This window comes from Mytilus californianus, unplaced genomic scaffold (assembly GCF_021869535.1).
Source record: "Mytilus californianus isolate M0D057914Y unplaced genomic scaffold, xbMytCali1.0.p SCAF_7, whole genome shotgun sequence".
Classification (NCBI taxonomy): Eukaryota; Metazoa; Mollusca; class Bivalvia; order Mytilida; family Mytilidae; genus Mytilus; species Mytilus californianus.
This window is the reverse complement of record NW_026262723.1, coordinates 64,722,364-64,866,542: the sequence shown is the minus strand read 5'-3', so window position 1 is coordinate 64,866,542 and position 144,179 is coordinate 64,722,364. Positions and strand designations below refer to the sequence as shown.

The window sequence follows — 144,179 nt, the reverse complement described above, 5'->3', positions numbered from 1 at the left end:
TCTGTGTGATTCTTAGATTACCTAAAATTATTAATAATACAAATATGTTTCTTGAACACATTGAAATTATATAAAACAAAAGCCAAGACAGATTTGTTTCAAATTCGTATCCAATGAATTCAGTATGTTTTATTGTACATTTTGAAATTAAGATACAATACATACGAGGTTTACAAGAGGAAGAGTCACGGAAATGAGAATCAATGCAGGTACAATTTGTTCGGCATGTAGTGTTTTCATCCTTGCATTGGGAAGTTGGAAGACAGGGGTAACCGTAAGCTATTTCTGTAACAAATAGTACATATTTTAGTATTTTATATCAATCGCACCAATTAATGATTTATATAAAATTGAGACCTCATGAAAAGATGGCAATTGTACTTAATAATAAATATACAATATTAACTAAGTGCTTTCATATTTTGAAAAAAAACAATTGTTTGCATAATTTCCCTCTACTATTAGAGTATCAAACGTATTGTTATAGATTTTACAATGTTATCATTTGCACTTCAGATATATATGCCTTAAATTTGTTAGATATTTCAATTTTGTATTTTAATGCACAGAGGAAGCGTTATCAATCCTAGCAAGAATTCCATCCACTCTAACATGTGCTATAGTGAGATACGAACTTTTGCGCTAAGTTGAAGACGTCAGTCTGGAATTGGAATGAAGAACAGTTATAAAAACAATTTTGGATATGTCAATTGCGTGTAGGATATTTGTGTGATAAATCAAAAATACATCATAATCATTATTCCTTCTTTTCGTTTTGTCAGTATCATCTTCATGTAATCTTAGATACCCCACATGTTTTATTCAGTAACACAGCACAATTTTCTCTTTTTATCATTATTATAGAACGTTCGTTGATTTATTTTCTTTAGAGTTATAAATGGACAACTGAGAATATCTGATACACTTACTTGTGGCACAGAACGTACTATTGTATTTGTAGTGAGTAGCTGTTTTACATTGACATTTCTCGGCGGCACTGCATTCTGAATTTGCATCACTTGTTGTACAGTTGCTTGTATCAGTACATGCTTCATCAAGAATAGGTCCTTTATAAAATAAATTTGTATATATACTTTACTAAAGGAAGTGAAGACGGTGAATTGCGTTACAGAACTAAAACGCTATTAATTATTGTACTGACATTGTGTTTAAACACCCTTGTAGCAATATATGATGGGGCCAGATTCATTGGTGGAGGAAGCCTAGAGGACCACCGAACTCGACAGGAAAACAGATCATCTAAGTTAAACGTACCAGCGACGAGCAGGGTTCAAACTCTCAACATCGGCGTTGGCAGGCTAGTGATCACTGTATACATAAACTACTTAGACCATACTGCCACCGCGGACCGTTTTTGTAAATGTCAACTGATATTCTCTGAACGTTTACACTAAAAATGAATACATATGACAGACAAGGATATTTTCAAATTAGTTTACATTAAAGGATTAATAGCACTGCTTTTATTTTCATAGAGAGGCAACAGATACCAAAGGGACATTCAAACTCATAAGTCGAAAATAAACTGACGCCATGGCTAAAAAAGAAGTGACAAACAACAGTACACAACACACAACAGACTGAGCAACAGTTGCTCCGGAAGGGTAAGCAGATCCTGCGATATTTCAATAGCTATATCGTTCCCAATTCAGGAGTATGGGTCTATACTGACAAGAGTTTTCAGATAAATGTGAAACTTGAATTGAATCAGGTACCAACTTCTGTAAATGTTTTAGAATGAAACTAAAGTCAACAATTTTTTTTTTATTCGCGACTAGAAAACACTGAGAAAGAAAGATTCAGCTATAACATTTATTAACCGTATTTACTAAAGCCCACGGCTTTCACTTGGTATATCGAGAGAAATGGTCGTGAAAAATAAGTAACGGTGGTCAAGTATTGCGATCGGATTGTAAAAGATCTGGTATCGAATCGTGAAAGATCTGGTATCGAATCGTGAAAGCTATTAAACTTCAACATCTCTTAAAAATAGGAACAACAAATGTATCGGTCTAAATGATTATTAAAAATTCACACTAAGATGCAGTCCTTTTTTATAAGAAAACACAAAAATGACAAATATTCTTATGCGAATTATTAAAAAAAATCACTTTTTACAATCTATTACAGTTACATTTCAATATATGCTACATTTGACACTAAATCTTGTGTGTCAGACAATAAAGTGTTCTCGTTTTTTTCCAGGATAAGATTTAGTTATTTAAAAAAACGTAGGATTTTGTTAAGGTTATCTATTATTATCAGGCAACGCGTTATTTTGACAGTGAAAGGCAATAAATTACCCGTCTGAATCCGCATATATTTCTATTTCTACCAACCATATACTTGTAGTTTGTTAAGGCGTGACTATGGTACCTTAATAAGAACGTAAAATAATGATGTTTTGTACTTTTTATTTAAATAATTGACCATCACATTATTTTCTACAAGAGCTATACAAATTACCCCGGGCAAAATAATACATACGAATAGAACTTTCATGGTCATACACTGATGAAAACTAAACAGCATGTATATATGAAATTATAACTTCCATTTGTGTGAATATTTAGATATGTTTGCAGTTGGTGATAAACTTTTAATTGATTTAAGCAAGTGATCACTTAATAAAAGCTAAAACGAATGTTTTTTGTATATTTTCAATTATTGACCACCACTTCATTTCCTACAAGAGCTATCAAAACTACTGCATACATAATATCAGTTACTAGTATATACAAAAAAAAAAAAACAGAAGTTACTAAATGAATATTAAATACGCATGAGTCGAATACAAACTGATTACGCCATGGCAAAAAAAAACGAAAACCCAGCAACACGAACCCCACCTAAAACCGGGATTGATCTCATTTAATCCGGAAGGGTAAGCAGATCCTGCTCCACATATGACACCCGTCGTCTTTTTCGTAAGGACAATGATATATGTCGAAGTACCTAACTAAGTATAATATGTTATTACTAACCAACGTGCATCGAGTGCATGCAGCAGGTCGTCGGTTCCACCACCGGCTTTGTCTTTTAATTCCCCGAAATGTTCTATTATCAATCGAGACAATTTTGAATGGGTCTAGATTCGCATGCCAAGTGATGCAAGCATAGCAGGTGACGCTTACTCTGTCTTTCTATTTTCAATACACTAACACCAAATGTCTCTATTATGGATATGAGTTCTTAATGTGTTTTTATATAGGTGTGACTGAAGGATAAGAAATAAGCAAGAACCTGTGATGCACTTAAAATCTTAAGTCGACGAAGGACAGAAAACAACATTGCCAAAATTAAGAAAAAGAAAACTATAGATTGAGGAATACTCACTCAATCCAAAACCGGAGGTGGGAGAACATGAGTTATGTTTAAGTTGTAATTTGCTTTGAACTAGCTTTCAGTAACAGTTTGTTCTTATGTTATGCTGTACGTCAATGTCCCAGGTTAGGGGGAGAGATGACCGCTCACAAACATGTCAGGATTTTGTAGTTCAGTGGTTGTCGTTGGTTCATGTCTGTCATATTTTGTTTTAAGTAAATTGTTTTGTTATAAATCAGCTCGTTAGTCTTCATAATTGTATTGTTGCATATTTTTCATGTCGGAGACTTTTATAGCCGACTCTATACAGTATGGATTTTTCTCATTGTTGAAGGCCGTACGGTTGCCTATAATTGCTGACATCCACTTCATTTAAACTTTTAGTGGATAGTTGTCTCATTGGCAATCATACCGCATCTCCTTATTTTTAAATCGTGTACTCCGGAGAGGGTTGTCTTTTTTCTGTTTTAATAGTCACTAGACAAGAGATTAATCTGCTATGATTTTAAGAGTTGTCGTCAACGATGTTTTTTAATTGCTACGACTGTCACTAAACGTGCGTCCTCAAATCATTCATGTGAATAATATCTTTTCAACCAAAATAATCGAGAGCATATAGTCTAACATTCAGGTATTGCGACTAATGACTCTTAGCAAATTTCTGTAAATGTGATTCATTTTTTAATTTTACCACTGACAAATAAGACGGGTGTTGCATGGGAAACAAGATACACGTATCCTTCCTGACCACTTAATTAATTTTCAGTCTTACATATACGATGTTTGTGCGTCAATTTTGGTCTCCTTACGATTGAATTGTCTCTGTTATGAATTATTCTTAGATTTTTGCATTTCCCTTTTATTACATTTCATAATTTAAAATCCTACCTGTTGCGACTGCATGGCTAAAGTAACACGCAACCAATGACACCAAGAGTAGAAGTACAGTAGACAAAGAGGTCTGGAAAATAAAGTAAAAGACTTATTGTAATTGTTTTCATATGAACCTACAAGTAGTAATCCGACTTATTTATAAACATAAACTACATATTAAGCATTGGATAATGGAAAAGTTTTCTACCTTAATTTAAACATTTTTTATTTAAAAAGAATAGTTAAAATGAATTAAATAGCAGATTAAAGCCTATTTACATATAAAAATTAGAAGAAGTGGTCCGATTGCCAATGCGTCAACTCTCCACAAGAGACCAAATGACACAGAAAAAGAAATAGAACATTAATATAATGGAATAGGTAGACAGCTCTCTCACCTCTTAACGGATTATATGCTATATCATGGTAATTCGGAATATATATTTCTTTAAAGTGGCCAAATTTATGCCTACCGAATCTATTCAAACTCTCAAAACGTAAATCAGAACTACAAAAGTTCAATAAAATACAATACACAATATCTAAACTGATTATCGTTAAAAAGTATCAACATTTCGTGTGTATTTCTGACTGGAACTATCGACGTGACCTACGAAAACTGTCGATGGGCTTATGACGCCGTTATTATAAACAGACATGTTAAAATAACGTATAGAGAAAGTCCACATAACTGTCAATTCTTAGGAAATACTGGCGAGGAGACCCGAAGGCCCGACGCCCATTATTTCCCAGGAATGGGCAGTTATTTGGACTTTTGCTAACTTAAAATACACCTCTAATCACGTTACAAATCTCCAGAGTATAAGATTTTAAAGAATTTTATTTCATTTTGAAATGGTTTTCTTTTCATTTTCCTCATGTTGTATCCAGTAATCCGCAGTCAAAATTTTTAGATCAAGCTAACCATCTACTCACATAACAAAGTATTTATAAACAGTTGATCTTGAATAAAGTTCATCCAGATTTATGTTTTGAATTTTTGGATACGCACATTTTTCTTGTATTTGGATTGAAAGGATGTTTAGTGGTATTTTGGGAGAGAGAGAAAACTACTATATATACATATATGTAATTCGATTATGTGTGTTTTTCGTTTGATAAATATTGGATTTAGAATAGTCTAAGAAAAATGAAACGGTACAACTAGAATAAATTTCCAGGTATGTAACACTCTACTCTAGGTTATTAAACTAATAAGGCTTCGCTCTATTATAAGTCATTTTGGAAAAAAATTTCAAACCATTCTATTACATAAAATAAATTAAACGAGAAAACAGTGTTTTGTGCATATTCCAATATTTTTTCTAGCCATTTGCTCATTACAACGTACACAAATTTAAGATTTTTTTTATGATTCTTGAATAGCATTCCCAGTAAACTGAAAGCATTTTTCATTTCCCCCGATTATCAGATAGAAATCATTGAATAATATTAATGTGTTCAATATTACAAAAGATTCAACTGAATTAACACAGTTAATAAGTTGTAGATGCATAGAAGAGGAATTATGGCACGCAATGGATAGAATTCGTTTGTTCCCACTTGGATACTATCTGTGACAGAAATTCAGTCAAAATTTGCATCGGAATACAAACTGCTTGTATTGTTCATTTGTTGTGCACTTTTAGTGAATACGGTTCTACTTTCTTATACAATGGAATTCCGACTCGCAATTTAAAGCTGTTTGTTATTAATGAGATTTCGTGTTCATTTTATTACTACAATCCCACATTAAAAAAATCAGTATCAGCCGTTTTGTAAGTTTTCATCTTCAATATCGCGTTACGTTCTTTAGAATTATTTCCATGGGTAAACACTTTTTTAAGAAAGTGCTAATGGAAATATCCAAAGGACAAAACGTGCAGATAAATGAAGATGAATAATAGAAAATAACTCTCAATTCCGGAAAAATAATGGAGCGTTTGAACAATAGATTTACTTCACGATGTATTCTAAAATACAGATCGACAGGTAAGTACGTGCAACAGCGTAAGGTCGATTTTCTTAGTTCTGTTTTCTCCCATTCCATAGATAGAAATATTTAAATTAAATGTAAATCATTTACTCATAACCTGTATAAGATTTTTTTTGGCGGGGTAACTCAATCAACGAAATCTGTCTTCTTGCTGCTGCCTTCTCGAGTCTCACTTTTTCAGTTGGCACATGTACAACCCATCGTCAACAAAGTTTATAGCAAATGCGCATGAATACGGATTCAAATCATGTTGTATTCATGACTTTCAAGCCAATAATAAATTAGCGGTGTTTTTTTTTTTTTTTTTTTTTTTTTTTTTTTTTTTTTTTTTTTTTTTTGACAAAATTAATTCAAACTGACTTCTAATAGCGAAATACTACTTCAATGCACCTCTTTTATCATGTTAGAAACAATATTTTTGTCGGGTCCAACTAGAAGTTAAGCCCCTTTATCATATGTACATATAGATACATTGGCAAATAAAACAAATTATTTAGATTGTAACAAACATCTACCTCCGTTACAGATTAAATAGTTTCAAATGACGGACTGGATGCTTGTTTTATTGGACAAAGTATATCTATGGACACTAAAATGACATTTTAATCACTCCTCGATTTCTTAAGACAACACATAAAGATGATGTATCATTAAAGCCTGTTAACTATTCTTAGAAGAAGTCTCAGTAAAATAAAGGGTAATAAAAATAACGATAAGAGTACAGTTGTACAAAAACAAAGAATAGAGAATGATAGGATGCTTTAATATAAGAAATAGAGAATAACCGGTAAAATCAAACATGAATAGGGGAAAATGACATACAGAAATGCAGTCCAGATCATCATATATAACAACCAAAGATTTTCTGTTGTATAAAGACAAAACTGAAACACACGAGTTTACAAATATTACATATCAATAGAGTGACCAAAACCAAAACGTTTCGATTTCAGTCATTTATTAGTAATAAAAGAATGGTTTCTATTACCAAATAATCATATCGAGGTACAAAAACTGTATACATATACACATGAACCGGCAATAAAATCACGTCAAAATGATTGACGTTAGTATCTGAAGAGGATATATATATCAAATAAACATTTAAAATATATTTACGACATTACTGAAATTAACAATTACGGGAGTAATACATGGACTTTTGCATTCTTGTAAACCTCAATTAATTCAGTATGAATGAAATTTAATGACAAAGTATAATTCTGAATATACGTTCGTATTTGATCATCGCCTGTTTTAATATACTCTGTATTGACATTAACTCCATTAGAATTTGTCTAAATCCTGAAACATGTTTAGGAACCCAACTGAAATGGTTTATCGAAATACTACGCATATTAATTTTTTTTTTCTGATCCTAGATTGACAGAAAAACTGTTTACGATGAAAATACGCATGCCCTAAAAATTGACACAAATACATGGAAATGAACTATAAACACTGTATCAATAGAACAACGCTTTATCATAAGTGCTTGATAATTACCCACAGTTCACTTCTTTGAGCTATATATGACGGACCCTATCGTCCAATCAGGATAGTATGGTAGTTTAAAGATTTCAAATGCGATCTCTGACATCCGTTAATAGATAAAGCTTTTATCAAAAACTTCCAAACTTCCGAGGAAATTTAAGTATATATAAATATAATTTTATCAAAATGAATCAAAAATATTTATTTTATATGATAATCAATATATTTTACAGGAAAACATTCAAAAATTAGAATTCACATTGTTTAAATCTAACTAAATGTGAATTGTGTCATGTAAATGAAAATATTTTATAAACGCTATTCTCTTATAGTTTTGAACTGTTATCTATTTTATGCATACAAAGATATTTCTCGTATCAAACTGAATGAAAAAGTGATACGAAAAATGCGTTAATTCAGTTAGCCTATTCTGTAATGTGTTACGAAATTGCGATATTTCCATTGGCTATTCGTTATGTCAGTGATGCTCATACAAGTGAGAAGTTTGGCTAGCTATAAAACCAGGTTTAATCAATTATTTTCTGCATATGGAAATGCCTGCACCAAGTCAGGAGTATGACAGTTGTTTTCCATTCGTTTGATGTGTTTGAGCTTTTGATTTTGCTATTCGTTAAGGGACTTTCCGTTTTGAATTTTCATTGGTATTCGGTATTTTTTTTATTTTACTTTCTTTTTTGTTAATATCACAACGGACCTTTGCCAACGGAAATTTGTGGTTCCTTCGATACTATACAACCCACATATATATTCTTTTTATAAAATTTTAGTCCTTTATAAAGCATACACAAAACTTTAAATATCTGAAGTTAATGTTTGACAACGTTGGAAGTGGACTTCAGTATGCCGTTACACTGTTTATTTGCAAAGAGAGGCAAGAAAATTGTTTCGCTTAATTAAATTTTTACAAAAATAATAATGTTTACAATAAGATAAATAGGTTTAACAACTTAGAGTTAGATATCGCTAAAAGCTCGTCCATTATTATAATGAAATTAAATAATTTGAGTTGATATCAAGCGATATCCTATTCTCACTCGTGATGAAACCTATAATTATTTGATATTTTATTTCAAAATTATAACATACGATTTTCCCCTTTTCCTTATATTGGGTTTCTTTTATATAAAAAGTTTATGAAAAGCTTTCAGAATATTCCTCATGGAAGTCTGTAAGAATGGAATGATCTATTAAATTACATAATCAAAAACTTATTGATGAAATCAAAATAAAGGAAAACTATGTCAAAGTATTTCTACATTTTGTTATAATAGATAAATGTTGCAACATTTCAAAATAGTTTGCTTACCATAGTTCAGTTGGAAATGCTATTCTTTAACTTGTAACTGTTATACAATATTTTAGTATTTATACGATTGCGTGATCATTGCCCTTATCAACAGAAAAAACAGGTGATAGTGTCTCCTAGGTAATACTATATTTACAAAGCTATATATTCTATGACACGAAGTTCAATATGTATGATTTATTCAACAAATCTTAACACAATTTCAACTTCCGGCTGATGATAAGATACCCTTGCATTGTTACATAACTGTTGAACATAAGAGGTCGTGTTGTAAATGAAAAAATAATAACATGAGCTCGGATTGCAATATGATTTTTGTGAAAGTGACGTGATTAGATCATAGTTATCCTAGCACAAACAAAATGGTATGAATTAATAAAGCTTATGTGTAATATTTTATTATCAAGTTGTATTCATTAAGAATCTTCTACTAGTATATTATTGTTTCTGTTGGATTGTCCCTGTATATTTGCACTGAAATTTTTAAAGATGATATGAAAAATGTTATTATCACCTGCATCTTAATATATCAACGTGTATTTGTATGGGGAGCCTCGGTGGCCGAGTGGTCTAAATAGTTACTACTGTAATCACTAGCCAGTCAACACTGAGGTTGTGAGTTCGAACCCCGCTCGTGCGGGTGCACTCGACTCCAATATTAATTGACTAGGATTGTCAGTTTTCCTATCGAAGGTCGGTGGTTTTCTCCGGGCACTCCGGCTTCCTCCACCAATAAAAAGTGGCCTACCACGAAATAGCCCAAAAGCGGTGCTTAAAAGTGGCGTTAAAACACCAAAAAAATCAAAAAATCAAAATGTATTTGTATGGGAATACCATCACCATCATCCGCCACTCTTTCGACACAGCAGCGGCCTTTTTAGCCATCCCAGTATGACATACGCCATGGCTTCAATCATTTTGAATACTTGCGCTGAACACAGCTCAAAAAAGCTTAGAAAATGTTAAAGTTAATAAATTGTATTTTTCTTTTTATTGAGATTGTTTATGTTTATGTTAATGTTTTAGTTATGATATAATATCATGTAAGCAAGCATTTTTTTAAATTTGAAATCTAGTAGATATAGTTTGTTCTTATGTTGTGGTGTTACACCACTGTCCCAGGTTAGGGAGAGGGTTTGGAGCCAGTTAACTAGTTTAACCCCGCCACATTTTATATGTGTGCCTGTCCCAATTCAGGGTCCTGTAATTGAGTGGTTGTCGTTTTTTGCTATTTCTCATATTTGTTTATTGTTTTGCATACTTGTTCTTGTGTTGTGTTGTTACAACACTGTATAAGGTTAGGGGAGGGTTGGCGCCTTCAAACTAGTTTAACCCTGCCACATTCTATATGTGCCTGTCCCAAGTCAGGAGCCTGTAGTTCAATGGTTGTCGTTGGTTCATGTCTGTCATATTTGTTTTTCGTAAATTGTTTTGTTATAGATTATGCCGTTAGTTTTTTCAATTGAATTTTTTCATATTTTTCGTGTCGGGGCCGTTTATAGCCGACTACATGTAAATGTTATGGGTTTTTCTCTTTGTTGAAGGCCGTAATGTTGCCTATAACTGCTGACATGTACTTCATTTGAACTTTGGTGGATAGTTGACTCATCGGCAATCAGAGCATCCAAAGCCGATATAAAAAGAAGAAGATGTGGTATGATTGCCAATGAGACAACTCTCCACCAGAAACCAAATGGCATAGAAGTTAACAACTATAGGACACCGTACGGCCTTCAACAATGAGCAAAACGCATACCGCATAGTCAGCTATAAAAGGTATGTATTCTAGATACGGAAAGATATGGATGTGACAAATTTTCACAACTCATTAAAATCACTTTACTTACCAAAAGAAATGGTATTGATTTGATACTAGATAGACGCGTCAGGTCCTTTGACACATTCGTCATTCACAACAATGGCAGATGAAAGTATCAAATCATATAAGGAGCAATTATAATTCAATAAACATGCAATAACTTTATTTTCTTTGGATTTATTACCGATGTTATCCTGACATTAACTTTGTTACTTAATTTTGTTATAGAAATGAAATATATATACATATAAAGATATATGCTAAACATCATTGAACCAGATATTAAAAAAAATGAAAAGATATTCATTTATTTGCTGGAGAGAAGGAAGCCAGGAAAACATTTTGACTCGGGTTAAAATATTTGTTTACGTTGCTTCCATGAGCAGACCATTACCTCTGCTTGCAAATTATCTATTCTATACAGGTTTCCGGCCTGTTTATCTGTAAGATGTGAATGAAATGATAACTTGTCAATTAGAATTCTATCTATAGGATAGAAAAGAAAAACGGATCATATCATTTCAGTGCAAATAGCGTGTATCTAGATAAACTAAAACATTGTTTTTAATCCAGAATTGGAAGTTTGTACATGTATTACGTTGCATAAAAGCCAATTTTTAACATCTTGGATTTTTTTTTTGCATTTGATTTTTAGGATTTACGGCACATCTCTTCATTTTCATTTCAACTTATAAAAGACAAAGAAAAATAATTGGAAGTGTACATTTGAAAACATTCCTTCATGAATTTTCTTAAACAGTAAATTAGCAATTATCAAAATTAACGACTCACATATAAATACGCTATCACTTATCCCAATAGACAGTCACTATTACCCCAAAAGGCCTTTAGTTTTCTCTGTAGCATTGGTTCACACTTTTTTTTTTATCTATAAGACTTTTTAGCTTTCTATACGGTATTGGTTTTGCTCATTATTGAAGACAGTATGATAACCTGCAGTTGTTTACATCTTGTCCTCCGGTCTTTTGCTAGCTGTCTCATTGGCAATCATTCAACATGTCCTTATTTTCAAATTGCTAGATCTTTCATTAGGTATAAGAAATTGATTTAATGATTTCGAAACTGACAAGTTTTATTTTTTGTTCTTATTCGTATGACTATGTGATTAAGTTCTAATGACTTGTGGGGTGGTAGTCTTAAATATAGTTTTGTTTTTATTTTCCCTATAACATTTTTTTCATTTACTAATGAAGTCATTTGCTGATTTCTTTCGATTGCATTGCAAAGTCAAGAAATATTAGCAGTATTTTATACGAGTTATTGCTTACAAGAAAGCTAGTTCACAATGGCTCCAAATGTTAAGTGGTAAAGTCATTCATTCGGAAGATTTACGTTCGACATTATGATTTGGATGAGTTACGAGTTATCACGAGCTATTTAGGTATATTTCGGATTATTACGAGTTATAATGATGTATTTACGGCAAAACATTTTTTTTACGAGTTATCAAGAGCTTTTTACGCATTGTGAGGAGTATATGACGGAATGTTACTATTCATCGAAGCTTTCATGTGTTAGTTACGACCTATTTACGTGTTACTACGAGTTAGTTACAAGTCTTTACCATATTGCAGCTTTTATACCTTTTGCGAAATCGTAAACAATACGTAAGAATACGTACGTAAAGTATACGTATCGTGAAGTACTCGTAATTAAACGTAAAGTACACGTAATAACTCGTAACAATCCGTAAAACCATCGTATCACGATCCAAATAAAATCGTAAGCAACACGTAAGCAATTGTTATGATCCGTAAACAAATCGGAATCTTACCGTAGAAAATCGTGAAAAAAATTTGTAACAAGTCATTTACGGATCAATCCGTGTACAATCGTAAGAAGATTTTTGACATGTCAAAACATTCGCCTCTCCTTTCATGGATCCTTAAGAGTGTCTGCGAGTTGTTTCGAGTTGCGACGAGCTATTTACGGATAACAGCGAGTTATTTACGGATGCTTGCGATTGACTATGCGATGGCGATTCGTAACGACTCGTAAGAAAAATCCGTGTATGTGAAGGGGGCATTAATAACGTGTTATTCTCATTCTAACGTCTAATTGTCCCGAGTCTGTGCAAAATCAGTAATTATCAATAATCTTCCATCAATACCGAATTCTCCAATATAAAATTTACCAAGGTGAAGATTGCTATAATTTCCATGAGAACGTGTCCAACATATTTATGAAAAAACTATAACAAAAATACCGAACGCCAAGGTAAATTAAAAAAAAAAAGGAAACTCCTTTAAAATGACAAAATCAAATGTTATTAACCAACGGAACGAATTGAAATCATCTGTCATATTCCTGACTTGGTATAGATTTTTTCCGAAGAAAATGGTGGGTAAAACCTGGTTTTATAGCTAGCTAAACTTCCCACTTACAGTTGTTTGTAGTTCCGTTATGTTGACAAATTGGGTGAGGAAACCAAACATACATAATATGATAATGCAACAATAATTGGGATGCAGCTGCCAAGACTGTGAAAACATACATCACAGATAGACATACAACGCAACTGACTAAAAAATTCAAATATATATAAAAATAGATCTAACAAAGACGGCAACAAAACAGTTGTTGTAGTGGATAGTAAATTTGAAAAACCGCTCCATTTGTTGTCTATCATACAATTCTGGCAACGATAGTTACAATGATAGGGTTCCATTTTTGTTCCTTTCGTAGAATAAAAGTAAAACTGTGGACGGCAAGACCATTATACAATGATGGAAAGCACAAGGAAATTAAGTAGAGTATCATTTGCTCTTAAATATGAAAGAAGCTCGTTAAGCATACAACTTTAGGCTGTAGTATGTTCTCAAGTTACAAATGTTCTTTGCAGTAATACTGAATTTATGGTTTGATTTTCTTGTTTGAGTATTGTCCTTTAGAATTTTAATATGTATTTTCTAAACTCATATGTTTGGTTCATTTAAGTTTAAATTGCATAAATATAATTCTGATGATCTAATTTATATACCATTTAGTTAAATAGCACAGTGCTTAATATACCCCATTATTATACTTATACGGTTTTCCAACCGGTAAAAACAACACGACTTCATACTGAATTGGTCTGTATAGCATAGGACCAAAAGTTTAGTCATGAACTTCTGACTGGACTATATAAACAAAACAAAAGATACCATAGAGGTCTTCATATAAATTCAAACTTTGCAGTAAAGTACTACCTGTGACATACTCTGAAAAATGGTAGCCATAAAATTTATGTTCACCATGTTGGCCCACTATATCCATCATTATACCCTCTGTGGTTTGATCAATACACCACGTATCCCAAACAATTAAATCGCCAGTCAAGGGAACTGCTGATTGCATTTTTGTGGCAAACTTAAACAGCTTACAGGTAATATTGTGTCCAAGGTAAGTTTTGTGTTTGTGTTTTGACAGAATTTGTGCATTTATTAATACTTACTGTGATATTTATAAGAAAAACAAGAAATTAAATTAAATTAAATAAAAATGAACATCTAGTTGGAAAAGTTTGAAATAGCTTAATATGTCAAATATTTAAAAAAAAAATAGAGTCTAGGTTTTTAACTTTGAGATTTGGGTTAATATATGATTGTAGGAAAACAATTACAGAAAAGGGGCACAGGAAATAAAGTCACAATAAAAATGAAAATATAAAAAAAATCATTTGTGGAATACACAATGAATTAAGTTTTCAAAACTGAATGGTGTGTTTTCTCTTTTTTTTACAAGATTTTCTTTAGAAATTCAGTAAAATATTTAATAGTTTTTCATTTCTTTTCTTCTCTATTTTAAAAACTAAACATTGAACTTTTATTAGTAAATAAATGCAGTATGTGTTATCAAAAAATATTTTTATTCAGATCAAAAATTTCTTTTCTTTTGATAATTTTAACAGTGTTAAATATTATGTCAATTCAGTAGTCTAAGACAATTGACAGGAAAGGTGAAAGGTAAAACTAAGCCAGTAAGTGTAATTCTCTTGTGTATTGCTGTACATGTAGACATCTTCAAAAACTATATATAGTTAAACAACATAATCAGGGAATGTTTATTATTTGCAATTATAATAGTCATTGAAATGAAACAAAACACTGACCCAAACCCATGTAATAATATGTTTCAACTAATGGAAAGAAAATGAATGGTTTCATTCATTTTACTATTTGTTGAACAGATATAAGATTCTTGATGTTTTAAAAAAAAATGGAAATGTAATTCTTTAGACTCTACTTCTACCAGAATTAATTCTTTTCACTTGTGACTTTTTCCCATTTACCTTGTGTATAAGTTTAAATTCTATCATGTAAGCTTCATTTATACATGTATCATCAAGTTTAAGGAGTCTTTCAGTATTGTTTTCCTATCTTTAAAATAATTCTATTGATTTACTTTATATATTCTGGCGATTTGATAAGAAGTGTTTTATATTTGAACTGGGTAGCAGCTGAAAACCTCTCGAATGAGGTACATATCTTAAAGTTTCGAGGTGAAGTATTTAATGGATTTTCCAAAACTATGCAGAGCCAATGAGGATAATAATATACAATCCATATATATTTACATTTTCAAATACGACACAAAACATATTTTATCAAGAAATTTCAAATAATTTTCTTGTGACTTTTTTCCTACATATATTAAATCAGCTATGAATTATTTCCTTCCATATATTTTACTTTAGACCCATTAACCCAAAATCCACAGGGAACATGATTTCATTAATTAATTAATGTTACTACTGCATTTTCAGACAACAGTGCACAATTATTTACAAACATTAAATTGTGTCACCAGTTTAATGTATAGAACATTTTTTCTCAAAACTGAAATGCGACATATTTTTTGTTACTTTTTGTCGAGCCTTCGACTTTAGTCGAAAAAGCGAGACATAGCGATCTTACATTCCGTCGGCGTCGGCGTCGTCGTCGTCGTCGTCGTCGTCGTTGTCGTCGGCGGCGTCCACAAATATTCACTCTGTGGTTAAAGTTTTTGAAATTTTAATAACTTTCTTAAACTATCCTGGATTTCTACCAAACTTGGACAGAAGCTTGTTTATGATCATAAGATAATATCCAGAAGTAAATTTTGTAAAATTAAAATTCCATTTTTTTCGTATTTTAGTTATAAATGGACTTAGTTTTTCTGCTGGGAAATATTACATTCACTCTGTGGTTAACGTTTTTAAAATTTTAATAACTTTCTTAAACTAACCTGGGTTTCTACCAAACTTGGACAGAAGCTTGTTTATGATCATAAGATAGTATCCAGAAGTAAATTTTGTAAAAAAAAAAATCCATTTTTTCCTTATTTTACTTTTAAATGGACTTAGATTTTCTGCCAGGAAACAACACATTCACTCTGTGGTTAAAGTTTTTAAAATTTTAATAACTTTCTTATACTATTTTGGATTTGTACCAAACTTGGACAGAAGCATGTTTATGATCAAAAGCTAGTATCTAGAAGGAAATTTTATAAAAAAATAAATCCATTTTTTCCGTATTTTACTTTTAAATGGACTTAGATTTTCTGCCAGGAAACAACACATTCACTCTGTGGTTAAAGTTTTTAAAATTTTAATAACTTTCTTATACTATTTTGGATTTGTACCAAACTTGGACAGAAGCTTGTTTATGATCAAAAGCTAGTTATCTAGAAGGAAATTTTGTAAAAAAATTAAATCAATTTTTTCCGTATTTTACTTTTAAATGGACTTAGATTTTCTGCCAGGAAACAACACATTCACTCTGTGGTTAAAGTTTTTAAAATTTTAATAACTTTCTTATACTATTTTGGATTTGTACCAAACTTGGACAGAAACTTGTTTATGATCAAATGCTAGTATCTAGAAGGAAATTTTGTTTTCTTCCAGTTAACATTACATTCAGTCTGCAGTTAAAGTTTTTAAACATTTATTAGATTCATAAACTATCCTGGATTTTTACCAAACTTGGACAGAAGCTTCTTACAATCAAAAGATAGTATCAAGAGGAATATTTTTATTGATTAACTTCCTCATTTTTGTTGAGACTGCGATTAACAGAAAAAGTAGGCGAGACACTGGGTTCCGCGGAACCCTTACGAATTTTTGTATTGTGACTCATTATCTTCCTACTTAGTCATTTGGAAAAACAAGTCACAAAAATAAATGTCTGTTTCCTTGGCATTTTTAAGAAATTTCAAATGAAAATTCTACCATATATAAATGACACTGCTTGAGAATGGGTATCAATTAGTATCACATATAAAATGCAGAATGATAAAATTATTATCACATACTTAACATAAAATTAACTTCATTGTTACTGATACATGAAATCAGTTTCTAACCTAATGAATAATGAATAAAACCTCTATTTAACATGGAAGTAATTGGACAGGACTGTACGTTTAAAGTTTTGATGTACATGTAGGATGCAATTTTCACACCTGATTGCTTAACATATAAATATTATTGCATCTCACCAGGTAGCATAGTTGGATTGAGCACTGACCCATACTTTATGACCTCAATAAATGGTCATCATCCTATCAATTATGAACCACAATAAATGGTCACCATTTGATGGTGACCATATCAGATGTTGAACATTTATCAGAGTATGTCAGAGGTTGTACTGTAAGACATATGACAACATGGCTAGGTGGAAAAAAAGAGTTAAGAGACCAACAATAGTCCACTCCTTATTACACAGAAACGAAATGTTGAAAACTGTCAGCAAATGTGTAATACGTGCGATTTCAGAGTATCATTTTTAATGTATAAACTTGTAAAGTAAAGGTAAATTTCAGCTATTTTATATTTACATTCGATACAAATATTGAACCCAAAGATCAGAGATCCTGTTGTCATTAATAAAACAATTTCAAGTTTTGAATGTATATATAAAAATATACAAACTGCACCTAACATAGCATACAATGACATTTCCTTTTTTATGTATAGACATGCACCTGAAACACTTTAGAAATGTTGCTGTTGTCCAAATAAATATATTAATAACACTGATTTCAAAGTTACACAATGTTAACCATTAAAGAGTAAACACAATAAATCTCATTTAAGGAATGCATATAGATTTACCTATCAAATGAACTATGATCAACAAGATTCTGAGCATACAGTTTGGCATTGGTGAAACTCGGTTATTTTCGAACAAACTTTTAACTTGTATATTACTATGTTATTAATCGTATATTTTTAAGGATTTGTAACTCTTTAAAACTTGATCACATGTACATTTGTACTTACTCAGTTTGCACGCCAATACTGTTGTGATTAGCTTTTCGTAGGTCAAAAACAGCATATTGCACACAGCATACAGCAAGTTACTAAAAATACATTCTAGAAATCCCCAATTTTACATTGTTCATACAACAGTTGTTGATTAATAATGTAACAATTGCAGCCTTTGGTTGAGGTCAATACGATGTTATATCGACCTCATACAAAGGCTATAATTGTTTAATATCATTCTTACAAAAAGCTTTTATTGCAATGAAAAATAACAAACAAGGATACGTGTAATTGATGTTTTTAAAAAGAAACACCTATTATTTAGATACAAAATATTTTTATTTATTACAAGACATAGTTTTCTATATACAAGTCATATTGTATACCTGAGCAGAAAACCAAAAAATGCTGATGACTACAGATCGAGGTATAAAATAATAAAACGATGAACGCTCAGTGTAAAATGTCTATAAATATAATGCCTGCCCATGTTAAAATGAGCATAGAGCATGAAATGAAGGAATAACGTCTTAAATCCTATTTTGTATCCATGTTAATATTTGTACGGTTTTCGTGCTTTCATGCTAAAGAAAATTTTAAAAAATGACCGTTTTATCACAGTGCAACAGTATCGCGCACCAGTATGTTTTTAATGTTATTTTTTTTAAATACATGTTACTGCTAATGATACTCTTGCGAAAGAAAATTACAGAGTAAACGAAGACATGGAATAGAATATTCGTATATCTAAACATTATTTGAATGTTTTTTTTCTTCGTGGTCTAAATGATTGATTAAATAGATCAATTGATTCATGGATTGGTTGATTCATTCGTGGAATGATTGATTCAATCATTTATTGTGGGTGGTTTCACGTCCATGGACAGCATGAAAAGGCGAATGTTAGACATTTGATTGATCGAAAGATTTGATGTTTCAGTCGATAATTGAGCCCAAATATAATAAACGTTGATTTAGTTCCGGCAACCTGATTTACATTGATACGCCAAGGCAATACAAAGTACTGCGCCTAAACTTGTCTCACTTAAAAAAAACGCTTAATTTACTATGGAGAACAGGTTCCACAGGTCATCGGGTAAACGTGTTGGTATAGCAGCAAGTCGACAGGCCGACAGGTCGACAGGCCATAACATTGTCCTGATAAACAGATCAAAAGGCCAGCAGGTCGACAAGTCGACAAATCAGCAATCGACAGATCGACTGGTCATTAGGTCGACCGATCGATAGGTCTACTGGTCGACAGGTCACTAAGTCAACAGGTGAATAGGACAGATACAAAGTATTTTTTATATCAATTCATTTTATTTTTTATTATTAATTTATTTGGCAACAGTTCAAAGAATCAGAACGACAACAGCTTAACAGGTCGGTAGGAAAAATATCAAAAATGTTATATACCAATTAGTTGAACCTAACCCTGACCTTAAACCCTTATCCTAACTCAAGCAAGATTCCAAACTTTACCCCTTACACTTTCTACTCCTTACCCTAACTCTTAACTAACACAATTCTATAATGCAGTTAACTTGTCGACCATTTAACTCGTCGACATGTCGATCTGATAACTAGTCTACTTGATAACCTGTCTAATTTTAATCTAATAAAATCCAAATCACTTAATAACCTTACTTTAATTCAAAATAGAAAATCATGTATTCTTTTAATATGACATTGGATTAGAATAGCTGAATTACGTCTCAAGTCTTTTACAAGGTACCCACCTGTTAGTTTTTTTAACCAATTTACTCAAACTATAAGTGGTATACGGCCGATGGATCTACAATCACGCATTCTATACTTGATCCGATGATAGTTAGTTTTTGAACGTACAATCGCAACTATTTCATGGATATTAAGATATTCACGATTGTCACTGAAAACCTGTACAACGTCCCACTCGCAGCAAAAAAAAAATCCCAACGGGACAAGTCTTAACATAAATTGGACCCGAAGTACTTAGTTTGGGCAGAAACATCAATGTTTCAATAATTTGCTCAATAGATATAAGAACTATCATTTTTGTGTATGTGTTAAAGTTCTAAGTTACGACATTTTTTGTTTACTTTAGAATATATTTAACAACTTTAAATCTAATTTGGAATCTTCAGTGTTAAAAAATTTAAATTCATTGATTACCAATAAAAATGTTTACAAAAACAAATAGTTTTCGGAATGGATTATGATAAATTATGTAAAATTCTATGGTAACTGTGTCCACGGGTGTCATTGGGTATATCGAGAAAAATAAACGTGAAAAAATAAATAACAGTGGTCAAGCATTGCGATCGGATCGTGAAAGACCTGGTATCGGATCGTGAATGCAATTAAGTGTAATTCTACATTAAAATCTGTGAAAAATCTGCTGTTTTTTTCAAAAGGTGGAACAATCAGAAAAAAGAAATATGTCTGTCAAAATATTTCAACTTCCTTAATAATAATGAGCACTACGGTCAAAGAAAAAATTTAGTACTATTTTTAAGAAAACACAAAAGGCGACAAACAATATTAGGCGAATCTTTAAGGAAAAATCAAGTTTTGTATATATATAATGGTCATATTCGAATATATCGTGATATATTTGAAACTTGATCTTTAGTGTGTCAGATAATCTTATTATTTTTGAAAAAGTATAATTTTGTTGATTTTTAATCAAAATTGATCGCAAAAGTTCAGGCAACGCATTATTTTGATCGTGAAAGACAAGCCGTGACCTGATTTAATGATCAGAAAAGAACTTTTATTTTACCAATTGATATACTTGTAATTGGTTGAAGCGTTAAATGCTTACTAAGAAAGTAAAATTAATGTTCTCATATTTTTCATTTTTTTTAGTGGCACATGTATGCATATCATGCATAAAGACCCTTATTTAGACCTGTTTTAACTTAAGAGGCAACTAGAAGATGCCCGCGAAATCGCGGTACAATTGGGCAAGTGTTGAAACAAAGAGTGTGGACACAGTAATAAGGTCGACACAGTAGGATTTGGACACGGTTAATGCTTTAAATTCTATTTCTTTAAAGAGATGAAAATGAGGAACACAATGCAAAAGACCCCATTCATCTCGGTTGGAAAATGAAAATATTAAATACCCTTAAAAAAGTGTGGCAAAGTGTGATTTTCAGTAGTTTTTTACCCTTTTAACTCAATAACAGTATGAGCTACGTAACATCTGTTGACATTACCGAAAGGGATCAAAATGAGAAGCACAATGGAAAAAATCCTATCTTAATCGGATGAAAAAAAGTTGACTGGGCGTGCGCAAAAGCGTATAAGACACGGATCGATAACGGTCTCCGAATTTGGATAATTTTCTCAAAAATTGGCGTTTTCTGTGGAAAAAAGATTGTTTCAAAGACAAATTTAGGAAGTACAAAACACTACATTTATACGTCATATCACAAGTATTTCCGGCTTTGTATGGTTTCAGAGAAGTTGCGGCTCACTGAAATCGGTCTCTTCCTTTAGTAGTATAGATGCTAACTAGGTATACAAGATAACAAGATAACTAGGAGCGTAATGTTTGGCAGTCAATGGGAACTTTGTGAGTACCCCGTTCATTTGGGGGTTCAGGTAGACAATAAACGGACTTAGAACTGTCCCCTCTGGCACATATCTCTACTCTACCGGCTCTATGTTGGAGGGTATAAAATTATTTCCTAGGGTTCACTCTTGCCGTTGACAGGAATCTCTCCACTTCTGGTAACAGAAGGGAGGTGTCATCTCCGCAGTACATGTAATTCAGATTGTTTGCAAATAAATAAATCGGAGGGACTGTTGCTTTTGCAGAGGTTTGTGTAAACAGAGGGGGTTCTCCGTCTAGTCCATTCTTGCACGTAGGAAGGATATTTTTGACACTTATATTATCATAGGGTCCCCGATATGTTCTTTTCAATTCATTGTCTATCGGGTTGTTTGTTTCCCTGGAAATGGCAAAACTTTTTTCATCTGCGGCCTATCAAAAATCCACAAACACATGATGTTGTATATATATATATTTTGCATTATGAGTAATAAATATTCTGTATTCATTCTACTTTGTATTGTTAGTTTTCAACGTCCGTTTATTAATAAGATAACCAGGAGCGTAGATTGTCAAAAAGTAAATATCTTTATATTTTTAATGTTAAATGCATCCACAAATGAGTAAAGCGAGATTGGATCTTGTGGTCCCTCGGAAATATCTTTTTGTGTATGCAACTCCGGTGTTTTTTGTAAGGGTTACAGCAAAGAAGCTACATCATTTAATTTTACATAAAGATATATTGCAGATGTTCTTTCCATTAACAAACCATACTTTTCTGATTGGATCCCTTTAATAGTCTTTACATAGAGATTACAGACACCACAAAATATACATCTTCCTCAGCCTCACTTTTAGACATATCGCGAATTTGACTAAAGATGTCGTCTATGACAAACGAGATGATTCAAATTTTGAAATTATAAATGTTTCTCACCTTAGCAGCAATATAATAGCTTCAACCGCGTATGGGGTAAACATTTTTCAATTCATACGATAATCAGGAGTTTGCAGCTGCTACTCAGAATTTGAATAAACGTCAATGTCTGAGCAAAACAATAATGAGCCAGGGTTTTGGCAATTTGGCAAAGAACGTCTCGTCTTTTTTTCTTCAAAAATTTCATTTGAAAGTACCAAGACTTAAAAGATAAATATTCAGTGTCTACTTCACAAATAATACAGGATGGTCTTGAGTTATGGATTCTAGATGCTGACGCAGTGCAGAATTTTATCTTCTTTAAAGTTTAACCTTTATTTGTCTTTGTACTATTATGTTCTTGTTGGTCGTATGAATTTTGACGTGGCTTGGTATATGTTCATCCAGCTTTCAGGTTTTTTGCTTTTGGTGTTCCTTATGCGGGTGGGTCCAGAGATGCGATTCGGACACATGATGTTTTTATATTGTTGTTTTCATTTTGTATACCATTTTTTCATATCTTATTTATTTTGTATTGTATCCGGAGAGTGTATTTGTCATTATGCTTTACTATACTGACTGTATTATCAAATACAAAAAATCTGATATGTTGGCATCTTTGACTTAATTGTATATGTGTTTGAATGTTTTATTCAGTGGTGTTGTATGTGTGTGATGTATGTTTACACAGTTTTGGCACAACGTTTTGGAATTTTGGGTCCTCCATGCTTTTCAACTTTATACTTGTTTGGCTTTATTACTATTTTGATCTGAGCGTCACTGATGAGTCTTATGTAGACGAATCGCGCGTCTGACGTATTAAATTATAATCCTGGTACCTTTGATAACTATTTACACCCCTGGGTCGATGCCACTACTGGTGGACGTTTCTTCCCCGAGGGTATCACTAGCCCAGTAGTCAGCACTTCGGTGTTGACATAAATATCAATTATATGGTCATTTTTATAAATTAGCTGTTTGCAAAAGTATGAATTATTAGAAATACTAAGGATTTTCTTATCCCAGGCATAGATTACCTTAGTCGTATTTGGTACAACTTTTTGGAATTTTGGGTCCTAAATGCTCTTCAACTTTATACTTGTTTGGCTTTATAACTAATTTGATCTGAGCGTCACTGATGAGTCTTATGTAGACAAAACCCGCGTCTGGCGTATTAAATTATAAGTCTGGTACCTTTGATAACTATTTACACCACTGGGTCGATGCCACTGCTGGTGGACGTTTCGTCCCCGAGGGTATCACCAGCCCAGTAGTCAGCACTTCGGTGTTGACATAAATATCAATTATATGGTCATTTTTATAAATAAACTGTTTGCAAAAGTATAAATTATTCGAAATACTAAGGATTTTCTTATCCCAGGCATAGATTACCTTAGCCGTATTTGACACAACTTTTTGGAATTTGGGGTCCTAAATGCTCTTCAACTTTATACTTGTTTGGCTTTATAACTATTTTGATCTGAGCTTCACTGATGAGTCTTATGTAGACAAAACCCGCGTCTGGCGTATTAAATTATAAGTCAGGTACCGTTGATAACTATTTACACCACTGGGTCGATGCCACTCCTGGTGAACGTTTCGTCACCGAGGATATAACCAGCCCAGTAGTCAGCACTTCGGTGTTGACATGAATATCAATTATATGGTCATTTTTATAAATTAACTGTTTGCAAAAGTATGAATTATTCGAAATACTAAGGATTTTCTTATCCCAGGCATAGATTACCTTAGCTGTATTTGGCACAACTTTTTGGAATTTTGGGTCGTCAATGCTCTTCAACTTTATACTTGTTTGGCTGTATTACTAATTTGATCTGAGCGTCACTGATGAGTCTTATGTAGACGAAACGCGCGTCTGGCGTATTAAATTATAAGCCTGGTACCTTTGATAACTATTGGCTGATGGATCCAAGTTATATTGTGTTGCCACGTTAACCAATTATGTCTGTTTGTGTTGCTAACCCAATTTGGCAATAAAATGGGAATTAAGCGACTGTCATATAAGTGAACGTTTTAGCTAGCTAGAAACCAGGTTTAACCCCGCATTTTCTTAGGAAAATGCCTCTGTCAAGTCAAAGAATATGACAGTTGTTTTCCATCGGGTTTTTTTAAACAACTTTTATTTCCCAATCTGTACAAAAATCAACAAGGATCTTCGTTTATAGATGTGACTGTACATAAAAATTGATTGAAATCAGATGAGACAATCTTTTCATATGACATAAAACTTATACTTGTTTGGCTTTATAACTATTTTGCTCTGAGCGTCACTGATAAGTCTTATGTAGACGCTCAGATCGGACTAATATTGTTATTGATACTATTCTGTGTGGTATTTTCAAATAATCAGATCCAATGTCATTCAACCATCATAGCCTTATTCACAAAACAAACAAACAGAGTGAACCGGAATAAGTCATGCAGATCCAATATCGTTTGCGATACCAATTACAAATATAAATCATCATGTGTTTTAAGAATGATTTGATCGCTTTCATGGGTTTTGCAATAATGAATAAGCGGCAACAGCTCTTTCGCGATCTTTTTCACGATCATCAAAAAGCGGTACCCGATCTTTCACTGTTCCAAGTATCAAATTTTTACAAGTACATTCAAACCTGCCTTAACGGTCACCTCGTTTCAGCGATCACCTGCCTCTAACGGGCACTTTTAGACCTTTCCAAACGTTTCCTCAGTATAATTTAACTCGTTTCAGCGGTCACCTATCTAACGCACTCAATAGTCTCCCAATTTTTGCACGAAAGCGTCATTTCAACTGTTAATAACGGTCATTTCAACTTTTAACTAACTAAATAACCACGACGAAAAATATTTGTGTTCAGTATCGAAGAAGTCAAAATGAAAATTGGAACCCGTTTGCAACTGAGATCGCGCAAAAGGAGATGAATTATTAAATTCCTTGTGTTCTTCACCTTTCCTTTTCCATTAAAAACAGGATCATCGACATATTTCTCCACGAATATAATAACCCGACTAATCCAGTCGTTATATTCCGACTCACTATCGATCGCTACCTCGAGAGGACACTGACCGATATAGGGCGCTGAATCTTTAGAGTTACGAACATGCACCTCGTTTAAAAAGTCACCTCTCTTGAGCGGTCACTTTTGATACTTTCAAAGAGTGGCTGCTTAATACAGGTTTGACTATTTCCATTTTTGCAAGGTTCTGGTTAAACTACTACAAAATAACTTTAAGAACCATTTTAAACAGTAATATGGAACGACATTTTTAAATAAAAAGTAGTTTATACATTCAAAATATGAAAAAAAAATCATGTTTGTTTACATTTTTATGTCTTTGAAATTTCGATGAGCAATCTGCCTTTTGTAGTTTTGTAAAAACGGTGTACTTTTAAACCTTGATTTTTCTCTGATACTGATCAGAATTATGAACCATTTTGACAGACAGTTTTATTTTTCTTAATCTTTACTTATACTTTCACGATCATTTTTCTCAATATACCGAATGATAGCCGTGGTGTCATTTATTAGTTATTATACAACGTTAATTATTTGAAGAGCAGGTTCACTACAAGATTTTAACATACTTTTATTTTACTGGACTATCTGACATAATAAAGATTAAGTTTCAAATATATCATGATATATTGAAATTTGACCATTAAAGACACAAAACGTGATTTTCATAAGATTGTTTGTCGCCGTTTGTGGTTTCTTAAAAAGTACTGCATTATTTTCTTTACCGTAGTGTACAGGATATTAAGGGAGTTGAATAATTTTGACAGACATACAATTTTTTTTTCTGATTTGTTCCTAATTTTGGAAATACAACATTATTTTCACAGATTTTGAAATAGATAGTACACATAATTGCATTCACGATCCGATACCAGATCTTTCACGATCCGATCGCAATGCTAATCCGCTGTTAGTTATTCTTTCACGATATTTTTTCTCGATATACCGAATGACACCCGTGCACTAGAATGAAATCAGTCATTACTCACCACACCATTTTAAAATTTGCAAAATCTAAAATATTCACAACAAGTGGGTACAAATTTACCATTTCGATTGTTTTACGTTTATTTTCTATTTAAAGCAATGGAGGCTATGCTGTGTTAGTCGGCAGAAAAATACAACTTTTAATTCTTTTAATACTGTGGTAGCTAAATTAATCCTTTAAATATCCATAACATTTTATTTGATTTTAACTATGATATGCGACTTTAAATGTTCTGTTGAAATCTTCAGAGATTTGGTTATAATCAAAGTATTAGTTGTGAAACCAAAATTTATTGATAATCAATTACTTCGTTTCACTAAAAAAGCAATTTATTTTTCATTTGTAGACTGCGTAAGTCGTTGCATCATATAAAAACATTTACACAGCATTATGATGCTTTGTCAGTAATCTTTTTTCTTGCTATGTAAATTTTCGTGTGATCTTCCTTAAAAACATGTATTAAGAATATGCAACGGATTGACCCTGCAGTGATGTTATCGCACCTTTTAGGTAATTTTAAAGTGGGATTTACGTTTCTCTATACTGTATGCATCCTTCCCCGGTATAGAATTTCAGTTGTTTATACCATCGACACAATAAAACATAGTCTGTTTCGGCAGGGACTATTATACTATTAGTATAATAGTCCCAGGTTTCAGTGACATTGAAATTAGATTCATTCAATACATCCTCTATTTTGTCGTCTTCCTTAATTTCAGTTTCAGGTTTCTGTCTATTATCTTGAAAGCTATAAGATTAACATGTACTATAATCACTAAAACAGGAAAAATTATCAGCAATAATATGACTTAAACCATTTATTGGCCCAATATATAGTACGGTGACAAGGAAGTTAAATTAAAAAATTTAATGGACCGAAATACCTCACGGCTAATTTTTGGTCTTATTTTAAAGATAAATGTAATGGTTTTTTATTAAGGTCTGTTGTAAATTGTCAAAATGGTGCTGATTTTTTTTTAAACTGTGGTCAAAGGTCCGAAGGGGGTGTTTTAAAAATTCACAATTTCTTGACATTTTGGACAAAGAAAAAATTTCTATGGAATCATGCTGTGAAAATGTTGCACAAATTCAGTTTGTCAAATTTGTGCCTTATTTTCAGAGATTTGTGACGATTACCCCCGCTTCCAACATGTAAGAAAATGAAAAATTTATCTTTATTTTAGGAAATTATCGAAAAAAAATATTCATATTTTATATTTAGCTATGAAATAATATATGACAACATACAATGACATTTTTGGGAAAGTTTTGTTAACATTCCATAAAGAACATAGAATAAATGAGTACTATATTGTTAACACCCAGTCCATAATACGAAAAAAAATTATGAAATTCGGTATTGGTTATGTTAACCCAAAAGAATGTTGGATGTATAAAAAAAACTATTCTTGATGCATAAATGTCAGCATAAACACGATAGTATTTGAAGTTTTTTTTATGTAAATAGGTCAATCAGTACAAGAGTAATAACTTATTGAAAACGCGTGTCTTCCTTTTTATAAAACAACACAAGCAATGGAATATAACTTGACTTAAACCGCTTTTAAAGCCCGCTATATATATGTGATTTACAAATAAACACAATACACAGATATAACGATATAAAGGAAGCTTTCTAGGTATATATTACACTAACAATAGACATGAGTTTGCACGTACATTTGAAAAGGTAACGGGATACTACTAAACACAAATGTCGATGTCATGGTATGTAATACTTCCAAAATATTTGATACAAAAATATCTCCAGTTGTTTTGAAAGCGCACCAACCGCGTCAAGACCGAAGAGACCACAGACAGGGATTGTTTGTTTGTTTGGATTTTTAAAGAAGAGAGAGAGAGAGAGAGAGAGAGAGAGAGAGAGAGAGAGAGAGAGAGAGAGAGAGAGAGAGAGAGAGAGAGAGAGTTGGGGGCCACTAGCAGCAAAAAAAGCATGAAATATTGAGCATTGAGATATAGTTCAATCATCATTCTATCGTAGCAATCTCCCAAAACAGTCTGACGAGTAAGCTAGTATCTACAATCACCACTATCATGACAACAACAAATGCTTGTGCACGACACATTCTGTTCGTAGCTTACACCAATATTTGCTACAAATAGTTTGGCCTTTGCATGTACAAACAAGGTCCTGTAAAGAGTCAGAGGACACTGGACCTTCAAAATTTGATGGAACTATGGAGCTATTCTCAGTTTTCTATCCATATGCCAAAGGTGGCCTAGTTGATGGTTAGGTTATTAAAGCATTCATCCAAACGTACTCTTAGAGTGATATTGAAAAATGTGTTGTCTGAATGATGCCTCTGAAGGAGGTAGTCTCACTAAGAAAGCATCCTTAGATAGCGCTGACTTCATTCTTGAGTTTATTGAGATCACCATGTACTGGTTGAGCATTGCCTCTGTAGTCATATAGATCAGCGATGAATTGACTTTCCACTCAACAGATGTGTCAATATTAGAACCAGTCAGATTAACCAACTTTGATTCAATACATGGGATTTATCTCGACGCCGTCTTTTTCCCAATTCCGAAGAAGGAAAACGTGTCGCATCCTGTAAGAGCATGAGCAGCTGGTAGTGTTCCAGACATCACTGGTCCAATAACTTTGCATATGTCGTGAACATGTATAGATCGTCTTGCATCTTTAGTTAAAGAAACGCATGCAGTCTAAAACCACAAAAAATTATCATGTTTGACATCTGTGGAAAATAACTTACAAAGAAGTAATTCATAACTGTCTATTGATTTTATTACCCCTGGAATTACTTTTTATCATCTGTTCATTAGCAAACATAGACGGCAGAATAATTCATGTAGCTGCCTCTTCCTGTATATATTGAACAACTGATTACAGTCACTTGCAGTTCCGGCACAAATGTGTCCCATAGTCTCTAATGTTGAAAAGATCCCGCTAGGAATATTTGTCATGGTCTTGCAAATCAAATTGATTGTAGTGCGGGAGTACATAGTCACCTGAAAATTTTATCAACCCCTGTTTATTTCCAGGTGCACATTGAAATTTCTTACAATCTCTAATTAATCTGCCTTTAATGACATAAATAACCTTAGCTCTTCCATCGTTTGAAATAGATCTCCTTATTCTTTCTGCTGATTTTGTAAAATGTTCCACATCATACAGATCAGACACGTCCACTGCACAATCGAAGTTTTCAAAACAAGCTGTTATGGTTTAACAGTAGTCTTGGCCAAATCTCTAAATCAGTGGTACCTTCTAACATAAAGAATTAATGTTTTAGTATACATGATTGTTAAGGGGTCAGCTGAAGCACTCCGGGTGCAGGATTTTCTCGCTGCGTTGTGGCCTTTAACTGTTTTCTGCTCTTTGGTCCGATTATTGTCTCCGTAAATAACGAATTAAAATACATTACATTGACATATTTCTGTGTATCCTTAAATGACGGTTTGACTTATTCAAGTTAACCTTTTTACATATTATTTCCGTTTTTGTTTACATGTCATTTAATGGTATTTCAAGTTCCCTGTTCCCATTTAATTGAATTTATTATAAATGTTCCAACATTCTTAATATTTTCTACCCTCTAGCAACTCTTTTTCTATACCAAATTGAAACATGTAGTTTAGAAAACATTATTTATTCCAGACATGTATTCTGAACCGACTTTTGTGTGAGTTGGCTCATTTCACCCTATTTTTGTTACTGATATACTGTTTTAGCGGCATGAAATTTCAACCAATTCCGTGACCTGATGGTCCAACTGATTTGTTTACTGTTAGTGCAATTATATGCCCTTTAATTTGGTTTATATTTTCTGTCTGTTTAAGTTTAGAAATAACAGATTTTGTCTGTAACGTAATTCATTTTAAGTCATTATAAGAATTTTGTTATTATACATAGATCAAACTTTAAAATATCTGTAGTAATCTTCACACTTGTTCTGTGGCACATATCAAAGATTTGTGTTTGAATTTTTGACGATCGGATTTTTCTTGAGAGTATCTCTCAATTGAAATGTCATGTAGCCCAAAGTAATTAAACTTTGTTCAAACAGTTGTTAAATGATTTAAATCTTTCAGAACAAGTGTGGACACAGATCAGTGTGGATAGAAACTGAATAGTTTGATTCATGGTACTTTGTGACTTTCATACTGAAGTTTGCACAATATGTTTCCATTTTTCCTTTATAATTAGTAAGTTGTTTCTTCTTTCTACGTTTTTTACTTTTGCTTCCATCAACGTTTTTTCGTTCGACATTGCACTGTGCGCTTGTCAACTTTTTAACGAGAATGGTTATGGCTAAAGTAATGGCATATGGAAAAGCTGTCGGCGAATTAGAGAACGGGAAGACAATAAATCAAAATCAATACATTTCTGGCGATTTAGATCGGATTACGGATTTTATTTTAAAAGAAAGTCTATGTTAACGTGTTTTATAGTAAAACATAACCATGTAAGTATATAAAACATATGCATCTGTTTTGTCAAACTTGAAGGATCATATGACTTTAAGTTTTCATATGTAGCACCATTCCAAAAATATAAATCACCAAAGGAAAGCGTGAGTTACACGACTGATGCCTTATTTGATGCTAGGTCAATTTACTGTTTGCGAACATATAAATTCTTTCCTGGATTATTAGTTTTTTGACCGCGGTATTTTCAAATTTAATGACCAAACATTTTGCCTACAACACTTCCTGTAAAAAAGCATTATCTTAACGTTGTATTAAGTGAACTTCATTAGCATGTTTACAAGGATAATTAAACACCGTTATTCAATTGAATATGAATATCCGCAAAACATGAAAAACAAAACAATTAATAAAACGTGATCTTAAATTAGCTATTTCAATTAAGTAATAAATCAAAACGTTAATTTTTATGATGGGATAAAACGTCTTTACCATGTGAGTAAAAAGACAGTAGATTTGCGGTTGTCTGGTAATTTCTGTTGCAGAATTTGGCCGTTGTTTCCAGTTTTGCATTTTGCAGAAACACAGATGGCGATATTTGCCGCTTTCTTTATAAAACAAACAGTTAAAACTGCCTTTTGTTTCATCATTACTCTTCCATTTTTCTAACTCGTTGCCTATTACAGTTTTTACTAAACTATATGAGTACGTACAAATTGGAGTAACACACAAGTATTGTCATTTGAGACTTAAAGCTATTTATGTCTATGATGTATGTTTACACAGTTTTGGCTGCTGGATCACAATTATTGTCACATTAACCTATTATGTCTGCTTGAGTTGCTCACACAATTTTGTCAATATAACGGAACTATTTTCAACTATCATATTAGTGGGAGGTTAAGCTAGCTTTTAAAACCAGGTTTAACCCACAAGTTTCTTCACAAAATGCCTGTACCAAGTCAGGAATCAGGCAATTGCTTTCCACTCATTCCGTTGGTTGGTAACGTTTGATTTTGTCAGTTTTCATGGACTTCCCCTTTTTGAATTTACCTTGGAGTTCGGTATTTTTGTTATACTTTTTTAGAACTTCTTTAAGTATGCAAGCCGAGATCACAGAAAAATAGTTGATATCTCCGCTACAATCATGGTAACAGCCAAATAACCTAATAACATCAAAATGGTCAGCATGTTATGATTTCTACTGTTAATTTGGTTCTAGAGGAATGAATGAGTAAAAAAACAAATAAATTCAAGTTTGCCAGGAATATTCTGTCAAATCAAAATACAATCAGAGAACACTAATTTGTCCTTAGTGCAAATATCAGATGAAAAAACTATATTGAAAAAAGATGTTGCATTCGAAACAGTTCTCTGAAATGCACCCCATTTCATCACCGGTTTCATATATGTGCAATACATCCCTGAGTTCACTTGATATGTACTGATTTGGTTACGTTTAAAGGCTTATTATTCTTATAAGTGTCTGTGTTTTTTACACAGTGTTTAATGTCAATCTCCAAATAATTATTATTAGCAACATCACGAGTGTCAGAAGTGCAGCGTACCATTTTGGAGATACAGAGTTCAGCGCCTGATAGGCACTGGGCTCGTGCTGAATTTTTAGTTTTCTTTGTAGTGTTTTGTGACTTATTAAATCGAACAAGAAATCTTTATAATGAAATATTATATTAACTAGAGGCTCTAAAGAGTCTGTGGCTCTCACCTAGATTTATGTGCTTTTTCAACAATGGCCACTGTCCAACATTATAGACTGAATTTATGACTAAAATATCTTTTTTTTTTTTATCTTATATTGCTGATCATTTCACTCCATCTTCTATTGTTTTTGCCAAAAACATCAATCATCATTCAAGGGTAACCACTCCTATAAGAAGTGGAATGTCAATTTTGGATTTGTTGACCTATTTATTGCTTGGTCTTGCGAATCATTTTAACTGCTTACAGTTTCACACCATCATCAAAGTATTTTCCCAAAAGGTAAAAAAGCGTACAAATCGTCGCTTTGTTTTTTTTTGGGTTTTTTTTTTTTTTGACGATTTCAGCCATTTGACTGAATTGTCGATCTTGTCTTGTAAATTATTTTTCCATTTACAAGTTTCTCTTTAGCTATTATGGTTTTCAAGATAATAATTATAAATAAAGTATAAATAGTGAAATTCGTCATTTACATGTAAGAGCAAAAACGTCTATAGAAATCGTCTGACAGTTGTGATGCAAATAGACAGAAATAGATGTCAATATTTTGGACTTTTTTCGTCTGTGTGGTTTTTTATTACTCGTAAGTATTATCAATATTGAACCATTCAGCAAAATATGCAATTTTCCTTCAAAATCAGGAAACAGCTTTATCAAACTGAAAGTAAAGGTAACTCTTCCCAACATTCTTTGTGTTAATAATTAATATGTTGATTCTTTCTATTACCATTTAAACTTCCTTGTATTTTAGGAAATCCTTGAAAAGTCTGTTCGATAATATAATAGTTTGAATAAAATAGTTTTTAAATAATCAAATTATAAACATAAATATATACTTTTTTCGTAAAAGATAAAGCACCTGGAAACTAAAGGTCTCACGTAGGTGGCACGGTCGTATTTACATATCCGGAATTTAGGTTGCTCCTTTGTGTACCCTACTTAAGGCAATGTATCTGAACAGTGTGCTTGGAGAAAAATACAGTATGTACTGAACAATACTTTCCCAAACTGAGGGATGAATCAGGTGTAGAAAAATATGAAATAATTGTATATACAGGTGAAAATGAATTTTTGAGAATTTATTTAAATTGTGTATTCAGTGCATGATAAAAGACACAAAAGCACTAACGGCCTTAGGTTTATAAAGATAGCGAAAAAAAGTAAACGGTCATCATACGTATTCAAATAATTTTTAAATATTATAATGAAAGTACATCAGTTAACTGTGTATGTAGAATTTTGGGCAGTGTTAGAAAGTGGTGAAAATTCTAAAAAGGCTATCATTATCCCTATGGGCCAAGAAATACTACCGTGCCACCTTAACTGGTATATATATATATATGTTGTTCACTAAATTAATCAAGGTATTTTTTTTTACCTATTCAATTTGTAAGTTTTCAACAAAAAGTTGATTAAGGGCAACTAGAATAAGAACAGCCCTTAAAGTCCACCACTGGGAGTGAAAATTGCTGAATCAGCAAATTTTGCCTCATCTGTGGGTTATAATGTCAAAATTTACCTAGAAAGTAGAAATTTATAATTTAATGTAACTAGCAGAATTTTTTTAATTATAAATGCTCGCTTTAACTTTTCGCAGTGTCTGACACATGTGCAACCACTGGAATTTGAGACGCGATATATTTTAGTTGCCTATACATCCTAAAATTTTCACCGAAATAAATAAAGTGCATATTTTTTTTTCCACACAAGTACAGCTATACTTAATTTCTTCACGTTAAATTTGTAGTTCTGTGGTAACATTACACCAGTATGATTTGCTTTGGACCAGTAAGTGGTTAAGGGGTCCTTACTTATTCAATTAGCGCCCATATTTAGTTGAAATAGAGTTAGCATTAGGGATTTCTTTACATTGATAAGACAATTTTTTTGGACAAAGAATGTGATTGTCATTGTATGTCAGATAGGTTAGCGAGTTTATTCCATTTTCTATGCAAATATCATTAATTGTTTTGATTTTCTGAATTTGAAAAGCACAAAAAAGGTAAATTGATTATGTAAGGGGACATAATTTAACTTAATGCATACATAAGAAAGAGACAAACAGCCAACTTAGAGATATATTCTAGTACATGTATTGTCAAAAATATTTTAGAATGATAGTTTACTGCCATCCAAAGAATCTTCTTATGTTGCATACATAATCTGGAAATGCTTAAAGAAATCTAAGGCATGCTGTAAAATGTAGAATGGACTATACCATCTTTTTTCCATGATTTGGTACTTATACAGTTTCTTTCAGTCAGATTAACTAGAAATAGAGTTGGCAATCCAATAATTCCTCCTGAATCACCATGTTTTACTTCTGTGCTGATTTGAGACATTATATATTTGGTTTTTGTTCACTCCTAAAGTAAAAGTGGAACGATGAAAAAAAATGAAAATATGCCAGCTGGGGTACGGGTATAATTTTTTTTTTTTTTTTTTGGTAAGAAATAAGTGCAGACTAGTATACTTTATTGTAATATGTTTCCTAGTAAGAAGTCTATGCATCATTGGTGTCATGACTGGTTTCAAGTTTGTGATGTCTTTGTTAAGGTGGCACGGTAGTATTTACATTTCCGGAATTTAGGTTGCTCTTTCGTGTACCCTACTTGAGTCAATGTATCTGAAAAGTGTGCTTGGAGAAAAATTACAGTATCTCCTGAACATACTTTCCCAAACTGAGGGATGAATCAGGTGTAGAAAAATATGAAATAATTTAACATACAGGTGAAAATGAATTTTTGAGAATTTTTAAAACATTTGTATTCACTGCATGATAAAAGACATAAAAGCACTAATGGCTTAGGTTTATAAAGATAGCAAAAAAGTAAACGGTCATCATACATATTCAAATTAATGTTTGAATATTATAATGAAAGTACATCAGTTAACTGTGTATTTAGAATTTTGGGCAGTGTTAGAAAGTGGTGAAAATTCTAAAAAGGCTAAAATTATCCCTATGGGCCAAGAAATACTACCGTGCTACCTGTAGAACAAACATTTGTGCATAATTTACGACATAACTGTATCGGAAATGACCGTTAAAGCTATAAGATAAATACAAATTTTATCTAATAACTGGCCATGTTTTACTTGAGTAATGTATATATATTTCAGCTATCACTTACAAATATATATTGATGTAAATACAACTGCTCCCTTGTAAATGATTTATTGTTTGCATTTGTTTAATACTAATTTTTCAACCCCTGTATTTATAAATACATTGTAATAACCAATACAAGGAAAAAACATTCCAACTAGCTCTCCTACTAAGTTATATCTTGTCAGTTAAAACTGAAATGAATATTCATTTATCTTTTAATTGTTTTGTCAGTTCGAAACAGAAGTGCATATTCTCTTATTTTAATACATTTGATCAGACTAAAACTAAATATTAAAATTTGAAATAAATACGCTGTGTGTCGTTTATTGAATATCCTTATATGATTTATTTATTTTAAAGTCTTTCATATGACAAAATGATAAATAAATTAATCATTGATATGTCATCAATGCAACTAAAGATACTATGATTTTAAACCGTAACACAGTTATAATATCAGAAATGTTATTGTTTGTTTAACCTTTATTTATATATCTTTATCTCGATGTATAATTTATTTTGATCCTCTTTGTTTCTTCCTTTGTAATAATATCACCTCAAAGAATTGATATAATTCTGAAAAAACAGGGGTTCATTATTGGTTTGTTCGTCGTGGGATATCATTACATATGATGTCTGTTAACAATAGGCGTTTAATGGCATAGGTTCAATCCCCCCCCCCCCCCCCCCCCCACTTTCCTTCTATTATGTTCTGTGTTTAAGATACATACAATAAAAAGGGGATTTTTTTTATTATTGAAGCCGTTTTGCAAATTTAATTTTTGTTCTTTGCTTTCGATAGCCAATGACAATCACATCATTAAGGTAGCAGTCAACTAATATGAAACAGCCGTTCGTTGATCTTGGCTACGTTGTATGCAATTTATCCTATAAGTTTCACTTTGCAATATTCATATTTGTTGTCTTAGACGTAACGGTTGAATGTTCTCACAAAACATACGTGAATGTTGTGCGCCTTGAAATAAGTGAGTAGATAAAAATAATAGAGGAAGGGAGCAGTGCCACTCCCAATTTTGTTTTCCGTTTGTTTGCGAGGGAAATATTGGTTTTTGTTGATATGTTATCAATCATGCCATCAGATTCACCACTTAGTCAGTGTTGTGCGTTGTATGCATTTTCTAACTAGACCATGTGCAAAAAATTGTTAAATGCTGACTTTAAATTTTGAGCCTCCGAACAGTGTAACTGTCTTTTTACCAACATAAATCGAGATTTTATTTTACATTTTTTTCAATTTGAAGTTGTGGTGCAATACTTTGTTTTAGTAGTATGATATTCACCTTCCATTTAATCGTCGTCTATGCTGTTGGTAGAGTTACAAAGTATCCAAATGAATCATCTGTCTTATAACCGGTTGTTCGGTATGAACATTTTGCGTTGTGATAGTGTATATTCCATCATTCATTATATAACACTTAGACTTAGTTAATGTTGACCCTAAACGGTTTTGGCTCTACTGATTATTTGATATTTTTTTATGTATTTAATTCCCAACCTTTTGGTCTCGATCATATTCTTAGGGCGGTTATCAAAAGTATTACATTGTTGCCCACTGAAGTTGTAAGTAATAGACGTATATTAATTATACATAAGCGTTGATATGGACGAAAAGTTCACCATGAAACAGTTGAAAAAAATGATATTGATTACTCAACAGATGACTGAGATGATTTCAAGTTATTATACTTGAATTCAAAGTCACCGGAAGAACGTGTATCCGCATCATGTGATGACCGGATACGGGCAATAACGCGACAACGAAACTGCAAAATGAAAACCATGTATCATTTTCACATGTTTATTTTTGGCTTATAAAATATCAAAGGTGAAAAGTAAAATCACAAAAATACTGAACTCCGAGGAAAATTCAATCGGATAGTCCCTAATCACATGGCAAAATCAAATGACAAAACACATCAAACGAATGGACAACAACTGTCATATTCGCGAAATGGCCGCAGCCGGTGAATATGAATTTATGATTGATTCGTTTGTATGTACACAAATGTTATATATAAAGCTGTAATCAATTCCAAAGTAGAATTGAATTGACAAAGGTAAAATTCCATGTTTAAAAGAAACAATAAGGGGAATTGGTCTTTCTGAAGATAGTGATTTTAACATTGGGTTCATTAAAATCGAAATGTCGACGACATTTTCCTATTGGATACATGAAGTGCTGGTGATTAAGTTACACGATAAAAATGACAACAGCATAAGTTATATTTTCCTATCACAGTGGCCCTCAAACGGCCCATTTAGAATTCCTGCTTCATCTTACAATAAGCAAACCTAGCGTTTATTCATGAAGTCCACACACATAGGTAGTCCAGATGTAAATGGACTTTTAATCAATTGGAAATACACAATAGGTGGGCTCTTTCTTCCATTTGCATAGTATAAAGCAAAAACAAAACGACAAGCACTTGACGATGTAGCGACCGTAATTTTTTTTTGTAGCGATGATATCCGTATAGGCTCAATATCACAATACCCTGAATGAGGAAATATTGTGACAAAGATTTGGCTTCATAAAGGAAATCATCGTAGTCAACATACAAGTCAAGCAGTAAACGCAAATGATGCAGATACTTTGTTACTCATGGTTTGTTACTCAAGGTAAGGAGGGTCCCAGAAGGAGCCTTAATTTCTAGCTTATTTGGATGAGTTTTACTTTTCTAAGAAAGTACTTCATCAGGCATATAGAGCAAGCTAAAACTAATGGCTGGGCTTATTCAACACATTTTTTTTTAATAATTTCCAACAGATGATGTCTGCTCCTTGCGAGTAAAGAAGATAATCCACAATGAAAAGTGCGCAGTTTGTGTCATTGGGATGCAGGTGATCATTTTAGGGGAAATTAAATGTGTTAGCACTCCTTTCAAACTTGGCATTGAAGATTAGTATATACAATTATTGTAAATTCCTATTTCTTTTATTTTTTCCCAATTCTTTTATTTGCTTGAATTGAATGTTTCCTAGTTAATCTTTAATTATTATCAGTGATCAAAGGAATTGAGCAAAATTGTTTATTCAATTTGAAACATATAATTTATTGCGTGACAGTCTGGAGAGTTTATTAGAAACCTAAGTTTATTTATAAGCGCGAAAAGCATAAAGAATTGAAAACACTCTTCCAAAATCATTATGATCAATATGTTACACAAAAACAAACATTAATTGTTCAACATGTCGGAATGATATTTGAAAAGCTTTCAGGAAATGACATTCATTTAATATATTTCATACGTGTTGGTCTTTATTAGATCGATTGCATAATTCGGAATTCGTATTATCGCATCAGTATAAAAATGTAGACTAGTTTAAACTCGTCACATTTAATATGCCTGTCCTAAGTCAGGAACCTCGTCAGTTGTTGAATGATATATCTGAATTTGGAGAATTGACCTTTAATAAACTAATCATAGATATCACGATTAAAACAAATGTGAAGTAGATATTTGATTGTTTCTGGATCTTAATTGCTTTATCGTGTCAATTGTGTAGTCTTGCATCCGATTACATTGAGAATGTTTTGTAATTATTTTTTACGTATTTATCTATGATATATATATATAAGCTGTATTGCTTTTGGTTTACAGCTTTTAAAATAAACGGTTAAACCCCAAAAGAAAATGACAGGTATGTCAACATACAGTGATCGCGTTGACCTCCAGTCCTACGTGCCCAACTCATCAGGGAGACCATTCAGTGGACTTCAATGAATCAAACGTTCTGTAATTTAAATTTGGAAATTAACAACTTCTCCAGATGGATTTCAAAATAGACGATCAATCAAAACAAGAACAAAAAAACGAACAAATTAAAACCCTTTAAAAAGAAAACTACGTGATTAAAATATTCCGAGCACTTAACTACCTATATCTTTACCTTGTTTACATACAAACTTAATAGCTTAATAAATATAAAAATAAGGAGATGTGGTATGATAACCAATGAGACAACTATCCACCAAAGTTCAAATGACGTGGATGTAAGCAATCATAGGCAACCGTACGGCCTTCAACAATGAGAAATACTCATACCGTATGGTCGGCTATAAAAGGCCCCGACATGAAAAATATGAACAACTCAATTGAGAAACCCAACGGCCTAATATATAACAAAACAATATACGAAAAACAAATATGACAGACATGAACCAACGACAACCACTGAACTACAGTTTCTTGACTTGGGACAGGCATATAAAAAAATGAGGCGGGGTTAAACATGTGTGTGGGCAGATAAGTTTTAATCTAGATGAAATAATTGTTACCTCCTCTTGTCGTTCATCTCATAAGGTGGTAATAATTCTCATGTTTATCCCAACAAAAGCTTGATAAAGCTTCATTAACATACATATCTTCTGGGGTGACAAATTTCACAATAAGTGTGCAAAATTAGTCGCGATTCCTACATTTTGCATTTTTGTGGAAATTCGTAACATGGACAGAATATCAAAGAAAATATTTTTTTTGTTTCGTTGTTTAATTGCTCGTCAGCAATTGAAAACTACAAAAAAAAGTAAAAACTTATGGCAATAATGCATCCCTTCCTTTTGAAATATTATAAGAAAGAAATTTTCCAGAAGGTACATGTACATGTAAACGGTAAAAAATAAATAAAGACCAAATCTATGTTATATAAGCAGCCCCTGCAGAACATAATTAATGAAAAGGAAATCTTTAAATGAATATACGAGAAAATTAATCTACTAATATTTATGCAAATCTTGTTTATTTTATCTGAAAAATTTCCCAATTTATAAAATTATAGAAAATAAAAAGTCAGTATTTAAAAAGGTCTCATATAGGACAAGCATTTGATTGTTTAATATCTTGGACTTAACTGTATCGTAAATGACCCTCAAAACTAATAGATAAACCTCTTAAATCTGATAACTGGTCCACATTGTATAATATTGATGTATGCATTTTTCAGTTGTCTCTAAGATATAATCGCTTCCTCGTTACTGATTAATTGTCTGTATTTATTTTTCCGTAAGAAAAAAGATTTAGATATTTCAAAATCCTGTCTTCGTACAAAACATTAAAAGAAAGAAAAAGTTTAATAGATCCCCTACCAAGTTATATCGTGTTGTGGCAGTAATCAAAAACGTCCAGCGGCGTTACATTCTCTTATTTTGATATTTTGGACAAAAAATAGATATTCGAATTTGAAATTAATGCATTGTATCTCTTTTATCTATAATATCCTTCGGATTATTTTATCTTAAACTCTTTCATATGACAAAGAATGAATTAAATGATCATCGATATGCCATAAATGTAACTAAATAAACTATGATGAAAAAATATTTTAAGCCATAACATTTTTTAATATAAATAAAAAGGTCGCACTTTACTTAATCTGTTTTGATATATTTATATTTTGATATTTAATTTATTTAAATCTTATTTAAGCTTTTGTATTTGTAATCATGTTCCCCTCAAATAATTGCCATAAATCGGATCAACAATGGACTGAAGAGCTCATTGAACCTTCATCGTGGGTCAACTTTAGATATGTCTGTCATAGGCGATGGCGATGGCGGCATATACCTCAACACCTTCCTTTTATTATTTTCTTTGTGATAGATATTTACAATACAATAAAATGCTCCATAACCTTGAAATTTTTTCATGCTGTTGAATTTTTTGTCAAATTTCATACTCTTCGAACTCCAACTTTCAGGTTTCAAAATATTGAAAACCTTCAGAATCATATTCCTGCTGGGAAAATATCTAAATCTGCCATGTAGTAAAAATGTTTATAGTCTAACTTTCTTTATTGTTTAAATTTGTTAAAATTCAAAAGATGACACATGCCATCCAAAATGTTGTTTCTTGTATTTGTTTTGGTAAATATCTTGATGGCGAAGCGCTTGCAAATTAGCAAGGTAATTCAAAGCTCAGACTTTGGTGTATTTTAAGTTTTTATATTTAATTTTATATAATTATTTGAATCGTGATCAACTCTTTAATTCAAGGTACCTGTACATAATTTGAACTTAATATAGGAAGATACATGTAGAGGTATGATAGCAAGATAATGGAAAATACACACAGAGCATTTTTCTCCGATATTGTAGAAATACTGTTGTTCGTTATAATTCTAAACACTCCACTTAAAACACGATTCAGTGTGCACAAATATCTACCTATTAAAGAGAAGTCAATGATAAACCCCTTTTATCACCAAGATTGAGAATAGCAGAACTTTGATTTAGGTATTTGGTCATAAATGGAAATATGATTCGAATCTTTTATGCCTACTAACCTACTTTATGATTTAGCTCATAAACATTTAAGCCTCAGTTCTTACATTCATTCAGACTAAACCGTTGTGGTAAAAGCTATTTTCACTGTTATCCTCATCCTGACATGTATAATAAGGGCTTGCATCACATTTTTATTTGTAAATACATTGCCATCGATAGCCAATGACAATCACGATCTATGTAGAGGTACGCTTAATTCGTAGAGCCATTCGATGCTCTGGCCTAAGCTGTCTTGCATATTATCCATTTTTTCAAATATTTTTTTTTATGGCTTGGCAAATCTTCGTTTTATTAGGGTTTTTGGTCTTGTGCGTAACGATTTTAGTTTATTTCGAACACAAGTGCATGTTTTGGGCTTTGAAATCAATATGACGTATTTAATCAACTTCCATTTGATCGTCTCCGCTGCTGATGGAAATTCTAAGACGGGCATATGAGCTGTACGTGTTATCTTTGTCATTCATTTATTATATAAGCATGCCAATATCTATACTACAATTTCTTTAATATATATTGACTTTAAACGGTTTTAGCTGTACTGTTTATTGGGAACTTTTTTTAATGTAATTAACTTCCCAGCATCTTTGTCTAGATCATACTCTAAAGGACGGTTATCCCAGAAACACATTTGTGCGCACCGAAGTATTAGGTAATTTACGTTTTTCTATTTTACTTGAACTTTGGCATTAAACTGATTTTCATATGACACCTTTCCCCATGAAACAATGTCTTTGATTGCTTAACAGATGACTTTCAAGTTATATTGAATCAAAGTCGCCGGAAGAACCATATAAGTGTATTTATTATATTGTGACAGATTTTGGGGTTTTTAGCTTATAAAATAAAAAAGGAGAAAACCCGGAATGGCCGCATGCGGTCACCATAAAATTGTGATTGATTCGTTTTTTGTGTATGCGTCTTAAATATATGTAGCGAGTTAATAAATTGCAAAGCAGAATTAAATTGATTGACAAAAAAAAATAAAACGAGATTTCTGATACCACGCTTAAAAGAAACGATAAGGCAATTTTTGTCTTTATTGAAAAAAGTTATTTTTTACGTGGAGTTCATTAAAGCCGAAAACTAAACGACTTTCATGTATTGGATACATGAAGTACGGGTGATTAAGTTACACTACAATAATGACAGCGACATAAATGATTTAGGTCAAAATCCTTTCATGTTGTACTAGTTAATGTAATATAGTCATCTTCATGGAGTTAATAATCGTAAATCAGTAAGCTATTTCATACACGGTGGTCCAGACATGCCAAAACCTCTTAATATCTAGAATACGCTCCGCATATCACTCTAAGTCACCTAAGTGACAGCATCGATTCAATTACTTGAAGCGGGATTTATAACTCTAGGATGCGATATGAAAATAATACAATGTGTGAAAATAAATGATTTGGATAGATGTACAACAAACAGCTACGACAGTTGGAATGCAAAGTAACGAAGTGTATAAAACAGATTCGTTTGTTATCACAGTGTTCATCGATTTATTGCTTTTGGATAAGTGTTTAATTCCTCTGTGTTTACTACCTCAGTATATTAAAACTGGGAACAATGAGTCAGCAAGGTATTCGTCACGTATGTCCTAAATTATTCTTATGCAAAAGGAACGTATTTTCTTATTTTCACTCCCACATGTAGAGCCGGTGCAGCTTTTTATCCGGCACAACTTTTGTTCGAATGTAGTCTGAGCGCGAGTCTATGTTATCAATTTTCCCCTTACGTTTAAATGGTATATGCCTACCATTTTGACAGTACAATTGAAATGATTCAAATAAATTTATTTTTGTTTCAAATATTTATAAAAATGGAATTATACATGGTATTGAATTTTATCTCGTCAAAATAAGTAATAAAACTTCGCAGATACATTACTGGCTTGCAAGACAGGAATTCGACCTCATTAAGTTCAATACACATGCAACCTTTTATGCAGATGAGTTCATAAGTGCTCGGCAATTTTAGTTTTGGAAAAAAATGTCCCGCTGGAAACGTGAAACTAAGGTGCAACAGGGAAACCGGTTTTGTTGACTTCGATCCGAGAGAAAAATCATTCTTATACAGGTGGCAGTTAAAAGGATGATGCATGTACATTATGTTTTTTCCAGCGATATGAAATCGAACAGAAAATCGTCTTTGTACACTATTGCACGTCATTTTGAAAATTATATCAGGGTCACAGACCTCTCGGCAATTTTCGAAAGTCATGTACATTGGTAATAAGATGGCTTCTAGTCAAAACATGTTGATACTTTTTACGGTTTTAGTCATTGTTTCTTGTTTCCTTTTGTACTTTTGAAATATGCTTTAGTGTGTCAAAAATCAAATTTAAGAGTTTGGTTCATACAGCGGACATGCATTTGTCAACTAATGCTTCTTTAAAGCTCCTAACTTTGGTAAGAAAAAAAGCGCTTCGGACGCATGAAATTTATAACGTGTTGTTTTCATTTTTTTTTTTTTTTTTTTTTGTCAATTTTCCAACATCTGCCGTGTGTCGTTTTTTAATGTATTCTACTGTCATGAATTTTTCCACAGAATATTTTCAACTTAAACAGAGATGTTTTTCTATGTCTGTTAGTTATTACATATACCACTTAATCGTGCAAACAGGTTTATTTTCACCAAAACGTTTGCGTTTTTGTCGCAGTACTATAAAAGAACATCATTAGGACATTTGATGTCGGTGAGTAGATCTACATAAATTGTATTCATTGACTTTTTAGAAACTTTCAGTGTTGCTTATGTCTGTGGGTAGCGATAATCTGTGAATATGTTTTAAGTCAGTTGTCTTCAAAGAAATAAACAATCAGCAACATCCATTGATCACTAATATTTCAGGGAATATTTATCAAAGACATTAGCAGAAATGATCATTAACGCATTTAAAATACATTTACGGATATGTTCAAATTGTCGTAGTCCCACAATCCGTCCAGTTTTCTTCGATTGTGACACTTATAAACTAAATTGCCATGAGAAAATCGAAGGGTGGCATTAGCAGAAATAGGACTGCTTATCCTTCTAACGCACATACCTGACTTCATCCCTCCTTTCGTTTTACTTTTGAGTTAGTTTTCAGTGTTGCGTTTTGTGTCATTCAATTTTTAAATGTTTGTGTTGTTTCTGTCAGTAACAGTCTTAAGTATCCTTTGTCTTGAAATCATGTGTTTTTTTTTTCTTCAAACTGCCATTTCGACAATCCACAGGTACACAAGGTATATGGATTTGATTTTGTCTAAGGGTTTGACACGATAATTTAATACTTTCGCTGATGTATGATCACTAATCTACGAGATCACCGAAGAGCTATTTATTGTCAATTCCAGTTGGTTTTTCCAAAATATTCCTATCAAGCCTGATGCACCAGTACATCTCTTACCGTTCACTGTTTTGTTTGACAAATCAGAAACACAAAACTACACAACACAGTTGATAATTCAAGTCCTCTAAGTGTACCCATATTAGTTTGCTGATCATAAACGATAGTAGCAATATTAAATCAATACCCGACAAGAAAACACACAGGCATGATTGGATTAAATTCAATTTACCATTTTTAACCCTAGTGACCCTATTAATTGGATGATCAGCACCAACATTCATTGTACTCCAAAGGAACATTCTTATCATGTTTGACTTCAATTAATTTGATTCTGCAGTTCTCAAAAACATTTAGTACAATAGGCTCCAATGTAAACAAAGTTTCCAAATGCAATACTAGTTTGCCAATCATCACCAACATAATTCCATTCTATGATTCTGTGGCAGTGGTCTTTAAGGTATTTGAATTTTCTACAGATTCACAATTTAAATATTGAGTCAACAATGTACTTCAATAATACATTGTTATTTCTTTTTAAACATTTTTCTTTTTCTGTTAATGATATAGTCTTGAAAACACAATATAATTGTAAAATTAAAAAAAATTTGTTTGTTAGCCTCACACACACACTGTGAAATGAGTGAAAAACAAAATCCTAACTCTGCAATTTTGCAAAGCTAACAAGCCAATGATCATTGGTAGTAGAAATTTTTCTATTAAATAAAATGCTTCGCCGAGTGCAGCTGGATACGACCGCAGAGGTCCAACCCTGAACAGTTGGGGTAAAAATGGACACAATATTCAAGCTTGATACAGGTCTGAATTTGGATTGTAATTAAATATTTGACACATTATAGGTTTCTGACACAGAATAAAAGTAGTCAAAGAACTTGAAATTGGTTGTTTGATTTGAATTTATATTCAATTGAAGATTTCTTGCTGTTGTGCAATACACTGTGTTGTTGCACAATACTTAGTAAATCTGTTTTCAGACTATATACAAACAAATTAGCACAAAATAAATTGTGACTCCCAATTTTTTTCTTTGGAAAATTGACAATTTGTAAAATCTTGAGGGAAAAAAATTTACTCACCCCCCCCGAATAAAATTTTTTTTTACCCACCCATTCCAAAAAAAAATTTATGGAGAAATTTTGTTTGAGGACAAAAAATTGCCCACCCCACAAAACAAAATTTTTTTTACCCCCACCCCCCTTCCAAAAAAATTGATTTTGAAGAAAATTTTCTTTATGTAAAATGTGGTACAAATTAAGAGACATCCATACACTTAAACACAAGTTATTGTCTGAAAACTAGAAAAATGCTGTTTTAGACCCTTTTTTGCCCCTAATTCCTGAACGGTTTGGGCAATTACCCCCAAAATGAATCCCAACCTTCTACTTGTGATATTCAACCTTGAGGTACAATTTCAGAGCAATCAAGATACTTATACACAAGTTATTGTCCTGAAACTAGAAAAATGCTTGTTTTGGGCGCTTTTTGGCCCCTAATTCCTAAACGGTTGGGACCATCACCCCCAAAAACAAGCCCAACCTTTCTTTTGTGGTTTGAACCTTTTGGTTAAATTTCATAGAGATCCATACACCTAAACTAAAGTTAATATCCTGAATCCAAATGTATGATTTGAATTTATATTCAATTGAAGATTTCTTGCTGTTGTGCAATACACTGTGCTGTAGTGTAATACTTAGTAAATCGGTTTTCAGACTATATACAAAGAATTAGCAAAATAAGTTGTGACCCTCAATCTTTATCTTTTGAAAATTGACAATTTTTTAAATCTTGAGGGAAAAAAAATTGACCCCCCCCCCCCAAAAAAAATGTTTTTTTACCCCCCCCCCCCCCCCCCCCAAAAAAATTTTTTTTTTTACCCCCTCCAAAAAAAAAAATATTTGAAGAGAAATCCCAACCTTCCTTTTGTGGTATTGAACCTTTTGTTTAAATTTCATAGAGATCCATACACTTCAACTAAAGTTTTTGTCCGGAAACCAAATGTCTTCGAACGACACTGACGACGGGATACCAATATATATCGTATAAAAAGTGCATCTTTCAAGAACTTATTTAATGTAGTCAGTTTTAGTAGTCTGAACATTTCATAAGGAAAAAGAAAAGTAAATTTCAGCCATGAGAAAAGGCAACAGAACCAAAGCAAAATATATCCCTTCAACAAAGCATTTGGTTCAGCTATTCTAGAAAAAAAGTTAACAAAGAGATGACACCAAAAGAGAGAGTAATAAAACCAGAAGTCAAAGAAAGAAAGATAAATATTACTATGGTGACAAAGGGAAAAAAGATGGAAAGTTAAATAAGTCTAGGAACATTCTCAAAAATAAGGCAACAAAACTTGTCAAAAAAGGTTTATGATTAAGTATCCTAAAACAAAGACAATATTTGGAAATTTGTATGTAACTAGCACTTATTTTGTTCTACAATTTTTAAAAAAAGCCTTTATCATTGTTTATCAAAGTAATCAAGACCAATACCAGGTTTTGACCTGCATCACTGCATGCAATTGAAAATATTCATTGTTCAATGAGTGTTGTAAAATTTCAAACTTTTGGCCAATAATAAGTGGCAGCACAGCCAAGTAAATAAATTTGCCTCGCTGATTGCAGCTGGATAAGACCGCAGAGGTCCAACCCTGACCAGTTGGGGCAAAAATGGACACAATATTCGCGCTTGATACAGGTCTGAATTTGGATTGTAATTAAATATCTGACACAAAATAGGTTTCTGACACAGAAGAACTGTAGTCAAAGAACTTAGAATTGGTTATATGATTTGAATTTATAATGCTTTTGTGCAATACACTTATGCTGTTGCGTATTGACTCCCCCTCCCCGTCCCATCTTTTTTTTGCAAAAAAAATAATGAGAAAAAATTGTCCCCTCCATAATTTTATATTTCCCCTCCCCTACCCCCCCCCCCCCCCCCTCCCCAATAATTTTGTTTTTCAATTCCCCCCTTTCCCTTTTTCCAAAAAAAAAATCATTCCCTCAAGATAAGGTCATAATCTCAATTCAAATTTCTAATGGAGTTTGCAACCATAATTACCCATTAAAATACATCATAAAAGTCTTAAAATAGAAAATGACATACATATTCAAGGCTAAAATTAATATTAATTACTGTAACATTTAAAAATAAATTGACAGCTAATCACCTCAAGACAATACAGCATTTCTTATACATAATTTACAAGCAGTGTAAGGGAGGTAATCCAAAACATACACAACATTGTATATTAAATGTGATTGGATTACCTCCCATACACTGCTTTAAAACTGTCCATTAACCAGGAAACCCTTGTTTTTCCCCTTTTTTTGCCCCTAATTCCTAAATGGTTTGAGCCATAACCCCCCAAAGTCAATTCTAACCATCCCTTTGTGGTATGGAAACTTGTGGTATAATTACAGAGAGATTCATACACTTAAACACAAGTTATTGTCTGGAAACTACAAAAATGCTTATTTGGGCCCCTTTTTTTGCCCCAAATTCCTAAACTGTTCAGACCATGATCCCAAAAATCAATCCCGATCTTCCTTTTGTGGTTATAAACCTTGTGTTTAAATTTCATAGATATCTATTTACTTATTCTAAAGTTATTGTCCGGAAACCAACTGTCTTCCGACGACGAGGACGACGACGACGACAACGTGATATCAAGCTCAAGACCAAATTATGCCAAATATAAAATTATTTGCTTACATAGAAGCCAAGAAAAGATTGACAAAAATTTCCGTTTTTAAAATTTCAAACTATCAGCAAACAGGATGTGGCTGCACAGCAGATGATGAGATTGCTTACATGCTGCAGACCAAATGTATAGAAGTATGATCAACATTGTTTGTGCATAATGAGTGTTGTAAAATTTCAAACTATCAGCAAACAGGCAGTAGCTGCAAGACAGATATAAAAATTGCATATAAGCTACAACTCAACTGTCAAATCTGCAGACCAAAAATAAAATCATTGCCTTTCTCGAACCCAGACTTTGATGAAAATTTTCTACCAAATGTCTTTCAAACCGACAGAATGGCAGACATAGTCAAGCGGTTCCTAGACCTGCTTTCACCATTGACAATGCAGGTAAAAAAAACTAATTGGTTAATCTCGATTAATTAACTGTACCTTCATGTGGTGGTTATATCTAAACATTTTCTGAAGTGACAAAACTATGCAAAAGTTTCAAAGTGAAAAGACCATGACTGAGGGAGTGAGCCAAATAATCCCTGTGGTAATGAGAGGTGTCAATGGGAATACAACTACATACCAAATATCATTGACCTACCAATAGTTCTCCTTAAACTGATCCAATCCAAAACTATAACAATTATTGATGCCACAAACGTCAGAAACAGCACAGCTTAGTCTCTACATTGCAAAAAAGAGACAAAAACTACCAAAATTCTTTTGCATGTATTCACAAAAATATCTTTCATAATACCTACCTATTTATTTTTGTGAACATAAAATCAATAACCACTATAACAATTCATATTAAGGCCATGTTTCAACAGTCATATCTTTGACTGGTCTAACTAATCATTTAGATTTTGACTTAATGAAACTAACTGTAAATATGAATAGCTTTAATGACAAATACTACAAACAAACAAGAGAATTATCAATGAAGTTTATGGACCATTTCTTCCTTTGTGATCAAATGGTTAGTCTTATTGACTAACTGCATCAGAGAGTTTATATTATGAGACCAGTCATTCAGGATGTCATTAGGATCTTTCTGTTGTTGGAAGTTAATAATGCCATCTAGTCTGTCAATCTTGGCTTGTACTGTTTTACTGACTACCAGATTTGACAGAAATTCTTCTGTCTCCTGCAAAGTAAACAAATAACAGTCCCTCAATGTTGGTAAAGATTATTCAATATATTATCAACAAGTGAAACTGCGAGCTACTGCTCACTGATGATACCCCCAGTCCAAATACTTGACAGTAAACAGGAAGTTGTTGAGTGATGAATCTGAAAACGCATCACACGGTACAGCTGACTTATATAAACACTGAAACCAAAGTTCAGACTTCCTTGTAATGTAGTTCCTGAGAAAAATGTGACGAAAATTTTCAACTTGGATGTCATGTGTAAAATGATATAAGTGTTAGGTAAACAGGAAGTAGTTAAGTGATGAATCTGAAAACGCATCACACGGTACAGCTGACTCATATAACCCCTGGAACCAAATTTCAGAAATCCTTGTAATGTAGTTCCTGAGAAAGATGCGACGAAAAATATTCATGGGACGGACGGACGGACTGATGGATGGACAGACAAAGGTAAAACAGTATACCTCCCTTTTTTAAAGCGAGGATATAATAAAGAATGAAGAATGGATACATCACTTCAAAAATGCATCCTGAAAGTATTATTATCTTGAGGTCACTGTATTAGCCTTTGATAACTGGCATATGATTGTAAAGGTATAGATTTTTAAAATTGTGTTAATTGTATTTTTTGTTTGATGAAAATTCAAGTTATGATTATTTAAAGAGACATGCTATCTTACTTACAACAAATAATCTAATGAAAATAATGCATACAGTATTTAAATCTGATAAAGGATAGTGCCAATGTGTTTCTTTATTCTTCATGCAGAATGTTACATAGCCACCACAAAATAATGGATACTTACTGCTTCAGCTAGATCTAATAATTCTGCCATTCTCTTTGCTCTGACTCTGGTGTAATACTTTGCCATAACTCTTATGTTCTGAAAGCACAAACACAATGTTGAATAATTTAAACATGTCATTACATTTAATTATTGATCATAGATTTTATAATAAAACATATAGTTTTTTGCACAGCTAAAAGTACATGAAAGGAAAAAAAACATTTATCATGACCAATAGTTGAAACAAGTTCTGTTAAGTATAAAACAATATAGAAGCTACTTATTAGTACACAGTTTAGCCATATGTTGATGAAATCTGTAAAATATTGTAGAAAGCTGAAACATACACAAGTTCACAACTTCTTTTTGCTTTAAAAATATTCTAAAATGTGATATAACTGCAACAATTATCATATGATAGGGAAAATGAAAAGTTATGATTTAGTAACAGAAATAAGCTGATGTATATTAAAATATATGGAGTAAATATATGCAAGGTGATTAACTTTTGTTTAGTTAAAATTTTCACAATTTCTATGAACAAACTAGTTTGGTCACACATCTCAATAAAAAAATGAATGAAAATAACACCCTGGGAAAAGTTTCCTACTTACGGTAGGTGACTGGATTCAGGTATAGACCAGAGCTACATACATTTTATTAACTCACAGCTGCAAGATTTGGTTCATAACGTAAAATATTAGGGTTGCAACTCCATCCGGCAAAATTGAACATAAATAATTTAACTATTTTCTACAAGCCTCTATTGGATTCATGCCTCCCTATATGTATTTATCCCTAGTCAGAATTGTAAATTTTAAACAAAAGCCTTTTCTGGTGGAGATTAATCCAGATGTATGTGCAGCTGAAAACAGCAATGAGAGAGCAACTTGTTTTGATTTAATACTGTAAATTCAGATATTATTGCAATTTTTTATGAATGGACAAAAATGTGAGGTTAATAATTGTGAATTCAGGACAATCTGCATAAAGATATATGTATCAGATATCAAAATACTAATTCCTATTATTGCGATACTCAACCAGTCACATTATTTGCAATAATATAAACCTCCCAATAGTTTCTGAATTTTCAAAACTGATATTTAAATATGAGTACTAACATGTTCAACAACCCTGTTTTTAAAGTCTGTCCATCTTTTAGCTCCTCCCTCTAGTTTTGTATTAAATACATGTGTTGCAGGACTGGATGCCGAGCCAAACTTTAGTTCTGCTTCATAAGTACCACATAACTGTTTCCAGTTTATAATTTCTGTGGTTGTAAAGCACTTCAGTAACTCTCTGAAGAAAATAAATAATTTGAGATATAGTCTTATAAATCTTTCTTTTTTCAATTCAAATAATTCTAATGAAAGGAAGAAGGTATGTATGATATGGACATTTTTTCATCTTTTGTATTGCAAACATAAAAATATCTATATTCTTCTCTCAAGTCTGTGAACCCAAATGTTAAAGACTTCTGTCTTTTAATGTTGTTTTCAATCATAAGTTGCATTAAGAATGTATTCTTCTGACGTTTCAGTCTCGTTGAAATCTCGTTCTGGAATTATTTCTAAAACATGTGATACAAGTGGAAAATATCAATGAATTTTAAAAATGTTATAATTAAACTTAACTCTGTGAAAAAATTGTGTATTTACAAAGGGTAGTTTTTGAGTAATCAATTTTTCAAATTTTACGACCAATCAAGTCAGTCTTTTTAGCCAAAATTTTGAGAAAATGGGTGAGGGGTACAAAAAATGATTTTACCAGAATCATGTACATCCCATATCATTTTTTCTTTTCAAATTTCTTAGATATTTATTTTTCCAATCATTTATAACAAAAAAGTTGAAATAATATGCATTTGTTCTTAAAACTGAGAAAAATCACAAATTTACAAAATTGACAGCATGGTAAATTTGACACAAAAAAGCATCAAAATATGATAAAACTTTCTTATATTAACACCTACCTATAGTTTTTTTTAGTTAAATTTATTCAAATTGGTGCACTTCATCTTTATTGAAAGTATGAAAAAAAGTTTAAATGTGGAAATGTGATTGTTTTCACGATAATAGCCCAAAAATAGGTAAAAATTGATGAAAAATGGGAAAATCATCAAAATTGGGTACTTTCAAAGGGCCGTAGCAAAAAAACGAAGTGCACCACCATAAGATTTTTTCTTCACCAATTATTTTTTTACAGTCATATAAACCCAAAAATCAGGTTAAGAAAAAAAGTTTAATTCTAGAAATTTTTGGCTCCTCAGAGGTGTACATCCTTAACTCACATATTTAATTTTAAATATTATATTACATTGTCATTATATCAATTTTTTAAAACCAGCTGAAGATAAAAACTTATGCAATTCAAATGGGTTTTTCTTATTAAAATTGTGTTGGTTATGACGATGTAATATATATGTGAAATTCTCTTTTTTAATGTGAATTCATGTAGGTAATATTTCCCGGCACTTAGAACATAATACTTTGAAATGGTTTCATGTTTGAATAAATGAGGTGGAAATATAAATTCTCATAGGATTGTAAGTATGCTTTATTTTATCAATTAGCAATAAGATAACTTGACTGTGGTTTTCTTCAGCAGTTAGTTGAAATTTCTGACCAGTGGAACGGTTTGATTTGATAGAACAAATTGCTATTTGGTCAGAATTTTGAATGAACTGCAATAGATGGAGAGGGACATAAACAGTCAAGTCACAGTCACACATAAAACAAACAGTTTCGATATCAATGTAAGTTTTCTTTTAATACTAAGAAAAAAAATTCGTAAGGGTTCCGCGGAACCCAGTGTCTCACCTACTTTTGCTGTTAATCGCAGGCTCAACAAAAATGAGGAAAAAAAATAATAACAATATTCCTTTCAATACAATCTTTTGATTGTAAGAAGCTTCTGTCCAAGTTTGGTAAAAATCCAGGATAGTTTATGAATCTAATAAATGTTTTAAATCTTTAACTGAAGACTGTATGTAATGTTAACTGGAAGAAAAACTAAGTCCATTTATAAGTAAAATACGGATAAACAGGTACAAAATTTTAACAAAATTTCCTTCTAATTACTAGCTTTTGATCATAAACAAGCTTCTAACCAAGTTTGGTACAAATCCAGGATAGTTTAAGAATGTTATTAAAATTTTAAAAACTTTAACCACAGAGTGAATGTAATGTTTCCTGGCAGAAAAACTAAGTCCATTTATAAGTTAAATACAAAAAAAATGGAATTTTGTTTTTTACAAATTTACTTCTGGATATTATCTTATGATCATAAACAAGCTTCTGTCCAAGTTTGGTAGAAATCCAGGATAGTTCAAGAAAGTTATTAAAATTCTAAAAACTTTAACCACAGAGTGAATGTAATGTTTCCTGGCAGAAAAACTAAGTCCATTTATAAGTAAAATACGGAAAAAATGGATATTTTTTTTTTACAAAATTTACTTTTGAATATTATCTTATGATCATAAACAAGCTTCTGTCCAAGTTTGGTAGAAATCCAGGATAGTTCAAGAAAGTTATTAAAATTTCAAAAACTTTAACCACAGAGTGAATATTTGTGGACGCTGCCGACGACGCCGCCTACGGAATGTAGGATCGCTATGTCTCGCTTTTTCGACAAAAATGGGAGTAGCAAGATCAAATGTTGACTGTAGAGTTACTGCATGTACTGAAAACTTACTTATATCTTGGTATGTCTTCTAAGTTCTTGTCATCTTTCACTCTGTGTATCAGATCAGACTGTTCATTATCAAATGGAGCTAATATTGCATACAACACTACATATCTTAATGCCTACAAGAAAATCAGAAAAGAAACTCATTTTGTTTTTTCACAAATTATCAAGTAAAAAAAATACATTTCTGAATGCTTTCTCCGTGCTTTTGTATTGGTATACATGTTTCTTTTACAATTATTTTACTTCCTCTATTTGCCAGACTTCATAGGATATTTATATTGACTCATTTATGTTGCAATGCTTCTTTTCTAATATAAAAGACACTTTGACCTTGAAAGTGGTAACCTTCATTATAATTAATAGCAATGAGTTCAACTATGGTTGTATATGGGTTATACAGAAATTTGCATATGCATATAAGTATTTCCATTTTAAATGTGATTTTTGGTATTGCTGCTTTGTTTACAATTCAAGAAAGACCCATTACTCACTAAATCCTATGAAACCAATTATAAAATGGACAAAATAGTGCATTCTGAACAAAGACATATATAAATCTATTCTAAATAAAAATATATATACAAAATTAATTTGTTGTCATACCTCTTTCATTTTATCTTTATCATCTTTGATTTCTGGAGTCTGATAGACAGCATTATAATGTTTACAGATCTTTAAATAGGATCCCTCATGTTCATCTAATTCAATCATCAGCTGATAATACTTTAATTTAAGTTCCTGAAACATCAAATGAAAGATCATAGAGGAATTCAAAACAGATATTATTTTACATGGTCTATTTCCATGTTTAGTTCTCTGTGATCTGTATACATGGTATAGGACTATATAGGAGAAAGTATGATATGGGACCAAGTTTGCCCTAAAATCAAATGTACTTCCGATATTCAAACGAGTACGAGTTAGTACTTTAACACATCCGTGAAATTGCATTATTGGTATAAAACATCATCTTTTCACTGGCGACACTTCCATGAAATTACACTGAAATCAGTATTAGCATAGTTACACAAAATCAGGAAAGTTTGAACCATACATTATGACAAATAGTATAGAATTTAAAAGCCCTTCCCTAATGAAATATATATATATATAAATGTTTGAGCATTAGTTGTACTTTTTAACTGTGAGTGAAAATTTGTAAAATTTATAAATAATACTCACTGTTGTACCAACATCTTCAAAATATTTGGTGTTGATCTTTTTACTTATTATTTGTGTTCTTATATAATCTTTCTTTGCGAGACATAATCTCATCTGTTCCAAAATAAACTCTACTTTTTCTTTCTTCTCCATAGAACCAAATGTTTCAACCTGAAAAAATATTGGCGGCAAAACTATTATTGCATGTGCCAGGTTCATTTTCAAAGCAGAAGTCTTGTGTCATATTGAAACAAGACTTTATATCAGTTTAAACACGATGTCTAATATTTGCTTGAAAATGTACTCGCTAAAAATCAGCATTTATAAAAATGCAACAAAAGCAAATTGGACATCATGTTTTACATGTTGTCATATACATCATGTTTTACATGTTGGCATATAAGGACCTTTTATAGCTTTCTATGTGGTATAGGTTTTGCTCATTGTTCATGCTTCTGACAAAATACAAATTTTAGGTATAAAAACATCACACACCCATTCAGTAGGAAAAATGTTTTAAAATATATGAATTAAAAACAATAATTCTTAAGAGTATTATTGATTATTGACAATATGCTTTTAAATTGGACAACCACAAAAGAAACTGTCTTTTACGCTTCTGTCACCTAGACAGATTAACTTTGTTGGTAAATAGCATTGAAAAGAGTGTGATGAAACCTTCAGCAACCAAAATTGTAGTTTGTCTAGTTTTTTTCATGTATAACCAAGTATAAGGGAAGTAACTCACAATAATTAGTGTTGCTATGTTTGCAATCTTATGAGAGCAATTAATGACAATATCAGTATTATCACTGATATTTTTTTATTAATCTAAAACATATATGTATCATGTGTGCACATTAAACAAATATGTAAAATATATAGAGGTTAATTGATTGTCTTATATACCTCTTGTTTGACATAGTAAATAACAAATGAATGCTTTATCAAATTCATAAAAGTGCCTCCCAATCTTTAATTTCCATATTAAAAATATTACATTACTGTATAATTTAACTTTTCTGAGACCATTCATTTATTTCATCTATCAAAACTAAAATATTTCAAACATCTTACATAGATTTTAGAAACTACATTAACAGTACCTGAAGTTCCTGAAGTATATTAGCTGCCTCTGTAACTTTCCCTCCATCTTCTTTGATCTTTGCTAATGTTCTTGTAAGCCTTGCTCTCTCAATTTCTACATAGATCTGTTAAGTATAGTGATTGTAAAATTAATACAAATTGTGTTTGTAGAGCCTGAAAATTCATAACCTTCCTAAAAATTATTTAAATTCCAAAGTCCTAGTTTCGGTTTGAGAAAGCTCAAAAATCATTCAAATGAAGAAAAAGAAAAATAAAAGGTGTACATTGTCATTTGGTCATAGTTCATGCTTTTTACAATTATTACTACTCTTTAAGCTTGTTAAGCATATGCATATTTTTTCAATACCATCTCATTTTTTCTATTTGTTAAGACAGAAAATACCGATATGCTGGGAATTACTACATGTACTGACTAATTACAGTAAGCTTATGTTCATACTATTGTCCTCATTTCAAAGTTAAACAAACTTTAGACGTATGTTTACTTTTATCGATGTCTTTATTTAAAAAGATTTACATTGAAAGAATGAAGACTTTATACCTTTCCTTCTGTGACAGTTCTGAGTGTATCAATCAGCTTGAGTTTGGCATCCAAGTTTGGAGTTTTTTCTACATAAGTACAAGCTTCCTGTATCATCTTTGTTACTGACTACAATAAAACAATACCAAAACAGTGATGAAAACATCCGTTTTTTTTCAAAGCATACAAATCTCTTGTATTTATACTTTGTTTTTTCTTCTTCCAGAAATAGGTTAGGGGTCTTTTTCAGAATAAAAATATTCAGGAATTAAAAAGGCTGAATTTAACAAAAATTTATATTCATAGCCAACAATATAGCACAAGTAATTTAAAAGGATACAAAGGACAATATATTCAAATTTTAGAAACCAAGAATTGTAGCATCATGAGTTATCTACCCATGATTCAGAGGTAGTGTAATCTTTAACTGTAGTATATTTGATAGTTTGTTCTTGCACATTATATCTAAAAATCATTTGAAAAGTATTTTAATGATTAAGGGGTACCCAACACTTTGACTAAAATATATAAGGCTTGTTTAATTTTCATAAATTTTGACCTGTTGACAAAAATATAAACATTTCAAGAATTTCGAACCACACAATTTACAGGAATAATTTCATTGTTTATATAGAAGTTTGACAAACACTTATTTTGATCATTGAGAAGCTTGATTTCAATTTACTAATAGTAAATGATTAAAACGTTCTGATAATTTTTAATGACTTAACTCCCTTATGTGTTCCGTACCCCCTTAAATGCTTAGTAGCGACTTTCTATGAAGCCTGAAGTTCATTAGTTGGTATAGCAGCATTATCGTATGTGAACTTACTATCATGCCTATTTTTAAGTTTTGAATTATCTCAACTTTGATACCAACATAAATGCATTTAAGTAAATTAAATTTCCACTGAAAGGATACCATTTATTTTTGTGTCAAAGACATATGCTGTATAATGAAAACATAGCAAGTCAATCAAAGAAGTCATACAAGCTTTCCAGTATCATGAGTATATACCTGCTTATGCAATTTCCTACCTGTTTAATTTGACCTCTCTTCTTTGTGATGATTATAATGTTTTCACTTAGAGCATCCCAGTTTTTGGTTTCAAAACAGAGTCGCACCATGGTTGTCAAAATTCTACTGGTAGAGTGAGTATCTGATGCCTACAATATATACAATTTACACGTTCAAGTTCAGCAATTTCAGAGGCTTTAGATTTTCCAATTTTCAACAAAAAGAACAGAGTGACTTAAGTTAAGGTCAAGGAACAGTAAATGTTCACCTTTTTTGAAAGAATTCAATCAGTAATATATCAGATAATAAAAGAGATAAATACATTATTTTATTTTTAGTTATAATCAAAGGAGCCAAAGTTGTATGCAAAGTTTTACCAATATCTGTGACATAACCCATTTATACATGTTTATTGTAATTTGACCTTAACAAAAACATTATCATGATTATTTTGAATGATCTAAGCATGTAATTTATTGGGTTTTCTGGAATAGTTTTCTATTTCATTGTATTTATTGCAGAAGAGATTGAAATTTGAGAGGTAATGAAAAAAGAAAATTGTTAGATTGTTCTGAATATGGAAACATGTGGTTTCAAGCTCATATCAGGTGTTTATGTTATTCATCAGATCAACTAATCAGGTCATGATTAGGGCAATATTTTTACACCAAGTTTTCTGTAAAACATATCATGCATATTGACATGTTAATTTTTTTATCTTTTCCAAAAAAGAAGAAAGCTAGTAAATATTTTGTTCTACATTGAAAATAATGCAACTGTGTATGAAACTGTCATTACATAACTTACATCTACATCTGTTACTTTTATTAAAATACTTACAGTTCGTGTCTGTTTTTCTAAGGAAAGCAAAATGTCCAAGGCTTCATTCAATTTTCCTTGCTGCAATATAAAATAACTGCAATCAATTCTATAAAAACATCTTTTATCATAATACTAATAAATTGCTTCGCCGAGCGCAGCTGGATACGACCGCAAAGGTCCAACCCTGAACAGTTGGGGCAAAAATAAACGCAATATTTGTGCTTGATACAGGTCTGAATTTGGATTGTAATTAAATATTTGACACATAAAAGGTTTCTGACACAGAATAACTGTAGTCAAAGAACTTAGAATTGGTTATATGATTTGAATTTTATGTTCAATTTTTTGCTTTTGTGCAATACACTTTGCTGTTGCGAATTGACCCCACCCTCCACCCACAAAAAAAAAAAAAAAAATTTACCCCCTCTTCTTTTTTTTTTTGCTTTTGTGCAATACTGTTGCGTATTACCCCCCCCCCCCCCCCCCCACATATTTGAAGAATTTTTCTTTTAAATTTCTGAAATCTGAAATGAGAAAAAATTGACCCCCACAATTTCTTTATACCCCCGCCCCCCTCCCTTTTTCCCCCCAAAAAAATTCTTTCCCTCAAGATACAATGTATGTATGGTCATAATCTCAATTCAAATTTCCAATGGAGTTTGCAACCATAATTACCCATTTAAATTTACCATAGTGCTAACTTTATCTATTTTATAATAGAATTTATAATATGGTGTCAAATCTTTCATATGGATTTTTTGTTAAAAAAAAAAAAGATGCAACATTTCCAGATATTTTGACTGGTCTTCCTTTATAAATATGCATTTCTTCAAACATAATTTAAAAGCAGTGTAAGGGAGGTAATCAAAACGTTGTATATGGATTACCTCCCTTACACTGCTTTTAAATTGTCTTAACTGTTCATTAACCATTACTTTATACATAATTTAAAAGCAGTGTAAGGGAGGTAATTCAAATTATGTATTTGAATTACCTCCCTTACACTACTTCAAATTATGTTTTGTACTAAAGTATTTGTCCATTAACCAGGTCACCCTTGTTTTTCCCCCTTTTTTGCCCCTAATTTCTAAACGGTTTGAGCCATAACCACCCAAAGCAAATCCTAACCATCCCTTTGTGGTATGGAAACTTGTGGTATAATTTCAGAGAGATCCATACACCATTCCACAAGTTATTGTCTGGAAACTAGAAAAATGCTTATTTTTGGCCCCTAATTCCGTAACTGTTGGTACCATAACCCCCAAAATCAATCCCAACCTTTCTTAAAATTTCATAGAGATCCATTCACTTAAACTAAAGTTATTGTGCGAAAACCAATGTGTCTTCGGATGACGACGACGCCAACGTCATACCAATATATGACCGCAAAATTTTTTGCGGTCGTATAAAAATTCATGTACTCAGAAAGTATAAATGCTCATAAAAATGATGGAGCAATGGTCAATACCAAAGGAAATGCATATTATTCATTGATTTGTTAGATGTATACTCTAGCTAGATCTGAAACCATTAATTCCAAAATGAACTTAAACCATAAGCACTTCCGCAAACTATCAATATCATGAACATGACAAATATTAGAATCCACAAACTATCAAAATGATCATGATGATCAATATTAGAATCCACAAACTATCAACATGATCAATACTGGAATCCACAAACTATCAACATGATCAATATTAGAATACACAAACTATCAACATGATCAATATTAGAATACACAAACTATCAACATGATCAATATTAGAATCCACAAACTATCAACATGATCAATATTAGAATCCACAAACTATCAACATGATCAATATTAGAATCCACAAACTGTCAACATGATCAATATTAGAATCCACAAACTATCAACATGATCAATATTATAATCCACAAACTATCAACATGATCAATATTATAATCCACAAACTATCAACATGATCAATATTGGAATCCAAAACTATCAACATGATCAATATTAAAATCCACAAACATAAACTGTATAAAACAAGTATTATCATTCATGTATTATGCAGTACTGAGACTCCCATAAGGCTTTGAAATTTCATTATTTCTTTTCAACAGTTTTGTAATAAATTTTCTGTTGATCATGTTGATAGCACGTTTTGGAATACTGGTAATGATTTAGAAAAAAAACAGGAGAAATTAATGTAATTGATGATTGATGCAGAAAACGGTACATCCAGGGTTTAAGCTAGGATTTTGAGGGCTTTAGTCACTTTTGCGCGGGATGAAAATCAACCTTATTTTGGGTAGCAGCAAGGGACCTAGGATGTATATTACTATCTATACATCTTTGTCAGACTTTGTCTTTGAAGGACTTAGGCATACTAGGCAGTTACTGCATGATTAAACTGATGTGGCACTTTAATACGAAGATTAGGATATAAGATCTAGAAATCTAGTTCACAATTTCACTTCAGTTAGTTTCAGGGTACATTCCTAATCAGCAAAAGTTGGGATCCATTTTTTTTTAAACCAGGAATCACAGCATAAATGAACTTGTAAGGACTATTTCACTGCATTATTTATACTTAAAAACGTTTTAAAGCGATATTTAGAACTAATTCTATAAAGTTGGAACCAAAGATTTGTACAAATCCTTATTGGAACAATTCTAATGACTTTAAATTGTAAATTTATCATGACTAGATCACGTTTACTTTCGATTTCCAAACGAAATGAAAACGGGAAGTGACAAGTGGATAATAAATTCAGAATGAATCCGGATTCATCTACGGATTGGTTCGTGTTTTAAAAAAGGCAGGAAATTATAATTTTTTTTAATTAAAATTGCTAAATAAGAACTATAATTGTCTCTCTCGTTTAGTTTGATACTTAATTATTTCGTATTTTACGTTTTAGTGTCTTTAAATTCATATGAATACTTTCGTGCATGCGCAGTTCATCGTAAAGGATACAGATAAGACAGATTATATATGTACTGTATTTATTTTAGAAATAGAAAACACACAGGAAAAGTACAAAAACAGGTTTGTATTCATAGGTAAGTTATTACTAACAAAGCTATTAAATACAACCCACAACCCAAATTATTAGGTGTTACCCTTGATGAAAAACTAACATTAGTGAAAATGTAAACAATATAGAAAAGAAAAAAGAAATCTCTCAGTATTTAACATTGTTTAAAGAGAAACAAAGAGTCATAGTGTTCCTCTAGAATGCTGGATAGTCTTGCTTTAAGTGTAGTTGGTAGACTCCAGCATAATCATATATTAATGAATCTAGCATAAAAGAATGACTTTTATTCTTGTCCAGTATGTATTTATCTCAATAAATAAATCATATAACAGCAGTAACATAGTAACATAGCAAGCAATAGTTAGTTTAAATTAAAAGAGTAAGATGATTGCCCTCTGACTCTGTAACTATGTATAGATATTTGCAAGAATTTATCAGATCAATCATACTAATTCAAAAATGAGAACATGAAATCAGTAGAACATGAAGTATACTCATTTCAAGAAATTACGTTTATAAGGTTTTCAACGTGGCGGGATATAGTCTTTAATAAGTGTCAAAATTGCCAAAAACTACTATTGAAAATTGTAAACATTGAACTGGTTCCACATCTTGTCTTACATGAATCAACTTCCTGTTGCAGACCTGTGTAAGCAGGAATATTTGTAAATTAGTATTTGGTTCCTGAAAGTCTTCCAGTAAGGTTTCGGTTAAACATTTCGAGATTTATAGTACATGTACATCTAACTTGAAATAGAAGAATTTGAAATGCTTTGTATAGAGTAAGGTAAAATAGCTTTTTATCGAAATGCATCCTGTACCTACAGTCAGAACTCAGACATAAATAAGTCTAAATCTACTTTAGACTCATAGTGGTCTGAATTTGTAGGTTTCTAGATTTGTCTCCCTTTAAGTTAAGACAAATTATGACTTCAATAAGTCAATTAGCATGATTAGTGTTAAGGAAGAAATATTTGACCTGAATTTAAAAGTTGCAAATATTGACTCCTATAGCTACAAGTCAATAAGTTACCAAAATTGGTCAATTTCAAGACCCAAGCACATTTATAAAAAGTTCAAGCATCTACATGAAATTATGACAACATTGAAGTACAATGCTTTGTCTTCTAAACATGCTAAAGAAAAATATGCATGAGAGCCTAAAAAAACGGTGATAATGTTTATTTACATTGTACTTTACAATGCAACCATCTATTACCAAACAAAATGAGGAAATTAATCTTATGTTAAGTAAAAATGTTCAATTAGATAATTAATATAGATAGCTCAGGTCCTTGTGAACTCTCAGACAGGTTTATGATGTCATAGGTGGTGCACATTGATCGTCAATTAAAGTTATCATAAATAGACCTAAACAAGTCTGTCATTTTCTGACTTAAGTCTGAAAATGAAAACACATTTTTATAATAAATACGTTTTTGGACTTCTGTTAGTCAAAAACAAAAAAACGACTTGTTTATGTCTGAGCTCTGACTGACCTAGCTAGACTTGTTGACTCCAGGTTTGTTTATTTTTGACAGTCTGTTCAGCTTGACAGTCAGATAAGATATGCAGTGGTGCTAGTCCATGCTGTATTTAGGGATCCATGCACGACTCAGAGAACTTAGAATTGAAATAAAATAAACTTGGGCTCATGGCACAAAATGTAGCAAAAACTTTGACAAAGTTTGCCTTTATTCATATAATTTCCAAAAGACAAATTTCCACTCTCAGCAAATTGTTCATTAACACCGCTTGACAAAAACATATGTACATGTATATCATATTATTTAGTACCTTAAACATTTAAAAGGAAGGCCATCAAATGTTTGATCATATCTCAACAATACGTTTATGTAAATTTTGTACAGGTCATAAGTAAATATTATAACTGTCAGAATAATTGAATAGGAAACCATAAATATGTTTTATAAACCCCTTAACCCCTGAAAGAGTAAAATATTGTAAGATTCCTAAAATTTGTGATCAAAGTGCCTGCTCACTGACAGTTAAATTTTCCCCCTATTACAACTTTGTCCATGCTGTCAATTTGATGGATATTATGTTATGTGTCATGATAACTGTTTAAAACAGTACAAGCTTGAAAATATTCAATTTGATTCCCATAATTTCACCTAAACTGTCTTTAAGTGCATAACACAGTTACATAAGTAACATATGCTTTAAGACTGTAATCTTTCTGGTTTAAAAATATTGATCCAAATAAATTTTGAAACATTAAATGCAATGTTTTCTTTACCATTATTGGAAATATATGTACCATCTACGACAGTATTGTCATAACTCTCCTGTCAAACTCTGTCTGAGTTGGCAGTATAGACAGTCAACAATCATAGCTGTCTTCATAGTAGGTCCTAGTTTAAACTTTGAAGTGACTGTCTTCAACACATTCAAGACTGAAGTTTATATATAGTTGTCTTCAACATGTTGAAATTTATATATACTGTAGTGTAGTTTTCTCAGACAGTCTGAGTTGTCTTTTTTGTAGAGTGTCCAAGTTGTCCAAATTTATATGGACCTGTCTTAAAACTAATAACTTTTGGGAACCAATTTGGTAGCATCTGCCTCATATTAGATAGATTGTCATGTAATGCTAGAACAATGTACACAAACTAGTAATTAGCACTGGACCATGTTAGATCATGATGACAGGGCAAAATTGAAGATGGTTACAGCACATAAATTAATTGTAACGTGTGTAGGCTATAAAAAGAGGCATTGGGTTTTCTACTTATGTAATTACCTTAGCCAATTTTTCACACTTTGGGATCTTCTCATCAACTGTGGCACTGTAGTCCACCTCCATCTTTTTAGATTGTTCCTCGCCGGTCCCTTCCATGGTTAGTTGTTTGTCCATTTTTGTTTCTGTGAACTCTCGCATTTAACGGCAGTTAAACGAGATTTCAAGATATTTTAAAGTCGGGTACGGGAAATTGACAAATTTTCTTAATGTTTCATGTTTGATTTTCTGCAAATGTCAATCAGATGGCTGAGAAGATATTAACTAACGAATTTACTATTGGCACTTATCTTTCTTTTAAGAATCTGAAAACTTAGAGGAAACATATGTTTATTTTACTATTAATTTCATGAAATAAAAGGGAAACGGAAGAAATGATAAATCCGGAAATGTTTTCGGTTTCCTCGGGACTGTTCATTGTTTTAGATAATCTTGAAAATCAAAAGATTAATACAGATTAGCAGCTCAACCTACTAGTAGTACAAGTGAATGCTGTGGAGGTTTTTATTCCTACTGAAATGTTAAACAGCTAAATACATAATGCATTTAAAAGAATATAGAATATGCATGCCATTATCAGTTGAAGAGGTAAACAAACAATAATTTTTTTACTGGTGTTATTTTCTTAACTTACATGTATATCTAGTCCAAATAATTATGACGTCTTGCAAGGCCTGAAGGCGTCACAGAAAAAATTAAAATAGCCTTGCAAGACTTCATAATTATTTGGACTAATGTATATCTTAAAAGTGAAGTCATAGATACTGTACATGCTGTATGTCTTCTAGTCTTGCAAGTTATGAAAAATTAACCATAACGAAATATCGGTTTGTTCATATCTATAGTGAAAGTGAGTTACATTATTATAAAATTGGAAATGAGTCAAGATACAGATAAGTGCAAAACATGTGAATTACAATAATGACTTGATTGTTTTGATCAGGACCAAAAAGTTAGTGTACACACTTTTTCACCCCAATAGTAAAAAACTAACATTGTCAAATAGAAAGCTATAATTTTCAAAATGAAGTGGCAGATCAAACAATTTGTAGTGGATAAAAACGCTTTTTGGCGGAAACAAATTTCAGCTTGGTGACATTTTCCGACTTAGATTTTACAAAACATTGTAATTTGAAATGCCATTATATATTGTACAAATGTACATGACAACAACTACAACTATCAAAACAAAATTTGTACTCTGCTGTAATAGATAGTTCAGAGCAAAGAAAGAAATTCAAAATGCCACTGGATGGTTAGCAAGCAACAATCAATGAATGGTGAACTGTGTTACATAGTATGATTTTAAAAACTTTGATCCACAAATAATTACTTTTAATATCAGCATAAAATTTATATATTGAGAAAAATATTACTATGAATGTCAAACCAAAGTATGTCTGAACTATTCTGTGTAAAAATCACTGTATAAAAAAGTGGAATTTAAAAGTTATAAGTCATGATACTTCAAATTTAAAAAACAAATAGTTGAATATACATGTAGGTTTGATATGCTTGAATGGCTAATTTTTACTATAAAAACAAATGTATGTGGACTTTTTGTAAAAGAAAATTCTTTTATCTTATATGCTATTGAATTATTGTCCTCCTGTACCCTAATTAGCAGATATTTTTCCTTAACTACTTGACGAACTCCAAATTCTTTTCTAACTTCTAGTCCTAAGACCAATATTCTGATATTTTTATACGACCGCAAAAAGTTGACACATTGGTTTTCGCACAATATCTTTAGTTTAATTGAATGGATCTCTATGAAATTTTACCATAAGGTTCAATACCACAAAAGGAAGGTTGGGATTGATTTTGGGGGTTATGGTACCAACAGTTAAGGAATTAGGGGCCAAAAATAAGCATTTTTCTAGTTTCCAGACAATAACTTGTGGAACGGTGTATGGATCTCTCTGAAATTATACCACAAGTTTCAAGACCACAAAGGGATGGTTAGGATTTGCTTTGGGGGGTTATGGCTCAAACTGTTAAGGAAAAAAGGGGAAAAACAAGGGTTTCCTGGTTAATGGACAAATACTTTTGAACAATACATAATTTAAAGCAGTGTAAGGGAGGTAATCCAAATACAACATTTTGATTACCTCCCTTACACTGCTTTTAAATTATGTTTAAAGAAATGCATATTTATAAAGGAAGACCAGTAAAAAAATCCATATGAAAGATTTGACACCATATTTTAAATTCTATTATAAAATAGATTAAGTTATCACTATGGTAAATTTAAATGGGTAATTATGGTTGCAAACTCCATTGGAAATTTGAATTGAGATTATGACCATATCTTGAGGGAAAGAATTTTTTGGGGGGTAAAAAGAAATTATGGGGGGTCAATTTTTTCTCATTTCAAATTTCAGAAGTTAAAAAGAAAAATTCTTCAAATATTATTTTTTTGGCAAAAAAAAAGTGTGTTAGTTGGGGGGGGGGTGTTAATACGCAACAGTATAGTGTATTGCACAGAAGCAACAAAAAAGGGGGGGGGGGGGGTTAATACGCAACAGCATAGTGTATTGCACAAAAGCCATAAAAAAAGGGGGGGTAAATTTTTTTTATTTTTTTTGGTGGGGTAGGGGGGCTCAATTCGCAACAGCAAAGTGTATTGTACAAAAGCCAAAAAATGAATATAAATTCAAATCATATAACGAATTCTAAGTTCTTTGACTACAGTTATTCTGTGTCAGAAACCTTTTATGTGTCAAATATTTAGATACAATACAAATTCAGACCTGTATCAAGCACGAATATTGCGTCCATTTTTGCCCCAACTGTTCAGGGTTGGACCTCTGCAGTCGTATCCAGCTGCGCTCGGCGAAGCAATTTATTCTTATGTGTCTTAACAAAATTTTGCAAATACTCACCAGTCCGAATTAAGCATCAGACTCGTGGCTAACGGTGCAAACTGGACCTCTCGTTAGAACTTTGTCCTATGCACAGCGCAAGTGCAAGGAAAAACACTTGATTGAAGAATGTAAACAAATGTGCTGCCTGCACTAGAAGGTAAATAGTAATAATTAATTTTTAAAGAACAAATGAAATACACCAAATCATTTAAGAACAATTAAAGGAAACGTTTAATATAAAAATGGGAATACATGGGGGAAAATAATTAACATCGCTCTTTCAATTCATCTTATTTTCACAAGCTGAATGATTTTGTGCTGATTGTTTATCAATTTCACAATCAGGTTAACTTCCAGAACAAAAGTAAATTAGCTTGCGATCAACAATCACTGAATTAAATATTATTTGTTGATAATATGTTATAGATTCATAATAAATGTAAATCAAGTCCACAGAGGCTTAGTTTACATGTAGTATATATGCATGCAATGCAGGTTTTCTGCTGGCATATCGCCATTTTTGCATTTTGCAAAAAAATAGAAATTGTGGCAATTAAAATTCAGTATTGGCGAATGAAATATAACGGATCGACTTCGTTCATCTTGTTTGCTTTTTTCAGGTTTCTCAAACTTTCCCCTGATCAGGCAATACTGGGAATTCACCTTGAACTCGTTACAATTTTGATAGAAAATCAATAATCAGCTGATTGCATTTTATAGCTATTGGCCGGACAATTTACTAACTGATAAAGGTGTTGATTGTATTGTTTAATGAAATGATGTGGTTAAATGGGGTCTGTATGTCACCTATTATTTACAAGATTAATAGAAATAATTGTTTTGAAGTGGGTACTTAACAATCGTTTTAGACAACACGTTTGAAGCTTAGTTTTACATCTCCTCTTTTTCTTTTAACGATGGTCCGGGAAAGTAAACTGTTTGCGTGACGAAAAATGTTCAAAAGTAAGAAAAGTCTCTGACTTTAAACTTTGTCCTTTAACTTTGATAGAAATAACTGTTTTGAAGTGGGTATTTGCAATCGTTTTAGCGACACATATGTTTGAAACATAGTTTTGAGTCTCCACCTTTTTTTGTTTTGAAGATGGTCCGTAAAAGAAAAGTGTTGTCATGAACAAATATGTTCATAAGTAAGTAAATCTATGACTTTAGCCTTTAGCCTTCAACTAGACAGGAAGTATCCGATAAACTTAAAGAAGATGAATCCTGTGTTCACAGAAGTCAAAAATGATGATTTCATAATCTATATTGCAATTTTACAGTATCTTTTAAAAAGTAATGTTATTATTGCATGTTTATTTATTACAATATAGATTAAAAAATAGATATGTAGAATTACAATATACAACAATGTGGCAAACTGATTTTTTTTTGTTGGAAAGAATTTTAAACAAAAATATGTTTATTTTAGTTGGCAAAACAAAATTGAAAATGGTGAAAAATATATTGTTTTGGCAACCCTGGTGGCGAGAAAGAAAATTGACCCAGGGGAAACCCTGCAATGGTTCAATGATTTTCTTTACATTATAATTACAAGAAACTTGTTTCATATGACTTTAATGATTACATGTTATGTTGATCTCATCTGTGCCTTTAAATCTTAAAATATGGATACTATGTATACAGATACATTTTGGTCTACTTCCTATCTTACCTTACCTCTAGAAAATGGTGTTCGATTTAATACATGTAATAAAAAATGAAGAACTAAACTTTTTGCAACAAAAAAACGATTTCTATCTCCTATTATGAATTTTCCATTTGTACATGTTGTAATTAATAGCAACATTCTAGCAGCACCTGCATATTGTGTACATGTTTATATCACAATGTATCACCCACTTGATGTGATATTCTATGGCTTACAATTTATATCATAATTTCCTTGATAGTAGGTTGATGCTTACAATGAAGCTAATTCTTAAACTGATGTCGAAACAAAATTTTTATAGATACCATCAATTTTTTTTTTGACTGTTATCATTGTTATGGAATATCTTTGTTACAGATGACCACATATCAATTATCATGCAGATATATATGTACCACTTGTCATAGCCACAATCCCTTCTTCTTTTCATTGTTTCTGACATCATGGAATGCAAATTATCATAAAGTTATATGAATTGTACAACTAGTGAAGTAAGATCTGTTTACTTTCTGAGAACCCCGGTTTTTTGTCAAGAATCCATGTTACTTTACCTTTAGGGTTTTGTATGTGGGTATGTTAGTGTTTTGTACTAAGACAGTTTGTTGTCTATTGATATTGTTTTTTACCTAGCTGTATGTTTTTTTGGCTTATGTTTTTTTATTGCCTTCTTTGCACAAGGATGTGATGACTGTTGTGATTTAAATTCCTTTTGTATTTATTATAAAAAAAGTGTTTTACATCTCTTTGTTTAATTTGATAAAAAAAAAAGGAAGAAGATACATTACAAGTAGTTCAAATTTTTTCTTAACAATGGAAGTTTTTCTGTCTTTGTACATGTACTTATCATCATGATCATTGCTTATTGAATTTTTTCATTTATATCCTTATGTAGATGCTGATGAATATCTTATAACCAGGATGTTTTTCTCTTTTTTCATTTATTCTAAACAAAGTGTAGATTCTTTTAAAGATACTGTCATCTAAATTTCCATTATAATTTCCTGATGAAAGATAGGTACAATGTATAATGGGTATAGACTTTTTTTTGCACTAAGATTTATCTAACAAACACGACAAAACTCATGTTTGGTCATGTACATCTTTAAATGACATACAAATGTATGCATATATGTATTATCATGATTATGTTTCAAAAAAAAAGTAATCAGCTATTCTTAGAGATTTTTCACATACATCATGTACATAATGATATAATACGTATATGTTATGCAGAATGAAATAAAAATTGTACATTTTTATGTATTGAAATTATATCCTTGCCCTACAGTAATAAAATGGTTAACTAATTTTACTCTTATGATAAATTTGGCAGACCTGAATCCTATACATCCTTTTAAAGTGTGTCATATACAAGGAAAAGTGTGTCATATACAAGGGAAAGTGTGTCATATACAAGGGAAAGTGTGTCATATACAAGGGGAAAGTGTGTCATATACAAGGAAAAGTGTGTCATATACAAGGAAAAAAACACTGCAGTCATTGAAACCCAGTGTAAACAGTATATGTCTTGCTAAGTGAAATCTGAATTTTATATTTATTGTCGAGCCTGTGACATTTATGTCGTGAAAACGAGACATAACGGTCCTAGATTCTGTCGTTGACTTCTGCAGTGTCAACATTTAAGTTTGTGGATGTGGTTAAGTTTTTTTAGACATCAATAATTTAAATTTGTCAAACCTGCACGGAATTTTATGAAATTTGGTCGGAAGGTTGTTTAGGACTAAAACTTCTAACAGTATCCAGAGCTAAATTTTGAAATATTTATTTTCATTTTTCTGTATTTTATTGATAAGTGGACTTAGTTTTTTTTTTGCAGTTAACATTCAGACTTAGTCTAGATCTGCGGTTAAAGTTTTTCAATCATCAATAACTTTGTCAAACCATTATGGAATTTTATGATATTTAGACAGAAGATTGTTTATGACCAAAAGACAGTACCCAGAGCGAAATTTTGAAAATATTTATTTTCGTTTTTTCCATATTTTACTGATAAATGGACTTTTCAAACCTTCATAGAATTTTATGAAACTTTGGCAGAAGCTGTTTTATGATTAATAGTATGTCTGGAGCAAACTTTTGAAAATATTTTTTTTTTCATTTTCTGTTTTTTTTCTGATAGACATGATAGATGGACTTAGTTTTTTACAGTTAACATTTACAGACAGTCTGGGATTAAATTTTGTTCACATGAAAAATTTGTAAACATTTATGGATTATTATGAAACTTGGACAGATGCTGATCTTCAAGACCAAGAAATAGCATCTAAACAAAAAAAATGAATTATTTTTTAAATAGTGTATTTTATTGATAAATAGACTCACTTTTTAAGTCAACATTACACATACACTGATAGCAGCAATTACAGGCGAGACTCAGGTTCCACGGAACCCCTTTCTAATTGTATGTATTGAAATATTACATTTATTATAATCCTTCCCTGCAGTAATAAAATGATCAACTAATTGTACTCAATTGTAAATAAAATTAGTATATATGCTATAGCCATTTGTTAGTTGGGTACATTTTTCATGTTTTAGTCCTCAAGTAATAATAAGTATTTCCTTAGAAACAAGTCAAAATTAGATGTATATCACCTTCCTATGATAGTAAGAAGTTTTCCAGTCTGTGTGTCTGTCGATCCTTCTGTTCGCCAGTCTTTGTGTCTGTCGATCCTTCTGTTCGGCAGTCTTTGTGTCTGTCGATCCTTCTGTTCCCCAGTCTTTCTGTTCCTTTTCAGATTAAAGGTACATGTATATATAGATTAAAGTTTTGGTTTAAAAAAGTTTGTGCTCACACCAACTTGAAAGTTAGTAATCAAGATCGTTACAAATGAACTGTTTTAAAATATATATATATACATTTATATGCCAGATAAGGGTATTGATGGGTTTTGATGAAGATTTCACAGTTAACTGATAGTGTGAGTGAGGCATAATGTCCAATGAACAAACAAAAACAAAACAAATTTTTAATGAAAAAAATGAATGCCACTTCACAGTTTACAGAAATATGTGCCCTGCTGATGCGGCTATAAATTCATCATTTTAAAGTTAAAAATGGTCCTTATCACTCTTTGTCCTTTAGGGCATTAGAAATGTGTTATTAAGATATTTTTTTCCTTTTACAGTATGAAATTGGTCAGCTGTATATGATTGCAAAGCACAGTCATGAACAAAGTGAAAATGGAGAAGGAGTAGAAGTTGTTAAGAATGAAGAATGTGATCACCCAAAACATGGGAAGGGTAGATTTACAGAGAAAAGGATTTATTTGTCTAGGTAAGTAGAATCTGTTAAAATATCAAGCCATTCATGGCTCATTGAGGAGTGGGTGACTATTTGTGAAAATAAAACCAAAAATCCAAGTGTCAATAGATGTACAGACATGTATAGACAAATTTAAGTAACCTGCTACATGGTGTGTGACATGCTGATCATTGATATTGATAGAAGAGACTGCGGAAGGTACTCACAATTTTTTCTGTGTTTTTTGTAGGTTGACTATAAGGTAATTATTAGGTATTTCCACTTTTCCACGGAAAGACCTTTTGATTTTGTTCTGATTATTATTATAATGTCTTTCCACTTTTTCACGAAAAGACCTTTGGATTTTGTTCTGATTATTATTATAACTATATATAATGTCTTTCCACTTTTTCATGGAAAGACCTTTGGATTTTGTTCTGATTATTATTATAATGTCTTTCCACTTTTCCATGGAAAGACCTTTTGGATTTTGTTATTATTATTATTATTATTAGGTCTTCCCACTTTGAAAGACCTTTTGATTTTGTTCTGATTATTTTTTTAAGGTCTATCCATCTTTCCCTTTATGTATTCGACATAAATGGAATGTATGAGTAACTCATAAAACATAAATGATAGAGACCTAGGGTCTTTTTATTTGAGGTCAAGGTCATGTTTAATTATTTTGCTTTTGCTTGCTCATGCTTCTAAGAAACTGTAATATATATCATCAAAAGATTTACACTAAATTGTCAGTTGCAATATGTCTTAATCATGTTAATAGGAAATTTTTTCTTTGAAGTAGTACAGTGACATTTTCTAGAAGTTTTTGCCTCTATAATGTTAAAAATAAGATGTATGGTAATATAACTCTTGAACAATGTATAGTAGAGACCTAAGGTCTATTGATATGAGGTCCTTGCTTTATGACCTTGAAATTGAGGTCTCAGAGACTGGCAATTTTAAGATTAAATAAAAAAAGCTTGGTCATTTGAAAAAGTGTACATATTATTCATATATGGAGCTATAATTTTTAACCATCATGTATATGTAATTTATTTATTTATTAAGTACAACTTTATTTATTATAACATTATCTTGCATTATTTGCAGCCGATTACCTAGCTGGATAAGAAGTATGATCCCAAATATTTTCTACATCATAGAAAAAGCATGGAATTATTACCCTTATACAGAAACAGGTTAGTTTTTAACACAATTAAATGATGTTTGCTGAAAAAAGACTGTATGGGAAAGAAAGAAGTAAAAAGCTTGTTCACTTCAATATTTCCACTTACCTGCCTCCTTAACTAGTTGCAATTTCCCTCTACTTCCCCATACGTTCGTCGAGTTTTTTATTGTCGAGCCTGCGACTTTTGTCGCAGAAAGCTCGACATAGGGATAGTGATCCGGCGGCGGCGGCGGCGGCGGCGGCGGCGGCTACGGCGGCGGCGGCGTTAGCTAACTTCTTAAAAGCTTTATATTTTAGAGGGTGGAAGACCTGGATGCTTCATACTTTGTATATGGATGCCTCATGTTACGAAGTTTCCGTCAGTCACATGTCCAATGTCCTTGACCTCATTTTCATGGTTCAGTGACTACTTGAAAAAAAAGTTCAGATTTTTTGTAATGTTAAATTCTCTCTTATTATAAGTAATAGGATAACTATATTTGGTATGTGCGTACCTTGCAAGGTCCTCATGCCCGTCAGACAGTTTTCACTTGACCTCGACCTCATTTCATGGATCAGTGAACAAGGTTAAGTTTTCGTGGTCTAGTCCATATCTCAGATACTATAAGCAATAGGTCTAGTATATTCGGTGTATGGAAGGACTGTAAGGTGTACATGTCCAACTGGCAGGTGTCATCTGACCTTGACCTCGTTTTCATGGTTCAGTGGTTATAGTTAAGTTTTTGTGTTTTGGTCTGTTTTTCTTATACTGTATGCAATAGGTCTACTATATTTGGTGTATGGAAGGATTGTAAGGTGTGCATGTCTAGCTGGCAGGTGTCATCTGACCTTGACCTCATTTTCATGGTTCAGTGGTTATAGTTGAGTTTTTGTGTTTTGGTCTGTTTTTCTTATACTGTATGCAATAGGTCTACTATATTTGGTGTATGGAAGGATTGTAAGGTGTACATGTCTAGCTGGCAGGTGTCATCTGACCTTGACCTCATTTTCATGGTTCAGTGGTTATAGTTGAGTTTTTGTGTTTTGGTCTGTTTTTCTTATACTGTATGCAATAGGTCTACTATATTTGGTGTATGGAAGGATTGTAAGGTGTACATGTCTAGCTGGCAGGTGTCATGTGACCTTGACCTCATTTTCATGGTTCAGTGGTTATAGTTGAGTTTTTGTGTTTTGGTCTGTTTTTCTTATACTGTATGCAATAGGTCTACAATATTTGGTGTATGGAAGGATTGTAAGGTGTACATGTCTAGCTGGCAGGTGTCATCTGACCTTGACCTCATTTTCATGGTTCAGTGGTCAAAGTTAAGTTTTTGAGTTTTGGTCTTTTTTTCTAATACTGCATGCAATAGGTCTACTATATTTGCTGTATGGAATGATTGTAAGGTGTACATGTCTAGCTGGCAGGTGTCATCTGACCTTGACCTCATTTTCATGGTTCAGTGGTCAAAGTTAAGTTTTTGAGATTTGATCTTTTTTTCTAATACTATATGCAATAGTTCAACTACATTTAGTGTATGGAAATATTTTATGATCTATATGTCAGTCACGCAGGTTTTATTTGACCTTGACCTCATTTTCAAGGTTCATTGCTCAGTGTTAAGTTTTTGTGTTTTGGTCTGTTTTTCTTAAACTATAAGCAATAGGTCAACCATACTTGTTGTATGGAAGAATTGTTAGCTGTACATGCCTGCCTAGCATGGTTCATCTGACCTTGACCTCATTTTCATGGTTCATTGGTCAATGTTTAGTTTACTTGGTTAATGTTAAGTTTATGTGACAGTTGTATTAAAGCTTTATATTTAGGACTATCAACATAATATCAATGATTAGTAAAGAAGGCGAGACATTTCAGCGTGTGCACTCTTGTTATAAATACGGTAATACCTCCAGTTATCTCCCTTGCGTTTCTCTTCAGTTTCTCTCGGCGGCCGCCATTAAAGCACATGCGTTGCTTTCCCCGTACGCTTATTTGGATAATTAGAATTTGAATCGTAAGATGGAGAAACAGGAAGATAAGTTTAAGAAGTGTGTAAGGTGTCCGGACAAGATGAACACACTGGATGAGCACGATGAATGTTACAAACATCGTATTTGTAACGAGTCATTTCCATGCAAAATTTGCAAAAATTGGTCAAAGGAGCATCAGAGTTTGATCATGAAATGATTGAAAAAAGTGTTCAGAAGACAATTAAATTGAATAAACTGTCTCAACCCGCCTGTGTAGACGGGTTGACAGATTTCAAAGACATAATTCCACCTGTGGAGGCGGCAGTCAGAGCTTCAAAGGACGACACTGTCACTGAAAATACACCTGACAACAGCACTTGTATAGTCGATATTTCGGCCATTGTACAAGAACAGGTACAATTACAAATACAAAACTTATTCAAAAAGAAATTGATTGATATCAATGCTAATGTTCTTGAAGTTCAACCTCCTGGAAAGCCTAGTTTTGCAACTTTGCAAAACCAAAGGCCACATTTTGACAAATTCAAAAGCTATGACAATCAGATGTCTTTAATGACGAATGTTGATCAAGATCAGGTTTCTTATCTTGATCCAGAAGAAACGATTGATGATGGGTCTGCATTGCCACAATCTAGTCAAATGTTTACATGCACCCCAGTTGAGGTACCACAAGGGCACCTGGTGCTTCTGATCCAATTGAGTGGGTTTCATTTATTCATAAAATGGCAACAGTTCTCAATATAGAACCTGAATCTTCAGAGACTCAAGATCAGGAACATCCTTCTTTTGTTTCGGCAAGATTAAAACCTGACAAGAATGATAAAAAATCAGCAATTAAATTACCTTTGGAAGGTACAATTATTGACATGGTAAAATCTGTAGAAAAGGAAGCTGTCTCTGGTCATTTAAAAAACAGAGCTGTTCGTGGCAGGGATGATAAGGCTTTCATGGTTAAGAAAGATGATTTTAATGCTTTCTGTAGTCCTCCTAAGTTAGATGACAATATTGAGGAAGGGCTAGCAATTGGTCATAAAGGCAATTCTTTTAAATCTGGAGTTAATATTCCACCTTTTCACAGAGAATTAGATAATGATTTTCGTCGTATGGACAATTCTGCCAGGGCACTTTTTAGAGCAGTTTCATATGGTACTATGATTTCTGCCTTTTTGGATGAGGCAACTTGTGAAGATGATAGGATTTTGAAGGACGTAAAGCATTAATTAATTGCTTAAGAAGTATGGCTGATTTATCAGGCAGAATCATGGCAAATTCAGTTTTAAGTAGAAGGAAACTTTTTCTGAAAAATGTTAACTTCATTAGTAAGTCCACAGAAAAGAAGTTGTTAAAGTTGCCCGTTTTTGGCAGTCAACTTTTTAATGGAAAATACTTTGACACACTGCATACATCAGCAGAAAATTTACGGGATGCTAGAGAGACCCAGAATGTTAATAATAATACTGGTAGTTATAGCAAGAACTTTAACAAGTCTAGAGATGATCGCACTCCTGTAAATGACTTTAACAGAAAGAGGAAAGGTGACTATTCTGACAATTCTGAACATGGAGCTAAAGTTGCCAGAACAAACACTTACTCCAACAAAGATAATTTTCGTCCAGGAAATTTTTCAAGGAAAGGAAATTTTTTTCGGAAAGCAGCTGGGAACCCAAAAGGTTTCCCAGCTCCAAGGAAATAAGTTCAAAGAACCTTGTACAAACTGTAAATATAAGTCCCCAGGTAGGGACACGTTTGCTAATGTTTCACAGGAAGTGGACAAAGATCACAGGAGATCAATGGGATTTAGAAACTTTACTAGAAGGACTAAAACTGGAGTTTATGAGTCATCCATTTTTAGCTCACCTGACCTGAAAGGTCAAGTGAGCTTTTCTCATCACTTTGCGTCCGTCGTCCGTCGTCCGTAAACTTTTACAAAAATCTTCTCCTCTGAAACTACTGGGCCAAATTTGACCAAACTTGGCCACAATCATTATTGGGGTATCTAGTTTAAAAAATGTGTCCGGTGACCCGGCCAACCAACCAAGATGGCCACCATGGCTAAAATTAGAACATAGGGGTAAAATGTAGATTTTGGCTTATATCTCTGAAACCAAAGCATTTAGAGCAAATCTGACATGGGGTAAAAATTGTTTATCAGGTCAAGATCTATCTGCCCTGAAATTTTCAGATGAATCGGACAACCCGTTGTTGGGTTGCTGCCCCTGAATTGGTAATTTTAAGGAAATTTTGCAGTTTTTGGTTATTATCTTGAATATTATTATAGATAGAGGTAAACTGTAAACAGCAATAATGTTCAGCAAAGTAAGATCTACAAATAATTCGACTTGACCAAAATGGTCAGTTGACCCCTTAAGGAGTTATTGCCCTTTATAGTCAATTTTTAACCATTTTTCGTAAATTTTTGTAATCTTTTACAAAAATCTTCTCCTCTGAAACTACGAAGACAAATTTAACCAAACTTGTCCACAATCATCATTAGGGTATCTAGTTTAAAAAATGTGTCCAATGACCCCGCCCACGAACGAAGATGGCCGACATGGCTAAAAAATAGTACATAGGGTAAAATGCAGTTTTTGGCTCATATCTCTGAAACCAAAGCATTTAGAGCAAATCTGATGAGTATAAAATTGTTCATTAGGTCAAGATCTATCTGCCCTGAAATTTTCAGACCAATCAGGCAACCCGTTGTTGGGTTGCTGCCCCTGAATTGGTAATTTTAAGGAAATTTTGCCGTTTTTGGTTATTATCTTGAATATTATTACAGATAGAGATAAACTGTAAACAGCAATAATGTTCAGCAAAGTAAGATCTACAAATAAGGCAACATGACCAAAATTGTCAATTGACCCCTTAAGGAGTTATTGCCATTTATAGTCAATTTTTTACAATTTTCATAAATTTTGTAAATTTTTGTAAATTTTTTAAAGTATTTTCCACTGTAACTACCGGGCCAAGTTCATTATAGATAGAGATAACAGTAAGGAGCAAGAATATTCAGTAAAGTAAGATCTACAAACACATCACCATCACCAAAACACAATTTTGTCATGAATCCATCTGTGTCCTTTGTTTAATATGCACATAGACCAAGGTGAGCGACACAGGCTCTTTAGAGCCTCTAGTTAAACATAAAAGAGACAAGTGTTCCAAGATATGGTATTCACGAGTTGGTAATTTTAACAGAAATAAGTGTTTTATTAGAAAAAAATGTGATAGAACATGTTCCTGTTGGGCAAGAAAACTTGGGTTATTACAGCACAGTTTTCGTAGTTCCGAAACGACAAGGAGGTCTGTGACCGATTCTCAATCTGAAACTTCTAAACCATTTAGTAGTGCCTCATCATTTCAAGATGGAAACTCTCCGTTCAATTATGAAAGCTTTAAAAAAGGGAGACTATGCAGTAACTTTGGTTTTAGCAGATGCATATTTTCATATTCCAATTCACACAGATTTCAATCAATTACTGAGATTCTGATTTCTAGGTCACATCTACTGATTTCGAGCAATGCCATTCAGGCTCAAATCTGCCCCAAGAGTGTTCACAAAGATCATGGCTGTATTGGCAGCATACCTAAGAAAGTTAATGATTCAGATATTCATGTATCTAGACGATTGGCTTATCAGCAATTCAGATGGAACAGCTCTTGTAAAGCAAATGCATTTTGTACTCGGTCTAGTTCAAGATTTGGGACTTCTGGTAAATTAGAAAAAGTCAAACTTAATACCAACCCAACATATAGAATACTTGGGAGCCCTTTTCAATCTAGAGAAAGGGATAGTAACACCAACAGAGACAAGATTTCAAAGTATTTTGGAAATAATACATGCATTACTAAACAGTCAACAGATTCAAGAAGACGTAATTTTAAAATTACTAGGTCTGATGGCATCATGCATTTACCTAATACCCATGGGAAGATTACACATGAGGCCAATCCAACTTTATTTGTTAGCACCATGCTATGGAGACCAAACATCCAGCCATTGAATCAGTTCATTCCTGTACGAATGAGCATGACAGTACATTTAAAATGGTGGACAAATCGGACAAATATTTTCAAAGGAATGTCTTTACAGGAGCTGACAATTCAGTTGACATTGATCACAGATGCTTCAGAACTAGGATGGGGAGCTCATCTAGAAACTTGGCAGACATCAGGAATATGGCCAAAGTCTTACCAACTAAAACATATAAATTGGTTGGAATTGAAGGCTGTACAGTTAGCTCTTCAAGAAGCTGTACAGATCGTGAAAGACATGAATATTTTGATAAGGTTGGACAATACAACAGTGATAAGTTATATCAACAAGCAGGGCGGAACCCATTCGCCAGAACTGTGTTACCTAACTTGGGACCTTTACCAATGGAGTATTCAGAACAATGTAACTATCTGTGCAGTTCACATTCCGGGAAAGATAAATCTACTAGCAGATGCTCTTTCGAGGGGGAAAAATCTTTTCAAGATGACAGAGTGGACACTCAACACTATGATATTTCAGAAACTGGGAACTCCAAGTATAGATCTGTTTGCAACAGCTCAAAACAAAAAGTTGGCAGTTTATTGCTCTCCAGTTCCAGACATAGCAGCATTTCAAGTAGATGCTTTAACTGTAAATTGGAGCGGCATGTATGCATATGCATTTCCTCCTCCAATCCTTGTTCCTCGGATATTACAAAAGAATCGAGAAGAAAAGACAGTTGTTCTTCTAATAGCACCAATGTGGCCAAGATAATCTTGGTATCCTCAGATGTTGGATCTACTGATAGATATTCCAATAAAACTACCTCTTTTGCCAGATCTGCTTTCACAAATTCACAATCGAATACAAATATTTCATCAGAGTCCAGAAACATTGAATCTTGTGGCATGGAAATTATCCAATTGCGCCATCAGTCAAAAGGATTTTCTGAAAAAACTGCAGAAATTATGGCAAATGCCAGAAAAACATCTACTCAAACAGTGTATGATGCAAGACTCAGAATATATGACAGTTGGTGTAAAGAACACAATATCAATTCCATTTCTTCAACTATACCAGAAGTAGCAGAATTTTTGTTATATCTTTCTACTGTAAGAAAATGCAAACCACAGACTATTACAGGTTACAAGTCAGTCATATCATTGATTCATAATAATGGATTAGAAATTTCAAAAAGTTCTGAGTTATCTTCATTGATTAAAGGATTATTTAATATGAGTCCACCAATTCGTCAATTGACCCCAAATTGGAATTTACCTTTAGTTTTATTGATGCTAACAAAACATCCTTTTGAACATTTAGATTCAGTTGAATTAAAGTTTTTAACATTCAAAACAGCTTTTCTAGTAGCTTTTGAATCAGCCAGTAGAGTTAGTGAAATTCATAGCTTATCATTAGATGATGGACATTTTAGATTTGAAAAAAATGGAATTAAACTATTACCAAATATGCAGTTTCTTGCAAAAACACAGACTTTGAATAGGCCTTGGGAGCCATTATTCATTCCTTCATTTAATTCTTATGCAACTGATTCTGAGGATTTGAAACTATGCCCTTGCCGTGCATTAAGGATTTACATAAATAGAACAAAATCTATAAGGAAATCAAACAGACTGTTTGTTACTTATAAAAAAAACCATCATAAAGAAGCTTCAAAGGATTCTATTGCAAGATGGATTGTTAATACAGTGCGTTATGCATATGAAAATGCAGATAAAGACACTTTTAAAACAGTAAGAGCACATGATACAAGAAGACTCTCTACTTCATGGGCTTTATTTTGTGGTGTATCAGCTGAAGAAATTTTAAAAGCAGCTCACTGGACATCTGAAACCACTTTCACTTCATTCTATCTGAAGGATGTTCCAGACCACCAGTCCATTTTTGCCAAGTCAGCAATTTTGGATTCTTTCAAGAGAGGAAGACAGAAATAGGTGAATATAATTTTTTAATTCCTTATTTAATTTTTTTCAACCTCCTTTAGTAGGGCTTCAAATTCTTTTGCAACTAGTTAAGGAGGCAGGTAAGTGGAAATATTGAAGTGAACGAGGATTTTTGTGGGTAAAATCCTTGTTCATGAAATATTTACGCTTACCTGCCTCACCCGCCCTCCTCCCCTCTCGAGGAATTACTTAATATTGGTCTCGAGAAACTGAAGAGAAACGCAAGAGAGATACCTGGAAGTATTACCATATTTATAATAAAAAACTCGACGAACGTATGGGGAGGTAGAGGGAAATTGCAACTAGTTAAGGAGGCAGGTAAGTGGAAATATTGAAGTGAACAAGGATTTTACCCACAAAAATCCTAATTTCAAATAAATTAGTTTGAAAAAAAAGTATCAATGTTTATGAAAATAAAAGGTTATTCAAAATTCTGTATTGTATTTTGATTCTTAAAGAAAAGAAAAGGATTGTTGTTTTCAGACCATTATTGTTTTATTGAAAATAGAGTTTAATCCCAGTCAGTTCTCTGATAAAAGTAAATAGGGTTGAACATTGGGGCAATGTGCCTATATGATATAATTTTAACTATAATTGAATTTCATGGTGAACAAAAGTAGTTATATGTTAACTTTTCCTTTAATTGTTTAACATGTTGATTACTTTTAGCTTAACATATATGTAACATTTTACTGGTATCCATTGGGAAAAGACAGTACACAATGTATTCCTAAAGCATACTTGAACTACCCAAAAATCATGATTAGGGTTGAAATGGGCATATGAATGATGCAAAAAAACCAAGGTCGTCCGTAATTTGGCCAGTTTTGTATGATGACTCCTGGGCTTTTGTATTTAATTCAGAACAGTTATTTGAAATTTGATTGAAATAACAGACTTTGATGTAATAAATGAATTTAACATGACAATGAATCAGATAAGTCATAAAACCGATTTCTGGCATGGTCACATTGGGTTAGATTTTATTGTCTCTCCTGACTGATCATTCTTTATAGTAGCATTGTCATTATAGTAAAGTCCCTGAAAACAAAAAAGATAAGTGGATTTTGCACCAAACAATTCAGTTCAACTATAACATGAAGTGACAAAATTGAAGAACTGTAAACCAAGATAGTGAAATAGAATATAATTAATACAAAGAGTTATGATAGGATTTCCCTATAAGAAAACCAAAGACCAAAGGACAAGGATGTAAAAAACACTTCAGGTCTCTGTATAGTCTTCAACAATGAGCAAAACCAAACTTTAACAAAATGATAACAAAACGTGAACAAATATATATATATATATACAGAACTGAAAAAATTTAAATCATTGCACCACTAATCCTAATGCAAATTTTGTTTTTTAGTTGTATCCATATGAATGTATGTATTTCTTTCTTTTTCATATCCTCAATCAACAGAATACACAGTAAGTATGCAGTTAAATAGACAACAGCTCTAATCAGTAATTTTATAATATTCAAACATTATGATTACAAACAAAAAAGCTCTAAGCCTATTTAAATAATAATTTTAATCGAATGATTAAGAAATTTTAATGACTCATCATAATTAACAACAAGATGAACAACAGACCCCAGGTTTTTAAAGTTTATGCATTACAAAGGACAAAACAGTCTAAAACGAATTAGGGCTGTTCCAGAAAAACATACAGGAGACCCAGGGAAGACACTTTGAAATCTCCACTAAGGGTGTGAGTCTAGAATAGTGAAAATATGAGTTAGATTCTTAATTTTGCTCTATAGGTGGTTACCCAAAGTGCTTTCCCACATGGTACCATGTATGTTCAAACAGAACAGCCCTTACAAAAAACATGTTAAAACATAGTTTTATGGCATTTGATTAGAAATAATGACAATAAATTGTACCACTTGTGAAAAAAATCACCATTTTCCAAAGTTAAAGTCTCAATCATATTATAATAATTTTAGTGGCTTTGACATATGTGTATGGAATAATACTTTATCAGGTACAATGAAGACAGAAAGTTTTTGCAGTCAGAAATATAAAATATTTCAACCATCAAAACCCTTAAAAAGGACACAGAACAACCACAATTATCCTTGAAACCAAAATGTCAACAGTATATTAGGGCATGTACATTTATGTACCAGTAGTTGTTGTACATTTTATGCATGTATTCTCTTTACAGTGTTCATTTGTACCTCTATTTAAAGTATATATAGAAACAAGATACGAAAATAATAATGGATCAAGTGAAAATGTAAGTATTTGATATAACACATCATTTGCAAAGATTTGGTCAGGTCATTTGTAAAAACAGACAGCAGGTCTTATGGTATGTGATAATAGTTTATCAGGTATTGCTGGAAGATCGATAGTTTGTCCTTGTGAATTTGATTTCATCCACCAACAAATCTGAACTGCCATACCATTGTACTAGGTAATTTATAGAAAGTATTGTTAAACATCCTCAAACAAACAGGCACACAATGGTTCATTTGTTGGACCAATAAAAACACAGATAATCATGTGAAAGAGATAGATAAGATTATATATACACTCATTATTTTACTACTAAATATACAAATGGTCTTATATACAGCACACATGGTAAAGTTTATAATAAATTTCTGCGTGTGTAAGATTAGTATTTTATAATGAATATACTGCAAAACATTACAAAGCAGAAGGATAATTTCACACAGGAAATTTCTCAACAAAACAAAATATATAAAATTTTGGTTTCAGTTTTGAAACAGAGGAAACCTTGATCTGACCATCATAGATTTTATCATGAAGACTGGTACAAACTAACAGTATCATTGAAATCATTCCAACTTTAAAACAACACAGTACACTGTGACACTATATTTACAGGTTAAGATTATACCCTACCCAACTTTATAGATTATTAGGACATACTATGTAGATGCATATCGACAAATAATTATGATTCAATTTTATTCTAAGAGTTATAAAAATAAGAAGATGTGGTATGATTGCCAATGAGACAACTCTCAACAAGAGACCAAATGACACAGAAATTAACAACTATATGTCACCGTACAGCCTTCAACAATGAGTAAAAACCATACTGCATAGTCAGCTATAAAAGGCCCCGAAATGACAAATGTAAAACAATTCAAACGAGAAAACTAACAGCCTGATTTATGTACAAAATAATGAACAAAACACAAATATGGTATACAGCAACAAAAGACAACCACTGAATTACAGGCTCCTGACTTGGGACAGGCACATACAGAATGTGGCAGGGTTAAACTAGTTTGAAGGCGCACCAATCCTCCCCCCTAACCTGCCCCTTTAAACTTCATTGTCACCTCAACTCCTCTGAAACCACATATCAGAATTTCATGAAACTGTAGATAATGAGGAAGTACTATGAAGATGTGCATATTGGTAGGAAATAATGATTCATTTTTTTTCTATGAGCTATGCCCTTTGAACATGTTGAACTTAGAATTTTGACCTAAATATACTACTGCAACAGTTTGTCATCCCAACTCCTCTGAAACAGCATAACAGAATTTCATGAAACTTTTGTATTACAGTGTGTAGGTTTATCTGATGAAGATAAAGAAGTAAGAAAGGTAAAACACATAGATACAGAGTTCTGGAAATCTTTTTTTCCCCTTGTGGTCCATGAAGCAAATCTGCTGGGCCTAACTATTATTTCTACTAAAAAATACCAAAATTGTGTTGGTCCTTTGCAAAATTTTGGTGGTCAAAACAATCAGAACACCACTTTTTGAGAATTCTGATAGATAGCTTATGATTTGTGTATTACAGTGTGTAGGTTTATCTGATGAAGATATAGCAGTCAGAGAGGTAGAACATATAGATATAGCTTTTGAGGACATTCCAGAGAAAAATTTTAAGAAAGAAGAGGTAAGATTGGTTTACTTTACTGATATCAACATAATAATTATAAAATAACTTATCAAAGAATTTAAATATCGAAAATTTTAAGGAGTGACTGAACAACACATTAATTCTCTAATGTGCGCAGCGTATGAGTTAAATATCAGTGTTGTTTGTTCATGAGTTGAATATTTTTCGATATTTGAATTAGTCGATTAGTTATTCTTTTTATTACATTGACCTGCCTTTGGAATGTATTTTCAAGCAGTTTTGACGGCTTCCTTTCAGTCTTGTTATTTCAACATTACTGGAATTGTTACAGTCACACAAAAATTTTACAGAATTTCATGATGTATCACTCAACCAATCATTATTGGAAAATTATTTCAATTAACTTCTACAGGAAGACTTCAGTTTTGTGAAAATAGCTTCTAATAAACCTTTAAGATAATAGATATGATACTACATGTACTGCAAATGGTTATGTATTTGCAATTTAAAACCCAGTATTACTACCTTTATTTGATTACTGGAGCATTCATACAGTTGCACATACCGTGAAAGTACTTTTATTTGTGGGGAACCAATTTTCGTGGTTTTCGTGGATGACTTTATCCAGGAATTTAAGTGTTCAACGAAATATAACAACCGTTGTCCAAATCAAGACATGAAAAGATTCCCATGTAGGTTTGAATACCAATATGATCTAGAGAATACATTGAATATCAGAAAATCTGAGACTACTATAATAGTAGCCTCAGGGCAAATGCACTATGAACTACAACTGCAGGCAGGATTATACCCATTTAATCGTTAAAAACCTTAACTGTACAACTTCTGATCTTTTAATTCTCATAAAAAATATTTTTGATCGATGAAAGTCACACTTCCGGTGATGATATGCTATGATAAAGTGTTCATTTTATATCCTCATAATTCTTGTACTGGAAATAACAATTTCATGCTGGGCTTGCTTTTGATAAGAATTAATTTTACAATTCAATGTACATTTCTAGCATTTGTTTATGTTACTGTTTTCTTTAAGTGGCATGTTTATGGCCTAATTAACACCTTTGATGGTCTTTAATCTGTTGATCACTCGATCTCAGGTTAATTAGTGTCATCACTACACTGTGCAATAATTTAAATGTTTACTTTGCAATTGCCTTCAATCCAGACAATTTGTAATCTTTGTTTCTAATGGCTTCAATTCTACACTATATTTGTTTTTTTTAGAAAACTAAAATCCACGAAATTAAAAACCCACGAACATGTAACTTTTGCTCTAACCACGAAAATTGATACCCACGAATTAAAGTGCTTTCACATTCACAGTATTTGGGGATTAATTTTTTTACAATTGCAAGCTATATTTTATTACTTTTGCGCTTATATATTTTACGGAAATACAAGTAAAAATTATATACTTTTTCATTAATATATCTTAAAAATGTTAATTTGAAAGAATGAAAATTGAACAAATTGTGTTCATTATTTTTCAAATTTAGGTCACACGTACCAACCATTGGATCAATTTATAAATTAAGTGATCCTAAGAAATCCTGTAAGTTTTACCGTTGCATAATACAACAGACTTAACCTGCTTGAAACCACTCTTCCATCTTCTCCTTGGTGAGAAAGGGGCTTAGACCTATGTTTATGTTTAGTTTGATGAAACAGTTGTATTTGGATGAAGACATGACTTCAACACTTACAACATGTACCATCAAGTTAAATCAAAGCTTTCAGTATTTCTCAAACAGAATTGATTTTGCTTTCAAGCTAAGGTGCTAATTGTAAGAATTTTTAATTTTCTGTCTGAGATCCAACCTTTTTATTCAATCCACTTTATATATATTTTGATAAGGACTAATTAAGTCTCCCAAACGAAGTTTGGGAAGACTTATTGTTTTTGCTCAGTTATTATTATTATTCTTCTTCTTCTTCTTCTTCTTCCTCTTCCGCCGCTTTTAAATTTGAACTTGTCCGCACCCGTTCTCCAAAACCGCTTGTCAGATTAACTTAGGGTTTCACAATATGTTAGACTAATATGTCTAGTGGTGCAATCAGGGTTTTGTTTGTGCAATGGGGTTTATAAGGGGTACTTTGAGGGGCAAAAAGAAAAGAGGGTTTTACTATAGAACCCTATGGGATTTTATTTTTTTTAATTTTCAAATGATTATAAATTAAAAACCGTTTGTGATAGACACAATCTTTTTAATTGAAAATGTTCTAAATGATAAAGCCCATTAAATGAAATACAGGGTTAGTCCCCAGGGGTCACCCCCACCCCCTGCCATTTAAGAAAGTTCTAATACCTTGTAAGTGGTCAAGATCCCCACCCCTTAACCATATATATTTTGGTTTGTCATGCTAAGATGGTTGGAATGATATACAGGGTTAGTCCCCAGGGGTCATCCCGACCCCCTGCCATTTGAGAAAGTTCTAATATCTTGTAAATGGTCGAGATCCCCACCCCTAAACCATATATATTCTGGTTTGTCATGATAAAGCACATCAAATGTAATACAGGGTTAGTCCCCAGGGGTCACCCCCACCCCATGCCATTTAAGAAAGTTCTAATATCTTCTAAGTGGTCAAGATCCCCACCCCTAAAGCATATATATTCTGGTTTGTCATGCTAAGTAGTTTGAATGATATACAGGGTTAGTCCCCAGGGGTCATCCCGACCTCCTGCCATTTGAGAAAGTTCTAATATCTTGTAAATGGTTGAGATCCCCACCCCTAAACCATATATATTCTGGTTTGTCATGATAAAGCACATCAAATGAAATACAGGGTTAGTCCCCAGGGGTCACCCCCACCCCCTGCCATTTTAGAAAGTTCTAATATCTTGTAAGTGGTCAAAATCCCCACCCCTAAACCATATATATTCTGGTTTGTCATGCGAAGATGGTTTGAATGATATACAGGGTTAGTCCCCAGGGGTCATGTCGACCCCCAGCCATTTGAGAAAGTTCTAATATCTTGTAAATGGTTGAGATCCCCACCCCTAAACCATATATATTCCTATTTGTCATGTCTCGAACATTTGAATGACGTATACGGTCAGTCCCCAGGGGTTCCCCCCACCCCCAATGTTCTAATATCTCGTAAATAGTTGAGATCCCCACCCCTTAACCATATATATTCTGGTTCATCATGTAACTAACATTTGAATGACGTATAGGGTTAGTCCCCAGGGGTTCCCCCACCCCCAATGTTCTAGTATCTTGTAAATGGTCGAGATCCCCACCCCTAAACCATATATATTCTGGTTTGTCATGCCAAGATGATTTGAATGATATACAAGGTTAGTCCCCAGGCATCACTAATGCATATAACTTTACTGGACCAAACCAATTTTCACTGGGAATTACGAATTATGGGAGCTTCGTTTGGGAGACTTCGTAACAGCATCCTGTTACAATCATTTCTTGTTAATGAAATACAATTGTTGTGATTTATTTCAAGGATCTAAAAACCTTCAAGTCGACAAAAACAGACAGAGGACCATTGCAGAAAGGATGGCGGGTAAGGTTATCATTTTATAATCGCAAAATGTGTGGTATATTTGAATAAGAATAAAGGACAAGATTGTAGGACACAAAAACATCAAATCAAAGAACATATATTAAAAAAAAACATCAATGAACATGTGAAAAAAAAACATTCAGCTGTATTAAACTTAGATTGACAATAAATATGAAATTTTGACAATTTTAGTGGCATTAAGTTTAATAATGATTAAAGCAAAATAAAAATTTTCCTCAGTATGTTTCTATTTATAAATAGATGTACGGTCTATTAATTATCTTATTTGTCTTTATACAGGATACTAGCAAACCAATAATGTGTTCATATAAAGCTGTTAAAGTTTATTTTGAAATGTGGGGAATGCAAACAAAAGTTGAACAGTTTGGACAAAGGGTAAGAGTCTTTAGTTGCACGAGAAATTCATAAATTGGTGAGAAATCTGAAATTGATCAGAAAACAAGTTAGTAGGCATTGTACATGAATTTCTGTTTTTTCCCCATACTTATTGGGAGAAAAGTATTTTAAAAAGTGAAAGCACATGAATACATATCTTGATTAATTAAGGTTTTAAGACAGACAATAACCTTGTCACTGAAATTATTATAGTATATGACGAAGGATCTGCGAGCAATGGTGGAGATGTTTTAAGTATCTGAACCAAGGCTAAATGTTTGGTTTCAATGTGTGATAAATTTTGTTCATATATAGGAACAAAAGGAGATGACGGTATGTATCAATCAGGGAAAAAATTTGACATTTTTTTGCAAACAGCCTGTTTCGTACCGTTTTCAAAATTTGGTGCAGAGAATCAAAACATACTGAAACAGTGACATTATTTTTGTACTTGAATATATATATATGTATGATAGTCTTTAATTTTCTTTACAGTCAATAAGGGATATATTAGTACTTGGACACAGGCAGGCTTTTGCATGGATTGATGAATGGATAGGTAAGATTTCTTTACTAACATTTCTAACAAATTTATTGAGTTTTTGATATTCTTCCATTGTTGGAAAATATAGAATTTATTTTTACAAGTTTTAAAAATAGAAAAGTGAGATTTGCAGAGCTTTCCACTTGATTCATAGCGAGTACAAATAAATTTTATATTTTCTACAATAAACGAAATATAAAACTTATTTTTATATTTTATAGGTGTATGGTCTATTAATTATCGGTATTTTGGTATGACGTTGGCGTCGTCGTCGTCAGAAGACACATTGGTTTTCGCACTCTAACTTTAGTTTAAGTGAATGGATCTCTATGAAATTTTACCATAAGGTTCAATACCACAAAAGGAAGGTTGGGATTGATTTTGGGGGTTATGATACCAATAGTTAAGGAAAAAGGGGCCAAAAATAAGCATTTTTGTAACTTCCAGACATAACTTGTGTGTTAGTGTATGGATCTCTCTGACATTGTACCACAAGGTTCCATATCTCAAAGGGAATGCTGGGATTGATTTTTGGGGTAATTGCTTCCAAATTTTAGGAATAAGGGGCCAAAAAAGGTGCAAAAAACAAGTATTTTTCTAGTTTCATGACAATAACTTGTGTGTAAGTGTATGGATCTTTCTGAAATTGTACTACAAGGTTCGGTATCACAAAGGGAAAGCTGGATTTGAGTTTGGGGGTAATTGCCCAAAACGTTTAGGAATAAGGGGCCAAAAAGGGGCCAAAAAACAATCATTTTCCTAGTTTCCAGACAATAACTTGTGTTCAAGTGTATGGATCTCTCTGAAATTGTACTGCAAGGTACCATACCACAAAGGGAAGGCTGGGATTGATTTTGGGGATAATTGCCTCAAAATTTTAGAAATTAGGGGCCAAAAAGGGGCAAAAAAACAAGCATTTTTCTAGTTTCAGGACAATAACTTGTGTGTAAGTGTATGGATCTTTATGAAATTGTACTACAAGGTTCAATATCACAAAGGGAAAGCTGGAATTGAGTTTGGAGGTAATTGCCCTAAACGTTTAGGAATTAGGGGCCAAAAAGGGGCCAAAAAACAATCATTTTCCTAGTTTCCAGACAATAACTTGTGTTCAAGTGTACGGATCTCCCTAAAATTGTACTGCAAGGTACCATACCACAAAGGGAAGGCTGGGATTGAGTTTGGGGGTGATGAATCATAAGGGGGTTCAAAAAATTTGAGGGGGGATTTTTTTTTCATTTTTTTCTTTAAAATTTTCCATTTTAAATTGGTTATTTCTGATTCATATATAAAAGCAAATAATAATGATATGGTTTCAATAGGTAAATTAAATTTTTTTTAAGTTCTTAGACCACATTCATTCTGTGTCAGAAACCTATGCTGTGTCAAATATTTAATCACAATCCAAATTCAGTGCTGTATCAAGCTTGAATGTTGTGTCCATACTTGCCCCAACTGTTCAGGGTTCGACCTCTGCAGTCGTATCAAGCTGCGCCCAGCGGAGCATTTTATTTTATAAGTTTTAAAAAAAGAGACAAAAGTGAGATTTGCAGAGCTTTCTACTTGATTCATAGTGAGTACATTGTACAAATAAATTTAATATTTTCTACAATAAACGAATATGAACGTATAGTTTTTTCTTTCTTCCCAACGGCTGAATTTGTTTTTAAATGAAATTGACACCGACCATGATGGAACTCAAATTGAACCGTGATGTTAACCATATTAACAATATAGATGTTTGCTCATAACAAAAGTAGAATACCAGTAGACTATTTATATATACCTGCATTTGTATAGTAGAAAGGTTTTTTGCAGGATGAAAGTGAATATCAGTCTACAATATAATCGCTTTGAAGAAGAAAGAAATATTAAAGTTCTAACACTATTCTAGTATCATTTTTTATACGCCTATCATAAGTATATATGTGTTTATAGTTGGATGATGTTTCATGTAATATTTTTATGTAATTTATATGATACATGTGTCTTTTTTTTCTTTCCAATTGTAGATATGTCTATGGAAGACCTGAGAAAGTATGAAAGTGAAACAAATGAAAAGACAAATGCTAAAGTTCTCAATCAATGACACTTACATTTAGGATGTTATATAATGCAATCACTGACCTCTGAAGTATCAAATTCCTATTTGTATGTAACATTGTTCTATGATACTGTATCTTTAACTTAAAGGATTTTTTTTATTTTGTCTAATCTGGAATATCTTGTTCCAAATGTGATGAGTTTTCAAATCATTCATTACAAGCATTTCAATTTAACATAGGTACATATTTTCACATTAGGATGTCAAAAGAAAAAAGACCACAAATGCAATTTATCATGAGTTCTTTAAATTTTTACATCTTTTTTCATGTAAAAACTGAAATTTAAATACAAAATTATTCAAAACCTTAGTTCAAAACAAAGTTAGATATACTTGGCAAAGCTTACAAACTTATGTCATGCTCCAATACATTTAAAAAAAATGGCTATCTATGCATCATATAAAAAAAACCTCCAAAACCATTGTGATAAAAAAAAAACATTTAATAGGCTGTGCTAAATGGCATCGTTAAATTAAAATACTGTAATTATTTTTTATTAGAAATCCAGTCTGCTTCATTGTAGATTGGAAGGTCTACCGGAAAGGACAATGAAATTCATTATGATTAAATAGGAAATGCAGTTGCATGATGCAATGAAATTCTACAAAAAAAAACATTGAAATCCATTCACTGGGTAAAGGGGAGATAACTAGTATATAAAAATGGCTATGATTTTGAACTTGCAGAAGTTATTTAGATAGATCAAGATGTAGTGTGAGACACTGCTTTCCTTTTTTATACCAGGCTCTTGGGGACATTTTCGTTCTTGCATCTGTTTGAAGTATGAGGCAAAAAAGGAGTATATAAGTTATGTATCTGAAAAATGTTCACATAGTTAGGCTTGCCAATAAGAAGATTGGTACTGAATATCACGAAGCGCTGATTTGTCGTTGCTGAGAAAATGCCAAAAAAATGGAAATTACAAAGGGATGCACAGACAGATAGAAGGATAGAAGTATATCATTATACCCCTCACTTTTAAATAGCAGATACAAAAAAAAAACGAAAAAGAAAATCTGTGTTTCAGGATTCTTTGAAATTAATTCAGAATATCCATCTACCATGACAAATTTATTGGTAAGAGCAGCATATTGCATTATGCCTACATATATACAATGTAAGTATATTGTTTACACACAATCAAATGTTGGGGTCTATTCCTTCTTCTACACTGTTGAAGAAGAGAATATTTAAAATCAACGAAGATATTAGAGCACATATGAATGTTTGTTTTTGTAAGGACTAATGAAGTTGTTATCCAATTATTAATATTTAGTATTTATTTGTTATTGAATAACTTATTGCAGGTTTACAAATGCTGCACAAGTGTTTTTTTTATAAAAAAAAAAACAAAAACAAACTGCCACAACTCACAATTAATGTTTGTCATTTTGATAATTTCTACAATAAGTCTTATACATTTGTCAAACTTCCCACTGCAATATGCAATTGATATTATAAAACATGTTTTAAATTGACTTGTTTGTCTGAAAAAAACCTTTCTTCATAAAATAGGAAAATGGATTTGAGAAACCTACCGAAATTCATCAGATCATATGTTCCATTTTTAGATAGTGGATATTTTAATAATGTTCTTTGTTGTTGATTGCAAAATGGGTTTACTTGAAAAATACATATACTTTATGGGTGTTCTACTATACTATAGATAAGATATGGATAATATATATTCAACTGTGGATAAGATATAGAAAGTATATCCTCTTGTTCTGTAGACAAGACATTCAGTTGTAGGTATAAAGATGTAGATAATATATGTTCTTCTGTTGATGAGATGTTCAGATAATATATGTTCTACTGTAGATAAGATACAGATGAGTCTTATGTTTTCTGTGTGATTGTGTTGTTTATCTATCACTGTCTTGTGATCCAGTATGTGCACTTGTTCAGATCTATTGTTGTTCTGTGATTAAATATTATGTAGGACTCGTGTATAAGATCAATTAGTTTCTTTTTTTTTTTTATTTTATGTATCAAGAGCAGTCTTGCTTTTTCAACTTTTTGCTACTTATATATTTAAATGATCCATTTTAAACCCATTGTAACCTGGGTATGTATACAATAAAGAATACTAAGTCATTTAAGTGCTGATGTACATTTCAAGCTTAATTTAAAAAAATATTAAAATTTAATTCAATTTGAAATAAAAGTAGCAAAAAGTTTAGCAATATCAAAAGTCATTATTTTAAAAATGGAACATTTAAACAGCTTTCTCAACATTTGAGAACTATTAACATGATTAACTTGTGATTTGTATTTTTTTTTATTATTTTTTTTTTTTCAATAATCTTGGCAACTACAGTTTACCTCCCCTTTAATAAACTGACCACCTGAAAAATTGAAATATCAAATACATGAACAAAACACTTATCTGTACCATACAGAAAATGATTTTAACCAAATTTACATTTTTTTTTGTTTGAACTTCATTGAACTCTGTAACAAGTTTCTTGTTTTTGTTTCATTTTGTAGATAACCTTCATATTTCATTGCTAAATTTCAAAGGGACTACCAACTGTTTTTGTAGAAACTATTTCCATTGTTAAAATCTTTCCATTTTGTATATTAAATGTTTCTTTGACAAACTTATACATGTGACAGTTTCTTATTTTTCTATTATTTATACAATCTACATTATTTATAATTTTGTTTTATTACTCTAGATTTATTTTTATGTTTCGTACTAATATTCCTGGATTTTATTGTCATATAAGGTAGATTAGGAATTTAAGTGTTCAACAAAGTAAACATTTCCTAAATATTTGTTTGCAGAATTTTGATAAAACCATGCTATCAATTCGCAAATATCCAGGAAAATACAATTCTATCTCAATCCACAAAAATTGTTGCCCAAGAATATAAATGAACAAAATAAATTAAAAAAAAGAACGAGAACACAATCATTCCCTTATAGTCTATTTGCTATTGCATTTTAATCTGTTAAAATATTCAACTTTCTATTTTCCAGATCTTATGTAGAATTTTGTGATCTTGATAGAGGTGACTTAAAATGGAATTTCAACTTATAGAGAGAGTTAAGTTGTAAAAAATGTAGTATTTCGTGATGATTTCTCAAGTACAGTCAAACCTTTCTATAAAGGAAAGCTAGGAGAGGACACATAATTGTCCTTTATAAACATGTTGCTTTATAAAAAGTTTCATGAAAATAGCATAAACCAAGAAACATACATGTACTTCTTGTATTTCTATGAATTTAAAATGTCATGCATGAAAACATTGTATAAATTTAAATTATGTGTCTTTTATAAAGATTCTAAAAATCAAACTCCTGTTTATGGCAGTAAAAAGACTTGAATTTAACAAAAGGGATTTGTTTTATACTGACTCTTGCACTATGGTTATAGTTATAATTTAAAATAAATATTGACAGTATAGAGATGAAATCTGTCCATTTTGAGAAATGCCCATTAAGCTTGTTTAATTAAAGGCAGTTGTATAGGCTAAAACATTTTTGACCAGCTTCTGCACTGCCAATTATGCATAGTTGTCTGTTTTATTGAGGTGCTTACAAGACCAGATTTAAGCATTTATTAAATTATATGTTTGACAACTTTCTTTTCATGCTGGGTATTGTTTGGATCTGTTTCAAGTTTATTGAATGGAGAAATTTTAAAGTTTTAAAACTAAGAAAGTAGTATATTAAAAAAAAAAAAAAAAAATACAAATACTTTATTCAAACAATTATCGGGCATTTTACATATAATGATTACAAATAGACATAAGTACAAAAAAAAAAAAAAAAAAATAAAACAATAACAATAATGCTTATCATAATAAAGATCCAATTAAAATCAAACTTCTATCTAATATTTCTTGGTAATTCCTGTTTTATATTAAGGTATTATACTTGAATAATATTCTTAGTAATTTGATTATTGTGTAAAATGGCTTGGTTTTTTTTTTTGGAGCAGTATGTCGCCATTAAGATCAAAACATTAATTGTTATTAACAAACACTTATTCAGGTCATATACTTTTTGTATACTCAGACCCATCAATTACATATGCTTACACCCTTTACCAGTTGTGAACTAAACCTTTGTCAGATCATTTCAGACATTTATCACAGAACTAGTAAGAGATTTTTTTCAGTTATTAGGAAAGAAAATGCCAAGACAAACTATATGCTCAAATTTATTTAAAGTTTGGGACCAAACCCAATCCTTAATCATTCTCCTAGTACACATCTTTGAAAAGTTAACTCATTTTGGCTCCTTTATCCATTTAAGCTTAATTTATTGATATGTAATAATGCTTTGTTGGGAAGCATAAAATGCATAATGACTTTTTTGTAATGGATATCTTGTTTTGAAATTGGATAGTTTTTAAACCAGATATACTAGTATTGAATGTGACAATCAATATTTCATATTACTTTGTGTGTAGTTTTTTTATTGTAACAATAATGTAGACAGAACATGCAGGATTCTGATGGTGTAACATTTTAAATATTTCCTCTTGAAAACTATGGTACAAATTAAGACTATCACTGATTTGGTCAACATTATTTCTATTTTTGGACTGTCTCACATTTTTTCGAGTTCAGTTATATTTGTATTTCCCTGCATTTCTTTCTTTGCAAATACAAAGTTCATAAATATGACATTATTATTTTTAATGAGGTTCGATTACAATAAATATGTTCACTTTAATTTTAATAAAAACAGTAATACTAAATAAACCATAACAGAATTTTCTTATTTCGGCAATATCCCCATAAATTTTATTAAAATGAAATAAGCTCAGCCATAGTAATATACATGAAATAATTGTGCCCATATAGAACTTACAATAAAATTATTAGCAGCCAGCATATGTCAAAAGATAAGTTTTAGTGCATAGAAAATGTGAATTCACAGCATATTAATTTCCAATAATCTGTCTAACACAACACATAAAGGTTGAATACACAAATTATGAGAAATATTCTGTACTCAAAATTTCTAATTGAATGTGGTGTGTACTTCAGTGAGACAGGAAACCAAATAACACTAAAAACCAAAAGACATCTAGAGATCAAACTTGGCAAGACAAGTATTATACTCTGATTAGAGTACATAAGCTTAATAAGTAACATAAGTTATGCATTCATATTAATAATTGATATCAATTTAAAAGCATGGAATTAAGTTGATGATTTTTGTTATATATAATTTTTTTCCTAATTTACAGAATTATTATTTCTCAGAGATTTATATTTTTGTAGAACGTTTGTAAATGTCATGTCTTTTTATCAATAGATGTGTATTTATAGCTCTAATTCAAGTGTTTTTTTCTTTTCTAAGCCTTGAACCCAAATTCTGGTTAAAGGGGCATTAGCTACGAGATATACAAAAAATTAAAATATGATATTTTTTTTCTTTGATCAATAATGAAAGTGAAATAGTGATATAATTCACTATAAGCTCAGAAACATGGCTGATGAATTATTCACTTGCAAGTAATTAATTCGACCTCGTTGAATCCATATTTATGTGACCAGCTGGCGAGAGGTTACGCATGTATTCAGCTATTAAAAAGAAAAGAATGTAAACATTGAAAGTGAAACAAGGATGAACCATTTGGTTGACTGATATGATCCACACAAAAAAAATCATTCTCATACAGGTAAAAACGATGGTAAACATACTTTTTAACCAACAATATGAAATCAAGCAGACCTAGAAAAATCCAATTGCATGTGGTCGCTATCTTTTTTTAGCTCATCTGGCCCAAAGAGCCATGTAAGCTTTTCTCATCACTTGGCGTCCCTTGTCCATTGTTGTCTGTTAACTTTTACAACAATCTTCTCTGAAACTACTGGGCCAAATTTAACCAAAACTCAGCAACAGTCATCATTGGGGTATCTAGTTTAAAAAATGTGTCGATGACCCCACCTGCCAACCAAGATGGCTCTACTAACAAGTCAAATTTTACCGATCTAGGTAGTAGACTGTCACTCTTTATAGGAGTGATTGCCCTTCAATAAGGATTTATTTTGTCATGAATTCTATTTTCGTCTACAATGTTGGAGAGTGTCCTTTGTTGAATATACACATAGACCAAGGTGAGCGACACAGGCTCTTTAGAGCCTCTAGTTATATTTATATTAATGTTTATATTGGGTTATATGACAATCAGCAGTCTTCATAGGTCATCTCGATGGTTAATTAGATGACATCTAGTAAAAAATACACACGAAATGTTAATACATATTATCGACTTCATGCATTGTTAATTGTTTATTTTAGACATTTTGTAATTTGGATATACGTTTTAGTATGTTATAAATCAAATATGAGAATTTGAGTCAAATTGTTTAACATGAATTTGACAGCTAGTGCCCCTTTTAGCATTCCTACATTCTAAATGCTTCAGGAAATTCTGTGATTTGTGTACTATATGGTTGATTTCATATTTTGCATTGAATACATCTGTGGAGGTATGTAGTTTCTTGGGTATTTTATTTTGTAACTTTGATGGAGGAAATTTGATGCAATGCAAATATTATGAAACTATCATATACTTGTATTTTTATAAATGTTAACCATGTTGGTTTGTATAATCTGATACCGTCTCCAACAGTTTGGTATCTTTGGTGACTTTTTATTACCTCTATACCCTACACTTTAGCAAGATTATAACCAGGTAAAATGTCCTGGATATACCAGGTATACCCCCAAGGGTGACTGGGGAATAGAAGTATGGTCACCATTGGTCTTCCTCCGACCGGCAGTAAAACCCTTGCTAAAGTGGGGCGTCCGTTTGGCTGTTCGGGATGTACAAATTTGCAGCCACGTCCGGTCAGAATGGGGACGTTAAATCCGATGCCTCGTGTAAAGAGAGTGCCACGCTCTTTGCATGTTAAGAACCCTTGCAACAACTCTTTGAGGGGTCCGTAGGTGACCTGTTGCAAGGCTAAATTTCTGTCCCTATCCAATATACCCTCATTTCCCGTGGCAGTCTAAATTTCTCCCACCTTAATCCCGGACGCCCCTATTACAGAACCTACCTATTGTATTAATTGTTAACTTGTTCTCGTCCTGAATATGCATGAAATATTTGCCACTGGACGTTAAGCAACCAACAATCAATCAATCAATCATATACCAGGTATACCATTCTTAATGTCAAATTGAGATTAAAAGGTGAAGATATAACCTGTCATTCAAGCACAGAAAGGTATTGGAAACTCGAATCAGGTTTACTTCTAAGGATGCAATGTATATTTGTCATAGCCACCAAAATTTTACTTTACAAAACAGGTTCCAGTATAGTGCCGAAGTAGATTTAGTGGGAAAGAACTTTTGTGCGTCAGCGGTGTTCTTATTAAGTCTGTTTAACTCAACTGCAGTAGAGCAGAAGTACAATTCCCTTACACAATAAATGCCTTCAGTGGAGCAAGAACTTTTGTGCGTCAGCGGTGTTCTTATTAAGTCTGTTTAACTCAACTGCAGTAGAGCAGAAGTACAATTCCCTTACACAATAAATGCCTTCAGTGGAGCAAGAACTGCTTTTCCAAAGCACCTAAGTTCAACCATTGTTTTTTGTAGGGTTCATGTTTCTCAATATATAGCTTTCTGTAGAGTGTTTTGTGTTTTTGTGTTCTGGCTTTTTTAAAAATAGTTTTTGTCACCATTTTATATTTTCTTACCTTTTTCTGTTTATCACTTTTCTCTACTTCTATTCCTAGTGAGAAAAACACTTTCAAAGTATTGAAACAAACAGGAATTTGTATAATATTGACTACAAATAAAACAAATAATTTTTAATATAAAAAACATAACACATAAACAGTAGAACTTTCATAAAAATTTTCATTTTAGTTTTGCCTGTGCCATCCAATTTGTCAGCTTCTTCAGCTATACAACAGAAATGTAACTGTGGTTATTCCAAGAACCTTCTGTGCAACGTAGAATGTCTACTGACTTTTGTACCATGAGATCAGGAATGGTTGTGACAATCTTATATTGATGATCAACTAATGCATATAAAACATATAATCTCATAAAACCACATGCCTTTTAAATCATCCCTGTAAGTCTACCTGCATATGCTTATATTGTATGCCATTGTACACATTATTTTTGTTCAATTTACTTCATGATTTATGGAATTTCTCTCTTTCTCTTCGTACTGAACACTTGTTTCAACTTTTTTCTTTCAACAAATTTTGAGATATTTCTTTGATCAGCTTAGATCTTTTCTTCTTCCTTGTATGTACTTGCATCACAAGATCAATATCCTCATGGAAAATTTCTTTCAGTGGATCAATCATATCATACAAAACACTCAGTTCACTTAGTTTTACCTGAAAAGAATGCAAAGCAAAGCTATTATACATGTAAGACATGAAATTCTGACTGCAACAAAGATTATGTGGACAGCAATTTTTTACAAGACAAATTGCCTTGAATACAAGAAACACAAAATACACCTTTTACTTTTCATTTATAAAACAGCATTATAATAAGCATTCTGTGAGTATTGCATGGCAATACATAGTCCGCTACCGGTTAAAAATTCATTGTAATGGAACGAAATTCTAACTTGATCTATAACTTGTCATGGTGTAAACTACATAAAAATATCAAGTCAAAATCTTCAAGCATGACAAAAAAAACTGTTTAAAACTGATTATTTAAGTGATTTTCTATGTCCAAAAACCATAACTCTGCACAAAATCAATAGACCGGAACAAAATTCCAACTTGATCTGTAACTTGTCATGATAAAACTATATACTAATTATCAAATCAATATCTTCAAGAATGACAAACAAACTACCATTCCCCATTTCCATTCTCAATTTTACCACTAAATTCTTCAAACAATTTACCAAAGACCAGGAAAAAAATCCAAAATGTAATTTCGTCTTTTAATTTTCTTTTTTTTAAATGAGTTATTTCCCTTTGAACAGAAATCTACTAATTAATAAGTATTTCATCAAAAATTTAATTCTAAGGAAACGGCTTTAACTGAACAAAGAGAAATGCTAAAATCGTGAAAATTGAACTTTACCTGTAACTTGTCATGATAAAACAATAAACCAAATATCAAATCAATATCTTCAAGAATGACAAACAAACTACCATTCCCCATTTCCATTCTCAATTTTACCACTAAATTCTTCAAACAATTTACCAAAGACCAGGAAAAAAATCCAAAATGTCATTTCGTCTTTTAATTTTCTTTTTTTTAAATGAGTTATTTCCCTTTGAACAGAAATCTACTAATTAATAAGTATTTCATCAAAAATTTAATTCTAAGGAAACGGCTTTAACTGAACAAAGAGAAATGCTAAAATCGTGAAAATTGAACTTGACCTGTAACTTGTCATGATAAAACAATAAACCAAATATCAAATCAATATCTTCAAGCCAGGGCTTCCAAAACGGTCATATATTCCGGACTTGACCGAAACTTTCATAAAAAGACCGGCTGCTCTCAGTCTCAAACGGTCAAATAGAATTGGTGTGCCACATTTTGTCATTCAAGGCATTTTCATGAAACGGTCATTTCAATTTTTACCAACTATCGATCGATAAAAATGTCCGTTTGGAGCTTTGGGCATGTCCGTTTGGGCATTTTAGTTTATAATTGTGGCAATCTATTTCACAAAGATATTTCGGTCATAATTGGGTTTAATAAAACAGAAGCAGCATATTTCAGATACTTTGAAGTGTCTCAGTTAGTCTAATCCTCTGGGTACATAAATGTACGGCTTGGTCTTTAGCTTGTGTACATCAATAAAAAGTAGAAAAAACACGTTTTCTTTTATTTAAATAACAACAAGCTGTCAAACAATTATCCCTTCAATAAGTTATATTGAAGCCATAAATCATTCACTGATTACAGGTTTGTTACCTTTGATGAGGTGTCCTTAGCTTGTCTTTATCAATAGAATTAATGATGCATAACAATGTACATAAAGGTAATCAGGTAAACGAGGTCAAACATGTAAGCGTGTATGGAACAACATCCTATTTAATTACGCTTTATAGATATTATTTTAAATGAGCATTCAGTTTAAAAAAGTATCCTGATATTTAAAAGTTATTCTTCAAATAAGGATATTTATAAATGAATAAGTATGATATATATTATTTTATTTAACACTGTACATCGTGTTAAATACTGGGGTACTCTCAAGGGGAAAATTTACTAAAATATATAGGAAAAACACCGAGAATAGCTTCGCTTGGGTATACCATGGAAGTATTATATTGACTCCTGTCAATATAATACTTCCATGGGTATACCAAGCTGAGTTGTCCAATAAATAAGGGGGGCGTTCTCTATTCTTGTTTTCATATTAAAAACTGTTTTTATAATTAAAATCATAAAGAATAATATCCAATCATGACAATCTCCGACTGTTATAAAGACTTTGTTTCAAATTGAACTTTACAAATCTGCCATCATGGGCAAACGTTGTTATATGCTTACATAAAATATCATGTTGTTATTCATTAAATTATTTATCAACTGAGTATGTTTTTATTTATTCCTTATTTTCTAAATCAGGTTGGGAAATTGTACAAAGAAAAATGTTATCACTGTTCAGTAGATTTTACACGGTTTAAAACAATATCCTTCATTGGGCCTCCTCAATGTTATCTATAAATACCGCATCAGTTGTAAAAGTCACGTGGTCAGGTAATCAATACACAAAAAGAAAAGTATCACGTGTATTGATGATCAAGTTGTACTGCAATTAAAGCCAACATCAACAGTTTCAAATAAGATGGCCTTAATTTACAAAGTGTTAAGTACTCACAGAGAGAAGATAGATTATATAAACAGAAACAAAAACAAAAACATGAGAACAGTCAGGTACTGAAGCTGATTGATGCAATGATGGTTACTGTATTACGATACACAGAAAAATGACACAATACCGAGGATAATATTTTATTTATTTTTAGAATGAAGAAAACAAAACAGTTATAAATAATTTTATTGCATATAACACTACTAATTATTTAGACACATATATCAATTTATGCATCCTCTCAGTTACATTTAAGTATCCAGATGATCATTGACCATCAAAAATATTTCTTTGAAAAATGTCCGGCTGTCGTCAGGAAATTTTGGAAGCCCTGCTTCAAGCACGAAGAAAAAAGTCTGGAAAACTGATTTGCCGGACTGACAGATGGACAGACAGACGGGAGTGCAAACCTAAAGTGCCCTTCAACTTCTTCGGTAGGGGACTAAAAAAATGCTATAAATACCGTATGTCTAAATTAGGTCATGGTCAAATAAAACTGTTGGATGCGCATGCATATTGTTAACCTAAATTGTAAAATTTCTGAGAATAGACCATTGCAGTGTAAAAACTGGTAAAGGTCAATTTAGACACACTCATCACAGATATAATGCTTAATCTGACATGCTGTGGATTCTTTAATGTTCGTGGGATATCAATATTTGTGGATTTTGTGGGTATAAGTAAACTATAAATACAGATGTTCAACAAAGTGCCTATTATCTATGGCTTTGTATGCAGACTTTGGCAAATCCACAAAATCAAATATCCACAAAAAAACCATTGTTCCTCAATCCACAAAAATTAGTACAAATGAAGATACATAAATCCACAGTAATCTGAGCTTTCCATTGAATATGGCATTTCACAGCAATGTTAACCAAATGAATTTTTGTCAACTTGTCGTGCATCTTTACAGAGCCTGAGACATGTTCAATGTTAAAGTTATTTCATACCATTGATCTGATAATGAAGCCAAAATTTTTGTTTAAATTGGCTTTATAAATATTGAAGTTGCTAATGAAAATGTTGCAAGGATTTTATTTAATATAACCTTGCCTTTAGTTTCTATAAAATGACTATGCACAATTTAAAACATCTTTTAACCAATATGTCAATATGGAATACATAAATCACTAGCATATTAAATTAAGCAGGTGTAAACAGTTGAGAATTGTTTTGTTGTTTCCAGACTTAAACTGGCATAGATTCAAATTAAAATGCAAGGTTGTCTTTGGTTCATGTCTGTCATATTTGTTTTTTCCATAAATTGTAATTAGGCTGTTAGTTTGCTTGTTTGAATTGTTTCACATGTTTCATGTCAGGGCCTTTTATTTCTAACTATCTGGTATGGATTTATCTCATTGTTGAAGGCTGTGTGGTTGCATATATTTGCATATATCTATGATATTTGAACACTGTTGGATAGTTGTCTCAATGGCAATCATACCACAACTCCTTATTTTATAAAGCTGGATCATAGGGTAAAGAATTTTTCTGAATTTGGGAATGAGGCCGACCAAGTAGATTTAATTACATTCCCGAGGTGTACTTGCTTTCAAGAGAGAGGCGAAAGATACCAAAGTGACATTCAAACTCATAAGTCACAAATAAACTGACAATGCCATGACTAAAAAAGAAAAAAAACACCAACAGACAAAGAACAGGACACAAAACACTACATAGAAAACTAAAGACTGAGCAACTCGAACTGGGGGTAATCTCGGGTACTCCGCAAGGATAAGCAGATCCTGCTCCACATGTGGCATCTGTTGTGCTGATCATGTTAGTACAAACCCAGTGATAAGTTTAATTCAGTAGGTCACATTCAGGGAAACCAGTGACTGTATAAACAAGCATATTAATGAAACTGTCATACCTAATAGAGTTTTGACCAATGATCATGTGTTTAATTCAAAAGCAATATGTCTCGTATCTGAGTTCATTACCTTCATAAGGTCATATGCCAGTCCAAATCTATTATGGTATGAATTGTCTTCAATAAGTGGCATTCTATGATATCTTTGGCTAAAGTGTGTCAATATTTGATATTTTGCCTGCATCTTATTTCCTATGTCAAGTGCTTGTTTCACAGTGCTAAAAAGATATTTTGATCAAAATGAGACAAGTAATAAGTACTATACAAATGAAATTATTCTTTGAGAACTATTCATTATGTTGCTTATCATTCCTACAGCCACTTATTCTTATTGTGCAGTGTACCTTGTTGGTGATCTTGTTAACAAGATAGTAATTTGTACTTTTCTTTTTTTTTGTGTAAAGCTTTTGAGTTTTTGTGTGGTTTTTGTCGAGCCTGCGACTTTTGTTGCAGAAAGCTCGACATAGGGATAGTGATCCAGCGGCGGCGGCGGCGGCGTTGGCTAACTTCTTAAAAGCTTTATATTTTAGAAGGTGGAAGGTCTGGATGCTTCATACTTTGTATATGGATGCCTCATGTTACGAAGTTTCCGCCAGTCACATGTCCAATGTCCTTGACCTCATTTTCATGGTTCAGTGACTACTTGAAAAAAAAGTTAAGATTTTTTGTAATGTTAAATTCTCTCTTATCATAAGTAATAGGATAACTATATTTGGTATGTGCGTACCTTGCAAGGTCCTCATGCTCGTCAGACAGTTTTCATGGACCAGTGAACAAGGTTAAGTTTTGGTGGTCAAGTCCATATCTCAGATACTATAAGCAATAGGTCTAGTATATTCGGTGTATGGAAGGACTGTAAGGTGTACATGTCCAACTGACAGGTGTCATCTGACCTTGACCTCATTTTCATGGTTCAGTGGTTATAGTTAAGTTTTTGTGTTTTGGTCTGTTTTTCTTATACTGTATGCAATAGGTCTTTCATATTTGGTGTATGGAATGATTGTAAGGTGTACATGTCTAGCGGGCAGGTGTCATCTAACCTTAACCTCATTTTCATGGTTCAGTGGTTATAGTTAAGTTTTTGTGTTTTGGTCTGTTTTTCTTATACTGTATGCAATAGGTCTTCTATATTTGGTGTATGGAATGATTGTAAGTTGTACATGTCTAGCGGGCAGGTGTCATCTGACCTTGACCTCATTTTCATGGTTCAGTGGTCAAAGTTAAGTTTTTGAGTTTTGGTCTTTTTTTCTAATACTATATGCAATAGTTCAACTATATTTGGTGTATGGAAATATTTTATGATCTCTTTGTCAGTCACGCAAGTTTTATTTGACCTTGACCTCATTTTCAAGGTTCATTGCTCAGTGTTAAGTTTTTGTGTTTAGGTCTGTTTTTCTTATACTGTATGCAATAGGTCTTCTATATTTGGTGTATGGAATGATTGTAAGTTGTACATGTCTAGCGGGCAGGTGTCATCTGACCTTGACCTCATTTTCATGGTTCAGTGGTCAAAGTTAAGTTTTTGAGTTTTGGTCTTTTTTTCTAATACTATATGCAATAGTTCAACTATATTTGGTGTATGGAAATATTTTATGATCTCTTTGTCAGTCACGCAAGTTTTATTTGACCTTGACCTCATTTTCAAGGTTCATTGCTCAGTGTTAAGTTTTTGTGTTTAGGTCTGTTTTTCTTAAACTATAAGCAATAGGTCAACTGTATTTGTTGTATAGAAGAATTGTTAGCTGTACATGCCTGCCTAGCATGGTTCATCTGACCTTGACCTCATTTTCATGGTTCATTGGTCAATATTTAGTTTACTTGGTTAATGTTAAATTTATGTGACAGTTGTAATAAAGCTTTATATTTAGGACTATCAACATAATATCAATGATTAGTAAAGAAGGTGAGACATTTCAGCGTGTGCACTCTTGTTTTTATATGTATGTATTGTAAAATATTGGAAAAGTATGATACTTTTTTATATTTGTTCTAAGTATAAATTTCTATTTGTTCGTGCTGTTGTACAGTTTCCTAGGTAGTGGTGGTGCAATTAGCATCAATTATCAAAGTATACTGTTTGAAAAATATAAGCAATTCTTATTCTTTTTAAAATAATATTTAATACATTGAGTTAAAGAATTTTATTATTATCACACATAAAAATATTCTGGTTTAATCTAATTTTGGGTTGCAGTCATATTGCCATAAATTAAACTATTCCTTTCATTTATAGCAGAATCATAATTTAATAAATTACTGCTTAGACATTTTGATTCATACCTGTGTTGTAATTCTTGAGCTGTTTCAGCCATATCTGACTGTAAAGTAGCCTCATGGATTAACAAATCACAATCTTTACCTGAAAATAACTTATAATATTAATTACTGAATTGTTATGCTGACTCTTGCTCTTGAAATATATATTCTATCAGAGTTAAATAGAGCTATACAATTTACTTAAAGTGTGTTTTATTTTTCCCATGCTGTAAGGGTATAATGAATTTTAAACTTTAATCTAATATTTTTCTCATGATTATGTTATAGAGAATGCATATTTTAAGGTTTTTCTTGTCTTATGACACAACGAAGGGTGTCAGGATTGATCAAATTAAAGACAGACTGTAGGCAACAACACAGGATAACTACCAAAAGAATTAAATGATTTAGTAAACTGCTGTTTATAGATATAAGAAGATGTGGTATGAGTGCCAATGAGACAACTCTCCATCAAAGTCAAAATTTATAAAAGTAAACCATTATAGGTCACAGTACCGTCTTCAACACAGAGCCTTGGCTCACACCGAACAGTAAGCTATAAAGGGCCCCCAAAAATTACTAGTGTAAAACCATTCAAACGGGAAAACCAATGGTCTAATCTATATAAAAAACGAGTAACAAGAAACACTTATGAACCACATCAACAAACGACAACTACTGAACATCAGATTCCTGACTTAGGACAGGTGCAAACAAATGCAGCGGGTTTAAATGTTTTAATGGTACCAAACCTTCACCCTTTTTCCATTTCCATGTTTGCATTTTTATCAGGGGAAATAACAACCTTACACAGGTCATTATTTTATGCCTTAAAAGCACTTTTCATTGAAACTTGGTATTGTTTAGGTTGTTTCTCCAAAAGAATGACCTGCCATTTTGAAAGAAAATAACTCCATATAGGTATCCAAGTTTAATAAAGTAATTTAATAATAAGTATTGTCAATATTGAAAAAATACATACCTGCTTCCACAAGTGATTGGCAAGGCATGGTATCTCCTGAATAAACTATTTTCCATCCAGAATTATGAACCAAAGATACTCCAGTTGCACATGCATAATGAGCGACAGGAACTGCTACAATCTGCAAACAGATCAATTCACACTCTATTATTAACCCCATAAGTATTTCATTTGAATATGGTACATTAAGATAAAGAAAAAGTTTCTTGAAGTTTCCTAAAATATCAAATAAAAAATATATGAATTGAGTCAATTTCTGCCCTAAAAATCTACAGAGATTAAACTTGGCATAGCTCTGTTGGATAATTGTCTCATTGGCAATCATACCACATCTTCTTACTTTATAGTGATTATTGAAAGTCATGGCTAAAAACTTAATTCACTACATTACCACCTGTGCATCTGTACGAAAATCATTTCTGCTATTTAACTTTAAAACCCCTTGGAGTTTTGGGATGAAACTTGGCATGATTATTCACCACTACTAGAAGGTGTGTTGTGAACACGGTTGAAAACTGTACATTGATGATCATGGCAAAACGTTCGTTCATAATAGAAACTATAGACAAACTTTTAACTTTATTTGTCATATTGTAGCAATGCTTTAAAAAAACACCTATTCACTAAGTCAAAGTTCTAGATATGATCCAGGATTGGCACACATGTTGATAGAGGAAGTTTGGAAACGCCTAGCAACCTGTTCATAAATGAGCAATGAGCACTACTTACTGAATAAAAAAATCTAAATATTTCTCTTGATAAAATCAGTTACCGTAATCAGGCTTGTATAGTTCGCACTGGTACATAGTCCGCACCCCCTTCTCCCCACGAAATTTCTGGTAAAAAAACTTTTTGTAACTGTTAGAAAAGGGCTAATGAAACTCCAGTAATTTTAAATCGTGTGTGGTTGTTTGCAGTATTTTCTTGGAAAAACCTATTTTCCATCACCAAACAGAAGCTGAAACTGCTTGTAAAAAGTTCTAAAACACTTCAAGCTGATTAAAATAGGTCTAAATCACACATAAAAACAATTTAGAAACTTGTGTATGTTTAAACCGGAAGTTTGAAAAGCACGTGTAAAGATGAAAAAACCCGGTGAGAGTCGAAATCCGTACATAATAGATATCACTATAATACGACTTGGAAGGTAAAACAGTTCCCTCCTTATGTAAAACAGTGTTTAATATATCTATCACATTAATGTTTGAAGGGTCTTAGCTAATACAAAACATATTTGTCAATAGGAAACACCAAAACGGAACAAATAATAACCGATTACGTTTTGTAGTTTACACATCGTAAGCTGGTTTACGGTTGTCTTTCTTTACCTTTTTTGTACGATTTCATTCAGGCAGATATCAGTTTAAATTTAGTAATGCATTGAAAAGAAACGAGAATTTTGTAATGAAGCATTTAATTTTTAAATTTGATATTGAATAAAAATAACTTATTAATATGGATTGGGTAAAATTATTGGTTTGAAAAATGAAAAGAGCGCCCTCTATAATGTCAATAACAAACATGGCGGGACGTAAACAAACCACATCGCGAAATTGAAATTTTCTCTCTTATTTCTTGCTTATTGTACTCTATAGTCTGCACCCCTGCTGTCAGGGTCAATTTTGGAGAATAAAACCGCAGACTATACAAGCCTTTTAACTGTACATGTATATGTGCCTTTTGAATCATTTCCCTGAATAATATAATTTGACTTTTAAAAAGCTAGAGATTCATTCTTCTGGTATTCTGATGTTATACCAGAGAATCTATAAAATATTGCAAAATGATTGTTCAGGCAACAAGACAATACACACATTTGTAAATTAAAATGTCTTTGTAAATTATGTGCCAAATCTCAGCATCCTCACAATTTACACTGACAAATGATAGACATCATCAACAAAAGGTTCCAAAACTGCAACATCTTTTTTATTTTTTTTTAAAATAAGAAGATGCGGTATGATTGCCAATGAGACAGCTCTCCACTAAGAGTTTAATTTGTCCACTTTAATTAAATGTAATTATGTACCTCTTTACAGTTCAACAATGATCTGACAGTCTGACATAATACTGGATTCTGTTCCTCTTTATAGTCAGCTGGTCTATATGGTTCTCTCATGAAAGCTTCATTAGGTACAAACCTAAAATGATGAGAAAATAAAGTTTAATACAACTCATCACTTGTCAATTACTTGTCTCAAAAAGATTATCAAATTCAACATACATGTGGTTGAAATACTTGTGAAAAATTACATCCTTTTTAGAAACATGTGAAACACATTTTAAAAGAGGCATTAGCTATGAAGTTGACAAAAAAAATCAAAATATGATTTTTTTTGTTTCAAACATTTATAAAAGCAGAATTGTCCAATAATATTTTGCACATTTTTTAAATTAGATATCCCTATGATGCTTGTGGCCAAGTTTGGTTATATTTTGCCCAGTAGTTTCATAGAAGATTTTTGTAAATGTTAATGGATGATGGACAATGACGGACAACAGATGCCAGGTGAGCTAAAAATGACTTTAAATTAGTAGTGAAGCAAATGTGACTAAATGGAAATAACCTTACATAAGGCTTAAAGAGGAGATAAGTCATGACTGATGTGTTTTATAGTCCTTAACATTTTGTTATAAGTCAAAAATATTTGGTTGAAAAGCTAAGTAGTCAAGTTTTTGAATATAAAACTGAAGTTTCAATTTTCTCCTCAAAGACAAGAGATGCAAAGCTAAATTATTGTAATGTAGATGTTCAACACCAAAAAAAACAAATACATTTTGTAAGTAGGAAACAACTAAAGCTTATGATATGGTCTTAAAACATGAGTTTGTATTCATAACATATTGAGAGTTGAGGGAGGGCATAAAATAGCGTGCTCTGAACTAAAACTATAAAGTATGTTGGAAGTTTTTACCTGTGTTCAATGTCCAATTTGAAAATTGATTGATTTTAATATGTGAGAAATATTTATCATACAGAAAATGAACAATAATCAATCAAAATTTCAAATGATTTGGTCAAAGGTTAACTAAATCCTTAAAAGGTGCCACTCATTGCAATGATCAAGAGACATATTCATGAATATGTCTTTATAGTTGAACTAAACCCTGTGTTCAATGATGGTCTTGAACAACATTTTAAAATCCAAAGATTGGACAATGATAGTTTAACTTATCAAAAGAAAATCAAAACACTTCAGACAGACTTAAGGAAGAATGGACAATGTTATCTCTTAATGCCTCTCTTACTTTATGGCATGGAAATATTAAGCTACTTACTGTATTAATTCATAATATTTCATATGAAGTGTTTTATCAATTATTATGTGAAGCCATCTTTTAATTCTGATTGGTGCTAATAGATAAACTTTAGTATATTTCTTCCCAGCTCGTTCTAATGCTGCTTTCCTTGCAAGTAATATACCAGTTAATCCCTGTAAAAAAGAGTTTCTTATTCCAATCAATATCATAATTGTTTTCTTTATATAAATAACATACCAATAACTACAAAATGGAATATTATTACCGAATAAACAACTGTTTGTTCCATTAACTCTGTACAGGCCTTTGTCACGGAATAGAAGTTCCTTCATAATGTAAGTCCCGAGTGGAAGAAATATTCTGTAATATTGTTTCCATTGGAACAAATATTACAGTATTTGTTCCTTACGGAATATAGGGTATAGAATATTTGTTCCAACAGGAACAGATATTCTGACATTGTTTATAACAAAGTTTCCAGAGGAACTTCTGTTAGGCGGAACAAATATACGTTGACCCCTTTACAGAAAAATCTTTTGTATTACTTCTCAGTATGTGTGAGTCAAAAGGTCACAATATCTGTTTCACTGACTTTACAATCATGAAAAGGAATATTTCAAACAAAAAAGACAATGTTATATTGAAGAGCAAAGATTTAACTTATAATAAGGCAAACTGGAGAATTTTTTCTATATTTTTTCTTTAGGGCCAATTTGATTCAAAACTATACGACTTTGTTTTACAGACATTTGACTGATTTCATCTAAATTATAATATTTCTAACCATATCTTTCATATGGGAAAATATGATAAGTATTAGCAACACTGGAATATACATACTAAATGGTGGTCAGCATGAAGGTGAGAGATATATATACAGTTCATGCTTATCAATATTTCATCAGTTTTATCTCCATACATCATGTACAGCTGATTAATAGTACCATCCCCACAGTCCATTAGAATACTTGTTTCTTCACTGAAATCAAAAGACGTTTAACTTAATTATAACAACACATAATTCAAATTTAATTAAGTTTACAAATGTAAAATTATGCTGAAATTATTTTTATTCATGCTTAAGTTCAACTAGAGGCTACAAGGTTCTTACACCAATCACACCATGTAAGTTATTTTTTCAGTTAACATTATCAGATTTCTTATCCATTTTGTATCATTTTTCATCTTATAGATATCTTTTTGTATATCTCTTCCTTTTTCCAGAAGAGTTCCAAAGTTGCTTTAATGTGATATGTACATGTATATAACTGTAAGTGCTATGCATGATCTTCCAACTGGTGCTTTTTATTGAAAAAAATTTGACCTCACAAAGCAAGTATCTTCATGTCACAATGTCCAATGTCATGTTTCTCTGGATTGACCTCAGGTCAACTGGGGGCAGTTCATTCATAAAATTCGTAAGGGTTTCACGGAACCCAGTGTCTCGCCTACTTTTGCTGTTAATCGCAGGCTCAACAAAAATGAGGAAAAAAATCAATAAAAATATTCCTTTAGATACTATCTTTTGATTGTAAGAAGCTTCTGTCAAAGTTTGGTATAAATCCAGGATAGTTTATGAATCTAATAAATGTTTTAAAAACTTTAACTGCAGACTGTATTTAATGTTAACTGGAAGAAAAACTAATTCCATTTATAAGTAAAATACGGATAAACAGGTACAAAATTTTAACAAAATTTCCTTCTAGATACTAGCTTTTGATAATAAACAAGCTTCTGTCCAAGTTTGGTACAAATCCAGGATTGTTTAAGAAAGTTATTAAAATTTTAAAAACTTTAACCACAGAGTGAATGTATTGTTTCCTGGCAGAAAAACTAAGCCCATTTATAAGTAAAATACGGAAAAAATAAAAAACATTTTTTAACAAATTTACTTCTGGATACTATCTTATGATCATAAACAAGCTTCTGTCCAAGTTTGGTACAAATCCAGGATAGTTTAAGAAATTTATTAAAATTTTAAAAACTTTAACCACAGAGTGAATGTAATGTTTCCCGTCAGAAAAACTAAGTCCATTTACAAGTAAAATACGGAAAAACAGGAATTTTATTTTTACAAAATTTACCTCTGGATACTATCTTATGATCATAAACAAGCTTCTGTCCAAGTTTGGTAGAAATCCAGGATAGTTTAAGAAAGTTATTAAAATTTCAAAAACTTTAACCACAGAGTGAATATTTGTGGACGACGCTGACAGAATGTAGGATCGCTATGTCTCGCTTTTTCGAATAAAGTAGAAGGCTCGACAAAAATGGAAATTGGAATCTTGTGTTTAAAAGTGACTTAATTAAAAGGAATGTTAATTAACTGCAAAAGATTCCATTTTTCAAATGAAATTCATTGGTAAGCTAAATTAACCTCCCCTTAAACTCTAACACTGTATATGTTTTCATGTCCAAATCTGAAACCCTTTTATTTCTTTGAACTGTATATCGTAATTGTTTTCATCCTTTTCAAGCTTATAAGGCAGCATGGAAACAATCTTATTGTTTATAGTCTATGCAGAGGCTTTTGAATGTTAACTCATGATCATTGGAGGTTTTCTATCTCATTGTAACTACCCAACATTTCCTTATGTATACATTACATACGAAACTTACTTCATATTAATTAAAAAACTAGTCACATTTCGAAATTTTCCTGGAAACCCAGAGCCTGTTCCTAAAAATGCAACCTCAGGATACTCAGATTCTGAAAATTAATTAAACATTTATTAGCATTATTTACCTTGAAATACTTGATCTAAAAATATCTCTTACTCTATATATTTTATATATTATATTTGTATACTTCCTGTAAGAATGCTCTTTGATTATTTCATTTGTTTATTTTAACATGTTATAAATACCTGCAATTTTTTCAGAGAGGCATTTTATTCCATAATAGTCAGTTAAGCTGTTTTTAAAGGGGAAATAATTCCTTACTTTTATACAAGGACAACAAACTTTATACAATTAATAATATGAATTTTATTTCTACATCTAATACTTACTGTTATTTTCAAACTGTTTAGTCGACAATAAAGATTTATAGTCTGTTACAGTCTTCATAAAATGCTCATCTTTAGAAAGTTTGGTTCTCATTTTATTTTCAATATCATCTGATATACAAAGCTCACTACAAATAGGAAAATATACAGTTAACTATAAGTGTAATATGCTAATACTATTGAAATATGATTTAACCATATAATCAAATTTCTAGTATGGTTCATTTAATCAAAATAATGGGACATGATATAGGAAAAATATGAAGAATGCAAAGCTTTTAAAATCAGTAAAACGTTTTTTTTTTAAATATCAAAGGAGTAAGTTCGGTAAGGGTCATATTTGGCCCCAATTATTAAGTTTAATGTTTCAAGATAATAAATGTTTTAAAGTGATAAAAAAACATGTGAGAAAGTTGAAAAGAACTTTATTTGTCAAAGTTTTAGATTTAAAGCGTTGATTTTTACATCCCAAAAAGGTCAAAAATAGAGATTTTTGCGAAATTTGACCAAATCATCCAGATTTCAAACAAGTTAAGGCCTAGAAAACATAGAGCGCAGGCTTAGACAAACTAAATATTCAAGTCAGATATGTAAAATGTGATAACAAACATTTTGATAAAAAAAGCTTTTTTGTCGACGCATGCATTCTATGTTTCCTGTCCAAAAAATCATTGGAAATTTACCTGTTTTCATTGAATTTTCATTGAAAATCAAAATGAGTGCTATTCGTGACGTCATGAATAGAACGCAAGTAGGTAAATTTTCAACAAAAAGACATATTTTCTATCTAGTCATTGTATGAGCTATGATTCATTGTGATATTGGTCAATAAATGCTAATTTGAAATTGTAGCTAGAAATAGGGGCCGTTTTAGTGTGTTATCGAACCAACTCCTTTAAAACAATGTCTCATTTAGCCCTTTACACAATAGCAACTAAAATCTAAATACAATACCAGATAAATAAATCCAAGGTTCAAATAACAGTTAAATGTAAATACTGAAGACTGTAACATCACTGAGTTTGACCTATCACAAAATTTTCACTTTCCATGAGCATCACAACAGGTGCTATAAATGAAGCAGAAACTGTCTATCCTTTTGGAGCACTCCAAGTTTGGAAAGACAAATTATAAGAATAATTCCTTATATGACAATTTTGGAGCATTGCTCATAGATTTCCTCGAGGAAACTGCAATGCTTTCTTAAACGTTTTTCTATAAAGATATTAAAATAAACTGAAAAATATAGCAAAAACTTGTAGAATTCCTTGTGGAGATACCAACAACCCACAGATGGGTCTATTCTATTGTAAGCAATTAAAGAGAAAATTGATACAGTACTAAATACAAAGAAGATTGCAAAGGAAATAAATCCTGGTTTTTCAAGTAGAAATTTAATATTCCTTTTGAATGAACTATTGTACTTATTCAATGGGACAGTCCACTTTGCAATAAAATGCTTCGCTGGGGCGCAGCTTGATACGACCGCAGAGGTCGAACCCTGAACAGTTGGGGCAAGTTTGGACACAACATTCAAGCTTGATACAGCTCTGAATTTGGATTGTTATTAAATATTTGACACAGCATAGGTTTCTGACACAGAAAGAATGTGGTCTAAGAACTTGAATTTTTTTAATTTACCTATTATGGTCCAATGTCCAAAATCAAAATACATGGTTAGATTCAGCATATCAAAGAACCCCATATTTTCAATTTTTGTTGAAATCAAACAAAGTTTAATTTTGGACCCCAACTTGGACCAACTTGAAAACTGGGCCCATAATCAAAAATCTAAACACATGTTTAGATTTAGCATATCAAAGAACCCTAAGAATTCAATTTTTGTTAAAATCAAACTAAGTTTAATTTTGGACCCTTTGGACCTCAATGAAGACCAATTTTAAAAAATGGGACCCAAATTAAAAATCTAAAAACACGGTTAGATTTGGCATATCAAAGAACCCCAATAATTCAATTTTTGATGAAATCAAACAAAGTTTAATTTTAGACCCTTTTGACCTCAATATGAACCAATTTGATAGCGGGGCCCACAAATAAAAAATCTAAATACATGGTAAGATTCAGCATATCAAAGAACCTCATATATTCAATTTTTGTTGAAATCAAACAAAGTTTAATTTTGGACCCCAATTTGGACCAACTTGAAAACTGGGCCCATAATCAAAAATCTAAATACATGTTTAGATTCAGCATATCAAAGAACCCCATATATTCAATTTTTGTTGAAATCAAACAAAGTTTAAATACTGGACCCTATCTTGGACCAACTTGAAAACTGGGTCCATAATCAAAAATCTAAACACATGTTTAGATTTAGCATATCAAAGAACCCCAAGAATTCAATTTTTGTTAAAATCAAACTAAGTTTAATTTTGGACCCTTTGGACCTCAATGAAGACCAATTTTAAAAAATGGGACCCAAATTAAAAATCTATAAACACGGTTAGATTATGCATATCAAAGAACCCCAATAATTCAATTTTTGATGAAATCAAACAAAGTTTAATTTTAGACCCTTTTGACCTCAATATGAACCAATTTGATAGCGGGGCCCACAAATAAAAAATCTAAATACATGGTTAGATTCAGCATATCAAAGAACCCCATATATTCAATTTTTGTTGAAATCAAACAAAGTTTAAATACTGGACCCTATCTTGGACCAACTTGAAAACTGGGCCCATAATCAAAAATCTAAACACATGTTTAGATTCAGCATATCAAAGAACCCCAAGAATTCAATTTTTGTTAAAATCAAACTAAGTTTAATTTTGGACCCTTTGGACCTTAATGTAGACCAATTTAAAAAACAGGACCCAAATTAAAAATCTAAATACACGGTTAGATTTGGAATATCAAAGAACCCCAATAATTCAATTTTAGATGAAATCAAACAAAGTTTAATTTTGGATCCTTTTGACCTCAATATGAACCAATTTGATAACGGGGTCCACAAATAAAAAATCTAAATACATGGTTAGATTCAGCATATCAAAGAACCCCATATATTCAATTTTTGTTGAAATCAAACAAAGTTTAATTTTGGACCCCAATTTGGACCAACTTGAAAACTGGGCCAAAAATCAAAAATCTAAATACATGTTTAGATTCAGCATATCAAAGAACCTCATATATTCAATTTTTGCTAAAATCAAACAAAGTTTAATTTTGGACCCTTTGGACCTTAATGTAGACCAATTTGAAAACTGGACACAAAATTAAAAATCTAAATACACTGTTAGATTCGGCATAACAAATAAATAAATGTGATCAAAGATTTTACAAATCTAATGCGCCATACTGTGCAATTAAAGATTACTTCTTGAAATTTTTCAATATTTGAAATTTGAAAAAAAAATAATATTTGAAGAATAATTCTTTTTAATTTCTGAAATCTGAAATGAGAAAAAATTGACCCCCCACAATTTCTTTTTATCCCCCCCCCCCCCCTTTTTCCCCAAAAAAATTCTTTCCCTCAAGATATGGTCATAATCTCAATTCAAATTTCCAATGGAGTTGGCAACCATAATTACCCATTTAAATTTACCATAGTGCTAACTAAATCTATTTTATAATAGAATTAAAAATATAGTGTCAAATCTTTCATATGGATTTTTTTGTAAAAAAAAAAGATGCAACATTTGCAGATATTTTTACTGGTCTTCCTTTATAAATATGTATTTCTTTAAACATAATTTAAAAGCAGTGTAAGGGAAGTAACCAAAACGTTGTATTTGGATTACCTCCCTTACACTGTTTTAAATTATCTTTATTGTTCATTAACCATTACTTTATACATAATTTAAAAGCAGTGTAAGGGAGATAATTTCAATGATGTATTTGATTTATCTCCCTTACACTGCTTTAAATTATGTTTTGTACTAAAGTATTTGTCCATTAACCAGGACAACCTTGTTTTTCCCCCTTTTTTGCCCCTAATTCCTAAACGGTTTGAGCCATAACCCCCCAAAGCAAATCCTAACCATCCCTTTGTGGTATGGAAACTTGTAGTATAATTTCAGAGAGATCCATACACCGTTCCACAGTTATTGTCTGGAAACTAGAAAATGCTTATTTTTGGCCCCTTTTTGGCCCCTAATTCCTTAACTGTTGGTACCATAACCCCCAAAATCAATCCCAACCTTCCTTTTGTGGTATTTAACCTTATGGTCAAATTTCAAAAAGATCCATTCACTTAAACTAAAGTTAGAGTGCGAAAACCAATGTGTCTTCGGATGACGACGCCGGACGACGACGACGCCAACGTCATACCAATATACGACCACAAAATTTTTTTGCGGTCGTATAAAAATTAAAATGGCCAGGTAAACACCAAATGATTTTGGGGAAAGGTTTTATTTACTTTGCAATATCAGTAGACAATTACATAACTTACTCAGATATTCCAAGTTTAGGTCTGTATGAATATCTCATGAAAGGTTTAGCCATGATATAATTTTCCATTTGATAATTTTCTGTCTGCTGCTTTGACATATGAATTCTGGGAAATATATCTGGATGAACCATATTCAGTATGCTTTGAAGCTGTATCATACCTTCTGATATCATATTACTTGTTTTCTCATGCAGAAACATGTGAACTGTGGAACTGGGAAATCTAAAATTTAAAAGGAAAATCAGGTTTTTTGTAAAAAAACAAAATTTCATTTTGAATTTGACACATCTTCATTCAACAATGCTCATGAACAATTCCATACTAAAATTTAAAATCAATTTATTCTTAAATAGGAATAATTTCAAGAGTTTTCTCATATATTTCTAATGACTGTAAATTAATTAGTTGTCTCGTTTTGTATTATTAATTTTGTTACTTTCTGTCTTGTGACTCTTTGTTCGGTGACTTTCTATCTGTTTACGGTCTTCTGCTTACCTTGAGATTTGTTTCCCTTACTGGGTTGTAGACATTGTAGCATTTGTCATGAAATGTATGTTTCTTATTATTTTCAGTGTCAAAAATGTTGTTCATTATTTGTATGCTACATATCAAAACTTTTCTGCAAAAAAGTGAGATCTATCTAATGTCCATTATTTTTCTTCTGGAAATTGATGTATAATTGATATTTAACTTTTTCTGTCAAAATGTCTTTGAAGACCTACATCAATGTTTATGTCACATCATGTACAAGTGTATGGCAATACACAGAAGTGCAGGCAAGAGGATTTCAACCTTCTACACATTGTTTGTAGTTGTATCAATATTTTCAAAATGGACTGCTTTCTAACATCCCATGGACAAGTAAGTACTAAAAAGACCTTCAGATGTCAGAGAATTCCCAAACTGTTGGTATTGAGTATTTTCCACATTGTTCATTTACATAGTTACCTCTGTATAAACTGTTGATATTGTGGATTATTGACCATGTCATATGATGACATGTGTACCACTAATTCAGCTGAATTGTCATTGTCACCTTGACATTCTGATAACTTCTCTGATTTTAATAAACTGTACAAATAGTCTTCATTTGGACATTCAACAACTATAAAGAAAATATATTTCAAGTGAATTTTTTTATCAATTAATTCCTTACTTTTCATTGCAATTCTGTTTTCCATTGCTATACCATAATTCTCATTTTTCTGGTTTATCAAGTTTTCATAAGTTACCAACTAAAATTGAGAATGGAAATGGGGAATGTGTCAAAGAGACAACAACCCGACCATAGAGCAGACAACAGCCGAAGGCCACCAATGGGTCTTCAATGCAGTGAGAAACTCCCGCACCCGGAGGCGTCCTTCTGCTGGCCCCTAACAAATATGTATACTAGTTCAGTGATAATGGATGTCATACTAAACTCCAAATTATACACAAGAAATTAAAATTAAAAATGATACAAGACTAACAAAGGCCAGAGGCTCCTGACTTGGGACAAGCCCAAAAATGCGGCGGGGTTAAACATGTTTTTTGAGATCTCAACCCTCCCCCTATACCTCTAGCCCATGTAGAAAAAACAAACATACAACAGTATGCACAGTAAAACTCAGTTTAAGAGAAGTACCAACTGCCTATTTTCTAAAGAAAACTGATAATTTCTAGCCTAATACTGCATATAAAATTTCCTGCTGGACATAGAGCAACAAGAAATCGCAAACATGTCTTGGGGGGAGAGTTGTCTCATTAGCAATCCTACCTCATCTTCTTATTTTTATATATAACTAGAGGCTCTAAAGAGCCTGTGTCGCTCACCTTGGTCTATGTGCATATTAAACAAAGGACACAGATGGATTCATGACAAAATTGTGTTTTGGTGATGGTGATGTGTTTGTAGATCTTACTTTACTGAACATTCTTGCTGCTTACAATTATCTCTATCTATAATGAACTTGGCCTAGTAGTTACAGTGGAAAATATTTTGTAAAAATTTACAAAAATTTACAAAATTTATGAAAATTGTAAAAAATTGACTATAAAGGGCAATAACTCCTTAAGGGGTCAATTGACAATTTTGGTCATGTTGACTTATTTGTAGATCTTACTTTGCTGTACATTATTGCTGTTTACAGTTTATCTCTATCTATAATAATATTCAAGATAATAACCAAAAGCTGCAAAATTTTCTTAAAATTACCAATTCAGGGGCAGCAACCCAACAACGTGTTGCCTGATTGGTCTGAAAATTTCAGGGCAGATAGATCTTGACCTAATGAACAATTTTATTCTGTGTCAGATTTGTTCTAAATGCTTTGGTCTTTGGTTTCAGAGATATGAGCCAAAAACTGCTTTTTACCCTATGTACTATTTTTTAGCCATGTCGGCCATCTTGGTTGGTTGGCCGGGTCACCGGACACATTTTTTAAACTAGATACCCCAATGATGATTGTGGCCAAGTTTGGTCAAATTTGGCCCAGTAGTTTCAGAGGAGAAGATTTTTGTAAAAGTTTACGGACGGAGGATGCAGGACGCAGGACGACGGACGCCAAGTGATGAGAAAAGCTCACTTGGCCCTTTGGGCCATGTGAGCTAAAAATGTAAGAAGGCATGATTTCACAGCTAATGCTTACATATAGTAATTCTAATCATATATACCGGTAGTACTGCTTCACTTATAGATATTTCTTCCTAATTGTAATATTGTGCCATATTATAAATTGCAATTCCTACATTGATTTCTGAGAAACATCGTTAGTACAGGGGTATTTCCATAGTTTGATCTGGTTATGGTTATACATGTATTTGCTTTGTATGTTTATTTATTTTGTACAAAAAGAACACTCAATTAACCAAAAAAAATATATTAATACAATAACCAATTAATCTAGAAGCTCTCGTGAGCCTGTGTCGCTCACCTGTATTTACTGATGCTTTGGAAATAATGTAAAATAAGGCTAAAATCATAATTAATAGTATTAGATATTAGATATTATAATGATATCTAAGATAATAACAAAACTAGAGGCTCTAAAGAGCCTGTGTCGCTCACCTTGGTCTATGTGCATATTAAACAAAGGACACAGATGGATTCATGACAAAATTGTGTTTTGGTGATGGTGATGTGTTTGTAGATCTTACTTTACTGAACATTCTTGCTGCTTACAATTATCTCTATCTATAATGATCTTGGCCCAGTAGTTACAGTGGAAAATATTTTGTAAAAATTTACAAAAATTTATGAAAATTATAAAAAAATGACTATAAAGGGCAATAACTCCTTAAGGGGTCAACTGACAATTTTGGTCATGTTGACTTATTTGTAGATCATACTTTGCTGTACATTATTGCTGTTTATAGTTTATCTCTATCTATAATAATATTCAAGATAATAACCAAAAGCTGCAAAATTTTCCTTAAAATTACCAATTCAGGGGCAGCAACCCAACAACAGGTTGTCAGATTTGTCTGAAAATTTAAGGGCAGATACAAGGATCCGGAAATTTTTCCAGACAATTTCGGTCATGTTGAGGTGTTTGAAAAGTTGGTGCCCCTTCTCAAATTGTCAATATCGACTGGACTATATTCATAGCATCAACGAACATGACGAACTTGTATTGCTGTTTCATTATCGCATTTACTAAGTAAATGTCTTACCATTACCATGAAGGACAGTTTAGGGAAGGCAACAGTCTAAAATTGAAATGATTTTAATGACTCAAAATGGTTAATTTCTCAGACATTGCTTACGTTTCTTTCGATTTGACAAAAGTTAAAACCGGAAGTTTGCGATATTTTAAAGTACGAATAATTCCGGATTCATTTCCGGGATTTGTTTTGTTTATCAAATTGACAGGAAATCACCGGCTTTTTATGGCTTTTTTATTTTATTACCTTTAAAAGTGTTTGAATATAACAGATAATAGTTGCACTCGTTTAATTTAGCATGAAATCAATTTGCATTTTACGATTAAATATTAAATTTGCTGAAGATAATTTCACGCATGCGTATTACATAGTAAATAAAGCACATGTGTTACTCATGAAAAAAATACTTTTTCTACGTAAATTTAGATTTACTTTTAAATCAGAATTGATGACTGTCTTTGATGGAAAGTAAATAAATAATGAAAACACTTGTCAGGGAACTTTAATGTTTTAAAGATATTATTCTGAGCTTGTGATCACTGTCAGGTGTGAATTAAAACCACAGGTAAAAAGTGATTAGCGATCATTAGCCAATGTTTCCCGGAGGCATTGATATAGATATTAGGAGGGCCCACAGGATTATCAAACTACTGTAGTGGCAGTTTTATTACAGGAAAGGGATTATAAACAAAAACAAGTGATCACAAGTGCAAAATGTCTATTAAGAAATCCGATTTCAAACATTGAGTCAAAGAAATGACCGAAATTACTTCTGTAAAAAAATAAAATTTGTCCTAAATCCCAATTACTCGTTTAGGACAAATAGTTTCATCTTAGGACATGACTGGCAAATATGACCGTTTCCGGACCCTTGGGCAGATAGATCTTGACCTGATAATCAGTTTTACCCATGTCAGATTTACTCTAAATGCTTTGGTTTCAGAGATATAAGCCAAAATCTACATTTTACCCCTATGTTCTATTTTTAGCCATGTCGGCCATGTTGGTTGGCAGGAGGGGTCATCGGACACATTTTTTAACTAGATACCCTAATGATGATTGTGGCCAAGTTTGGTTAAATTTGGCCCAGTGGTTTCAGAGGAGAAGATTTTTGTAAAAAGCTAACGACGACGGATGACAGACGACAAGTGATGATAAAAGCTCACTTGGCCCTTCGGGCCAGGTGAGCTTAAAATTAATGTGCCTGTCATGCCTTTGACTGCATTATGTTTGAACCCTTCAAATAAATAGAAATATTAGAAAGTTTACTTATAATAGGCCTTGCAATTTCTTTTTCTGTTAATACATCATCGGGACACATCTGAAAAAAATATAATATGGTTTCAGTTTAACTTTTAACCATACACACACAATGAGTACTGGTTGAGGACCAGTTACAGCCAAGTACCAATTACCATCACCAGACATTTTATGCAATAACAGACATTTTGCATATATACAGCATTATGCTATCAGCAGCAAACAAATACTTTTATTTCATTTTTAAAAACTTTGTTTTGTTTGATACGATTTAGACAAGGAAATGCACACTTTTTTTTATCAAAATCAAATTCTATGCAACTCTTCTGTATCATTTTTATACAGTGTATCGCGTTGATTTTTAGTGACATAAAGTCATGATATGTACCCAAAATATTTCACACAATCCCAACAACTGAGTCACCAACTTTTTATATGAGGATTTAAAGTTTGAGTTTGATTTTATGACACACAAGGCAACTTTTCATCATTTTGTTAACTCTCTTTTTCATTGTATCTATGTTTCACTTGGTTCTTATTATGAACTTTTGAAGTTTATATTTATATCCACTATTCATGGTTTATCATAGTGAACATTGTTTCATGATGAGAAATTGCTTATTTCATATTTTTTTTTATATTTTTTTTATGATTAACTTTACTATTTAAATACATAGGAAATATTTATACTATTTATGTGTGTTTTTTATTTCCATTAAAATAATGGAATAAATATAGAAAAGCTTTGAAATTAGCTTTTTAAAAGATTCCAGGTCGTAATATTACTATTTCATCCTTGTAATTCAGCAGTTTAGATGTAACTAAGCTAGAAATTCAGTAAATATAAACATTACTTACTATTCTTCCATCAGATAAAGTTACATTCTCTCCATCACGTAACTGTTTTACTAAGGAAACGCTACAAGCAAAACAATTGTATCAAATTTTATCAACAATTTCTACATTTTCCCTCTGATCTTACTGCCTAATATATTTCTACATCATGGACAGGACTTGAAACTCGAAAATATAAGGAAATGATGTCAGTATCAATGCGGCAACGTCATGCTCTCATGTCCATCCTTGTCAATTGATCAATGAAAATGCATGCGACGTCATACAAATTGACAACGGGGGCTCATTTGATATTCTTGCTGATAAAATCAGTATCAAAAACAAAAATGTCATTATTCTATATAGATTAGAAATTTCGCAAAATCATAAATGCAATTATTTCTTTATCATATTTATGTACAAGAACTTTGGATAACAATTTTATTAGCAAAATTGTAGGGAATTTCATTTTATATTTTATGACAACATTTTTAAGAAGGATTAGAATTATCAATGCAGTTTTTATTGTCTGACAACTATTTTTATGTGAACATTTCAGAGGAATGCCATGATGAAAACAAGATATCCAACTAAATAAAAAGATCATACAAAATGATTCCTGACTGTTTAATGTTCAATGGTAAACCAACTTCTGTTGATAGGGGTTAACAATATAAACAACAAACCTAAAAGTAAAATACATGTATGAATGTTTTTGTTCAATAATGAAGACTTTCAAACAAATGTCTTTTTTTTCAAACAAATGTCTACATGAAGAACAGCAATAAAAGTAATGTTCCAAGATAAATCATTTTTTTCATTGTATTTATTGACTATTATCTCACTTACATATTCTAATTGTTTTTTCCAACCGTATTTTTGTAGTATCTTCATAAAGATTATCTTGCAAATCAAAGTGCTTGTGAGCACTGAAAGTGTAAAGATTGCTTTCATTTTGCAATTTTGGGAAATTTAAAAAAAATAAAGAATTGAATTGTAATCAGCTAGGCAAATTATTATTTTGAGTTGGAGTTATCCTCCATGATTGTACATTTGTAGTTTAACCTATTTTTATCACAGATTCATACACCTTCATTACTTATATGTAAGTGTCAGTAAAGAAAATCTTCTTGATAAGTATGGTAATTCAAATACACATTATATTGTAACTTGAATATATAAGTATAACATATCATTAATAAATTGCATGACAATGACTGGATAGGATCTAAAGAATGATCACTTCACTGTACTATTTTGTTTGAACTATGAAAGGTAGTGATAAACCTTGGAAGATTTAAATACAGTGATCGGGAAGGACGTGCGCCTTGGGCCAATTGCGCTTATCGACCAGAAATGGTGCATAGAGTGACAAATGTAAGCGCCCGCGTGGTGCATGATATTTTTCACTTCTTTTTGAAACGTTGAGATATCGTCGAATGGATTTCCGATCGTATTTCGTGCCGCCAGGTGTGAGTACACAACTCCAATGATAGGAGCACTTATATATTTTTGGGACGTCTCAGGTGTTTTCCTATGGTAATAATAGCAACATGCGGTATGACTGATTACCCAAAAAACGTAATTAACCATCATTCATGATATAATTTTTTATAAACAACTTTAAATTTGTGAAAATTGGCTAGTACAGTCGAGAATTCTTCTCTAATTATAATCTTTTAAGTAAGCTTGCTATTATTTCGATTGAAAAATCCAAAAGCCTTTTTATGAATAGCATAGTATTTGTCTCCATAAAAGGGGCTTAACTGTCCTTGTCAATTTTTTTGGTCTTTGGCTCGTTTTGACATTAAACATGCCTTCAGCGAATTGTTGTCGTGTCTTATCAATTAACGTTGCTCTCTACTGTTATTCTTGTCATCGTGATGAAGTAATAATAATACAAGTGCAGAGGAAATGCCAGAAACGTCCTCTAATACGGAACGTCTGGAATAAGTATGGTATCGACGAAGACCCAAATTTAATGTAAAAAAAACATGAACATGAACAAGGGAACAGTACCAGTTTGAACATTGTAAATAAAGGTTATCGTAAATATTGCCCGGTTTGGAAGAAGTTATTGTATATTCATTGAAATTGAAATAACAAAATCACAGGAACAATTTCCATGATATTAATTAGAATCATACTTGTAAGTACAGTGAAATATACACTTTTTTATTTTTTTTTATTGTTAACGAATGGCCCACTCATTTGACAACATGGCCCATTAATTCTAAAAATGGCCCATTGAATTTATTTTTGGGGGGCCCTGGGCCCATAGAGAAAAAATCCTTCCAGATCACTGTAAATACCTAGTCAATACCATAGAATTTTGATTGCATATCATGCAATCTTTACCCAAAAAAAACATTTTTTTAACGATATCCTTCCAATCAATCATAACAGTATGAAATATAAATCAAATATAATTAGTGAAATATTTACCTAAATTCAGCTAGATTTAAAAATAAACATGGTCTTCAATAATATGTTGGTAAAAAAGAAAACATAACTTGTACTTACTCATTTATACCTAAGTCTATACACTTCTGATAATTTACAACTTGATTTTTAGGATTAGGCTGAAATAATACAAATTAGGTAATATTTTCTAAATCATGCCACTTTACCTTATGCATATAGAGTGGGTTTACAAATGACTAAATAATAGAACAAGATCAGGTATTTAGTTACAAATAAAAAAAAAACTAGTTTCATTTATTTTTTTAATATGATTAAACACAATTTTCATCATTCTATATCTAACATATAAATCCATAAAACTTTATGTGTTAACAGGTTTAAGACTAAAGTAACCCCATAAATGGATAAAAATATTCCAGTATCATTTCTTGCTACTTGTAAACTAAAATAAAAATAATGAAAATGACTAATTTTTTCTACATACCTTAATGATATAGGCATAAGTACAATCTGGGTCTGATAAAGGTGTATAAAATGAAAGAAGCTGTTGTGATAGTGGACTAGAAGATTCTACAATAAAACAAATAACAAGTAAAACTGTGAGCTACTGCTCACTGATAATACCCCCGCCGAGATATTTCGGTAAACAGGAAGTTGTTGAGTGATGAATCTGAAAACGGATCACACGGTATAGCTGACTTATATAAACCCTGAAACCAAATTTCAGAAATCCTTGTCAAGTAGTTCCTGAGAAAAATGTAACGAAAATTTTCAACTTGGCTATCATGTGTAAAATAATTCAAGTGTTCGGTAAACAGGAAGTTGTTGAGTGATGAATCTGAAAACACATCACAGGGTGTAACTTACTTATATAAACCCTGAAACCAAATTTCAGAAATCCTTGTCAAGTAGTTCCTGAGAAAAATGCGACAAAACTATTTATGGGACGGACGGACGGACTGACGGACTGATGGATGGACAGACAGAGGTAAAACAGTATACCCCCACTTTTTTAAAGCGGGGTATAATAAAAATGATGCACTATATCCTCTATATAACCTAGATAAAGCTTGATAACATATATGAATCAAAGTGCTGGGAGCTCTAAGGGAAAAAACGGCCATTGTTTCTATTTTTTGGGGTATCTTATGATAGTCCAGATTTTTCACCATTTTCACCATCAACCTTATAAATCTTATTTTATCAACAAATATCAGATTCATTGTAGGTAGGCTGACTGACAATAGAATAGAAATGATCTGTATTTAAAATCTATGGCCTTTGTTTGTTTATCAAAAAATAATTGTGAAGTGAAGTTGACTACCAGTTTCACTTTCAAAGTCTTTCATACAAAGAATTATCCCAAGACCAGCTAGAATGATTCACAATATTGAAGTAAATTGTTGTTTCATGCAATTTCATTCCTTAGTCAAGAATTCCTCATGAGGTCAATTTGAACAAATGGAGGCGATCAGCACCTTCTAAGTCAAAATATTTAACTACAGGCTTAATAAGCAGTTAATGACTAATAATTATGCTAGACAAGATGACTTTAGGAATTTGGTATCATATATATACTTTTTTCATGTAAGAATGAATGCTCAGTATTGGCGATATAAATTGGTTATTTCACAAACGTGGAAATTTGAAGCAGTGAAAATACTGTCTAGACAAGGTTTGATTTAATAATTGTCTAACTGCCACAGCTTTGTGATATAGCATAAAGTATAAATATACACCCTGATAATAAATTATTCTAGAAATGATATATTTCAATCTCAATGTAGTCCAATCTATTGTATATAAGAAATGAACAAGGAAGTGTAGACAAATCAAAGTTAATTCAAAAAGACTCAATTTCATTGCATGTAGGACATACATATTATGTTGAAAGTCTGTAATATGAAGGTTTTACAACAAGTATCACATAAACTTAACATTATCAATGATCCATCAAAAATGATGTCAAGGTCAGATGAACCATGCCAGAAAGTCATGTACACTTCACAATCATTTCATACACCACATATGGTGGTCCTATTGCTTAAAGTACCTGGAAAACAGACCAAACCACATAAACTTAACATTGATCAATGAACCATAAAATGAGATCAAGGTCATATGAACCCTACTAGACAGACATGTACACCTTACATTCATACCATACAACAAATATAGTTGACATATTGCTGATAGTATCTGATAAACTGACAAAACCATGAAAAATTAACAATGACCAATGAACCATGAAAATGAAGTCAAGGTTAGATAAAACCTGGAAGACAGACATGTACACCTTACAACCATGAACCTTAGGCAAACCATATAGGTCATATTTTCTTTAAAAGCGCTAACATGATAAAACTGCTAACAGGGTTGGATCCAAGAATTTTTTTAAAAGAGGGGAGGTAATTCCAAAAAATTTCACATTAATGGCCAAGTGTAGTGATGCAGAAAAAATTTAGGAGGATTTTTGTGCTCAACAAGAGGCTGTCAGAGTGACAGCAAACCGGATTTTCCTGCAGAGGTCGAACCCTGAACAGTTGAGCAAGTATGGACACTACATTTAAGCTTAAAACAGCTCTGAATTTGGATTGGGATTGAATATTTGACACAGCATAGGTTTGTGACACAAAATGAATGTGGTCAAAGAACTGAAATATTTGAAATTGGACAATTACCTATTATGGTCTAATATCCAAAATCTAAGTACATTGTTAGAATCAGCATATCAAAGATCCCCAAGAATTCATTTTTTTATGAAATCAAACAAAAGTTTAATTTAGGACCCTTTGGACCTCAATGTGGACCAATTTGAATAAGGAGCCCACAATCCAAAATCTGTCAATACATGGTAAGATTCAGCATTTAAAAGAACCCCATAAATTCAATTTTTATTGAATCAAAACAAAGTTTAATTTTTGGACCAGGGCTTCCAAAATTATTTTTAGCCAGCCGGACATTTTATATATTATCCCGATTTTAATCCCTTAAGACTAAATAAATAAAAGGCAATTATGGTAATCAGTTGCCGAGTTGGCCATCCCAATGATTGACATTAAAAAAAAAACGATATTAAACTTTCTTTGATTCAAATTCAAAGTTCTGACGTAAACTGTTAAATTGGCAGTGCATCATTCGAAGTGTGCAACATCAGCGTACTTATATCTGCTTAGACTCTTTATTTGTGCAAAATAACGTTGTCAAAAACTTTACTTTCGTTTTCAAATCTAAACCGGATGTTATCTTGACAATGGTAAAACATGGACCAGAGACGGATACGTAAATTCTGTGTACGTTTGCAAAGCATGAATGAGTGCAAGTAGCTCTTTCTACGTTATTTCTTCAAGAAAATATACGAAATAAACGTGAGATAAAGGTATCGATGACAATTTAAGCATTTTTTGAAAAAATTAGGATGCATAATTAAATTTCACACCTGCACACATGCGCACACGTGTACTAGTTCAAACAGAGACATGTCTCTGGTTCAAACAACGTGGTTATGACGATTTTTCATTTTCACCTTTTTTTTATTTTTTCATCAAATCATATTTGTAAATGTATTTCTGATAATTTTAATCTTTTTAACTAAATTAATAAGATGCAAACCGCTGAAATGTAAGAAAATAACTTTAAATAGACCGATAAATGTCTGGTTCAAAATAGTTTACCTGTCACCTGAACAGGTAAATTTCAGCTGTTCGACAACTAATTAGCCTTGATTAAAATGAGAAGGTATTAAAGTAGGGGTTGTTTTGATAGTACTTAATGATCATGTCACTTTTATGACCGGAAATGTGTGGCTGTTAAAGGCAAAAGGTTGGGTCAAAAAGATCGCGAAATATGTTAAAATGACCGTCTCTTAAGCCTTGAAAACTAAAAAGTAGATGTCCGTTTCATGTTTTGCCCAGCCGGACTTTTACCGGACATTATACAAATGTCCGGAATATATGACCGTTTTGGAAGCCTTGTTTTGGACCCTGATTTGGACCAACTTGAAAACTGGGACCAAAAATCTAATATTTAAATACAGGTTTAGATTCAGCATTTGAAAGACCCCTATATATATTTAATTTATGTTGAAATGAAACACAGTTTAATTTTATCCATATAATATTGTTCAAAGGGAAATAACTCAAACTGAATAAATAGTTCTCTAAAATTAGATATGTTATATACATCTATTTTCAAATTATATTCAATAATATAATAACAACAACCAGTGATGACTAAGTTCTCTAAAATTAGATATGATTTAATCACTAAAACATTGTTAGAATCAGCATATCAAAGAACCCCAAGAATTCAATTTTTTATTAAATTAAACAAAAGTTTAATTTAGGACCCTTTGGGACCTAAATGTGGTATTATCTAATCAATAATGAAAATAAATACAGGTTTAGATTCAGCATTTCAAAGAACCCTATAAATATTCAATTTATGTTGAAATCAAACACAGTTTAATTTTGGACCCCAATTTGGACCAACTTGAAAACTGGGCCCAAAATCAGAAATCTAAATATATGTTTATTAAAAGACAATATAAGCTTAGTTTTTAAAGTTCACTTCATAAAAAAAATACATACAGCATTCAGAAAATTAGTTTTTACAGAATAACAAACAAACCTACCACAAAATTCTTCAAACAATTAACCAAATCCAAAATTTTATTTTTAATACAATGTCTTTTAAAAATCTTTAAAACTTGTCTGTAATTATCTTTAAAATGTCTAAAAATGAACAGTAAATTTCTTACTATATAGCTTATAATCATCAGTACTTAGGAAACAGAAAATTTTCAAATAAATCCGTCACTCCAATTACAATTGTGTCATAAGACATTTACCATACGTTTTGTAATCTGATAACAGGTGAAAACTATTTAAAAACACTTAGTGTAATCAAACTTTATATATATAATTAACAATTTTTGTTCAAAGGGAAATAACTCAATCACATTAGAAGTACCACTTTTGGATATTAAAAAGGGCGATAACTCAACAAGGAGAAAACCTAAAATCATGAAAATTGAACTTGACCTTCATTTAGTCACAGGAAACAACATATCTAAATTTGAAAAAATTTGGTAATAGCATTTTCTTGTTATTGGACTGACACACCATTCCAGGCCCTTTTGTTTTCCACATAATTAGTATTACCAATAACTAACAAGTTCCTGGTCGACGGGTTCAAACAGAAAGATTTTGAAAGCAGAGAAAACTGTACACCTTATAATCAGCATCAATTTATAAGATGACAATACGAATACTAAAAGTCCAGGCTAAAAATAAGACGTAGATACTTTAATTCAGTCACGGACCAGCGAGTCACAGGTGTGTTCTAGTACTTCATAACTTGACAGCAATTGAAACCATGAACAATTATACATATCAATTATCCTTATCAGTTATCTGTGTTACCTTGGTCTTTTGGAGGATAATACAGATCTTCTTTCTTGTCTGGTAATAATGGAACATAGGCAATATTTAAATCAGAATTTTCAAAACCTGTCATTGCTTTTGATTGTCTCCCTATCAAAATATAAAAAAATATGTCAAATGCTTTAAAATGAATATAGTACATGTTTCATGCACACAGAAATATAAATTATATGGATTTTTTAGACAAATAATGAATAAATTACAACTTATGTACATAACTGAGAAACAGATTACTTTATAAAAGACAAAATAGTAAAAAAAAAAAAAAACATCATTTCTGACCTCAATCTACAAATGATCTATAACTAAATCACTTTACTGCATGTTTCAGCTATTATTAAAATGTATTTTTGTAACCATATCTTTAATGATCAGTTTATAATTATATATATAAAGAATCACATCATATTTGGTCCTTTTTTTGAATAGCAATGCTAAAATATTGTTTCAATGCCTTCCTTAAACATTTGGCTAAATGTTACTAATACTTTAATAGTTTGGTTGCATATTAACTTTTTACAGTTCAGAAACTTGGGATTAGTCCAATAGAGCTCAAAATTAAAGTCTTTTCTTCTAAATCTAATCACACTAGACTAAATACAAAACAAAATAATTCAACTAAATTAAGTTTTGATAATCTTTGATATAGGGGTCCATTTTTTCAAAATGTGGAATTTGTAAATGTATAAATCTGAAAATCAAAAAGCTTTGAATATATCTGAAAATGTTCTGTATGCATATGCTGAAAAGTCTTCAAAGTCTTAGAACAATTGTTCAACTTCCAAAGAATATCTGTAGGTTTGAATTTTTGTTAAAGGAAAATACATTTAGTGGTTGCCTTGCTATTGGCACATAGTATATAAAATGCTTTCTAGCCATCTACTGATCCAGTGATTAAATACACTAGTTAATCCATCCAAACAGAATTTTCTATAATATGAAATTATACCAAAGAAGAGAAAAAAACAAAACATGTAGTTTATTATCAAATGTGTTTAACCATTTTATGTAAAGAAAAAAAATATTTACCAATATCCAATTTTGTGTTGATATCATCATAAAGCATCATATAGCCTTTTCTTTGTACTACAGATTCCTTCAAATAAAACCAAAAAGTTTCACGTTTTAAATACACTAAATAAATGAAGTTTCAAAAGTTACTGAGCACCTGATTCGAGATAAACTACTTTAAGTGTACATATACCCAGTACCTTATTTAGTTAAGTATTTCAGCAAGACAGATAACAGGTTAAAAATTCAGGCTGAAATATTCATGTTGATTTTTTATAATACATGTAGATGTCTTCTTTGAAATATACAACAGAGCAGTACACCTAGGACATGCCCCTTAAAGTTAAGAATATAGATATAAAGAGATGTGGTACAATGTATGATTGAAAACTAACTACCAGAAACAAAAGGACGAAGATGTAAACATCTAAAGGTCACCTTACGGCTTTCAACAATGAGCAAAACCCATACCATATAGTAAGCTATAAAAGGCCTCAGCATGACAAAATGTGAAAAAATTCAAAAAGGAAACCAACGGCCTGATTTACGCTTCAAACAATAAACAAAAAAACAAATATGGCATACTGCAACCAACAACAGCCACTGAATAACAGGATCATGACTTTGGACAGGCACATAATGTCAGGTGTAGTTTAACATTTTTGGGAGGGCTCAAACCTCGCCCCTAACTTGACTCTTGAGACTGTGGTGCAATAACACTACATATGAACATACTATATAATCAGTTGGAAAAGGCTTGACTAATCAGTATAATTTGACAATAAGCACACCAAAAAAGTTAGTAAAATGACAAAAACACAAGGTACCCATCCAAGATCAATCAGAGTTATTGATTTAAGCAACATTATAACACCTACAATTATCTCAAAAAAAACATGATAAAGGATTAAGCATAAACTGTCTGAAAATGATACAACCATCAGTTTCTACTCATATTTCCTTTGCCTTATTTATTTATTTATTTCTTTTGATATATAAATTAATACCAAAGATGTATATTTTTTATTGATATATATGCCATACATACAATTCCAACAGGTCCATGTACAGTAACTTTTCCAACACCTGCTACTGCTAAACCTAGAGACATTCCTGCAATTAAAAACAAATTATAAATTATATTAATTCATTCCTGAGAATAACTTCATAAGAAAGATGTTTCTAGCTGAACTTTCGGACGAAGAACTTCAATCTTTGATAAAGAGATGTGGTATGTCATTGCCAAAGAGACAACTATTCATAAGAGACCAAAGGTTGAGGATGTAAACATCTATAGGGCACTGCATGGCCTTCAACAATGAGCAAAGCCAATACTGTATGGTAATTAAACTTTAAATGAGCCTAAGTATATCAAAATGTGAACCAATTCCAAAGAGAAACCAATGCAAGAGTCTGATTTATGCTAAATACAATTAGGATAATTTTCTATAACAATTTTTTTTTGGTAAAAAAAAAAACACTTGCACATGATATAGGCTTGGATATTTATTGAGAAGTAACAGAAAATGGCAAAAAAAGTTAGTTGGATGCAAACAACAAAAGATAGTCATACAACATGAAAATACATATTGCTTTAATTTGTCCTTGATCAAATTTCAATTTTTACCTTCAAATGAAATTACATACCATATAATCCTCCAAGATTGTTCCAAGACTTATTAGTGATGAAAATGTTTTCTATTCTAGCAAACTTCTTGAAGCTAAAAAATCCAAAAAGAAAGCATTTCTTTAAGTTTTATTTCAATACAGTATAAAGATTAAAGCATTATATCTTAAGCATTAAACCACATATTTCATTGCTATGTTGAAGTAAGTGCATTCAGGATACTATTTGGCTGGGTTTTTTTGGCCCTCCCTCAATATCAAGTCCATTATTTCAAGATGATAAGTGTTTGAAGTTGTTCATGTTGATGCATAAACATGTGCGAAATGGAAAAATAATATTGTTGTGAAGATTTTCTAGTTAAGCATTAACATTTGCACCCCAAAATAGGGGTCAAAAGGTTTAATTTATGCAGATAAGTGAAGACCACTGTGTAATGAAAAGTTTGAAGTTAAAGCTTCCCATTTCACTTTGTTATGTTATGTGTGCATGTGTTGTTAATTAGAAGTTTTGAAAACAATATACATGATATAATTGTTTCTTATAATTCAAAAAATCTTTTAAAGAATGCACCATTCAAAATGGAATAAATTAAGTATGACCTTACCAAACATTCTTTATTCTCTGAGTTCCTTCTCCACAATTAAATACAAAACTGAAAATACATAATGTACAATTCTGTTTAATTATCAAATGATTCTCTATACATTGCAATACAAAATCATCAGTGTTCACAATAATTAAGGTGTTAGCTGTTAAAAAAAAAAACCAAAACATCATTTTAATACATGAGATCTTTTTTAATAAAGAATATATAAGTTATTCAAATTATGGAGAAATACAAATATATTTGTAGCGCTATGTGCCTCTAATCTTGAAATATACATGTAAAATATACCAGTAAGCATTGAAAAACAAAAACAGAATTTTGGCTTGATTTTTCATATGAAATGTACATGATGTATGACAATGAATGAAATGAAATAAAAATTAATCTGTAAAAATGCAATAAATATTACAATATCCTAATGCTTGAACCCTTGACATAATTAGAACAATGAAATTTACGACAAAAAATAAAAGACTTCTAAAAGATTCTGTGTTAAAGCCTACTGCAAAGCAAATGGAGCACATTAATCATGTTAAATAAGATAACCAAATCATGACAGTAAGAAGGGAATGTTTAAACATTATCAAAGTATTCAGGCAAAATACATAACATGCATGATGACAGTAAGACCCTGTTCACACTAGCATTTTTTTAATCTATCTCAATTTGAATCGTTCTACATCTTGTTCTAAGTAAAACCAGTTAGCGTTCACATTATCTTTTATCCTAACGATCTCTATTGGTCTAATCTGAACCACTGCGTTTACACTACGAGTAAAAATGCAATCAATCTGACCTAATTACCCGGGAAATTGTAAACACTGTGTATAAATAGAAATATTTAATCAAATTAATGTGTTGAAACACACGCTTGCAAAAAAATAATCATGATAATGGATGAAGCAACTGTTTCACTTGAATTACAAGTTCAAATGTTGATACTGCTGTTCTTATATTTTTCGCTAATTGTCATCCCTTTTATGTTGGTCATCCATTTTGTAATAAATTGGATGATGATGCTGGTTGGTTCTTTAATGTCTAGCGGCAAATTAAATGAATATTTATACGAGAACATGTTAATGTTTCTATGAATATGAACTGTACTAGACTGACACATTTAGCCATGTTTTGACTTGATAGTTTACAAGGCAACTGTCCACAGGAAGACATGTCATCCTACCCAAACACATTAGTCTAACACAGAGCCGACCAGTCTTTGTTTTTACACCTAAATGCTGCATGCTTGGCAGAGAAGAAAAAACAAGCTGTGATGGAACCCATAACCTCCTGCAATTGAGACAATCTACTACTACTAGACCACTAAAGCAGTAGGTTGAATGAACCATTCATGTAATAATTAAAAAAGAATACCTGGTTTACCAGGATTAGTACTTTGAATAAATTATACAACAACTGATATATTCATGTATTTCCCTGTAAATAATTTTTTTGCAATTTTACGGTAGGTATCGGGTCCGTTTGCCCTCATAACATGTCCGCCCCTGGGTCCGTTCGCCCTGAGTTCGTTAGCCCATAGAGTCCGTTCGCCCTGGGTTCGTTCTCCCTACTTTTATAATAAATTTTTCAGATATTTATATGGTATAAATTCTTGAAATTCATGAAACCACATGAAATATTTAAAATTGATGGCGTGTTTTGGAGCATAAATTGTTCATTATAATAATTCTCACTGATCATGCTGATTGTTGTAATAATTGTCTTTGATGGATTAATAATAAAAACAAGATTTTGTTTTGATAAACTAGTCAGCTTGGAATAAGTAAAAACAATGATGTACATGTACGAATTGTAAAACATGAACAGGATTTATAAGTTCATTTATTATCATACTACATAAATTGACTGACTAGAATTATTAAAATTGTTAACACATATCAATAAAGATAAATACATTGTATTTCAGTATTTTACTATGCAATTCAAAGGAAAATAATTATTTGGTTGCAGCAATACAAACATTTGTCGATGTTTTCAACAAACTTTAACATACATTTTGTACTCTGTTCAAATAAGCATTATGCAACTTGACACAAATAAAAAAAAATCAGGGTGAATGGACCCTGAGCGAACAGGTATTAGGGCGAACAGGTACTAGGGCAAACACGAATCAGGGCAAACGGACCCTGATTCCAATTTTACAATGTCACAATGCTTATGTTATTACATCATCATGATCATAGTAAGAATCGATTGTTCAATTATATCATTTTCACAGAGTGACATCAGGTCAATCGGTGATACTCTTCATATAAATTAACTACAAATTGACATATTGGAGAGAAAAACTGAAAAAATCAACAACCTCCTGTTTGATATTATTTTTTTTTAATTGTCAGCTATCTGAAAAAAAATTCAAACACCTACATTCACCTCCTGTCTGATATTTTAAAATAGTGAATGTCAGCTATCTATTTTTAATCGTTTTTTATTTACCTCCCATTTGATGTGACTAAAATCACAGATTTTGGAGTGCCTGGGCCACCACTGGATATCACACATAACTCAACAAAATTACTGAAACTTGATGTCTTCACGACATTCTGCAAACTATCCGAAGACTTTTCCTGTAGCTTAGATATGCGTTTACCCGTGTATCTATTATATCTAGTTTTTAATCTTCTTATTTCTTTATTTGTATGTGGTCTTAATAGAAAAGCGAGTAAACTTTTTTGTAAAATAAAATTTCGGCAAAGCATGATGAAAGAGTAAAAAAAAATATGGGAACGGAACGTACATTTGTTATTTTATTTACATTCACTCTTTCCTACGAGATAACGTCCTTTAGCTAGGAGCACCTCTCAGTTGATATATCTGTTAAATAGACTATTGAGTGTTTATTGCTGTTGGTTTTTATATACTTCTCATCTTCAATATTTTTATATTAGTGCTGTGTGTTTAATTTATCATATAAGCTATAGAAGATATAAAAAATAATATAAATAGTCCCTAGTGGTATTTTTAATGTAAGTAAGGGTGGGGTGGGAATTACATTTTTTTTATACTTTGACAAAATGTATTTTATATGATATCGTGCTTTTTTCAAAAGTATTATAAAAACTGTAGGACACGTAGCTTTTTTTCAAGCTACAGTTTGTGAAAGATTGTGATAGGAAATGCAAGCTCTGTCGGAATATTATATATACTCCATATGCAGGTGCTGTTGGAATGTTGCTACATAGAAATGGAAAGTTCACAAATGGGAATCTGAAATCATCTCTTTTGTCGTAAAGTGTTGACTCAACTGACCCTCATTGTCAATTTCTAAATGTAAGTCAAGATATGAGGCAGACTTAACTGTATCTGTTGTATCCTTTGTCTGAAGTTCGATGGGATATATGCATTCAATGTAGTCACCAAAATTTGAATTATTTAGTGAGAGGACATCATCTATGTAGCGGAAACTGAAGCTAAAGAATATGCTAGCTTTTTTTCATTCTTCATGAGAAGATTATGTATGAAGTAAGCCTCATATAAATAAAAAATAGAAAAGTCAAATGTTTTATATTATATTGCAAGCTGATAGTCTTAGATTATATGTACTCGAACAGATCTTTAGAAATTTTTAGTATCCACATCTGATTCACGCCGTCCCTAGAATAGATAGTTTCATATAACTTTGAAGTCAGGCTTTCATTGCTGATAAAATTGAGTTAATAATTTAGAAAGAGGTTTCGTGCAGCACTTGGAACACCCAGCAATATAACGTTGTTTGTAAGGACATTGGGGGCTTGGATGAAATTTGAAAAAAGGCAGGACAGGAGTTTTGAGTGAAAAAAAAAGGCAGGATGACAATTTATGTAAAAAAAAGTCAGGATAAACTAATAAAAAAAAAGGCAGGACCGAATAGAGTGAAAATAAAAAGGCAGGACACAGATTACAACTAAAACAAATGCAGGACAAAATATTGTTCACCCTAGCCCCACCCCCAATAAAAGATTACAACTAAAAAAATGCAGGACAAAATATTTTTCACCCTAGCCCCACCCCCAATAAAAATCAAATAGTAGCTCCCTTACATACAGTTGAAAATTTTTCAACATATGAATAAACTCATCATAGATACCATGACGAAGGACGAACAGATTTTTTTAAGTACAATGGACTGATATTAGTAAGGAAAACTTGAAAGACAAGATGTCATCAGCTGATAAAGTAAGTTCAGTTTGCTTTTCGGTAAATGTACAAGTAATCATTCCTTTAAACTAATCATCTAAGTCATAAAATGTAGGCAGATGTTCATTTTATTTTCTATGTGTTATACCATTCTTATAACACATGCACTTTAACTGTTTCGGTTCTTATACATCTTTGGCTTTTAAATATTCGGCATTGAACGTTCCTGATGGAGGTAAATCCAGAAAAGCGCTTCGGACACATGGTATTTTAACGTGTTGTTTTCATTTTTTAGTGCAAGCAATCTTTAGGGGACGACCATTTGATATTCTGGGGGGGGGCCAGGAGGATTTTGAAAATAAATAACTCAGCCTTGATAATCACAAAAGTAAATGGTTTGTTCTGTGGTAGTTTGAAAATAAATTACCTGACTTGCAATGTATTGAAAATAAATAACTCAGCAGGTCTAATCGAAAGTATGAGATGGCACCAGATTCTTCATAAATTCATCTTTTTTCCAAAAAAAAAAATCGGGAAACACTTCCCATATCTTTTAAATTAATAATAAAAGTATAAATATTATTTAAATATACTTGCTGTGACCTATAATGGTTTACTTTTATAAATTTTGACTTGGATGGAGAGTTGTCTCATTGGCATTCATACCACATCTTCTTATATCTATTGAAATGTCAGAAAACTGGTTTCATTTAACCTGAGGTTAATTGTCTCAGGAACACTTACCTCACTTTTATTAAATCAGGGCTGTAACTACATTGAGACAAATGCCTCATGTAGGAAATTTCAAAACCAAACGCTTGTCTCCATATCAAATTGTGTTCACCGTGAGTGCCTTGCAAGAAGCAAGTTCTGTTCTCCCTCAGACGTAGCCCCTGACTTTTCGGGATCAATGTTTCTTATTTATTTGTCTTTTGTTCATTGATTGCCCTTCTGTATTCTGTTAGTGTTGCATTCATTTTGTAATTTAGTAATTTTATTATTAACTTGATACTGAGTTTAAAAAAACACAGCAGCCACAGACTTAACTATGTGAATTACATTTTTGCTTTATCATGCATATTTGTCTTTTGATGTTGTTCCTAGAAACTTAAGTCTTACACTGAATCTATAACGTGATTTTGCTTTGAGACCAAAATATTGTCATAAAATTATTAAAACAGAACTTGCATTTTCAGTTTAAGAAAGGGTCTGGGGAACACCCAGAAGGCATGATTTTGCATCATTTGTTCTACAGCTTCTTGGGCCTTCAGCGGTTCAAAGACCCTTCAAAAAAAATTTTGCCTCGCTCCGCTCGGCAAAATATGTTTGCCAATACTTTTAAAAGAGTCTTAGTTACAAACAAACTTTAATACTGTGTATGTATGTATGCAATACATGTATATGCATTGGGGGATATAGGAGATTCATTTCTGCAGAGGATAATAATTAATTCTGATTAAGTGGTACATAATGACTTGACTATACATGAATTATTTATAATAAACAAATAATTTAAAAATTGTATGTTTTCGAATATATAAATATAGTTGTGAAAATAAATAATCAGTCCCTTGCTTTAATGAAAATGAAAAATCTTGCTTCAATAGTGCAGAAAATAGATAATCTGTCCTCTTAGTTTACAAAAATAAATAACCGATCCAAAACAAATCCTCCTGGCCCCCCCCCAGAATATCAAATGGTCGTCCCCTTATGTACATTTAGTACGATGCGTATAAACTGTGTATCTGTAAGTCTGGGCATTATATGGATTGCTTGTTTATGAGATGACAATCGGTGTCTGAGACGGTGTTCTGAGTTTTCGATTTTCAGTATTATCCCACATTTTGTGACAGAAACAAGAAGGGATTTTCATAGCCTTGGTTTATATTTTTTAATTGTTATGTTAGCCGTATTTGCTGTTGCTTTCTTTTGAGCGAGTTACTGGTACTTTGTGCAGATTGTGATGATGTTGCTCAATACCGTTGCAGTGATTTTCAAAAATATATGTTCGTAAGAGAAAAAATGAAAATACCCCGTTTCGAGGGAAGGCCAGACAGAATTATTATCTATTTTTTTTAAAATTTTTATTGCGTGCTAAGGTTATGTTTATATTCTAATGGCTGCTTACAAGCCAGTGAACTAGTTTAAACTTTCTTAGCTATATAATTTTCTGCCTCTTTTGCTAGGTCCTCTAGATATTGTCTTTTATCTTTTCTAGCACTTCTTTCAACTTCTTTGTCTTTTTTTCTGTATGTTACTTGTAGTTGATCTTGTAACCTTTTTGATTTTGCATTTACTATTTTCTATTTTATACTTTTTCTTTCTTCAATTTTTTGCCAGGTTTCCGGTGTTAGCCATTATCTTTGTTCTTTTTTGTCTTGTGAACAACTGTCTTTCTGTAGTCTTTTCTGCAGTCTTTACATAAATATCTTTGATGTTATCCCACTTCTCTTATACTGCCTTTTCCATCATCAGAGTGTCTAGCACACTAAATCGATTTTTCAATTCTAAGCAAAATGCTTTCTTGACATTTTGTGACTCCAGCCTTGCTGTGTCTAGTCTCTTTCTGATCTGATTTTCAGTTGGTGCCTTCCTTAGTTTTAATTTGATGGTGGCTTTCAGTAGATAGTGATCACTATTTACATCTGCAACCCTGAGTACTCGTACATCTCTTAATGATCTACGCCACTTGTAACAGTTGTTCACCAATAGTGGTCAATATGGTTTACCGTTCTTCCATCCGGTGATTTCCATGTTAGTTTATGGATGTTTTTATGAAGAAAGAGGTCCCTCCTATCACCTATATTTGGGGCCCCCTATATCTATTGCAAAGACAAAGATGATAATACGTTCCCCATTCTCATTTTTCACCCCGCAACAATGCCTGACCATGACATTTTCAGCATCAGTGTTATCTGATCCTACTTTTGCATTAAGATCTCCCATTATTACCAGCATGTCGTGTTGAGGTACTTTAGAAATGGCAGTCTGCAGCTGTTCGTAAAAATCATCCTTGGTTTCATCTTCAGCACAATTTGTTGGTTTGTAACACTGTATGATAGAAAGCTTACAGTAGTCTGAATTAAATCTTGCTGTTACTAATCTATCACTGATTGGTTCCCATTCTAGCAGTGTGTTTGCCTTTTCTATGCATATAATTATTGCTACACCATTAATATGACTGTCTTTGTGTCCAGAGTGCAGGATGATGTTTCCACTATTTGTTCTGAGGGGGTGGACAGCTTTTGAGGGAGGTGGGAGGAAGGGGGCGGCAGGTGGGAGACAAAAATAGGTGGGAGAGAAAAAAAGATTCTAAAAGTGGGAGATGGGAGATAGGGGCGGGGGGTGGGAGAAGGGTACCCCCTGTCCACCCCTTCTGTTCTAGTCTTTCCTGAGCCAATCCAACGACATTCGCTCACACCAAGAATGTCCAACCTGTAGTGCTGCATTTCCTTGATGACCTGTGCTGTCTTTGATGTTTCATAAATGGTTCGAACATTCCAGGCTCCTATATGTATTTGTGCTTTAGGCCCTAGAAGACTCGAATATAGGAAAAAAAGTCACAGGAAACAAAGTCACAGGATAAAAAGTCACAGGAAAAACGTCACAATATATATTTTGTATGAAAATGGTCACAAGGCTAGATATATATAGGAAAAAAGTCACAATATATATTTTGAATGAAAATGGTTATACGGTCACACATATATATATAGGGAAAAAATTCCAAATATATATTTTGTATGAAAATGGTCATATGGATACATATATATATATATATATATAGGAAAAAAATTCCCAATTATATTTTTTATGGAAATGGGAATATTTTTTTAAAAAGTTTTATGCTCTTTAGCTTTGGAAATTTAGATAAAAATCGTAAAGCAAAAGAAACTTTTACAAGCTGGCATACTGATAAATGTTTGTTTCGTATCTATTTTGAAGAAGAAGTGAGTTAGACAGCTCAACATTTTACTTTGATATGAGTCAAAGTTAGAAATGATTTTTTTATAGCTGTGTTTTTACCATTAACGTGAGAATC

General features: G+C 31.9%; 3 protein-coding genes and 3 long non-coding RNA genes across 6 annotated transcripts in view; 1 reads left to right on the top strand and 5 right to left on the bottom strand.

The window, feature by feature from the left end:
• LOC127708893 (uncharacterized) overlaps positions 1 to 9,072 on the bottom strand; it is a 15,701-nt gene extending 6,629 nt beyond the window's left edge. The window contains exons 1-4 of the long non-coding RNA XR_007985425.1: positions 9,036 to 9,072; positions 4,234 to 4,306; positions 930 to 1,067; positions 166 to 285 (exon numbers count right to left, since the gene is read on the bottom strand). This is a non-coding gene — a long non-coding RNA (uncharacterized LOC127708893). The remainder of the gene's footprint in view (positions 1 to 165; positions 286 to 929; positions 1,068 to 4,233; positions 4,307 to 9,035) is intronic.
• Positions 9,073 to 50,063: 40,991 nt separating this feature from the next.
• On the bottom strand, positions 50,064 to 65,464 carry LOC127707587 (26S proteasome non-ATPase regulatory subunit 12-like). The gene is made up of 11 exons (XM_052212185.1): positions 65,219 to 65,464; positions 59,458 to 59,517; positions 58,638 to 58,766; positions 57,621 to 57,728; positions 57,079 to 57,183; positions 55,994 to 56,143; positions 55,415 to 55,549; positions 54,815 to 54,927; positions 52,243 to 52,420; positions 51,137 to 51,214; positions 50,064 to 50,323 (listed from the first exon to the last, which is right to left on the bottom strand). The coding sequence occupies exons 1-11, from the start codon at positions 65,354 to 65,356 to the stop codon at positions 50,114 to 50,116; spliced, it is 1,404 nt and encodes a 467-aa protein (XP_052068145.1). The 5' UTR covers positions 65,357 to 65,464; the 3' UTR covers positions 50,064 to 50,113.
• A 116-nt stretch (positions 65,465 to 65,580) lies between these two features.
• Positions 65,581 to 96,294, top strand: LOC127707593 (cytoplasmic phosphatidylinositol transfer protein 1-like). Its single transcript, XM_052212192.1, has 10 exons — positions 65,581 to 65,803; positions 72,901 to 73,049; positions 74,130 to 74,218; positions 83,543 to 83,550; positions 84,295 to 84,366; positions 85,917 to 86,015; positions 89,463 to 89,522; positions 89,823 to 89,918; positions 90,414 to 90,477; positions 92,472 to 96,294. Exons 1-10 carry the CDS (start codon positions 65,756 to 65,758, stop codon positions 92,546 to 92,548), a joined length of 762 nt encoding a protein of 253 aa, XP_052068152.1. The 5' UTR covers positions 65,581 to 65,755; the 3' UTR covers positions 92,549 to 96,294.
• On the bottom strand, positions 74,927 to 76,074 carry LOC127707596 (uncharacterized). The gene is made up of 2 exons (XR_007984966.1): positions 75,484 to 76,074; positions 74,927 to 75,189 (listed from the first exon to the last, which is right to left on the bottom strand). It is a non-coding gene; the product is annotated as an uncharacterized LOC127707596 (long non-coding RNA).
• Positions 96,295 to 100,334: 4,040 nt separating the features above from the next.
• LOC127707583 (zinc phosphodiesterase ELAC protein 2-like) lies at positions 100,335 to 138,715 on the bottom strand. Its single transcript, XM_052212179.1, has 21 exons — positions 138,458 to 138,715; positions 136,001 to 136,048; positions 135,417 to 135,490; positions 134,818 to 134,882; positions 133,788 to 133,854; positions 132,738 to 132,848; positions 127,799 to 127,884; positions 127,414 to 127,472; positions 124,915 to 124,975; positions 124,066 to 124,117; positions 120,103 to 120,259; positions 119,155 to 119,376; positions 114,741 to 114,865; positions 114,349 to 114,439; positions 112,570 to 112,708; positions 111,748 to 111,902; positions 110,498 to 110,609; positions 108,469 to 108,589; positions 107,511 to 107,589; positions 105,301 to 105,448; positions 100,335 to 100,892 (listed from the first exon to the last, which is right to left on the bottom strand). The coding sequence occupies exons 4-21, from the start codon at positions 134,878 to 134,880 to the stop codon at positions 100,731 to 100,733; spliced, it is 2,010 nt and encodes a 669-aa protein (XP_052068139.1). The 5' UTR covers positions 134,881 to 134,882; positions 135,417 to 135,490; positions 136,001 to 136,048; positions 138,458 to 138,715; the 3' UTR covers positions 100,335 to 100,730.
• LOC127707598 (uncharacterized) lies at positions 106,161 to 106,650 on the bottom strand. Its single transcript, XR_007984967.1, has 2 exons — positions 106,418 to 106,650; positions 106,161 to 106,270 (listed from the first exon to the last, which is right to left on the bottom strand). It is a non-coding gene; the product is annotated as an uncharacterized LOC127707598 (long non-coding RNA).
• Positions 138,716 to 144,179: the final 5,464 nt, after the last annotated feature.

What these genes read in the sequence shown, in the direction of transcription:
- LOC127707583 (XM_052212179.1), bottom strand. Translation starts at nt 134,880, where the DNA reads ATGTCTCTAGGTTTAGCAGTAGCAGGTGTTGGAAAAGTTACTGTACAT. An exon ending in ATAGACTTAGGTATAAATGA is followed by an intron (nt 124,976 to 127,413) that starts GTAAGTACAAGT and finishes TTTTGCTTGTAG; the next exon opens with CGTTTCCTTAGTAAAACAGT. An exon ending in TAAACAGTTTGAAAATAACA is followed by an intron (nt 114,440 to 114,740) that starts GTAAGTATTAGA and finishes ATTAATTTTCAG; the next exon opens with AATCTGAGTATCCTGAGGTT.
- LOC127707587 (XM_052212185.1), bottom strand. Translation starts at nt 65,356, where the DNA reads ATGCGAGAGTTCACAGAAACAAAAATGGACAAACAACTAACCATGGAA. An exon ending in AGTGTGAAAAATTGGCTAAG is followed by an intron (nt 59,518 to 65,218) that starts GTAATTACATAA and finishes TTTATATTGCAG; the next exon opens with CAAGGAAAATTGAATGAAGC. An exon ending in ATAAAGATAAAATGAAAGAG is followed by an intron (nt 54,928 to 55,414) that starts GTATGACAACAA and finishes ATTTTCTTGTAG; the next exon opens with GCATTAAGATATGTAGTGTT.
- LOC127707593 (XM_052212192.1), top strand. Translation starts at nt 65,756, where the DNA reads ATGCATTTAAAAGAATATAGAATATGCATGCCATTATCAGTTGAAGAG. An exon ending in AAAATTTTAAGAAAGAAGAG is followed by an intron (nt 86,016 to 89,462) that starts GTAAGATTGGTT and finishes ATTTATTTCAAG; the next exon opens with GATCTAAAAACCTTCAAGTC. An exon ending in ATGGATTGATGAATGGATAG is followed by an intron (nt 90,478 to 92,471) that starts GTAAGATTTCTT and finishes TTCCAATTGTAG; the next exon opens with ATATGTCTATGGAAGACCTG.